Below are 144179 nucleotides of genomic sequence, written 5' to 3' on the forward strand. Positions count from 1 at the left end.
ACCTGTGCTTGGAAATATAAAACTGTTATTCTGAATAAATTTCAAAGTTCCAAAGTACTAAAATTACTGAAACAGGACAAAATGAGCTGTTGCTGGTAGGGAAAGGGATTGTTATCCCAGAAAGAACAGTGTGCTCTCCAGCCCTTGCACTGCCACTTCTGTATTATAAAATAAACAACTCTGGTCTCTTTATTTTACTTTGTGTCCTGTGATAATAAATATCTCCTGAGGCTAAAATCCCATTAAAAGTGCTCATTCTGTCACCATTAAAAAATAACAAGAGATCAGTCCTACTTTTGCAAAATAACTGAGTTTTCCACTGATTTGTTGAGGTTGTTCTGACTTCTGTGTATATCTTCTAGCAAAAACAGCAAAAAGGAATATTACTCATTGTTCTTCTTTCTAAAAAGACTCCATATGTTTCTGAAATAGGTGCACATTCAGGAAGGGAAGAAATATATAATTATTATTTTGCTAATCTATAAGTGTTTTAATTTTAATTGTGGCAATAAAATACTAAACACAAAGTGTACTATCATTACAAGTGCATTCTGCTTTCAGTCTGCTAGATGAAAATTCCAGCAAAGCTGCTACTTATTGGAAGTCAGAAACAGGCAGGAGTCAACTTTGTCTAGAGAGTATATTTAGAGATATAGTCTAAGTACATAAAGAAGTAAGCTGTAGAGTCCAGCAGCAGACAAAGGGGATGAGTATGGTCTTGCCTTCCAGCCCATTAGTCTGTTTGACATCTTCTGCTACTTGTGGAGATGGGAATCTGAAATGTGTTTATGCTCGGTCAGAAATTGTGATAAAAAAACAAAAAGATCTGGGAGTGGTTGTCAAAAGATTATCTTTTTCTTTCTTCCTTAAGATTTCCTAAGAAGATAAGACTAGTGGCAAGAGGATTTAACAATCTTCTCTTTCTAATAAGGTAATGGACTAACTAGAGCTTAGTATTATCGGTATTCTCCATACTTTTCCTTTGTTGGCCATCTCCCCCACCACATTTATATTCTCTTGCAACTCTTATCTACTGCTACCTATTTTACTAGTGTGTGTACAGTGTAGTACAGTCATTTCCATTTCCTTTATCATATATCTTTCGAGTAATTGATCAACCATCCTATTTCCATATTATACAGCAAAAGTACAGAAAGAAAAATACTTCCCTCACTTCTCTTTCCTGATTTCTACCTAACCTTTCTTGCCTACACACAGCAAAAAAAAAGGAAATACAGCAGGGGCTTCTCTAGAAAGAAGCCATTAGTATTAGTCACTCAGTCCTGTCTGACTTTTCGCAACCCCATGGACTGTAGCCTGCCAGGCTTCTCTGTCTATGGGATTTTCCAGGCAAGAATACTGGAGTGGGTTGCCATTTCCTTTTCCAGGGGATCTTCCTGACCCAGGGATCGAACCCAGATGTCCCGCATTGCAGGAAGATTCTTTACCATCTGAGTCACCAGGGAATCCCCTAGAAAGAAGAGCCAGCATAAAAACTAACGTAAAAAGTTAACAAAAGAACAAGAAAAAAAGCCTCTAAAAGTCTTCTGTGTCACTGTACACTGATCCACCCATCCTCATTCTTATCCCATAAAGAAATATAGCACAATTTCCAAGTCATTATGAAAGCCTAAGATTTGTTTTATCTTAATAATGAAATCCCTGGTGGCTCAGATGCTAAAGCATCTGCCTACAATGTGGGAGACCTGGATTCTAGCCCTGTGTCAGGAAGATCCCCTGGAGATGGAAATGGCAACCCACTCCAGTACTCTTGCCTGGAAAATCCCATGGACAAAAGAGCCTAATAAGCTACAGTCCACGGGGTTGCAAAGAATCAGACATGACTGAGCAACTAAACTTTAATAATGAAATGGTTCTGATCTGAAGTACTCTTATTACTATTATAAGCTTATATATCTGTTTAATGTGCTTGCATATAGAATGATGTATGCAAGCTGACTAAATAAATATGCTTTAACCAGTTACATTATGGACAATCTAGAGGAATCAAATATTAGGTAAGAAAACGAGTAACTGACATTCCCAAAACAACCTCTAACAGGCTGTGGGATGCATGTGCATACTTTTGGTTGCTTTATAATCAAGTACCCAAAACAGTGTCTGGCACACTACAGGCACTTGATAAATACTTGTCGTACAAGTGTATCTAACTTCAGTCTGAAAAAGTGCAAAGATGCACTTTACAGGCTAAGCATTCAGCAGACCAAGGGCTACAATCAACTCACTTGTCCAGGGCCTTAGGCAGCTAAGCTACTCCTGGCCTCCCCACCTCTCTGCATTAAACAGACAGCTCCCTGTCATTTAAGATTTGAGAATATATGTGTATTTAAAAATGATTGGTTTTAGCATTAAAAAAAAATTTACTTATATAAGTACCTTAAACAAGAAAAAAACCACATTCTTCAACTTATTAAAAACTCTGTTAAAGACATACTCTTTCATGCATTTAAAACACTGAAGTTGTTAAACATTCTCTACCCTGGCCAGTATTTTTTCTTACCAGTGAGCTTTTGTTCACTTAGCCCAGAATAACCTTTTCCCTGTCTGTCTCTAGGAGTACTTCGCTTTCAAGGGCCAATTCCAGTTCTATTTCCTGCATAAAGATCCTCCCTTGACCATCATGATACTCAAGGATTCCTCTTCCCACTTTCTCTATTTTCAGAAAAGATAGTATCTTACATGACATTTAAATCAAACATTGTCTTTAGGGTCTTTTTTTTTTTTCATGTCATTATATATCTGCTTCCTAATAGATGACTGGTATCTGAGTATGGGTATTATTTCTTGCAGATTGTTTTGTTTCTTTTTATGTCTACCACACCAGCTAGTAGTACATGGAAAGAAATCATCTGAGAGAGTGTGAGGACACTCCATGTATTCAAACACATCTAGGTACCATTTCTCAAGTAAGCATAGCATAGCTGAGCTCTCTGAACTTTCTCTTACATCTAACTTTAAAGGTGAAGTGAATTAAATGCAATGGTATAAAAGGTTTTTTATGGTAACTGGACTTCCCTTCTAGGACCTGCTAGACTGCAGTTTATATAAATCTAAAGGACATGCAGTAGAAGTAACCATCAAGTTAAATCAATGGCATAATTAATGCTAACAGGCATTACACGCATAAAAGATAAAAATATACCTGAGAGCTGACTGCAGTTTTTAATTAAAAACTAATGGACTGTGATTAATCTTAAACTGACTATAGATTTACCTTAAAAACTGAATGATAAATGAAAGTTAAGGTTTGAGGTTTTAATTCATAATTTGTTAATCAATTTCAAAGAGATATTTTTAATTATGCTGTTAGCAATGTATGTATTGCCACAGTAAATATGGGAGAAATGATTTTGTCTGAGGACAGATATAAATTAACAGGTAGGAAAATAGCATAGCAATGGTGAAAAGAATTGATTGTTAACCAGATTAAATGAGTTGATATCTATAAAAGGCCTTAAAACATGGTAAAAGATAAGAATTAAGGTGAAACTGAAATAGACCCTTTTAGAGAGATACTCTTAAAATTTCTGCATCATAAAAAGTTACAAACTAGGACTTCCAGCTGCCACAATGGATAAGAATCCACCTGCCAATGCAGAGGACATGGGTCTTCCTGATCCAGGAAGATTCCACATGTTGCGGAGCAACTAAGCCCGTGTGCCACAACTACTGAAATCTGTGTGCTCTAGGGCCTGCAACAAAGAGCAGCCCCCACTCCCTGCAACTAGAGAAAGCCCTTGAACACCAATGAAGACGCAGCACAGACATGAATAAATAAAAATTATTTTTTAAAAAGTTACAAACTAAAATTTTTTGTCCTTGGAAGAAAAGTTATGACCAATCTAGACAGCATATTAAAAAGCAGAGACATTACTTTGTCAACAAAGGTCTGTCTAGTCAAAGCTTTGGTTTTTCCAGTAGTCATGTATGGATGCGAGAGTTGGACTATAAAGAAAGCTGAGTGCTGAAGAATTGATGCTTTTGAACTGTGGTGTTGGACAAGACTCTTGAGAGTCCCTTGGACTGAAAGGAGATCCAACCAGTCCATCCTAAAGGAGATCAGTCCTGAATATTCATTGGAAGGACTGATGTTGAAGCTGAAGTTCCAATACTTTGGCCACCTGATGTGAAGAACTAACTCATTTGAAAAGACCCTGATGCTGGGAAAGATTGAAGGAGGGAGGAGAAGGGGATGACAGAGTATGAGATGGTTGGATGGTATCACCGACTCAATGGACAGGAGTGTGAGTAAGTTCCAGGAGTTGGCGATAGACAGGGAGGCCTGGCGTGCTGCAGTCCATGGGGTCACAAAGAGTCCGACGTGACTGAGCAACTGAACTGAACTGAAAATTTCTGTAGTGGTTTACTATTAATTATTTGTTTTGCAAATACATAATACGGATTACTTAACATTTGAAACGGACCCATTTATGTCTTTTATTTTCTGAAAAGCTGCTAGATAAATATCTAAGTATAGTATTTGGCCATTGTTGAAGCCCTTACAAGGGCTCCAAAAACACCTGGTCAAATACCATGCCAGAATTATATATCCAGCTTCTTTCACAGGCTGAACATTTTTGGCACTGAAGTGAATTCTACAGTTTTGACTATTATAATTATTCCCTTCCCCACTCCACCAATTCACTGCAGATCCCCTGACTAAAACAAATATAAAACCTCTGAATGCATTCTCCCATGTTTTAGAATTAATTGTTAAAATTCTAATGTTGTGCTATAATAACATAGTAACATACCTTTTGGATTTCTTCAGGTAATGCATGCATGGGAACATGACGATCCATAATTTCCCAAAATATACTGAAGGAGCTTTGAAGTAAAATAATCTAAAAACATTGATGGTGATAATTAGAATTAAAACAATATGAAGAAAATTTTAAAAAGATCAGTTCCTACAAGTATTTGGGAATCAATGGGTATAACTATTTTCACAGATGTTTGTTTCATCAACTCAATGTTAAAAGGTACAAATGAGGTTTTCTCATGTGGTTATTAGGCCAACAGAACAGGAAGGACCTAGAGAGACTACTGAATTAAAAATAACATTTTCTTTCTTTGGAACTTTATAATTGCAACTTCTGTAGTGGCTTACAACTAGTTATTTGTTTTGCAAATACAGATTAAGGATCACAAAATTTTAAACAGATCCATTTATTTCATTTAAAAGAAAAGTTTTTCCCCTGAAAAGCTGCTGGAAAAAATATCTATAGAATAGTTTAGCAGATAAAAGAAAGCAAGTGACATTAATGCTGGTTTAAATGAAGTACAGGAAAAAATATTTAGAGTTATCAAGTTAAATATGATAGGCAAGCACTGAACAGAAAAGTCACTAAAGCATAAGAAGCCAAGTGCCAATTTTACCAAAAGTGGACATTTATATAATTTTTATGCAGATGTTTTATTTTTAATAATTTTCATTTTATAATAAAACAATTCAATATAAAACTCTATCACTACTTTCATAAAACCACACAAGATTAATGAAGGTGCACTTTGAGTTCTTTTTTTTAATGTTTCCCAAATAAGGAGAAAGAATAAACTGTCCAGTTTCAGGAGTGAGAGATGTTCATTCATATGTATGGGTAAATACAGATACATATATATATACACACATATAAATGGGAAGTGAAGGGGGACAGCAGAGTAAGATAATATAGGCACAATTCCACAGCAGGAAAGACGTGAGGGTCAGGAGCTGTAGACAAGGAACAATCTAGACGTTCCAGGAAAAAAATGTCTTATCTTCCTCATGGGAATGGGGAATTAGCAAAGGCTTCCTGAGGAGGTGAGTGAGGAGGTTTACATTTGATCTGGACAAGATTTTGACAAACAGAGACTAAACAGGCATAGTACTCTATCAGAAAAAGTAACCCCAGCCACACAGCAAGATGTCAAGAAAACTGTAATTGACAAAAGTTCCTGTTTTTTTTAATTGTGTAAGTATTGGTGGAAGGATGGATTTCCAATCCCCCTTGTTAGCAAAGTTCCATGTTTAATGAGCTGCTGTTTAAAATAAATAACTAATGGGCTGTCTTCCAACCTAAAGATAAAGGTAATACAATGTGTATGGACAGAGAGAGTAAAGTTAACTGATGTAGTGAACATTGGCCCACATGGCCAAGTACATAATAATCTGATGTTTGGCAGACTGTCACAGTGATGTGGCAAGAGCTCATTATTCACAGAAAGCTCATTATTCTCATTCCTGTCATTTTACAGTGAGCTCACCATCAGTAAAATAATATGGCTTCATCTTAATGAAACTCTATTGTGAGCAGAATTTTTCCTAAAATTACCAACTAAATTTCCTTTTTAAAATTTCACACCTAAATGTATTTGAGAGCATGAATCTAGTGGCACAGTATTGTTACTGTAAATCTATTCCAATTTTGTGGCCTTACTATACTGAGTGGGAAAAATTGGTAGGTCTGATTACGGAGAAAAAAATTTTAAATCCTGCCATCCAGAAAATTTCCCCACGATGCAGAAAGCAGTTTTATTATCACATAAGCATTTAACTAAACTGTGAGGTACAGCTAATCTAATAAGATTACAAACACAGAAAGAAATCCCACTTTTTAATATAGCCAAGCAGATACACTCCATTACATACATGTTAAGATAAAAGATAAAAAAAAAAAAAAAGATAAAAGATAATTTGTCCTCAAGAGAGCTTGCTATACTCTATTTCATAGTTTGTTTTAAATTCACCTGGTAATTGAAGTGCTAGCTAACAGCGTTTGTTCAAATGAATACATATCTCTAGACAAAGCACTTGGTTACTAGAAGCACTAAACTCCCAAAGTAATATGGAGATATGGGCCCTGTTTCCCTTGATGTTTACATTTTAAAGAAATGGCTCCCAGGTCCTCCAGAAAAATATTCTGGGTCTTCAAAAGATTTGCATACATACATGTTGAAGGAACAGAGGAAGCACACAGCCATAAGAGGTTTCCCAAGAAAGGGATGGGAGAGGTCTCTTTCCCTTTAACAAAAGGGGAAAAAAAGGGTTTTTTTTTAACTTTTAATTTACTTTCATTATTTTGCTTTTTTCTTTTTAAATCAAAGAGGCCCTTTTATTCTCTCACATTACACACTTTCTCGACTCTTCTTCGACATGAGGTGCGGTGATAACCAGCGGTAGCCGCGTAGGTATTTGTGAACCTGCTCTGACAGGATTACAAGGAAGATGTCAAAAATACAGACCCGTCCCTAGTCGTTCACTTCCGATTCCCTGCATGACACCAGTGTCACGCTGGGCCATTAACTCACGTTCAGCTTTCAGGCCCTTCCCTAAAGAACTATTTCTTTAGTGTGAATCACCACAGATGAGGTCAAGGTCAGGTGAAGAGGGAGTTCACGTCTTGAGACATTCTGAAGGGGCAGGATTTTCCAAATAGAAACTAACTGCAAGTACAGCCAAAATCGGCTTGCAAGGGTTTTGAAATCTGTCCCTTTATAACCCCGTTCCCTCGGGACCCGCGGAGGCGGGAAGAAGAAAAGGTGCGGGAATGAGGCCTATCCTAGCCACGCTCTCAGAGAAGAGGGCGCCCAGACGGACGGGCTCGCGAAGACTCGACAGAGGCAGCAGCCGGGGTCAGGGGCAAGGCGCGGGGCCCATTCTCCGGGCGCGGCACCACGGCTCGGCTTTCCGGCTCTGCCCCCGGGGTGCCAGCACGCCTCTTCTTCGGAAGTGCGCGCCGGGACCAGGTCATTCCGGGGCTCAAGAAAGCCTTTCCTTGTCTCTCTCACCTATACTTCGATTCCGCCGGGGGCAAAAGCCTTTCCTGGTCTCCCAGGAGACCGCGCTGCACGTCAGCCTGACGTCAAGGCGCGGTGACGTCACGACACACGCCGCTCGCCAACGCGGAAACAGGACACCCCTGCGCCGCCCCGGGCCAAGTCCTGGGCGGAAGCTTGAAGTCTCCTGGCTGGGGTCAAAGAACGGGCTTAGCATTACGCTGGGTACTGTGAGTGGGAGGCAAGGGATGCTAAGGGCGAGGCAGAGGAGGGCGGGCTGGAGTCGTGGGGGCGGCTGCAGGGATGGAGGGAGACATTTCTAGCCCAGAGGCGGGTTGGAATGACGGTGGCAGAGGTGGAAGACAAAGTCGGTCTACCTCTCACCCCTCAGTGGGGTCGCAAAGAGTCGGACATGACTGAACGGCTGAACTGACTGTGACCCTTTATTGACCCCTGAGATAGAGAAGAAAAAACAAATTCTTACTAGTTTTTGGAGTCTATATAAAGTGATAACCTAGGGCTTTCCACGTGGTTCACACAACTTTGTGTTGTCATGTTAACATTTCAGTTCAGTCGCTAACTCGTGTCCAACTCTATTGGACTGCAGCACGCCAGGCCTCCCTGTCCATCACCAACTCCCAGAGTTTACTCAAGGTCATGTCGATTGAGTTGGTGATGCCATCCAACTGTGCTGCGGTTCATGGGGTGGCAAAGAGTCGGACATGACTGAGCGACTGAAGTGAACTAGGAGTTCAAATGTTTTGTCATCTGTTCAGCAATAAATTGTATACTAAATTCTTTTTAGCCATGAGAATATGATTGAACAAAATTTCCAATGAGACAAGTTAGGCCTTGAAGAAATAAACATCTACTTTCAAATATTCAAAGTCAAGCTCTACAATGAACCCTTTGATGATTGTAAACGTGTACTCTTGTGGCCTGTTCATTACTGATAAGAGCTTCACCCAAAAATGTACTGTGTGCCAACTATGTTAATATTTATCATATGAATATATTGATTTTTAATTGAGATATAACTGAAATACATTAGTTCCAGGTATCCAACAAAATGATTCAATATTTGTTTATATTGTAAAATAAAGGCAATAAGTCTAGTTAACATCCATCACCACACATAAATACATTTTTTTTTTCTTATGATGAGTGCTTTTAAGATATGCTCTCTTAGTTTCTTTCAAAATAAACAGTACAGTATTATTCACTATAGTCACAGTGCTGAAACACTACATCCACAGGACTTATTTTCATGAATATATTTTAAAACACAAAAAGAATAAAGCTTTAACAGTACTCATTTAATACTTTTAATGAATTTGATGCTCAAAATTATTGTACTGACAGTTCTTTAACCTTAGCCTATAAAAATATCAATGAAATCAGACTGAAAATTGATAATTGCCTTATACACTTTAAAAACTTTTTAAAGAACTTGTTTTAATGAAATTATTACTTATTTCTGAGATTTCCATAGATTCTAATGAAGCGTCTAACATTTGTTTTGATAAGTGATTGGCAGCAGTGATTTCATTCTATCTTTATAGAGATGAAGTTCATGTTTCTGTACCTATAATTTTAGGTAACTATGGAATTTATAAGACTCAAGTTAGAGTAATTTTCCTGTCATTTTTTTTTTTTTACATCTCTAGTAATAGGATATTTTAATGCCATTAAATAAGGAGTTGTGGATCATCTGAAAAGTATTTTCCTATGAACTACTGATAAAAAAAATCAAACATTACTATCAAACAGGTGAAAAAGATGAATCATAGTAGCCCTGGTTTGCAAGGGTATACAGAAACTAGCACTCTTTTTTAATTTGTATTTTTGGCTGTGTTGTCTTCGTTGTAGCATGCAGGCTTTCTCTAGTTACAGAATGCACTCTACAAATAACCAAGCATGTGTGATCTTAGTTCCCCAACCAGGGGTTAAACCCACACCTCCTGCATTGGAAGGCAGATTCTTAACCACTGGACCATCAGGGAAGTCCCACAATTAGCACTCTTAAACACTGCTTTAAGATTGAAAAATTAATACATTATGTTTTAAACACCTTGAAATGTTCAAAACTATTATAGTGGGCACCTGATTCTCCCTTCTTCCTTTTGTTCAGGAATCCAGACTTCATCATCCTCCCCTCTGCACCCTCTACCCATAGGCACACATGAATCAGCCCAACTTCAGGAATGATTAGGTCAATTCTGCTGACCACTTTCCCTTTACCAGTGATTTAAATTAGGAATGGGCCTATGACCCACTTCTGACCAGACTCCAAGGGAAGTCGGCTATAAGCTTCTGAAAAATTCTTCCTTACTAGCACAAATACTTAAGGTTCATCACAGTCTTGCTTCTAATGTTTAAAAATCTGAAGTATCAAAATAAAATAAATTATTTATCAAAGAAGAAGATTGTGTGGCTGTTAAAATGATGATGTAGTTTATTGGTGGTGAATGTCCCAATGGATTCTATTCCTTTTTTTATGAAAAAAGGCAAGTTACAAATAGTATTATAAATTTTTAAAATGTATTCCAAATAGCATTCTAAGTGTGTGTTGTGTGTGTGTGAGTGTGTGTGTGTGTATATATACCTTATTACTATCAATGTATATTCTATTAGGATATATATATATATACACCTTATTACTATCAATGTATATTCTATTAGGATATTAAAGGTACCTCACAGAATCAGCAGAAGAGCTAAATAACCAAGCTTCAAGAAAACAGGAAACAGGACTGCTTTGAGAACTTTAGGAACTCTAAAAAGCCATAGAAAGTCTCAACCCTTTGAATCTACCACTTAACTCAAAGTTGGTTCCTTTCTCTTTTACAGTCTCTGTCGGTGGCAGGGCAGTGGTGGCTGATAACCATTTTGAAACCAAGAGGAAATGAGACTTTTATTCCCAACCTCCAGTTAGAAAAATTCCAGGAAATGACTGTTTAGCACACCTTGAGTTATACCCCAATCCCTTGATCAAATCACTGAAACCAGGAGGAGTCAGGTACCAGTCTCCTAACCAATTGTGGTTCCCAAGGAGGCCAGGCTATACAGGATGGTACCTCCCTTTCTAATTACACGTCTAGAAGAGAAGAATCTGAGAAGGGGCAGTTCTGTCCTAGAAGAAAGGAGGAGTGCTAGGAGTGCAAGGCAAATCAAATAAATGTTCTTACCTACAGAAGGGAGAATCTGAGTTAACTGGGAGAATATTTTAAAATGAAAGTGAATCTTGCTATCTTTCCACATGTAGTAAGTTGAAAGGTGAACATATGTATTCTGAAAGAGCCTTCTGGGAGTTTATGTAGGTACCCTAACCCCGGAGAAGCCCCTCTTACATGAGGGTGTGCTACTTGTGTAACGAAAGCGAGTATGAAACTAGGCACCACTGGCCCAAAGGTAATAATAGGGAAATAAACAAAAGTGTAGATCCACCAAATGAAATTTTAAACAAATAAGCTAATATGTAATTTTTTCAGCCGACCCAAGTGGTTTTATGTGTTCAGCTATCTTGGTGTCAATATTTTTGACAAACATTTGAATTATATAAACATATCTGAATGAAAAAAAAATTCCCCCCACATGGTCTTTAGAAGGAAGTTGAATTATGGTGTCCTGTAAAGTCAGTTGTTTTTTTTTTCTTTTTCAAATATCCTTGGACTCTTGAGTCACCATGCAAGAGGTCTCTCCCGTTTGTACGCCATTAAAACCAGGCATCTCTCTCTTCTGGCAAAATAAAGCATTGGCAAGAACGCTTCTAGGAGGAATGATAGTTGCCCAGCATCACGACTCTGTTATTAATCTTTGTGCAGAGTGCACAAAACTTGCGTCCCAAAGCCGCCGTCCTCGCTCTGGTTCCTTCCTGTATAAGCATGTCACACGAACGCACCTGTGTGCCGAGCCTCAAAATGTAAAGCTTTCCTTGGAAAGCTTCCCCAGAACGACTGCTTATTGATAGAGCAGCTCTGGTTCCCAGTTCGTTTAATACATCCTGTCTGAGCGGGTTTTATTACTGAATGTTACCCAGGTTCCGATAACAAGGAGACGCCGTGTCCTCCCGGGTGAACTCACTCCCTGTCCCAGAAATATAGCGTGACTCTCCTCCCCGCTGCGGTTGTAAAAGTGGAAACCCGGCACCGCCCTCCTGCACCTGCGCTCCCGCCCCGCGGCAGCGGCGACGAGCCTGGCTGGGAGGGCTGCCCGGGGCACGAAGTGCGTGCGGCCGCCGGGCGGCGGGTCACGCAACCCCGCGGCCCCGCCCCCGCTGCCTGCGCTCGCCGCTTCCGCGCTAACCCGGGCTTCCTGGCGGGCCCTGCGTCCGCCTCGCGTGCCGGCCCGGCCGCCTAATCCCGTGAGGAATCCCTGATTCCGCCCGGCCCCCGCCGCCAACTTGACCCCGAGCGGCTAATGCCCTCATTTTAACGCCGAAAAGTACTCAGCTCCGCTGCTGTAAGGCAAAGAGCTCGGGCGGCGGGACGAGGGCGAAGGGGAACGCGGTCAAGGAGTCACGAGTCGGCTCCGCGGACCGTTCTCGGCTTCCTGAGCGGCCCCGACGCTTGCTCGCCGCCTGCCTTGCAACCACAGCAGCCTGGCGGCCTTGCACCCTCCCGGTGTTGTGCCCCGGGAAGAGGGTCCCGCGCCCTCCACCCCTAGTACCCCACCGCAGCCCTTTCTGCCGGGAACTCAGGGCGCACGGGAGTCAAGTGGCGCTGCCAGGCGACTGACCCGGTTGACCGGCGCCTTCCCCACACTAAGGGGGTTGGCAGCTGTGTGTTAGGGGGTGGTGAGGGAAGGGCCCTCCGAGGCTGAAAAGAGCGAAGGCTACCGCCTGGGAGGTCAAGTTATTTGTTGACGTCCGGGGGCCGTCTTCCTGCAGCCGGAGAACGCCGGCGGCGTGGTGACGGGCAGGCTGGGCCTCCGAGCGGCGGTGGGGCGCGTCCGCACGCAGGCTCCGGGGTGGGCGCAGCCCCGGCGCCTCTCACGCTACGCCGCGTGCAGGCGAAGCAGCGCGTGTCGTGACGAGCGGCGATGAGCTCAGGCAGTTACCACAGCGTCGGGCTGGGAAGTGCAGCCTGTCACGCAGCCCGGCCTCGGCTGCGCGCCCGCCCTGCCTCGGCGGCCTGGCCGCACCGCCCCTCACGCCAGCTCCGGCAGAGGGAGCTGAGGGTGAAGCAGCCCCTTCTAGGGGACGGGGAGCCAGAGAACATCGTGGAGAATGCAGCTTGCACACTTAGGGGGCTGGATTCCTCGATCAAACCGGTTTGCGAGGCACACACTGATAATGACCTCTGTGAATCACTTGTTCTATACTTTGCCCAGTAGGTAACTGTCTAAAAACCACTGTAACACGGGAACTCAAAGGTCAGTAAAATGTGCCTTTAAGTTGCTTACATTACTTTGTTCAACAGGCAGTGCACACGGCTTGCATATGCATGCATTGGAATACACATTTAATTTATACAGTCAAGTCTGGAGGCATGGTCTGGCAAGAGCGATAATTGTGGATTCAGTACGAGAGTCAGAGTACAAACAGTATGATTACCTAAAAGGACAAATGAACTGAAAAAAAATTGCGACCATGACACGAGGAAGCCATTACATTCATCATTTCATGGTTTTGAACATCTTGTACCAACTCAGCTACAACACACAGCGGAAACTTATAATTAGACACAGAAATCGCCAAGTATTTAGTTGCACCAGGCAAACATTAAAAAAAAAAAAAACAAAAAAAGGCCTTATGTTATAGACACATGATTAACATCCATACTTAAGAGAGAAGTGATCTTTAAATTTTTTTGTATTTCGGTCATTTCCTCAGTATACATGTGACTCGCTGGTAAGTATGTCTCTATGAAACAATTAGGATTAATCACCATGTGCAGAAAAATTTTAAATGTTTGTCATGACAATTTTTTTTTAACATATTGTAATGTTCATATGCTGCAAGTTCAGTGAGGAAGTAGGGACTCGAGCCTAAGTGCTTCCCAAAGGGCATCAAGTGAATGTTTTGAATGAAGAAAGGAATGAGTGAATGAATGAATGTGTACTCAATCCTCTGAGGGTTAGAGCCCTAAACTAAAGTATCTTGAGTGAGTAATACAGCCCTGCCATTGACTCATGTGTGATCCTGGTTTGATGAAAATAATGCTTATAGCATACCTGTTTCACCAGATGTGTGGGGAGGACTATACCTTACTCACCAAAGGTGCTTTGAAATCTTTGGTGGAAGGTGATACATTCAATTATAAATAATACACTGTGATTATGCAACCCCATATATAAAATTACAAAGTAAAAAGTAATGTTTATAAGCATCTTTGCCACCAACTTTTTGTTTGTACTTAGTCTGTCAAGCGGGCTTCCCTGTTCTGACAGTCAAGAAGAATCTGCTTGCATTGCTGGAGAACTGGGTTCTATCGCGGGGTCCAGAAGATCCCCTGGAGAAGGGAATGGCAACCCACTCCAGTATTCTTGCCAGGAGAATTCCATGAACAGAGGAACCTGGTGGGCTTCAGTCCATGGATTCACAAAGAGTCAGACATGACTGGGCGACTAACACTTTCACACTTTCCACAGTCTTATCAAGCACTGAACTATAGGCTGCATCCTTATATACAATGTTTGGCTTGTAGACATTTTATTGTTGGTGATGTTCAAGAGATGTTTTAAATAATTGGTATTTGAGTAGTATTTGTGGTGATGTTATTTTATAAGAGAGTTGAGACTTCTGGCCTATGACGTGCCTAAGAGAAAACTAATTTTGATGACTTTCTAATTTGATCTGTGGAATCTTGAAAGCAAGATAACTCTTGCTTCCTAATGCTCAGTGACTGAATGTCTAGGATTTGAGATATATTTAATCAACATATTAAGGGACCTACTGTGTTTCAGGTATGGCTCTAGGTGTTGGGGACAGAGCAGTAACCAATTTTTAAATGTTTTTGCCTCTGTTTAAATGCAGACCACCTTAGGAATAGGAATATAATATGTACATCTTTGTGTACATATAAAACCTGCTCCTCATCTCAACTTTTAGAAGAAATCTCCTGAGAGGAAAGGAGTCACCATAAAATGGTAAATAGTTTTAAGTTGAATCAGAAGGCAGATACCATACTTAAACAACCTCTCCTATTTAGAGATTCATAAGACAGAACCACCCAGGACTGCCTGTTTTCCATTATTCTTCATATCAAATTTGACTTCATCTTTCTCAGTGCTCTCATCTATGATTGGAAGGCTCTGATACCCTTTCTGCCAGGCCACCATATACATGTGCAGTTTGTTGACTGCATAATGGTGCCTGGCAGAGGAGGTGGGTAGGCTTTGAACTCCATCCTCTAACTTTACCTGCTAAGATACATGTCACCCACCTCAGGAAGTAGTGTTTTTTTTTAAAAAATTTGAACAAAGTACCATAAGGCTCAGGGGCTCTCTGTTATTCCGAGTTCTTAGGCACCTAGCTCTCATCTGCCCTTCGACATGTATTTTCTTACTATATTTAATAGCACTACTCTGTTATGAGTCTCCAGACAGGGAGCACTGGGGGATGGGAAGAAGCCACGGCTGAAGGAGAAATGAACCAACTCCTGTCAGCTTCCGTGCGTGCTGCATGCTAGCTCGCTTCAATCGTGACCGATTCTTTGCAACCTATGGACTGGAGCCCACCAGGCTCCCCTGTCCATAGGATTCTCCAGGAAAAAATACTGTAGTGGGTTGCCATGCCCTCCTCCAGGGAATCCTCTCAATCCAGGGATTGAACCCCTGTCTCCCGCATTGGCAGGCAGATTCTCTACCACTAGAGCCACCTAGGAAGCCCTGTCTGCTTCCAAGATGACCAATTAATATCTGGATCAATGACGATTAGCTGAGGCATGAACGCTGTAGGAAATGTTTTGCAGCAAAACAGAAACAGTGCTGGAGAAACAACCTGACTTTTCCATTTTAGCAAACTGAAAGAACAGTCAACGTGCAACAGTTTGCTTAGTACTGCATTGCAACCCAAGGGCACAATGCCATCAGGCAACATGGCTCAACCTTTTGGCTGAGCTCATTTGTTGGATTTGATATCAGATGATTTGACATAGGCCATATGTCCTGCTGAACCCTGGGCACAGCCTTGCTATTAGCCTTTTCATTATCCGTTGCTAACTTCCCTGTGGTCTGTTGACAGTAGTTCACTGTTGCAAACAATGAATGGTAGAGACCACAGTCAAGATGTAGTGACCTGATTAGTCCAGACTCCTGCAGGGGAAGACGTGCAAATAGATAAGCCCCAACAGGACCTGAAGAACCTTGTGGTTTTGAAATCTTGGGTGGATGGGTCCCGCCCTGTATACGCCTTAAATCTTCTGGTACTTTGAAGGTATAATTATTGCTCAGCAACTCCTGGGATGAGTTAATTAGATCTTTGTATGGTTTGATTATAAAAAACTTACTAAAATGTGCAAATGTGTGCACAATGTAGATATATTTTTAAAACATGGAATTTTATGTTTTTAAAACACGTAAGAGCATAAAAATAATCCAACTGCATTAAAATCTTTTAAAATATAGTCTTTTTCTAATAATAGTTAAGCAGATAGTTTTGTATTAATAGTTTTAACATATAGAAATGTTAAAGCAAATGCAACATATTAAGGAATGTGATTACTCAGAGGAATACAATTTATCATTTCACATATCAAGTAAAAATTCCTAGGATATTTCTTAAATTATTTAACAATTATTTACAAAACCCTTTAGAGAGTATTGCTTTCAGTTTGAAACTATATAAGTTTCAAAGTGGGCAAACAGATAAAAGATTCTATAAACCTTATTCCTACTGAAGATAAGAATAAAAGCAATTGTAGAACTTTACAGACAGAAGACACCTAGTAAATACAGTTTATTATTTTAAACTGATTAATATAATTCCTTACTTGAGACAATAAATGTAGCATGTAATATTGTTTCCTGTTTCAGGACAGAGACTGCTTCTTGTTGATATTTGCATCACTAGTATCACCCAATAAATGGTGATGATTGAATGAATCAATTAATGAATGAGTATGAGAGAAAACTCCTAAGAACCAACTTCAAGCACTTCAATCTAATCCCTAGGCCCTCCCAGTTTCTCTCTTGCTGAGTGTCTTCCCAGATTATTGATGCTTTACGTGAGCAATCAGGAAAGAGGAAGCAATCCAGATGGAAGGCTAGCTGTGGTCAGATGCCTCTGAAATGAACAAAGTATTTGCAGATGTTTCAACAAGTGAAGGGGTTGGGCTGAGTCTAGGCCACAGGAAACAACTTCCACACCTTGGGGCTACTACAATAAAGGTATCATCGCTCACTGACACAGGATTTTGTTGGAAACTTGAAAAGGCACTGGGGTTGGAATGCTGCATGAATCCAGACTTGCCTCAGGAATGCCACAAGTGATCAGAATTAAGTATAGAAATTAATGTGATTTGTAAAAATAGCAGTAAGTTTCATGGCTATCTGGAAATCAAATCCTTTAATCACTTTAGACAAAACTAATGAAACTAGAAGAAACCATCATTGATTTTGAGAGTCTCCTTCTAAATTAGTTGGCCTTTGGCTTTTGGAGAGCAAAGTTCAAATTCCAGTTCCTGTCTGACAGGAAAATAAGTCAGACACAAAGTAGATAGATAGTCTTTTAGACTCCAAACTGAAACAGCAGGGCAGAAAGGAGATCTGAGTCTTGAAGAAACTTTGTTTTTGAAGTTGCAGAATTCAGTCACCTTCTGTGATATTTTTCACTGCCTTTTGAGGCAGTTCACTTTATTTTTAATTAAAAAAAAATTTTTTAGTGCCATCATTTTATTTTGTATCAGGGTATAGCCAATTAACAATGTGATTATTTCAGGTTTAAGGCTGTTCACTTTAGATTTATGATATTTGTCCTTGTTGGCAAATCTATTCAGATGTAAATATGGAACTTTGTATTTTCTAATGGAAAAATTCTAAATTCTACTATGTTCAGTGCGTGTTCTCTTCCAGACCATGTTAAATTTCTAGCGGTGTAGTGGACAGTGGGGCACATGATTATAAGTACCAATTGCTTGATAAGATATTAATAAGATACAAAGCCACCTTAAAAAGCTCAGAACTAGATTCAGCCACTTACTGACTTTGTGCCCTGGTCACATTACTAGGGCTTCCCTGGTGGCTCAGAAGGTCAAGATTACTACCTGAGCCTATTTTCTCATCTCTCACATGATAACGATTGAGGAGGATGGTTTTGTTTTTGGCTTGGTGAGCAAGGAAGAGATTATTTTCTAAAACAATTATCTGAATGCTTGGCAACATTGGATTTGTCCCATAAAATCCTAAACTTTTAAAGTGAGAAGATTTTATAGTAGCATAGCTGTGGACATTTACTGATAGGGTTAAGATTTTTAGTACCCCAAATGAAAGTTTTTTGAAAAATTATAAAGAATAAAAGAAAATACTTGCACTATTACTAAAATTGGGATATTTGGAGGGTAGAGTAAAATTAATTAACCCCAACATTATTAAAGAATTGTACATATATTGCTATTCTAATTGAATTTGCTCTTTTAAAATATTGGGATTCAATATACACAGACTAGATGCTGGCAGCAAATCCTTTTATATATTTTTTTAAAACAAAATAGGTGTATTAGACTTGCTGCAACTCCCTCTTATAGAATTAGAGCAAAGAAGAAACTTAAGTATCATCAAGACATCAAATTCCTCATTTTATGGATGAGGAAATAAATTCCAAGAGGATAATTTATTTTTTTAATTATTGTTATTATTATTACAGGTGCTGTACAAGGCACCAATCTTGGTTTGGGGCATTCAACAGTGAACCAGACAGATGTGGCTTCTTGCCTTAAAACACACAGTTAATGGAGGAGCTAGAATCAGAAATAAGTCTGTGTATTTCTAATTAACACAACTTGCATTGGTCAAGTACTAGCTCTGGACCAGGCCCTAAGTATTTCACCTACATTAAGTCTTGAAATCTTCCCTAACTTTAGTAAGGAGGAACATGTCTTTCCACTCCTGATGTCTCCTTCTGTGTGGTGGGAGCTCAATAAATGAAATAATCCTGGCTCCTCTCTCGACATCTGAGTCAGGAAAGAGTAACAGCTCATGAGTAGCCCAGCACCTCCCCTTCTTTAGGACTGAGCGGTCCTGAAGGGAATGTTCTTTGCTCCTTTGGGCCCAAAGACGAATAGGGCAGAAGGAGGCCTTTTTCGGTCTTGTGAGCAGGAAGAGAAGTCTCATACCAGGGTTTTAAATGAGGTAGCTCTCTGTCAGATATCAGCCTTCTCATCAGTAAAATCTGTCAGTATGTACTCAAGAGAGAAGCATTTCATAAAAATGAGTAAGTAAGCAAGTGCATACTCTCATATTTATACCATCTCAAACCAACCAGGTTCTCTCCAGCATGCATATCTATGCCTTGTGCTCTGATCTCATCTGCCACAGCATCCAGGAAATAGTACCTTAAAATATTATCCATATAACCTTCCAGGATCATTTGGCCCAAACAGCAGAACACCTTGCACAGCAGCCTGGACCTGTTACAGACGGTACATTAACCATCATATCTTCTAAACAGATTTGGTCCAATTTCCTCAGTTTCTAAATTGTGAGGGTTTGTGGTTGGACTTTTTGGGAGACAGAACGGTAAGATGATAGAAACATGGGATTTATAGAATTAGAAGACTAAGATTTGACTCTCACCTGGGTAACTCTAACTTTGAATCTCTGTTTTTCCTCTAGATAACAACACAGATTGTCTTACTGAGCTCACCTGATTGTTTGAAGCCCTAAGAGGAAAAGGAATGTGTAAGTGCTTTATAAACTGTAAAGAACTCTAAAAACGTTAGTTGTTTTATAGGCTTAAAGGGCAATCTTTTAAATCATAGTTCTTATTTTTCCTATGGATTTTAAGCTTTACTTTATACAAAGGTGGTTGTAAGGTTTGGTGATTCATAGTGCACTAGATGGTTATTATTCAAAGGCTGAAAACCATGCTACTAAGCTCTCCCATCTTCCAACCAAGATTATTCACTTAATTAATGTAATCAACAAATAAAAACCTCTCTTGCATTGCTGTCTACATTTTAAACCATTAGTCTTCTGTATTACATAATGCTTCTCTCAGTGACTTCCTTTGAATTTTGAGCAGATTTGTAAAATCCTTGCACAGTAGGAAGGAGCAGTGGTACACATAAGAACTGGAGTGGAGTTGGGGAAGGATAAAAGAAAGGCTGCAAGGAGGTGAAAGACAGAGAAGGGTCTGGGCTGTACATTTCAACTAAAAGTACTGATAAGGAAACAGGAGGGGGCAGAAAGTCACCAGGAACAAGGGAACATGGGTTCCAAGTAGCACCTTTAACACAAATTGTTTAAAGGTTTGCTCCTTCTGATCAGTCCACCAAATCTCAACCTGAAAGTCAGAAGAAATGGATTCCAGTCCTGCCTCTCAGACCATCTGTGTGACATTGGGTATGTAATTTTGCCTCCTGGGATCTCATTTTTCATAATCTACAAAATGAAAGTTTTAGACAAATATTCTCTAAAACCATTTCCACAACAAATATTCTGTAATTTTAGCAGAGAGCCCATGAATTCCCTCCTCTTTCAACATTTAAGTCTTATCTTACTCAGGGGAAAAATTATCTTAGAAATGTGGTAAGTAGTTGGGATATATGTGTGTGTGTGTACAGGCTAATGGTAAAGTTACATCACAACATCATAAACCAGAGAGAAGCATTTCATAAAAAATGAAAACAAAGAGTAATTAAGCAACTGTACACTATCATATTTGAACCATTTCTTGTATAAGCAAAGGAACTTCCCAAGAAGTTGTTCCAGTTATAATTATATTCTGATATGTTCGCAGTCCATTTTAAAAACTGTTGAGCATTACAAACACTACTTGCAATATTAATGAGTACACACCAGCCTAAAAGCATAGTCTTCTTGACATTGCTTTAAGTCACTAAGAGAACAAATAAAATATGTACAATAGTTGTTAAATCCTCAAAACAATGCATTTTCTTCTTAACTGTGGAGGACAGACTCTCCATGTTTTTCTGTGTGGTGATAATTCTGTTCACTGCGTAAGTGGTAGTGGTGGTGTTTTAAGTGCTAAGTCGTATCTGACTCATTGTGACCCTATGGACTGTAGCCCGTCAAACTCCTTTGTCCATAAGATTTCCCAGGCAGGAATATTGGAGTGGGTTGCAATTTCCCTCTCCAGGGAATCTTCCTGACCCAGGGATCAAACCTGTGTTTCCTGCTTGACAAGCGGATTCTTTACCACTGAGCCACCTGGGAAACCCTCACTGCAAAAGCAGGTTTAAGCAAAAGGAATAGTATAAAAAGTCCAGCTATATGACCTCAGGCATTAAAAACAAAATGGTTTGGGGAGGGGATTCACTGAATCAGTATTAATCTTTATGAAAATCTGGTGGAATCAAAGGTATTCCTGTGTCTTTCATATATTTCAATAAACAGTTAATGTCTTTGACATTATATTTGTCTATTATAAAATGCCAGGGCTTCCCCAGTAGCTTAATGGTAAAAGAATTTGCCTACAATGCAGGAGACATGGGTTCAATCCCTGGGTTGGGAAGCTCCCCTAGAGAAGGAAATGGCAACCCACACCAGTATTCTTGCCGGGGAAATCCCATGGATAGAGGAGCCTGGCAGTCTACAGTCTATGGGGTCGCAAAGAATTGGACACAACTTAGCATGCACATACATACACACACACAGTGAATAACATCTACCTATATCACTTTGCTGGAGAAGGCAATGCCACCCCACGCCAGTACTCTTGCCTGGAAAATCCCATGGACGGAGAAGCCTGGAAGGCTGCAGTCCATGGGGTCGCTGAGGGTTGGACACGACTGAGCGACTTCACTTTCACTTTTCACTTTCATGCATTGGAGAAGGAAATGGCAACCCACTCCAGTGTTCTTGCATGGAGAATCCCAGGGATGGGGGAGCCTGGTGGGCTGCCATCTATGGGGTCGCACAGAGTCGAACACGACTGAAGTGACTTAGCAGCAGCAGCATATCACTTTGCAAATGTGCAAGGATATCCGATAAATTTCTAGACTTACTTGAAATTACTCGGTCAAGGATATACATTTGTGATTTTAGCAGATATTGCTGGAGACTTTTACATTGCCACTTCCCTGCTCCACTCCCTAAGAAGTTGAAAATTGTTGCAGTGTAATGACAGATGTTACTTACTGACAATGGCAATGCTTGTTCTCCATGTTAACGGTATAGAGGCAGAAAAAATAGAAGCATCACACCCCCTCAGCTTCTTTTGGTCAGTATTTCTGATTTATGAAGGAGAGAATCCATTTGACCAGGCTTATCATGTCCAGCCAAGCCTCAAGGTCTCCCAGAGTCACTAGCCTAGGGTTGTTTACCAGCCTTGGGTCACATGCTCAACTAGAATTCAGTCTTGTGGCTTAGGGTCAGCCTGATGAGCCTGGGGCTGCCTCTCCAGCAGGGGTTGTGGACAGAACAGGCTCTCTTCAGAAGGAACCTCAGCAGGCAGATACTGGAATTAGGACATCTACAGGGTGACTGTAATTCCAGTTTTCCCATGAGGGTCCCAAGTTAGGTCTATGGTTTGGCATCATTACCAACAGTTTTCTCTTCCATGGTTAAAAATGCCCCAGTTTGTACTATAACTTACTAATATTGAATAAAGTTGGGCAGTGCTGTTCATATTATGTTGAAAGGAGCCTGGGGTTTGTAAAGGTGCCTGGGGAGAGAGTGTAAGAGGGAAAGGGAGATACCAAGCAGATGGGACTAGGGCCCCATTGCCACTGTTTAATGTGACTGGGAATTTAAACTTGTAATAAATAAGCATATTTTTATCTAATAGGAGTTAGACGGTTCTCAAAACTTAAATCACTTGTCCTGTCTCTCCTGACACATGTGTGCCACTGGGCATTTTCTCCACCAGAATAGACCCTTGAAAACCTGTCAAGGCAGTAATCCCTTGACCTCTGCAGATATAATATCTGCACTTACCTAGTGATTTGACAGTGCAGATGGGGCCCGGCCTTAAACTAATGGGCCACTCGTGGCTTTTAACAGGAGCTTCCTTAGCAGTACTTTAACCCCACGCGGAGTCAGAACACGGAGTCTGGTCTAGGTGAGAGAACGGGCGCAAGTGACACTCTGAGTTCAGTTCAAAGATGCTACACTTTGATTTACTTCCAAAGCAGCATGTAAGCAGTGCAAAGGATAGACATGAGGTAAGGCAGATGCAGCTGTCCAGTGCCTCCTTTGTTTTTCACAGAGTCATCACAAATTTGTTCGTCTTGGCAGCCTGAAGAGACTGAGATGTCTGGGAGGTCAGGGGAGCCCAGAAGTGTGGGCTCAATATCTTTCATACCTCCAGACACGTTAGCAACCAGAAATAATTTATGCTACCATATAAGGCAAAAATGTAGTTACTCAGTAAGCCATTTCATGCAGGCTAATGTCCAGATTCCAGACCTTGAAATGCTTGCTGTGCCCAGCCTGGGGCAGTTGCTCCTTATCTACACCTGGGCGGCAGGGTGTAGGAGTTTTCCACTTATTTTGTAGGCAGGCCCGGCCTTGGTCTACCACAAACATATTTAGCCTTTAAGTTCTCAAACAAACTCTTGGCCTTCTCCTGAATTAACACAGGCTAAAGGACATCTGTGTTGATTCTGATCATCTATCTCTGTGGGCAAGGCTTTCCATTTTGTTAATCACCGTGCCTCATCTCTTGCTGATTACCCTTGATTGCAAAAGCCCAGTTCTTCAATTGCTGCCTGATTCTCTTTGTCCTTCAGAACTATTCCTTCTGGGAAACAACTCATCCCTTACACACATGCAACTCTCATCATTTTCTCCTCATTTAAAATGTTTATTCTCTCTACTTTGGTTTCCATCACAGCCATATGCATCTTCTTACCAGCTATTCCAACAGTCCCATGGTCTTTGTACTCTCTGGACAAAACAGAGTCAAGAGGTTTCATAAAGTACCCCCACATCTGTGCACAATCACAGCAAACATGGCAGTGACTAAAAAATGGCCACTGAAAACTGATAATATCATTAGTCTGTACCATGCTGGACAGATGAAATTTTGCTATGGAGCATAGTTTTGTTTAAATCTATGAAAGTACATTGGTTTAAGCTTCTTAAATAAAGTAGTTTCCTTTCCTCTTTCTCCTTGTTTCACTTCTTTCTTCCTTTTCTCAACCTCTCAACCAAAGATAGCTTACGATCTTTTGTGGAGTCCAAAGAAGCTGATTATGGCTTGAAGGATGGAAAGAAAATGAGTAAAATGGCCAGTGAAAACAGGGAGGCTGCAAAAATAAAAAGGGAAGAAGGGTGGAGTAGATCACTGCTAACTTGGATCTCCTACATGTCCATAAAGTTAGAATTTAATTTGTATCAGTTTGCAAAAACAAACACAGGTCCAGCTCCACCCTGCCAGCCCCTCCCAACAGGGAAAGATTATATTATAGAAGGAATTATACTAAGAGAAGATTATATTTTCCACACACCAGTATTAGGCTTGGCTTTCTGACTTGCTTTGACTAAGGAAATATGAGTAGAAGGGACACGTGACTTTTAAAAGAGATTGCATAGTTCTGCCATTGCTTTCGGAGAAGGCAGTGGCAACCCACTCCAGTACTCTTGCCTGGAAAATCCCATGGGCAGAGGAGCCTAGTATGCTACAGTCCATGGGGTCGCTAAGAGTCGGACACGACTAAGTGACTTCACTTTCATTTTTCACTTTCATGCATTGGAGAAGGCAATGGCAACCCACTCCAGTGTTCTTGCCTGGAGAATCCCAGGGATGGGGGAGCCTGGTGGGCTGCCATCTATGGGGGTCACACAGAGTTGGACACGACTGAAGCGACTTAGCAGCAGCAGCCATTGCTTTTTTCTCTGCTCTAAAATGACCAGTGTGTCACAGGTAGTGATTACTCCTTCAGTCCAAGTCCCAAAATAAAAGTGACATGGAATAGAACATGAATGAGAAATTAAATCAAAAAACAACTTTTGTTGTTGTAAACCACTAGACTATCGGGATTTCATGTTATTACAGCATAATACCTTGACCTAATTGAAGAGACATTCATTCCAGAAGGCAGAGAGAACAGAAGTCGGGATGTGTGGGAGGGGTAATATAAGTCAAGGAGATTGTGGCACAACGAGACAGGAGATTAAGGTGCCAGTCAGACTCCAATGAGAACAATATAGGCTCTGACAGGAAGATCCAGGATCAGTTCAGTTCAGTTCAGTCGCTCAGTTGTGTCCAACTCTTTGTTACCCCATGGACCGCAGCATGCCAAGCTTCCCTGTCCACCACCAACTCCCAGAGTTTACTCAAACTCATGTCCATTGAGTTGGTGATACCATCCAGCCATCTCATCCTCTGTCATCCCCTTCTCCTCCTACCTTCAATCTTTCCCAGCATTAGGGTCTTTTCAAATGAGTCAGTTCTTCACATCAGGTGGCCAAAGTATTGGGGTTTCAGCTTCAGCATCAGTCCTTCCAGTGAATATTCAGGACTGATTTCCTTTAGGATGGACTGGTTGGATCTCCTTGCAGTCCAAGGGACTCTCAAGAGTCTTCTCCAACACCACAGTTCAAACGCATCAATTCTTCGGCGCTCAGCTGTGTAGTCCAAATCTCACATCCATACATGATTACTGGAAAAACCATAGCCTTGACTAGATGGATCTTCGTTGGCAAAGTAATGTCTCTGCTTTTTAATATGTTGTCTAGGTTGGTCATAACTTTTCTTCCAAGGAGTAAGTGATCAATCCAGAATCAGAGGAACCAAATGGAGCAAACCTGTACAATGACTTTCCTTCAGGAGATAGGAGGAGAGAAAAAGGACATAAAATTTAGAATATACTGAATAACAAAAATAACGTATGCTTACTTGTCTACAGGGTAGAAATGAAATAGATTTGAGGGATAGGACTAAGTGAAACTCCAAGCCTTTTCTTTCCTCTGGGCCAAGTTTGACTGCCTGTGGTATGATTGAAAGCCCCAGATGAAATTCTTAATGTATCCCACAAAAATCTCTATGAAGAAGGGCCATTTCAGAGAGAAAATGGGAGCTGCAGTAGGTCAGGTTCAGCCTACTGCCTGGGCCCAGTTCCTGTGGTTAGATACAAACTATGGAGGTTGCAGGTCCCAGGCCCTGGATTGGTGTACAGCTCATGGGGAGGTGCATTTTAGGGCAGTTTTTTACTTTCCTATATTCTTCATTTCATATGGGTTTCAGATCCAATTGATCTTGAAAGCCAGGATTCTAATTTCTCTCAGGAGCTGAGAGAAGTTGTATTTAGAGATAGGTTTTTCCCACACATTGAGGATTATTGTATGCAATCATCATTGTGTTGCAGGAAAGAGCCAATTCTAACTCCATGATGGATGGTTTCTTTGACTTTAACCTTTGTTTTTCATTGCTTTTGTTATTGTAATCATACATAATGACCTGCCTCATGGAATCATGCCCCACTTCCTGCAGAGATTAACACATCCCCTCTCTGAAGTTGGCCATTCCAGGAAACATTTGCAAGATAACAGTCTTTAAACTCTGCCCCTTCTCTGTCCTATAAAAGAACCTGGCATCTAGATCTCACAAGATGGTTATTTTGAGACATTAATCTGCCATCTTCTTGGTCAGCCACCTCTCCAAATAAAATTGTATTCCTTGGTTCAACACTTCAGTCAGTTCAGTCACTCAGTCATGTCCAGCTCTTTGAGACCCCATGGACCACAGCACGCCAAGCTTCCCTGTCCATCACTAACTCCCAGAGCTTGCTCAGACTCTTGTTCATTGAGTCAGTGAGACCATCCAACCATCTCATCCTGTCATCCCCTTCTCCTCCTGCCTTCAGTCTTTCCCAGCATCAGGGTCTTTTCAAATGAGTTAGTTCTTCACATCAGGTGGCCAAAGTATTGGAGCTTCTGCTTCATAATCAGTCCTTCCAATGAATATTCAGGACTGATTTCCTTTAGTATGGACTGGTTGGATCTCCTTGCAGTTGAAGGAACTCTCAGAGTCTTCTCCAACACCACAGTTCAAAAGCATCAATTCTTCAGTGCTCAGCTTTCTTTATAATCCAACTTTCACATCTGTACATGACTACTGGAAAAACCATAGCTTTGACTAGATGAACCTTTGTTGGCAAAAGAATGTCTCTGCTTTTTAATATGTTGTCTAGGTTTGTCATAGTTTTTCTTCCAAGGACTAAGAGTCTTTTAATTTCATGGCTGCAGTCACCATCTGTAGTGATTTTGGAGCCCCAAAAAATAAAATCTGTCACTGTTTCCATTGTTTCCCCATCTATTTGCCATAAAGTGATGGGACCAGATGCCATGCTCTTAGTGTTTTGAATGTTGAGTTTTAACCCAGCTCTTTCACTCTTCTCTTTCACTTTCATCAAGAGGCTCTTTAGTTCCTCTTTGCTTTCTGACATAAGGGTGGTGTCATGTGCCTATCTGAAGTTTTGATATTTCTCCTCATAATCTTGATTCCAGCTTGTGCTTCCTCCAGCCCAGCATTTCTCATGATATACTCTGCTTAAATAAGCAAGGTGACAATATGCAGTCTTGACATACTCCTTTACCAATTTGGAACCAGTCCATTGTTCCATGTCCAATTCTAACTGTTGCTTCTTGACCTGCATACAGATTTCTCAGGAGGTAGGTAAGGTGGTCTGGTATTCTCATCTCTTGAAAATTTTTCCACAGTTTGTTGTGATCCACACAGTCAAAGGCTTTAGCATAGTCAATGAAGCAGAAGTAGATATCTTTCTGGAATTCTCTTGCTTTTTCTATGATCCAACAAATGTTGGCAGTTTGATCTCTGGTTCCTCTGCCTTTTCTAAATCCAGCTTGAACATCTGGAAGTTCTCAGTTCACGTACTATTGAAACCTAACTTGGAGAATTTTGAACATTACTTTGCTAGCATGTGAGATGAGTGCAATTGTACGGTAGTTTGGACATTCTTTGACATTGCCTTTCTTTGGGATTGGAATGAAAACTGACCTTTTCCAGTCCCGTGGCCACTGCTGAGTTTTCCAAATTTGCTAGCATATTGAGTGCAGCACTTTTATAGCATCATCTTTTAGGATGCCTCAACGCCTAGCCCTTAGGTTAATTGGTCTGTCTTGCAGCAACCAGACCAAACTTGGAATCAATAACAATTGTTTTATGAGTGTTGTCAACATTGTTGCTGAGATAGATAACTCCTGCCTGTACCATGTACAGAGTATGCGGTCACAGTCATACATACAGCCTAGCTCTCTGGGATGCAGGAGGGCAGTATGGTTCTCAGAGCATCAGCATCCCCTGGAAACTTGTTGAAATGCTAATTCTTGGGCCTCATCCAACAGCTACTGAATTTAAGATTCTGGAAGTGGGGCTCAGTGATCTGTACTTTAATAAGCCCTCCAGGGATTTGATGCACACTTAAATTTGAGAGGAGAAGGCAATGGCACCCCACTCCAGCACTCTTGCCTGGAAAATCCCATGGACAGAGGAGCCTGGTGGGCTGCAGTCCATGGGGTCGCTAAGAGTCGGACAAGACTCAGCGACTTCACTTTCACTTTTCACTTTCATGCATTGGAGAGGGAAATGGCAACTCACTCCAGTGTTCTTGCCTGGAGAATCTCAGGGACGGGGGAGCCTCGTGGGCTGCCGTCTATGGGGTCACACTGAGTCGGACATGACTGAAGCGACTTAGCAGTAGCAGTAGCAGTAAATTTGAGAACCACTGCCTTAGTGGAATCAGTCTGAATAACAAGCATGTAGTCTTTTTCTCAAGGCACATCTTAATAGTCCCAGGCTAACACTCGGATCAATGCCACACCCTCCTCTGATTTTATTAAATGATCATCCATTCCAGGTTGCCAGCAGGCCTCACTATCTTCATGCATCTCAAAGTGGAGGAGGTGATGGGTAGGGCTCAGGCCTTCTTATAGTGTTGTACTGAGCACCTTAGCTAGCATCTCTTGGGCCTGTCCAGCTTGGATCTAGGTCGGCTTTGGGAGACATAGACAAATATAACTTTCATTGATTTCTTGTCTCCTTTTGCATAATGTCCACATTAGACTAAAGAGGCCACTGATGAAATCTACACTCTGAGGTCAATATTATCTCCATTTCCACACAAGAAAACAGGTCTGTGGAAACTTTAATAACTTGCCACAACCATAAGGTTAGTAAATGATGGAGTTGGGTTTTAAATCTAGTCAAACATCAGAATCCACTGGTAAATTGTTTGGAACATTCCCAGGTGCATACTTTAAGAATCCTGCTCTGAAAAATACTATGTACACTGATTTAACAGCAAATGTCAAAAGTGCCCTACTCTTGCATTAACCTGTTGTCACCAGTCATTTGCTTTCCAAAATAAGGCAATTGACTCAAACATTAATAAATGAAGATATATTGATAATTCTAACTTCAGTATAGATGTATTGTTATTTCTCTTAAACTATTTGCTCGGTAAAATTTCTGCCAAACTTAAGGGCAAGAGATGTTGACTTCTACTGAACTTCAAGCTTTACACAGCTCCCCTGGGATATCTAATAGGCCACTCACACTGAACATGTACAAACAGAACTCTTCATTCCTCTTCCACAAATACTTCCTTCCCTGATCCTTCCTATCTCAGTAAATACACCATAGTAGTGGTCATTTTTCATTCCACTCAAGCTCAAGTGTCATTTTTCATTCCACCCTTTCCCATATATGTCTACCTCATCAGCATGTTCTGGGAAGTTCTACTTCAAAATGTATTCTAAATCTATATACTTTTCCGTTGCTACTGCTACCATCTTGTCCAAGCCATCACCATCTCTTGCCTGGATTACTGCATTCACCTCCCAGACAGACTTCCTGTTTTCACCATCCTACCTCCTAAAATCTGCTTTCCACACATATTCTGTGTAAGCTTTAAGTACACTGGCTTTTGTCACTCTCAAGTGTAAATCTTCCAGAGGTCCCCCATGGCATTCAAAATGGAATCCAAATTCCTTCCCATGGCTCTGAAAGGCCTCACAGGATCCAGCCCCTGATGATTCCCTGACCTCATCTCCTCCATGCTCACCCTTGCTCACCTTCCTCTGCCCCTCTGGCTACCTTTCTGTTCTTTAGCAGGGCTGTCTCTGTGGCTCATTGCTGCCACAGGGCAGTGATGCTGTTCCCTCTATCTGCAAACTTCTTTCTTGGGATCTTCACTTGACTATCCAAGATACCAGCTTTCAATTCTCAGAGCAAATGTCAATTCCTAAGAAAAACCTTCTGTAACCACCCTATCTGAAGCAATGCATCTCTACCCCATCACAGTACCCAGTTATTGCCTTCACAGAGATTCAGAACATGCACCTCCAAACACACTGCTTTGGCGTATTTATTATTTTGAGCTGAAGACAATTGAGAAACAGCAGAGGCAGCAAGGGTTCTCTGCTCTTCACCCTTTCTACCTAAAAGCATGGCATAAATTTCCAGTGAAAAAGATCTCACCCTGGTATCAAGAAAAATAAAACATTCTTATCTGGAGATGAATTGATACCAAGATGAATCTGCACAAATAAATCTTATTATAATAACCTTTCCCTTCCATTAGGTCCTCTCATATTTTTCCTAGTCACATTTTCACAATTTACTACCTCTAGAAACCTAAACCCTTTCCTTTTCTAGTTACTTTTCCACAATTTATCACTCTTTGTTAAAATGGTGTATAAGCCCCCATGTCTCACCGCTTCTTTACGGTTTTACCTCTTTCCTCTTTAAAGCCCCCATACCATATAAAAATATGAACATCAGATAAAATGTGTATGCTTTTCTGCTTAATCTGTCATTTGTCAGACAGGTCCAAGCTACAGATCGTAAGACAGTAGAGGAAGAGTTTTTCCTCCTCTATGATTGCAGTTACCTACCAAAATCTATATTGTTTATCCTGGAGTTGGTGATGGACAGGGAGGCCTGGGCGTGCTGCAGTCTATGGGGTTGCAAAGAGTCGGATACCACTGAGCGATTGAACTGAACTGAGCTGATGTTTTGTTCAATGTCATCCCCACTAAAATGAAAGCTCAGTGAAGGTAGGAAATTGTTTGTTCTGTTTACTATCATATCTATAGGCTTAGCACATAGTCATGCCCCATAAATGAATCTCTACAGAGGGGATATAGTTTAAGTCCCAAGGAGAGTGAGATATTTGAGAGAGAATATTGAAGGGAAAGTCCCACTAACTGGCCACCACTGATAGAACTGTTTGTTTCTGGTCCTGAGCACAAGCTACTACCCTAATAGAGCATTTACTAAATGCTCAGGCAACAGATCTAGTTTAAAGAGAGAAGAAGACAACTATGAAGATTTGAAGGAGGACAAAGTAAATGGCCAGGAAAGAGCATTGTAAGGCACACAGTAAGAAGTCTAAAAGTAGAAAAAATACCAAAGAACAAAAGCTTAATTTTAAAAAGCAGTTTTAGCAAAGAATCCTAGGGAGAGAAAAGGGATGGAGCAGCAGGGGGATACCATCAGGGAGAGAAAGCAGGAAAAAAGAGAAAGACAAACACAGAGAGGGGATGGAGAGAAATTAGATAGTAAGCCATATTCTGTTCAACAGTGAATTCAGACTAACTCAAGTTTGAAGCAGGGACATTTGCTGGGTTGACAGTGATAACAACCCTCCACCAATAATAGTGGGTTTGCCCAGGTTTATCACAGTTTCTGATGGCCCATGATGGCCTTTTCAGGTTTCATGTGCCTGCTGACCCTTCCCATGAAGAGCCTGCTGTGGTTGATCTGAGGTGCCGCTACTAGAATGGCAAATTAATAGAAATTTATGTAGTGTGTGCTACTACAGTGATGCATCTTCTCTGGCAATTGCTAGTTTATTAGCCATGAAGTACCTATAAAATGTTTGTGTAGGGAAGTATCAAAGCAGAAAACAAAGTGATTAAAAAAAAATTTTTTTTTTAAATTTATTTGGCTGTACCAGTCTTAGTTACAGCACACAGGGTCTTCAGTCTTCATTGCAGCATCTTTTTTTTTTAGTTGCAGGATGCAGAATTTAGCATGTGGGATCTAGTTCCCTAGGCAGGGATTCCAGGGATTGAACTCAGGCCACCTGCATTGGAACCTCAGAATCTTAGCCACTGGGCCACCAGGGAAGTCTGAAATGATTTTTTAAAACATGAACTTTTGTTCACGTTTGAAAATGTATAAGGTGATACAGACATAGACACACACACACATATATGGAGAGAGCTTCATAAACTGACATAGAGACTGTTCTAAATAATCATTTCTGCTTTAAGCTAATATTATAGGAAATTTTTGTGTTTCTTTTTAAAAATTGGTTTTTAGAAAAGGAATGTCACAAAGGAAATTATAAATAGAAAATTGTGCAAAAATAAATTTGATGATAAGTTCTCCCCTTGTCAAAATAGGCCTGGGATAAAAGGAAATGAATTTGAAGAGATTTTAAATTGCATCATCTCTTTCTCTCTAATCCATTTTCATATCATTTGATGTCACTAATGTCACTATATTATTAGTGTAGTGGAATTAGTATCAAACAGCCCTATATTTGCATTCCAACTCTAGTAGACCCTTGCTGGGTGAGTCACATAATCTCTCTGAGCCAAGTTTTTTCCATCTATAAAATGGTGACCATAGGATTGGTAAGGATGATGTAAGATAATATGTATAAAACATCTGGCACAAAGTAGTGTGCTATGCACAGCCCTAGTGATTATTACTAATTACATTCATATGACAAATGTTTATCATGTGCCTTTGGTAAGGTAGGCATTGTTCTAGGTGCTAGGGATAGATATCAGGGCTACCTGTGGGATTTTACACAGATAATATACAAAGCAAATCCAAAGACCATCATTCAAAAGAATACTGTACCTGTGAGCTAGGAGCATACAATCTTGGGAGCCATACTTTGTTATTCTAACAGTGGAAAATGGGTAAATCTTACACTCTCATGAAAGGAATAATGTTTATTATTATGGCTTTACATTTTATAAAATCCCTCTCATTCGTTCACCCTAAGAGTAGCTATTTAGTAAACCAATAAGTGCTGTTTCAGTTCAGTTCAGTTCAGTCACTTAGTCGTGTCTGACTCTTTGCAACCCCATGAATCGCAGCACGCCAGGCCTCCCTGTCCATCACCAACTCCTGGAGTTCACCCAGACTCACGTCCATCGAGTTGGTGATGCCATCCAGCCATCTCATCCTCTGTCGTCCCCTTCTCCTCTTGCCCCCAATCCCTCCCAGCATCAGAGTCTTTTCCAATGAGTCAACTCTTCGCATGAGGTGGCCAAAGTACTGGAGTTTCAGCCTCAGCATCATTCTTTCCAAAGAACACCCAAGGCTGATCTCCTTCAGAATGGACTGGTTGGATCTCCTTGCAGTCCAAGGGACTCTCAAGAGTCTTCTCCAACACCACAGTTCAAAAGCATCAATTCTCTGGAGCTCAGCTTTCTTCACAGTCCAACTCTCACATCCATACATGACCACAGGAAAACCATAGCCTTCACTAGCCAACCTTTGTTGGCAAAGTAATGTCTCTGCTTCTGAATATGCTATCTAGGTTGGTCATAACTTTCCTTCCAAAGAGTAAGCGTCTTTTAATTTCATGGCTGCAGTCACCATCTGCAGTGATTTTGGAGCCCAAAAAAATAAAATCTGACACTGTTTTCACTGGTTCCCCATCATTTCCCATGAAGTGATGGGATCAGATGCCATGATATTTGTTTTCTGAATGTTGAGCTTTAAGCCAACTTTTTCACTCTCCACTTTCACTTTCATCAAGAGGCTTTTTAGTTACTCTTCACTTTTTGCCATGAGGGTGGTGTCATCTGCATATCTGAGGTTATTGATATTTCTCCCAGAAATCTTGATTCCAGCTTGTGCTTCTTTCAGCCCAGCGTTTCTCATGATGTACTCTGCATAGAAGTTAAATAAGCAGGGTGACAATATACAGCCTTGATGTACTCCTTTTCCTATTTGGAACCAGTCTGTTGTTCCATGTCCAGTTCTAACTGTTGCTTCCTGACCTGCATACAGGTTTCTCAAGAGGCAGGTCAGGTGGTCTGGTATTCCCATGTCTTTCAGAATTTTCCACAATTTCTTGTGATCCACACAGTCAAAGGCTTTGGCATAGTCAATAAAGCAGAAATAGATGTTTTTCTGGAACTCTCTTGCTTTTTCCATGATCCAGCAGATGTTGGCAATTTGATCTCTGGTTCCTCTGCCTTTGCTAAAACCAGCTTGAACATCAGGAAGTTCATGGTTCACATATTGCTGAAGCCTGGCTTGGAGAATTTTGAGCATTACTTTACTAGTGCGAATTGAGATGAGTGCAATTGTGCGGTAGTTTGAGCACTCTTTGGCATTGCCTTTCTTTGGGATTGGAATGAGAACTGACCTTTTCCAGTCCTGTTGCCACTGCTGAGTTTTCCAAATTTGCTGGCATATTGAGTACAGCACTTTCACAGCATCATCTTTCAGGATTGGGAATAGCTCAACTGGAATTCCATCACCTCCACTAGCTTTGTTCATAGAGGTGTTTTCTAAGGCCCACTTGACTTCACATTCCAGGACGTCTGGCTCTAGGTGAGTGATCACACCATCGTAATTATCTGGATCGTGAAGATCTTTTTTTGTACAGTTCTTCTGTGTATTCTTGCCATCTCTTCTTAATATCTTCTGCTTCTGTTAGGTCCATACCATTTCTGTCCTTTATTGAGCCCATCTTTGCATGAAATGTCCCCTTGGTATCTCTAATTTTCTTGAAGAGATCTCTAGTCTTTCCCATTCTGTTGTTTTCCTCTATTTCTTTTGAACTGATCGCTGAGGAAGGCTTTCTTATCTCTTCTTGCTATTCTTTGGAACTCTGCATTCAGATGTTTGTATCTTTCCTTTTCTCCTTTGCTTTTCGCTTCTCTTCTTTTCACAGCTATTTGTAACGCCTCCCCAGACAGCCATTTTGTTTTTTTGCATTTCTTTTCCATGGGGATGGTCTTGATCCCTGTCTCCTGTACAATGTCACGAACCTCATTCCATAGTTCATCAGGCACTCTATCAGATCTAGGCCCTAAATCTATTTCTCACTTCCACTGTATAATCATAAGGGATTTAATTTAGGTCATACCTGAATGGTCTAGTGGTTTTCCTACTTTCTTCAATTTAAGTCTGAATTTGGCAATAAGGAGTTCATGATCTGAGTCACAATCAGCTCCCAGTCTTGTTTTTGCTGACTGTATAGAGCTTCTCCATCTTTGGCTGCAAAAATATAATCAGTCTGATTTCGGTGTTGACCATCTGGTGATTTCCACGTATAGAGTCTTCTCTTGTGTTGTTGAAAGAGGGTGTTTGTTATGACCAGCGCATTTTCTTGGCAAAACTCTATTAGTCTTTGCCCTGCTTCATTCTGTATACCAAGGCCAAATTTGCCTGTTACTCCAGGTGTTTCTTGACTTCCTACTTTTGCATTCCAGTCCCCTATAATGAAAAGGACATCTTTTTTGGGTGTTAGTTCTAAAAGGTCTTGTAGGTCTTCATAGAACCATTCAACTTCAGCTTCTTCAGCATTACTGGTTGTGGCATAGACTTGGGCATAAACATAGTGCTGTTTCAGCAGTTACCAAATATTCAGTGCTATGCTAGGTGGAATAGGCAATGTAGGAGTAAGAGGGCTTGCCTTATATCTGAAATTGCTGCTGCTGCTAAGTCGCTTCAGTCGTGTCCGACTCTGTGCGACCCCGTAGATGGTAGCCCACCAGGCTCCCCCGTCCCTGGGATTCTCCAGGCAAGAACACTGGAGTGAGTTGCCATTTCCTTCTCCAATGCATGAAAGTGAAAAGTGAAAGTGAAGTTGCTCAGTCGTGTCCAACTCTCAGCGACCCCATGGACTGCAGCCTACCTGGCTCCTCCGTCCATGGGATTTTCCAGGGAAGAGTACTGGAGTGGGGTGCCATTGCCTTCTCCATATCTGAAATTAAGCAGTTTCAAATTCATTTGAGAAGTCGAGATACAAAAAATGGGGACAGATTATATTTAAGTACTAATTTGCACAGGATAATTAAGTACAGACAGATCTCACCTTGCTTCGAGTGTAGAACGTAAAAATGACTATGCAAGCTGAAGCCGTGCCAAGTGATCTTCTTAATCAATGGGAAATATTATGATTATTCCAAGACATTTAAAATTTTCTCTGAAAACATTAAAAATCCTCAAGTCTCCTCTTAAATGTATAGGAAAAAGAAAAAAGTAGTAAATACAGTCTGTAAACTATAAAGCATTAGAAATATTGAGGATTAAAGTATTTTATTTCTTTGTGAAAGCCACATCAAGAGTAGTTTCAACTGTACTTATAGTCTTATCATATAACTTGCTATAAATCTTTTCCATGCATTGGCAAAATTATCATTTCTGTATAAGTTTGGATGAGCTTCAACATTTTATCCCTTGCATGTTCACTGTTGTGAAATGTATCCAAGAGCTTTTTAATATGACGCGTCTTTTCCTGGATTCACTTCCTCTGGGACTTCACACCCACCCTTTTCATCACAACCACTTTCCTCTTTAATGTCATTAGTTTGTTCACTAGGTGCCTCTGGCTGCACATGGAGAAGGGCTCACACTGCAGCAATGCCAACATCACCACAGTCTGTTATTTCTTCTATAATTCCATTCACACTGGATTCAGATTTTACTTCCAGCATTATCTCTTTCTGTACTTGGCTGCACTTTCCTCATTGTTGATCAATTCCCTCTTTTGATTAACCATTTCTGTAAAATGTCACAGAGGTTTATCTCTCGGAGACAAGGAAGCAGGGCAACTGCACACTTTACTATCTCTGTGATAAGAAAAAAATCTGGGTGAACTGAATAACAGATGCAAGGTGACCATACAGGCTTTGGAGGAAGTGATGTGATTAGTCATGGATCATGATGTACATCTGTTATTTACATAGTGATTGGTGCACTGAAGTGTTAGGAACAAAGTTTGTACTTTATGCACTTACAGTTAATATACCATAGAGCATGCCGAGTAAGATTTGAACTGTGTTATTGAGGGCCTAGTATTATTAATTAATGTGTAATAGCTGAAATCCACACATATCGAAACCATGTAGAAGACCTTCTATTCTACGTATCTTTGTTAGATTTCAGAGTATATCAGTAGAAAAATATGTTCTCATGATAGAAAGCTATCTCATATGTTACAACCAAATTGGATTAAACACGAAACGTTAAGGGTAATACATGAAAGTGTTAAACGTGTACCTTTAACGTAAGTAAAGCTAATAAATCTCTACTAAGTCACAGATTAGTACACCTAGTATAGAGTGCCATGGCACCAGAGGCCAGAGTTCAGTGGTTGGTGGTGTTTTCTCACACTTTATTCCACCTTTTTTTCTCTTCTACTTTTACCTTTTTGTTTTCCTTTTCTCCCAGTTGAAATTCAGATACAATTAAATGTAATATATTTTATTGAAAATAGCAACACAGAACCTAATTTATATAAAAGTGTTATAGCTCTCTATCTCCCTCCTCCTTTTTACCCTTCTAATTGATCTTTCTATCTGCACCCAGATAATGTTTTTCTACTCATAATCATGATGAAGTCATTATGAAGTAGTGGAAAGTGGAATGATTTTTTTCGTGTTCATATTTGTACTATGTTCAGTGTTTGAATTCTTCATGACAAGCATTGATGAACATGTTAATGGCTACAAAAGCAGTAGCGATTTTCCTCAAAATCAAAACAATGAAATTTGAATGCATTGTTAAAAATAATTGAAGGAAATCTTCTAGAATTTTCCTCACTGGCCAAGCAAAATTTATGAGAATTTTTCTGAGGCAGGCATAATTTGGCATTTTAATGGGAAAATAGGTACTTGATCTTTTCCTCTGTACTCATATTATGAACTTGATTCTTCTTAAAGGAACTGACAATAGCCATGGTTCTTCCTAGAAAACAATCAACTGCTTATTCTTTTAACTCTCTGCTGCTCTGCAAAAGTTATTCCTCTAACTGTAAAGATCTTACCAAACTTCTTTGTTGTTGATAAAATTGTAAACTCCATGAGAACAGGGACCATATCTTCTTCATTCTTGTACATAGGTACTGATAAATATTTGTGGGTATAAATGTTTTAAAATTTTTTTCTTAAAATATAGAATCAGTGCTTTGCTATATTAAGAGTAAAGAGCTGGTTTAAAAGTCTGCCTAAAATTTTGTTTTGTTTTGTTTTCAAACTCAGAGCTTTCCAGTTCAGGACTATCAACCTTCCCAGACTGTATAGAGAGGCTGAAGATTCTAGGAAAACTCTCAGGTTTACATTCAAATATTAAGAAATCATCAATGTGGTGGTGATTTAGTCGCTAAGTTGTGTCCAACTCTTGCAACCCCATGGACTGTAGCCTGACATGCTCCTCTGTCCATGGAATTCTCCAGGCAAGAATACTGGAGTGGGTTGCCATTTCCTTCTCCAGGGGATCTTCCTGACTTAGGACTTTAACCCAGGTTTCCTGTATTGCCGGCAGATTATTTACCGACTGAGCTATGAGGGAAGCCCAATCATCAATAGTAAGTGAAAATGAGAGAGAAGCCATATGAGTCTGTTTTACATTCCTTTAAATTTTGCTCCAAATAACACTTTTTTATAGTAAAACATATTAGTGTTTATTATTAATACATTGATTAGAATAGCTACGTGTTTCTAGCACACTATTTTTTCCCCATACCCTGGTTGACAGATGGGCTTTGTGCTTTTGTCCTTGGTTGAGCAGATCAATTAAAAAAGAAGAACAAACACCTAGTTACACTGTATTCTCAACCTTACTATGGATAAAATCAGGATTGAGGTTTTTTAAATCTGTTTCTCTTCTTTATACTACCTCCTGGGAGTTCTGCTTGTCTATTAGCCTCAATTTCTATTGAGACAAAGAGTAGTTCCAAACCTCTCTCCTGCCCTGCTCTGTCACCTCCAAAGCCTCTTTCATTTTATATTTTTTGTTGTTTATAATAGATGTCTCATGATCCCCTAAGAGTTAGTATCTTGATAGAATTCTCTCCCTTCTTAATCACCAAGGCCACTTCAACTCTGACACTTGAGAGTCCCTCACAACAGTTTTTCTCATCTGGTTGTTCTGATTTGTCTCAATTTGTTCTGTTTAGAGTTCGTGATAACTGCTTCCTCCCCTTCATTTCCACCACTCCTGAATGAATCCTAATCCTCCTTATGCCTGGATTGTCCAACAGTCTCTACCCAGAGCCCCTGACCCCAACCCAGTCTGCAGTCAGGAGGCAGAACAGACTCTTCAGCTACCATTTTCATCCTTGTTCTGCCCACTGGAATCTTCAGCAATTCCCTAAAATTAACTGCATTTTATCAGCTTCCATTTAAGAGTTCCATTATCTACCTCCTTTTCTTATCAAATTATGCTACTTTCTTGTTGAAAATTGAGCATTTATAATCAAATTATGCTGCTTCTCTATGGGAAACCTCATTTCACTCCAGACTGCTTACCAAGGCCTAATAAAGTGTCTGCCTATCTTTCTGACCTTGTTTCCTACTGTGCTTGCCACAGGTCGCTTGTTTCTTTCTGTTCCTTCTTGCCCAAAGCGCTTTACACTAGCTTTTCCCTCTGATGTGAAAGTTCTCAGATCACTGTATGACTGGCTTTTTCTCATCATTTGGGACTCAGTCAGCAACTGCTGATTCCTCGGAGAAGTCTTCCCTGATCATCCCATCGAATGTGCATTCTCTGCTGCTACTGTCACCTTGTTTAGTTTTATTTTATTCATAGTACTTTATATCATTTTTCACTTGTTTATCACCTGTCTGTGCCATTGGAAAAACCAGTCCACAAAAACCAGGACCTTGGCTCTCTTGTTTACTGCAGGGCTTAGAACAGTGCCTAGCACACAGTTGCAGCTCAGGAAATATTTCTTGAGTGAATGATAGTGACATGATTTTTACCCCCTAATTAAATCAAGCCATTCTCTGTGCTGTCTTGCCTGTCCATTTACAAATTCATAATCAAGAATTTTCTTTATTATGTTCCCTTCTACTGAATTCCCTATTGTTCCTTCTTATGAATTTGTATTAATCACTTCCTTCAAAATCTAGTGGGCTTCCCTGGTGGCTCAGAGGTTAAAGCATCTGCCTCAATGTGGGAGACCCGGTTTGATCCCTGGGTCGGGAAGATCCCTGGAGAAGGAAACGGTAACCCACTCTCTAGTATTCTTGCCTTGAGAATCCCATGGACGGAGAATCTAAACGGAGAAGCCTGGTAGGCTACAGTCCATGGGGTCACAAAAAGAGTTGGACACGACTGAGCAATTTAACTTTTCAATTTTCATTAACTTTCAAGATCTAGCACAAGTGCCGCCGCTTGCAAAAACCCTTCTTAAATTCTTCCTAATGTGAGCATTCTATTGCTTCTCTCCCATAAATTCACCCCATGGTTTTCGTATCATCTTGTGCTTTAAAAAAATAGATCAATGTGTTGCTTTGTAACTGCAATTTGTGTGTGTGTGTGTGTGTGTGCTTTTTGAAGTCATCTAAAATTGTTTTCCTGTTGAAAGAAGGTGTAGTTAAGTGATGGAAGCTTTAGACTGGAAGTCCTAGAGAACAATTTCAGGCCACTTTGAACAGGCTACTTCCCACATCTATAAAATGGAACAGTTAGTCTAGAACAGAAGTGTTAGTCTAGTCTAGAACAAAATGGCAGCCTACAGGTTGAATGAGACACACACATGTGTTTCATCTGAACTTTCTTCCAAGGAGTAAGAGTCTTTAATTTCATGGCTGCAGTCACCATCTGTAGTGATTTTGGAGCCCCAAAAAATAAAATCTGACACTGTTTCCATTGTTTCCATCTATTTGCCATGAAGTGATGGGACCAGATGCCATGATCTTAGTTTTTTGAATGTTGAGCTTTAACACTCCAACTTTTTCACTGCTTTCCACTTTCACTTCTCATCAAGAGGCTTTAGTTCCTCATTTTCACTTACTCTGCCATAAGGGTGGTCTTGACATCTGCATAATCTGAGGTTATTGATATTTCTCCTGCAAAGATCTTGATTCCAGCTTGTGGTTTCTTCCAGTCCAGCATTTCATGATGTACAAATAATTCTTCTGCAGCCTTTTCTATGATCCAACAAATGCTGGCAGTTTGATCTCTGGTTCCTCTGCCTTTTCTAAATCCAGCTTGAACATCTGGAAGTTCTCAGTTCACGCATTGGTTGAAACCTAACTTGGAGAATTTTGAACATTACTTGTGATAGCATGTGAGATGAGTGCAATTGTACGGTAGTTTGGACATTCTTTGACATTGCCTTTCTTTGGGATTGAATGAAAACTGACCTTTTCCAGTCCCGTGGTTACTGCTGAGTTTTCCAAATTTGCTAGCATATTGAGTGCAGCACTTTATAGCATCATCTTTAGGATGCCTCAACGCCTAGCTCCTTAGGTTAATTGGTCTGTCTTGCAGCAACCAGACCAAACTTGGAATCAATAACAATTGTTTTATGAGTGTTGTCAACATTGTTGCTGAGATAGATAACTCCTGCCTGTACCATGTACAGAGTATGCGGTCACAGTCATACATACAGCCTAGCTCTGGGATGCAGGAGGGCAGTATGGTTCTCAGAGCATCAGCATCCCCTGGAAACTTGTTGAAATGCTACACCTGGGCCTCATCCAACAGCTACTGAATTTAAGATTCTGGAAGTGGGGCTCAGTGATCTGTACTTTAATAAGCCCTCCAGGGATTTGATGCACACTTAAATTTGAGAGGAGAAGGCAATGGCACCCCACTCCAGCACTTTGCTGGAAAATCCCATGGACAGAGGAGCCTGGTGGGCTGCAGTCCATGGGGTCGCTAAGAGTCGGACAAGACTCAGCGACTTCACTTTCACTTTTCACTTTCATGCATTGGAGAGGGAAATGGCAACTCACTCCAGTGTTCTTGCCTGGAGAATCTCAGGGACGGGGGAGCCTCGTGGGCTGCCGTCTATGGGGTCACACTGAGTCGGACATGACTGAAGCGACTTAGCAGTAGCAGTAGCAGTAAATTTGAGAACCACTGCCTTAGTGGAATCAGTCTGAATAACAAGCATGTAGTCTTTTTCTCAAGGCACATCTTAATAGTCCCAGGCTAACACTCGGATCAATGCCACACCCTCCTCTGATTTTATTAAATGATCATCCATTCCAGGTTGCCAGCAGGCCTCACTATCTTCATGCATCTCAAAGTGGAGGAGGTGATGGGTAGGGCTCAGGCCTTCTTATAGTGTTGTACTGAGCACCTTAGCTAGCATCTCTTGGGCCTGTCCAGCTTGGATCTAGGTCGGCTTTGGGAGACATAGACAAATATAACTTTCATTGATTTCTTGTCTCCTTTGCATAATGTCCACATTAGACTAAAGAGGCCACTGATGAAATCTACACTTGGAGGTCAATATTATCTCCATTTCCACACAAGAAAACAGGTCTGTGGAAACTTTAATAACTTGCCACAACCATAAGGTTAGTAAATGATGGAGTTGGGTTTTAAATCTAGTCAAACATCAGAATCCACTGGTAAATTGTTTGGAACATTCCCAGGTGCATACTTTAAGAATCCTGCTCTGAAAAATACTATGTACACTGATTTAACAGCAAATGTCAAAAGTGCCCTACTCTTGCATTAACCTGTTGTCACCAGTCATTTGCTTTCCAAAATAAGGCAATTGACTCAAACATTAATAAATGAAGATATATTGATAATTCTAACTTCAGTATAGATGTATTGTTATTTCTCTTAAACTATTTGCTCGGTAAAATTTCTGCCAAACTTAAGGGCAAGAGATGTTGACTTCTACTGAACTTCAAGCTTTACACAGCTCCCCTGGGATATCTAATAGGCCACTCACACTGAACATGTACAAACAGAACTCTTCATTCCTCTTCCACAAATACTTCCTTCCCTGATCCTTCCTATCTCAGTAAATACACCATAGTAGTGGTCATTTTTCATTCCACTCAAGCTCAAGTGTCATTTTTCATTCCACCCTTTCCCATATATGTCTACCTCATCAGCATGTTCTGGGAAGTTCTACTTCAAAATGTATTCTAAATCTATATACTTTTCCGTTGCTACTGCTACCATCTTGTCCAAGCCATCACCATCTCTTGCCTGGATTACTGCATTCACCTCCCAGACAGACTTCCTGTTTTCACCATCCTACCTCCTAAAATCTGCTTTCCACACATATTCTGTGTAGCTTTAAGTACACTGGCTTTTGTCACTCTCAAGTGTAAATCTTCCAGAGGTCCCCATGGCATTCAAAATGGAATCCAAATTCCTTCCCATGGCTCTGAAAGGCCTCACAGGATCCAGCCCCTGATGATTCCCTGACCTCATCTCCTCCATGCTCACCCTTGCTCACCTTCCTCTGCCCCTCTGGCTACCTTTCTGTTCTTTAGCAGGGCTGTCTCTGTGGCTCATTGCTGCCACAGGGCAGTGATGCTGTTCCCTCTATCTGCAAACTTCTTTCTTGGGATCTTCACTTGACTATCCAAGATACCAGCTTTCAATTCTCAGAGCAAATGTCAATTCCTAAGAAAAACCTTCTGTAACCACCCTATCTCTGAAGCAATGCATCTCTACCCCATCACAGTACCCAGTTATTGCCTTCACAGAGATTCAGAACATGCACCTCCAAACACACTGCTTTTATGTTTATTTATTATTTTGAGCTGAAGACAATTGAGAAACAGCAGAGGCAGCAAGGGTTCTCTGCTCTTCACCCTTTCTACCTAAAAGCATGGCATAAATTTCCAGTGAAAAAGATCTCACCCTGGTATCAAGAAAAATAAAACATTCTTATCTGGAGATGAATTGATACCAAGATGAATCTGCACAAATAAATCTTATTATAATAACCTTTCCCTTCCATTAGGTCCTCTCATATTTTTCCTAGTCACATTTTCACAATTTACTACCTCTAGAAACCTAAACCCTTTCCTTTTCTAGTTACTTTTCCACAATTTATCACTCTTTGTTAAAATGGTGTATAAGCCCCCATGTCTCACCGCTTCTTTACGGTTTTACCTCTTTCCTCTTTAAAGCCCCCATACCATATAAAAATATGAACATCAGATAAAATGTGTATGCTTTTCTGCGCTTAATCTGTCATTTGTCAGACAGGTCCAAGCTACAGATCGTAAGACAGTAGAGGAAGAGTTTTTCCTCCTCTATGATTGCAGTTACCTACCAAAATCTATATTGTTTATCCTGGAGTTGGTGATGGACAGGGAGGCCTGGGCGTGCTGCAGTCTATGGGGTTGCAAAGAGTCGGATACCACTGAGCGATTGAACTGAACTGAGCTGATGTTTTGTTCAATGTCATCCCCACTAAAATGAAAGCTCAGTGAAGGTAGGAAATTGTTTGTTCTGTTTACTATCATATCTATAGGCTTAGCACATAGTCATGCCCCATAAATGAATCTCTACAGAGGGGATATAGTTTAAGTCCCAAGGAGAGTGAGATATTTGAGAGAGAATATTGAAGGGAAAGTCCCACTAACTGGCCACCACTGATAGAACTGTTTGTTTCTGGTCCTGAGCACAAGCTACTACCCTAATAGAGCATTTACTAAATGCTCAGGCAACAGATCTAGTTTAAAGAGAGAAGAAGACAACTATGAAGATTTGAAGGAGGACAAAGTAAATGGCCAGGAAAGAGCATTGTAAGGCACACAGTAAGAAGTCTAAAAGTAGAAAAAATACCAAAGAACAAAAGCTTAATTTTAAAAAGCAGTTTTAGCAAAGAATCTTAGGAGAGAAAAGGGATGGAGCAGCAGGGGATACCATCAGGAGAGAAAGCAGGAAAAAGAGAAAAGACAAACACAGAGAGGGGATGGAGAGAAATTAGATAGTAAGCCATATTCTGTTCAACAGTGAATTCAGACTAACTCAAGTTTGAAGCAGGGACATTTGCTGGGTTGACAGTGATAAATAACCTCCACCAATAATAGTGGGTTTGCCCAGGTTTATCACAGTTTCTGATGGCCCATGATGGCCTTTTCAGGTTTCATGTGCCTGCTGACCCTTCCCATGAAGAGCCTGCTGTGGTTGATCTGAGGTGCCGCTACTAGAATGGCAAATTAATAGAAATTTATGTAGTGTGTGCTACTACAGTGATGCATCTTCTCTGGCAATTGCTAGTTTATTAGCCATGAAGTACCTATAAAATGTTTGTGTAGGGAAGTATCAAAGCAGAAAACAAAGTGATTAAAAAAAAATTTTTTTTTTAAATTTATTTGGCTGTACCAGTCTTAGTTACAGCACACAGGGTCTTCAGTCTTCATTGCAGCATCTTTTTTTTTTAGTTGCAGGATGCAGAATTTAGCATGTGGGATCTAGTTCCCTAGGCAGGGATTCCAGGGATTGAACTCAGGCCACCTGCATTGGAACCTCAGAATCTTAGCCACTGGGCCACCAGGGAAGTCTGAAATGATTTTTTAAAACATGAACTTTTGTTCACGTTTGAAAATGTATAAGGTGATACAGACATAGACACACACACACATATATGGAGAGAGCTTCATAAACTGACATAGAGACTGTTCTAAATAATCATTTCTGCTTTAAGCTAATATTATAGGAAATTTTTGTGTTTCTTTTTAAAAATTGGTTTTTAGAAAAGGAATGTCACAAAGGAAATTATAAATAGAAAATTGTGCAAAAATAAATTTGATGATAAGTTCTCCCCTTGTCAAAATAGGCCTGGGATAAAAGGAAATGAATTTGAAGAGATTTTAAATTGCATCATCTCTTTCTCTCTAATCCATTTTCATATCATTTGATGTCACTAATGTCACTATATTATTAGTGTAGTGGAATTAGTATCAAACAGCCCTATATTTGCATTCCAACTCTAGTAGACCCTTGCTGGGTGAGTCACATAATCTCTCTGAGCCAAGTTTTTTTCCATCTATAAAATGGTGACCATAGGATTGGTAAGGATGATGTAAGATAATATGTATAAAACATCTGGCACAAAGTAGTGTATGCACAGCCCTAGTGATTATTACTAATTACATTCATATGACAAATGTTTATCATGTGCCTTTGGTAAGGTAGGCATTGTTCTAGGTGCTAGGGATAGATATCAGGGCTACCTGTGGATTTTACACAGATAATATACAAAGCAAATCCAAAGACCATCATTCAAAAGAATACTGTACCTGTGAGCTAGGAGCATACAATCTTGGGAGCCATACTTTGTTATTCTAACAGTGGAAAATGGGTAAATCTTACACTCTCATGAAAGGAATAATGTTTATTATTATGGCTTTACATTTTATAAAATCCTCTCATTCGTTCACCCTAAGAGTAGCTATTTAGTAAACCAATAAGTGCTGTTTCAGTTCAGTTCAGTTCAGTCACTTAGTCGTGTCTGACTCTTTGCAACCCCATGAATCGCAGCACGCCAGGCCTCCCTGTCCATCACCAACTCCTGGAGTTCACCCAGACTCACGTCCATCGAGTTGGTGATGCCATCCAGCCATCTCATCCTCTGTCGTCCCCTTCTCCTCTTGCCCCCAATCCCTCCCAGCATCAGAGTCTTTTCCAATGAGTCAACTCTTCGCATGAGGTGGCCAAAGTACTGGAGTTTCAGCCTCAGCATCATTCTTTCCAAAGAACACCCAAGGCTGATCTCCTTCAGAATGGACTGGTTGGATCTCCTTGCAGTCCAAGGGACTCTCAAGAGTCTTCTCCAACACCACAGTTCAAAAGCATCAATTCTCTGGAGCTCAGCTTTCTTCACAGTCCAACTCTCACATCCATACATGACCACAGGAAAAACCATAGCCTTCACTAGCCGAACCTTTGTTGGCAAAGTAATGTCTCTGCTTCTGAATATGCTATCTAGGTTGGTCATAACTTTCCTTCCAAAGAGTAAGCGTCTTTTAATTTCATGGCTGCAGTCACCATCTGCAGTGATTTTGGAGCCCAAAAAAATAAAATCTGACACTGTTTTCACTGGTTCCCCATCATTTCCCATGAAGTGATGGGATCAGATGCCATGATATTTGTTTTCTGAATGTTGAGCTTTAAGCCAACTTTTTCACTCTCCACTTTCACTTTCATCAAGAGGCTTTTTAGTTACTCTTCACTTTTTGCCATGAGGGTGGTGTCATCTGCATATCTGAGGTTATTGATATTTCTCCCAGAAATCTTGATTCCAGCTTGTGCTTCTTTCAGCCCAGCGTTTCTCATGATGTACTCTGCATAGAAGTTAAATAAGCAGGGTGACAATATACAGCCTTGATGTACTCCTTTTCCTATTTGGAACCAGTCTGTTGTTCCATGTCCAGTTCTAACTGTTGCTTCCTGACCTGCATACAGGTTTCTCAAGAGGCAGGTCAGGTGGTCTGGTATTCCCATGTCTTTCAGAATTTTCCACAATTTCTTGTGATCCACACAGTCAAAGGCTTTGGCATAGTCAATAAAGCAGAAATAGATGTTTTTCTGGAACTCTCTTGCTTTTTCCATGATCCAGCAGATGTTGGCAATTTGATCTCTGGTTCCTCTGCCTTTGCTAAAAACCAGCTTGAACATCAGGAAGTTCATGGTTCACATATTGCTGAAGCCTGGCTTGGAGAATTTTGAGCATTACTTTACTAGTGCGAATTGAGATGAGTGCAATTGTCGGTAGTTTGAGCACTCTTTGGCATTGCCTTTCTTTGGGATTGGAATGAGAACTGACCTTTTTCCAGTCCTGTTGCCACTGCTGAGTTTTCCAAATTTGCTGGCATATTGAGTACAGCACTTTCACAGCATCATCTTTCAGGATTGGGAATAGCTCAACTGGAATTCCATCACCTCCACTAGCTTTGTTCATAGAGGTGTTTTCTAAGGCCCACTTGACTTCACATTCCAGGACGTCTGGCTCTAGGTGAGTGATCACACCATCGTAATTATCTGGATCGTGAAGATCTTTTTTTGTACAGTTCTTCTGTGTATTCTTGCCATCTCTTCTTAATATCTTCTGCTTCTGTTAGGTCCATACCATTTCTGTCCTTTATTGAGCCCATCTTTGCATGAAATGTCCCCTTGGTATCTCTAATTTTCTTGAAGAGATCTCTAGTCTTTCCCATTCTGTTGTTTTCCTCTATTTCTTTGAACTGATCGCTGAGGAAGGCTTTCTTATCTCTTCTTGCTATTCTTTGGAACTCTGCATTCAGATGTTTGTATCTTTCCTTTTCTCCTTTGCTTTTCGCTTCTCTTCTTTTCACAGCTATTTGTAACGCCTCCCCAGACAGCCATTTTGTTTTTTTGCATTTCTTTTCCATGGGGATGGTCTTGATCCCTGTCTCCTGTACAATGTCACGAACCTCATTCCATAGTTCATCAGGCACTCTATCAGATCTAGGCCCTTAAATCTATTTCTCACTTCCACTGTATAATCATAAGGGATTTAATTTAGGTCATACCTGAATGGTCTAGTGGTTTTCCCTACTTTCTTCAATTTAAGTCTGAATTTGGCAATAAGGAGTTCATGATCTGAGTCACAATCAGCTCCCAGTCTTGTTTTTGCTGACTGTATAGAGCTTCTCCATCTTTGGCTGCAAAAATATAATCAGTCTGATTTCGGTGTTGACCATCTGGTGATTTCCACGTATAGAGTCTTCTCTTGTGTTGTTGAAAGAGGGTGTTTGTTATGACCAGCGCATTTTCTTGGCAAAACTCTATTAGTCTTTGCCCTGCTTCATTCTGTATACCAAGGCCAAATTTGCCTGTTACTCCAGGTGTTTCTTGACTTCCTACTTTTGCATTCCAGTCCCCTATAATGAAAAGGACATCTTTTTTGGGTGTTAGTTCTAAAAGGTCTTGTAGGTCTTCATAGAACCATTCAACTTCAGCTTCTTCAGCATTACTGGTTGTGGCATAGACTTGGGCATAAACATAGTGCTGTTTCAGCAGTTACCAAATATTCAGTGCTATGCTAGGTGGAATAGGCAATGTAGGAGTAAGAGGGCTTGCCTTATATCTGAAATTGCTGCTGCTGCTAAGTCGCTTCAGTCGTGTCCGACTCTGTGCGACCCCGTAGATGGTAGCCCACCAGGCTCCCCCGTCCCTGGGATTCTCCAGGCAAGAACACTGGAGTGAGTTGCCATTTCCTTCTCAATGCATGAAAGTGAAAAGTGAAAGTGAAGTTGCTCAGTCGTGTCCAACTCTCAGCGACCCCATGGACTGCAGCCTACCTGGCTCCTCCGTCCATGGGATTTTCCAGGGAAGAGTACTGGAGTGGGGTGCCATTGCCTTCTCCATATCTGAAATTAAGCAGTTTCAAATTAATTTGAGAAGTCGAGATACAAAAATGGGGACAGATTATATTTAAGTACTAATTTGCACAGGATAATTAAGTACAGACAGATCTCACCTTGCTTCGAGTGTAGAACGTAAAAATGACTATGCAAGCTGAAGCCGTGCCAAGTGATCTTCTTAATCAATGGGAAATATTATGATTATTCCAAGACATTTAAAATTTTCTCTGAAAACATTAAAAATCCTCAAGTCTCCTCTTAAATGTATAGGAAAAAGAAAAAAGTAGTAAATACAGTCTGTAAACTATAAAGCATTAGAAATATTGAGGATTAAAGTATTTTATTTCTTTGTGAAAGCCACATCAAGAGTAGTTTCAACTGTACTTATAGTCTTATCATATAACTTGCTATAAATCTTTTCCATGCATTGGCAAAATTATCATTTCTGTATAAGTTTGGATGAGCTTCCAACATTTTATCCCTTGCATGTTCACTGTTGTGAAATGTATCCAAGAGCTTTTTTAATATGACGTCTTTTCCTGGATTCACTTCCTCTGGGACTTCGTCACCCTTTTCATCACAACCACTTTCCTCTTTAATGTCATTAGTTTGTTCACTAGGTGCCTCTGGCTGCACATGGAGAAGGGCTCACACTGCAGCAATGCCAACATCACCACAGTCTGTTATTTCTTCTATAATTCCATTCACACTGGATTCAGATTTTACTTCCAGCATTATCTCTTTCTGTACTTGGCTGCACTTTCCTCATTGTTGATCAATTCCCTCTTTTGATTAACCATTTCTGTAAAATGTCACAGAGGTTTATCTCTCGGAGACAAGGAAGCAGGGCAACTGCACACTTTACTATCTCTGTGATAAGAAAAAAATCTGGGTGAACTGAATAACAGATGCAAGGTGACCATACAGGCTTTGGAGGAAGTGATGTGATTAGTCATGGATCATGATGTACATCTGTTATTTACATAGTGATTGGTGCACTGAAGTGTTAGGAACAAAGTTTGTACTTTATGCACTTACAGTTAATATACCATAGAGCATGCCGAGTAAGATTTGAACTGTGTTATTGAGGGCCTAGTATTATTAATTAATGTGTAATAGCTGAAATCCACACATATCGAAACCATGTAGAAGACCTTCTATTCTACGTATCTTTGTTAGATTTCAGAGTATATCAGTAGAAAAATATGTTCTCATGATAGAAAGCTATCTCATATGTTACAACCAAATTGGATTAAACACGAAACGTTAAGGGTAATACATGAAAGTGTTAAACGTGTACCTTAACGTAAGTAAAGCTAATAAATCTCTACTAAGTCACAGATTAGTACACCTAGTATAGAGTGCCATGGCACCAGAGGCCAGAGTTCAGTGGTTGGTGGTGTTTTCTCACACTTTATTCCACCTTTTTTTCTCTTCTACTTTTACCTTTTTGTTTTCCTTTTCTCCCAGTTGAAATTCAGATACAATTAAATGTAATATATTTTATTGAAAATAGCAACACAGAACCTAATTTATATAAAAGTGTTATAGCTCTCTATCTCCCTCCTCCTTTTTACCCTTCTAATTGATCTTTCTATCTGCACCCAGATAATGTTTTTCTACTCATAATCATGATGAAGTCATTATGAAGTAGTGGAAAGTGGAATGATTTTTTTCGTGTTCATATTTGTACTATGTTCAGTGTTTGAATTCTTCATGACAAGCATTGATGAACATGTTAATGGCTACAAAAGCAGTAGCGATTTTCCTCAAAATCAAAACAATGAAATTTGAATGCATTGTTAAAAATAATTGAAGGAAATCTTCTAGAATTTTCCTCACTGGCCAAGCAAAATTTATGAGAATTTTTCTGAGGCAGGCATAATTTGGCATTTTTAATGGGAAAATAGGTACTTGATCTTTTCCTCTGTACTCATATTATGAACTTGATTCTTCTTAAAGGGAACTGACAATAGCCATGGTTCTTCCTAGAAAACAATCAACTGCTTATTCTTTTAACTCTCTCTGCTCTGCTAAAAGTTATTCCTCTAACTGTAAAGATCTTACCAAACTTCTTTGTTGTTGATAAAATTGTAAACTCCATGAGAACAGGGACCATATCTTCTTCATTCTTGTACATAGGTACTGATAAATATTTGTGGGTATAAATGTTTTAAAATTTTTTTCTTAAAATATAGAATCAGTGCTTTGCTATATTAAGAGTAAAGAGCTGGTTTAAAAGTCTGCCTAAAATTTTGTTTTGTTTTGTTTTCAAACTCAGAGCTTTCCAGTTCAGGACTATCAACCTTCCCAGACTGTATAGAGAGGCTGAAGATTCTAGGAAAACTCTCAGGTTTACATTCAAATATTAAGAAATCATCAATGTGGTGGTGATTTAGTCGCTAAGTTGTGTCCAACTCTTGCAACCCCATGGACTGTAGCCTGACATGCTCCTCTGTCCATGGAATTCTCCAGGCAAGAATACTGGAGTGGGTTGCCATTTCCTTCTCAAGGGGATCTTCCTGACTTAGGACTTTAACCCAGGTTTCCTGTATTGCCGGCAGATTATTTACCGACTGAGCTATGAGGGAAGCCCAATCATCAATAGTAAGTGAAAATGAGAGAGAAGCCATATGAGTCTGTTTTACATTCCTTTAAATTTTGCTCCAAATAACACTTTTTTATAGTAAAACATATTAGTGTTTATTATTAATACATTGATTAGAATAGCTACGTGTTTCTAGCACACTATTTTTTCCCCATACCCTGGTTGACAGATGGGCTTTGTGCTTTTGTCCTTGGTTGAGCAGATCAATTAAAAAAGAAGAACAAACACCTAGTTACACTGTATTCTCAACCTTACTATGGATAAAATCAGGATTGAGGTTTTTTAAATCTGTTTCTCTTCTTTATACTACCTCCTGGGAGTTCTGCTTGTCTATTAGCCTCAATTTCTATTGAGACAAAGAGTAGTTCCAAACCTCTCTCCTGCCCTGCTCTGTCACCTCCAAAGCCTCTTTCATTTTATATTTTTTGTTGTTTATAATAGATGTCTCATGATCCCCTAAGAGTTAGTATCTTGATAGAATTCTCTCCCTTCTTAATCACCAAGGCCACTTCAACTCTGACACTTGAGAGTCCCTCACAACAGTTTTTCTCATCTGGTTGTTCTGATTTGTCTCAATTTGTTCTGTTTAGAGTTCGTGATAACTGCTTCCTCCCCTTCATTTCCACCACTCCTGAATGAATCCTAATCCTCCTTATGCCTGGATTGTCCAACAGTCTCTACCCAGAGCCCCTGACCCCAACCCAGTCTGCAGTCAGGAGGCAGAACAGACTCTTCAGCTACCATTTTCATCCTTGTTCTGCCCACTGGAATCTTCAGCAATTCCCTAAAATTAACTGCATTTTATCAGCTTCCATTTAAGAGTTCCATTATCTACCTCCTTTTCTTATCAAATTATGCTACTTTCTTGTTGAAAATTGAGCATTTATAATCAAATTATGCTGCTTCTCTATGGGAAACCTCATTTCACTCCAGACTGCTTACCAAGGCCTAATAAAGTGTCTGCCTATCTTTCTGACCTTGTTTCCTACTGTGCTTGCCACAGGTCGCTTGTTTCTTTCTGTTCCTTCTTGCCCAAAGCGCTTTACACTAGCTTTTCCCTCTGATGTGAAAGTTCTCAGATCACTGTATGACTGGCTTTTTCTCATCATTTGGGACTCAGTCAGCAACTGCTGATTCCTCGGAGAAGTCTTCCCTGATCATCCCATCGAATGTGCATTCTCTGCTGCTACTGTCACCTTGTTTAGTTTTATTTTATTCATAGTACTTTATATCATTTTTCACTTGTTTATCACCTGTCTGTGCCATTGGAAAAACCAGTCCACAAAAAACCAGGACCTTGGCTCTCTTGTTTACTGCAGGGCTTAGAACAGTGCCTAGCACACAGTTGCAGCTCAGGAAATATTTCTTGAGTGAATGATAGTGACATGATTTTTACCCCCTAATTAAATCAAGCCATTCTCTGTGCTGTCTTGCCTGTCCATTTACAAATTCATAATCAAGAATTTTCTTTATTATGTTCCCTTCTACTGAATTCCCCTATTGTTCCTTCTTATGAATTTGTATTAATCACTTCCTTCAAAATCTAGTGGGCTTCCCTGGTGGCTCAGAGGTTAAAGCATCTGCCTCCAATGTGGGAGACCCGGGTTTGATCCCTGGGTCGGGAAGATCCCCTGGAGAAGGAAACGGTAACCCACTCTCTAGTATTCTTGCCTTGAGAATCCCATGGACGGAGAATCTCGTAAACGGAGAAGCCTGGTAGGCTACAGTCCATGGGGTCACAAAGAGTTGGACACGACTGAGCAATTTAACTTTTCAATTTTCATTAACTTTCAAGATCTAGCACAAGTGCCGCCGCTTGCAAAAACCCTTCTTAAATTCTTCCTAATGTGAGCATTCTATTGCTTCTCTCCCATAAATTCACCCCATGGTTTTCGTATCATCTTGTGCTTTAAAAAAATAGATCAATGTGTTGCTTTGTAACTGCAATTTGTGTGTGTGTGTGTGTGTGTGCTTTTTGAAGTCATCTAAAATTGTTTTCCTGTTGAAAGAAGGTGTAGTTAAGTGATGGAAGCTTTAGACTGGAAGTCCTAGAGAACAATTTCAGGCCACTTTGAACAGGCTACTTCCCACATCTATAAAATGGAACAGTTAGTCTAGAACAGAAGTGTTAGTCTAGTCTAGAACAAAATGGCAGCCTACAGGTTGAATGAGACACACACATGTGTTTCATCTGGCCTGAGGAAAATTCAAATTAGTTGGCAATGTTAAAAAACTGGGAAATTTTTGCAGAACTTGGAATTCTACCCTCTCTGGACAAAAAAGAAGAAAAAGAAATCAACAGATGGGGCAATAAGAAGCCTACATTTCTACATGGGAACAAATCCACTGAGAAGGAAAAGTGACTGTCCCTTAACACAGGGTAGGAACTCTCTGATGTGACATGGTGCCCTAGTTGCCTGGTACTTCACTTCATTTGTTTATGCTAACTCTCTGTTAAGAGTTTGAATATATAACCCCAAGATTGTATCAACTCTGAGGTCCCTTCTAACTCTATATATCTATCAGTTCAGTTTAGTTCAGTCGATCAGTCGTGTCTGACTCTTTACGACCCCATGAACTGCAGCACGCCAGGTCTCCCTGTCCATCACCAACTCCTGGAGTTCACTCAAACTCATGTCCATTGAGTTGGTGATGCCATCCAGCCATCTCATCCTCTGTCATCCCCTTCTCCTCCTGCCCCCAATCCCTCCCAGCATCAGGGTCTTTTCCAATGAGTCAGCTCTTCACATGAGGTGGCCAAAGTATTGGAGTTTCAGCTTTAGCATCATTCCTTCCAAAGAAATCCCAGGGCTGATCTCCTTTAGGATGGACTGGTTGGATCTCCTTGCAGTCCAAGGGACTCTCAAGAGTCTTCTCCAACACCACAGTTCAAAAGCATCAATTCTTCGGTGCTCAGCCTTCTTCACAGTTCAACTCTCACATCCATACATGACCACTGGAAAATCCACAGCCTTGACTAGACAGACCTTTGTTGGCAAAGTAATGTCTCTGCTTTTGAATATGCTATCTAGGTTGGTCATAACTTTCCTTCCAAGGAGTAAGCGTCTTTTAATTTCATGGCTGCAGTCACCATCTGTAGTGATTTTGGAGCCCAAAATAATAAAGTCTGACACTGTTTTCACTGTTTCCCCATCTATTTCCCATGAAGTGATGGGACCAGATGCCATGATCTTCGTTTTCTGAATGTTGAGCTTTAAGCCAACCTTTTCACTCTCCTCTTTCACTTTCATCAAGAGGCTTTTGAGTTACTCTTCACTTTCTGCCATAAGGGTGGTGTCATCTACATATCTGAGGTTATTGATATTTCTCCCAGAAATCTTGATTCCATCTTGTACTTCTTCCAGCCCAGCGTTTTCATGATGTACTCTGCATAGAAGTTAAATAAGCAGGGTGACAATATACAGCCTTGATGTACTCCTTTTCCTATTTGGAACCAGTCTGTTGTTCCATGTCCAGTTCTAACTGTTGCTTCCTGACCTGCATACAGGTTTCTCAAGAGGCAGGTCAGGTGGTCTGGTATTCCCATGTCTTTCAGAATTTTCCACAGTTTATTGTGATCCACACAGTCAAAGGCTTTGGCATAGTCAATAAAGCAGAAATAGATGTTTTTCTGGAATGCTCTTGCCTTTTCAATGATCCAGCTGCTGCTGCTGCTGCTAAGTCACTTTAGTTGTGTCCAACTCTGTGTGACTGTTGGCAATTTGATCTCTGGTTCCTCTGCCTTTTCTAAAACCAGCTTGAACATCTGGAAGTTCATCGTTCATGTATTGCTGAAGCCTGGCTTGGAGAATTTTGAGCATTACTTTACTAGCATGTGAGGATTCTAGATAAATGTATCTTATCTCTCTACCAAGACTTGAAGTTATAGTGCCTTGAAGGATAGTGCCTGGTTCTTTTTCTTTGCTTATGCAGATTATAGTGCTCAGATAAAGCAGATGCTTAAAAGTTGTTTGTTGAATGTTAAATTTAGTTATATATACAAATATGCAGTAAAAACCAAATACTACCTAATAAAAACTTTATTACAAATGTTTGTTTGGCTTTTACAAAGAAAGACATCATATCAAATGTAATTAAAATACTAACACAGAGTTTATATGATATGGAAAATTTAACTCTGGACAGATATCAACCAGATGAAGTTTCACATAGGCAGGAGGAAAGAAATGTCTCTCAGTCTTCTTTGTCTGTATGTAGCTCCCACTAACAGTTCATTGTAGTTCTGCGGGTGTATCAAGAGCAGATTGTACTCAAGAGGTGAAAAAATATTGCTATTTGCCCTCCCAAGTAACGGTCATGTGTTCAACAGCTGGGACTTGCTGAGACCCTCATTTGTTGTAATACCAATTATTACCTTTGCTGTATTCCCACAAAACCACAAAATATTTGGCATAGTTCAAGACCACCATATTTAATAAATCCCTTTATTCTTTCTGCAACAATCCATTAACTTTTAAGGGGAAGACATCACACTAAAATATTTTCCATGGATTAACAGCAATAGATATTAGAGTCCACACCCAGATTGGGCCATATATGGTACACTGAAGTAAATAGAAGTGTTGACTCTATTACTGAGGGCAGATTTGTTGCCAGGGTTGTCAAAGACTATATTCTGAACACTTTCTTAATTTTTTCCATTTCCTACTATTAATATAAAGAGTACTCATAAATGACATAAATATTTCATTTGAGAAAAGACTGCATTACTCAAAATGTCTACAGTAACAAAAGACATAGTTGATACTGTGCCATTCATATTAATACCAGAATAAGTCTTTTTTATGAAGTTTGAATAATTGTAATATTTGAAAAATATTTTAGAAATTTACATTTATTTGGAACATTATATTCTAAAGAATTAAAAGACAAAAAAGTTAAGCTAATTGAAAATATCAGCAGTTAATTTGGACCATTTTAACCTCTATCATGTGTACAGGGACTGAGTTGGTGTGTACTTTTATACTATCTATGAAAACATGGCTTAATAAGTAAATGAATAATATAAATAATATTTGAAAGGAAGCATTTACTTACCAAAGAAAGTAATTTGTCTTCCAGCACTTGAGATTTCTTTTATTTATAAAGCATTCTATTCAAAGTATAGGCAAGACCAGACCTTCTTGGATATGCTAATTATTTTTATCTATTTACTAAATCTAGGTCTTAACTGCCAGTACTTGTTAGTCATTTTTCTGGTTACTGTATGTACTTGAAAGTAATAAAGCTACATTTCCTTCAAAATGGCCTAGTTGGTCCAAATTAGTGAGTTTTTCTGTATGTATTTGTATTTGGGTTTGGATAATTTTCATCTTTCACTGATGTCTAAACCATTGCAAATCACACAGTTTACATATTAAAGAAATCTAGTTGCACCCAACAGTGAAAAGTAGAGTAGAAGAAATCTTTTGCAATCTGTGTGATTTTAACCTTGCTGAGTCTTGTTTATAAAATGGGGGTGATAGTATCTATTTCCTAGGGATGTTTCGAGATAAAGATAGTAGAGATAAAGCAAGCGTTCTCTTAGTAAATAAGGTCCCTGTTATCACGATCATTCCTAATATGTGTTGAAGATCCTATGTAATAAATTATGCATTTTCTAATTTATCCTGCATTATTCCCATTTTGGGCTTCCCAGGTGGTGCTAGTGGTAAAGAACTCTCCTGCCAATGCAGGAGACACAGGAGATGCATATTCGATCCCTGAGTCAGGAAGATTCCCTGGAGGAGGAACACTCAAGTATTCTTGCCTGGAGAACCCCATGGACAGAGGAGCCTGGAGGGCTACAGTCCCTAAGGTCTCAAAGAATCGAACATGACTGAAGAGACTTAGCACACATGCATGCATTCCCATTTTGCAGGTAAAGCCACTAAGGCTCAGAGAATTAAGAAACAGATCATACGTGTTGAAGAGCTTCTTCCTTTTGGCTTCTGCTTGTAAACTAGGTTAGCAAGGCACTATTTTGCTACAAAAACAAACTTAGAAATTAACCAGCACAGCATCAATGGTCACTGGTGAGTAGTGACTGCAGTTCTGAGACTGGTTTTCATAAACCCTTTGTAGAAGCAGCCTCAGTATTTTGAGGCTGTACCCATTGCAGGGAATATGCATCATCCCCTATCCATCCCCTCCTCCACCCCTGGACACTCTCCATTATGAATTGAGTCCTGAGAACTTCCTGTCTCTTTACTCCCCCAGGGTTTTCAGCCACAGTCATCTCTGACATGTATTTCTACCCTCCTAGTTATTTGCTTTCTTAGACTCTTCTATTACTCTAGTCAATGTCTACTTCAGCACATATCTTTCCGTTGTTATAGAGGAAGAAGTTGGTGTTTGGATTGGTTTAGAAATGTTGTTCTTTCCAATTCATACCACTCCCTGACCCAGTAACTTGAGGGAGCACATGGCCCTGAGTACAGAGGTGACTCCCCATGAAGCATTCTTTCCCTAGGCTCTTTTACCCCAATCACTTGAAGCAGGTTAGTGGAAGGAGAGGTATGGTGGTGGTGGTGGTAACTGTAGTGGTGGTGCTGGTGGTAGTGATGGTATTGGTGACAAGTGGTGACAAGTGGTGGTGGAAAGAGTTTGTTCAACTACATCTGCATTTCACCCAGCAAATATTTGTATGGACATGGGATTTCATTCCATTCTGATAAGTTGAACTTACCAATGTTTCATAGTTTATCAGGAGCATATGATATTAAAATTGAAAGTTCCCAAGCAAACAGTATCTCTATTCCTCAAGTGGCACATGTCTTCATATGTTTGTTTGTATTTTTTTCCTTTAAAATTTAAAAGATCTTCCACCACTTGCGTGAAACAAATGCTTTTAACAGAAGGCCAGGGAGGGAATTCCCTGGTGGTCCAGTATTGGTGCTTTCACTGTCATAGGCCCAGGTTTGATCTTGGTTGGGGAACTAAAATCCTACCAGCCCAGCTGTCAAAAATCCCCAAAACAAACAAAACGCCACAAAAAACCATAACACCAGGGATAACATGGATTCAGGTAATGTCTCAGTTCTTGGGAATTCTAGGTATGGTACCTATGCTAACAAGACTGTAAGCTCCTAAATGGATTCTATGTATTTTATGGAAAAAGACAATATTATGCTTGTCATGTTGAGTAACTAAACAATTTAGAAGAAGAAATGTAGCTCTAAAAGATACTTTATATCAACAAAGAATTTCTGGATGTGTTTAGAGATCACAAGCTGCCCACCTAGGAGCAAAAGGTATTTCAATGAGCTCAATCTCAGCCTTAGGAGAGGCAGATAGAAGAGTAGACTAAGACCACACCCTGTGGAAAAGCCTTAGGACAACCTCAAAACAGCGCATAAAAGAACACGAATGAAGCTTGGGTAGGGTGCAGAACAAAATTTCCTGGGCTCTTTTATGGCTCTGTCTGTTCTTGCAGTCTGTGACCTCAGGGCTCCGCAGCCTCCTCCCTGGGTCTGTCAAATGGAGGAATGCTCCTCCTGGTTAGTGGACACAACCTAAGCTCTGTACTGTGAAACTCACAGACCCTTTGCTCTAGGTGTGGTCAAAAGAACAAAATTATTATTATAATTACTAGGCATAACTTGAGTCACTCTGCATCACATCTTCCCTAAATGTGTACCCTGGATCTACATGTTGTTACCAAGAAAAAAGGTGACTGCTGGACTAGGAAAAGACTTCTGTTGAAATGATGGATTTTGCACTGTTTTGTTTTCTAGAACCTGTCTTAGTAATCACCTGCAAAGCTACAATTTTGGCAACATGAGCTGGCAACCTAACATAACGTTGCTGTATCTTGGATTATGGAAGTGTCTTTCCACATGTCCAAACCTGCCACATTCTCTTCCTACCTTCCTCCGTGCTTCATCAACAATGCCTGCTTCTTTCAACTACCTGGATCTTCATGTGCACCACTTAAATACAGCAGCCAGGAGCCAGTGTGGCCACTGAGCATGAAAAATGAAGCCAGTCTGAAGTAAGTGTACACACTGGCTCTCCAAGACTTAGTATGAAAAAAAGGAAAATATCTTATTAATAATTTTTCACATTGCTTTCAGGTTGAAATAAAAGTAATTTGGATGTATTGACTTAAAGCATGATTAAAATTAACTTTACCTTTTTCTTTTTTTTTTTTTAATATTTTTGACTGTGGCTAAGAAAGTTAAAAATCACAAATGTGGCTTGCCTTTTTGGCTCAGATTGTATTTCTATTCTAGAGTGGTCTAAATAGTTTCCAGTCCTTTGCATTAGCCAGGTCTATTTAAGAAAAAACATCTCCTTAGACAATAGCTTCTAAAAATGTTTAATCTCTTTATAGAAATATCAAATAGTTTCAAATGGATTATCAACTAAATTTAGGTATCCAAACAGCCAGTAGTACTGGAAATTCAAATCTGTTAAACTGTAGATCAAATAATTGGTCAAGCAGTGGTACTAATGCTTTTTTGTGTCATGTACCCATATTGTTCATTGAACAAATATTTAAATTACGTGTGTACTGTATTCCAGACTATGACAGGCTCTGAAAATACAGCTGATAAATCTGAGGAAAGTTTTAGATGCTTTCCGCAGAGGAAAAAAATGTATATATATTTATTTATAAATTTAATTTTAGATTCTTGTGAATCTTCTGGAGCCCATCCATGAATCCTAAATTAATAATTTCTAAATTTGAGAATAGAGTATGGGCTTCTGGGCTTGACTACTGACTCCACTCAGGAGACCCTTGGCTATACTTTATTTTCTGTAAGTGCTAGTTTCCTCATGTCTAAGATGTGGAGATGTGAACAAACAGTAGGAAATAAGAAAAGTTAACACTGAGATATATAAAGGCATTCCTCTCATAGTCTTCCTAAGCACCCAACTATGTAGATGCTAAATAGATCATAACTATTATTTCTCACCTTGCCTTGTGTGAGAAAATGAGTCAAAAGGATAAGTTAGAAGATGGATTCTTCATGTCTGAATCTTCCTTTCTATGTCAAGTTCTTAAATTATGTAGCAGCCCTAGAGGTTAGTTGTTTAAACAAAAATAAGACTTTTACAACCAAGCCATGACCTTTTAAATAAGTTGTTCAGAAATGGTGTGTAAGCGGTCTGGGGTAATTTGTCACTACAGAACTGAGAACACATCTGCCCACACCTTGAGAGATACTATGTGGTATGTGCATATGTTTTTCTGTGGTTTGAAAACAGATTCGTGTCTGCAGACCTTACAGATGGGTTCCTGTTTGGGACAGGTTATTTTGTTTGTTTTTTAGAAAACTGTCATGATATATATATATATGTATATATATATATATATATATATATATAAATTTTTTTTTTTTTTATAGGCAGTCTGAAGGCAACCTCCAGCAGGAACAAGCAGATGCAAATTTCAGAATGTTAAGTGGCCCTGAATGAATAAGAACTTGGGCTAAGAAGCCAAAGCTATTCCTATACTTGCCACACTCTGGAATGATCCATCTTTCAAATTATTAAGTAAAAGGTAGAGTGACTCACCAGCTACCAGGCAGTGAGGGTAAATCAGCCTTGTCATAATTTTACAGACTTCTCCTTCCACTCATGAAAACAAGTTATGTATGGTATTTACGTACATCTGTGTTGCTGGGCGTTTTCCAAATGCCTCTTGGAGAACATTAAACAGGAAATTGATGCCACAGGGCAAATATTCATTCTTCCCATCCTCTCTCACAAAAACAAGTACAGATTTGCTGTGGCTAGACTGACTTCCCACAGTGTGCTGTTGCTTATTCAGTTTTACACTAGAAGGAAAAAAAAATTCTCTGTTTCAATTTTAAGAATGTTGGAAATGGCTAAAATGCATAAACAAAAAAGCTTCTCTCATGAGAGCACTGAAGTATAGAATTCAGTGCTTTATAAAAATCACAAAATTCAAAGGTTAATGATTGTTCTTCATGCCTACTGATGAAAGTCAATTTGTATCACATTAGACACATCAAATTTGGTTTAAACAGCATGTGTTCTAATTTTCAAATGGAAAAGCTTTAAGCATCTGGCCACTGCAGCTTTTCACATAGGGACGGTATCTCTTTCCAACCTGTTACAGTGGTCTTTGGTTAGTGTCCTCCTCAGGTCCATTTCTCCCTATTTACTTCCTTAGCAGCCCAGAAAATATCTGGAGATTCATTAGGCTCTGGAAAAACTTAATCTTCCAGTCCCAGGAATAGAGAATGTGAGTCAGGTTAAACTATTCAATGCATTCCCTCCCCCAGCCACAGAGATTTATTCAAAGAGGGCATGTGATCTAAGCTCATCCAATCAAAGTGAATCTTGAGGCATTTTCTGGGGAAAAAAGTCATTCTGTTTTTCCTGGTAGACAAGAACACTGAAGTAATTGGCAGTCATATTAGGGTCATAACGGGGATCAGCCTTGAAATAAAGCAAATACTGTGGAGGGCAGAATAGAGAAACTGAATTAAACTAGGCCCCAGATGTCACCATTTTACTGCTGGATCAAGCTTGGCTTAAAGTTCTGTCTCTACACCATTTAACAATATAAACCATTAACCTCCCATGTTGTTTGTATTAGCTTGATTCAAGTTTTCTGTGATTGTTTCATAAGTCCCATACCTATCTGTTAGAAAACATTTATAAAACAAAGGGAAGAGGATAAAGAGAAAATCTAATGGGTTACTTTGGAGGTTCATTTTATAACTAAATATAAAAGGCCAAGGTGAGTAAGGAAAAGAAGAGTGATTGCTATTGAGAACAGGATGAGGCAAAAACATGTTTCACAGTGATGAGTAACCACCATAGTAATGTGGGTGGGAGACAAGTCAATCTATGTATCTTCCTGGGCCCAGGCAGGGGTGGGGTTTAGTAGCAGGAAGGATCTACCCTGAGGGTAAGACCCTCCCCATCAGCCCTTGGATTGAACTACTTAGCAACATACGGCTGTTTACAATTTCAAAGTCATTTGACCTCCATCCTCTTAGTTGCTCCTGACCACCTCTATCTGAAGAATTATAGATTTTTGGTATGTCCCATTTTATGGATTGGGAAACTGAGGTCCAGAGACTCTAAGCTATATGTATACTAAGCAAGCAGTAGAGAATGGGCATAGAGCTCAGATCTTCTTAAGCATATATCAACCTTGAAGGCTGTCCTTTTTGCATTATATTTAGTATTTTGGGTCCTCTAGAGTGAGGCTTGGAGGTATTGACAACTGGCTTCATTCCTGCTGTTTCCTCCACTTTTCCCTTTACCAACATTAGCCAGAGTTTATTTTGTCTGGTATAATTTCCTTCAGTAGTGTATCATGCTCTGAAAGTGTCCCCTCTCTACCCCCCATGACCTGACACCATCAGAACTCCAATTTCTTCAGCCCCTTAAGAGAATAAACTGCAAGGAATGGGCTTGCTGAATGAATGCTCACTGAGATGTGAAAGGCTGGTAATAACTTTAACTGTTAATCCTATCTCTGAACTTTATAAAGTACTTTATAAGTAGGTTTTTGGAGAGATTTTGACTTCCATCAGAAGGGGTTAATCTCTCAGTGTGAAATTTCAGGCAGTGTGGCAAATTGGAGGCAGACTATTTGGGGTAGGGGCGCTTCCTGGCAATCTTGCTACATAAACCAGTCTTCCTTCATCTACTCACAAGGCTCCACTCTGGTCCAGCCCACGACTTATCAGATAACTTTGAACACACCTTGATCCTTATACAGAACTATTCTTTCACCAGCTAACTTGGACTTGATCACTCCCAAACTAGTTCCATACATCTCAAAGCTTGACTCAGCAGACTCTCTGGAGAACTGCCTGCGTGATGGCACAAAGCAGCCTGCAGGCCCTCCAAGAGCCTGGGACGTGGATTTGACAAAGATACTGTGATATTTAGGTTTTTTCAAGTGACAAGATGCAGAGGCCTATTTGGGATACTTCAGGAGATGGAAATTACTAGAACAATAGATGGGGCACTATAGAGCTATAAAAAAGCAACTTTTAGCTGGCCAGGTCTCACAGAGAATCAGAATGTAGTACAGTGCACAGCAAGAGCTTCTGACACCCTCATGATACAAGAACTCTGGTCATCTGATCATTGCCTCAGGCTTATTTATCCTTGCTCTAGTGAGTCCACTATTGTGACTCAGCTACTGTCTATCTTCATTTATTTCTCTTTCTTTCTGACTCAGTTTTCCCCACTTCATGGTTTCTACTACCTCAACGCTTGTTTTGAGACTTTGAATCACATCCCTCTGGATCTCTGTTGTTCTCTCCTGCCCGTAACCTACTTTTTGTCTCCATTCAAAGACTCCAAGAGAGGATATGTTTGGGTCCATTGGTTATTGTCTAGTTCTGAGCATCTGCTTCCCAGCATCTACTGGGCTCCCTCATGAGTTCCCTGTGGACCAGGCAACAACCCCTGGTTTAACTAGTCTTGTGCTCCTGAGCACCCTGGCAACCCTTGGCAGGTCCCTGGCATGCTAAAGACTCCACCTGGGAGATTTCCTTCTCATCTCCTTTTAGCAACAATTCTTTCCCAACCAAAACAAAAACAAAGACCAGACTAGGCACAACAGAAGGACAGGTCACTGTATACATGGTTGACTTCCCTGGTGGCTCAGACAGTAAAGCGTCTATCTACAATGCGGGAGATCTGGGTTCGATCCCTGGGTTGGGAAGATCCGCTGGAGAAGGAAATGGCAATCCACTCCAGTACTATTGCCTGGAAAATCCCATGGACAGAGGAGCCTGGTAGGCTATAGTCCATGGGGTCGCAAAGAGTCGGACATGACTGAGCGACTTCACTTAAGTGTAAGGTGCTAAGCGACATGTGAAAAATAAAAGGCTACTAAAAAACATGATCTCATTTAGTTAAGACCTAAAGAGAGTGTTATATATTCCAAATGCACCTTAAGAACAGGATAGTTGGGAATCACAACGGTAGTTCAAAGGAACACAAAGTATAAGAGCTAGAAAGTACATGGCAGACCGCTTTTCCAGCCCTCTCTTCATAGTTGGAAGAAGCCCATAGAAGTTAACTGACCACTTCATTAATTCACACAATTGATGGTGGAGCCCTGACACCTGGCCAGTAAACCACCAGTCCATATTTCTGAACTAGTAATGGATTTTCCTTTCTTAATAATGGAATGGATCACATTTAATGCTCAAAGAACTGTACCGATTGTACCAGTGAATGTGGACAAGGGCTAATAGCAAAGTTGGAACATAGTGGTTTGAAGTATTTATACAAAATAACGTCTGTGTTTTCTACAGGGTATAGGATATAGTGAGATATAACAGAAAAAGGCCAAAAAGTAAGAGTTTAGAATCTCAGATTCAAGTCTTATTTTCCTGCCACCAACCAGCTGTGTACACTTGGACTACTGTCAACTTTCCAGGCCTCAGATTCTTCATCTAGGGAAAAATTAGGCCAGACAACCATTCAGACCCCATGTACCCATGACTCCTCCAGCTCTGCCCATTCTGGCAATGACAATTCACACTTTTTGGCATTAAGTACAGTGGGCCAAGAGTACCCAACCAGATGATTGCCAGTTGACTAAACTAAGAATTTAATAAGATGTTATCAGAAGTATCTAAAGGCAAATGGACTATGAAATGGATTTGGCCTTTCAAGAAATCTTGGCTTAGATTTGTTACTATTTCCAAAATTACCAGGAAAGGCATTTAAAATCCTAACATTTCATAGAGAAAAAAAAGAAAAGGGTTTCTATAGTGTACCATATATGGAGACACTTAAGCATGTCTTTATTTCTGGTAAGTTGAAAATGGAAGAGACATGACAATTATCCAGTACACAGAGTGGCATTTTAATATACTGTATCAGTAATAAATTTTGATGAATGTAAAACTAAAACTGGATTATGTAGAGAGAAGGGTCTCCTGCTTGAAAGTTATACTCTGAGATTGCCAATAAGTCTTTAGACCACTGGCAGTTCCACCATGGATGGTTGTACCTTGAACAGCTCTAAGGGGTGCCACTCACATAGAACCTATGTGGGTAGTGCCCTCTGGAGCTGTACATTGCACAAGTCACAGTGTACTCCGTAGTGACCCTGACCATAGAAACAATAGTGATTTCTTTCAGAATGCCATTGTGGTCAATGAAACTTAAGCAGTCTGCCTGTCTTACTAGCTCTTCTTGAATTCAGAACAAGCAGATATTCAACACAAAATTATTTCAGCTGGACAAAGAAAACATATTTTTATTTACTTAACCAGCTCTCAATCACTATTACATTAAGTTGTAGTAAATACACAGTGCCAAGAATAGCCTGGATTTTAATCCCAGCTTTTGCATTTCCTACTAGTTTTGTGAGCCTTGGGAATGCTGCGTAACCTTTCTATATCAGTTTCCACATATAATATAAGGATGTTAATAGTGCCTGATTGTAGAGTTTTTATAAGAATTGAATTAAACATGTACATATTTCAAAATCCTTAAAACAGTGCCAGGCACATACTAAGCTTTATGTATGGATTTGTTAAATAAGTAAAAATTACAAGTACCTGTTTGTTATCATTTACTGACTATTCCAGCATAGTCTATTAAACAAAATACTATATTAGTCATAGTACACTTCCAGTTATACATCTGACTCAAATTTTACTGAGACAATAATTAAAGCTGAGAGAAAAATAATATATTGAGAGTTGTTTAAAACCTCTCCTTCTCTAAAATAGACTAGACATGAAAAATATGAGTTACATTCTTAGCAATAAGGTACTATTTAAGATTTTGAAACAAATATTAGGTTCAGTATTTTGGACATAAATTGGATTGTCAGTAAAGCTGAACACCTTCTTACAGGTTTCACTTCTTCTTCCAAAGTCATAAATATAAATTGTTTTCCTAAGTTGACTATTATCCATTTCATTATGAGAATATGTAAATTCAGAGAAGTTAATTTGCTCTACTAATTTGAATTTATTACCCAAATAGCATAACAACAATATTAGAAGGAAGGAAATACCATTAACACTTATTCCCTAACACAACAGTTGTGTTTATTTTGCTTTGTTTCTTTCTATACCAAGTGGTTGGGGAAAAAAACTAAGATGCTTAATAAGCCTCAGTCACCTGTCCTTTTTCCTTATCCGCTAGAAGTTTTTATCCATCCAGTAAATATTTGTTGAACATTTCATGGTTATGAACAAGACAGCCTAATGCCCCAGTCCTCAAAGAACTTAATTCTAGTTGGGAATAAATAAGTAAATCAATAAATAAACAAAATAATCCCAGACCTTTTGGGTTCAGGGAAGTCCCCTCTGAGGACATTTGAACTGGTAGAAGAATGTTAAAGGAGGTACTAATATAAGCCATCCAAACAAGCTGAAGGCATAGGGAGGAACACATGCAAAAGCCCTAGCATGGGAGCCAGCTTAACATATTCAAGGAAGCAAAAGGTGGCCAACGGGAATGGGATTTGTCAGCAGAGGCCCAGGAGATAGGCAGGAGTCAGCTTAGTAGGGCCTGTAGGCCATGGTGAGGAGCTTAAGATTTTATTCTAAGTGCAACAAGAAGCTTTTGGAAGATTTTAACCAGAGGTAGTACATATCCTGTCGTTACTCTTAGGCTACTCTGGTTTTTTAGTGGAGAGTGAACTATGGTGAGGCAAGAGCACGAGATAGACCCATTAGTAGTCTATCCAATCACAGTAGTCAAACCAAGAGAGGACGGTGACTTAGACTCAAGTGATGGCAGTGGAAATGGACTAGAGTAGATGGATTCAAGGTGTATTTTAGAAGTAGCACCTACAAACTTCCCAATGGATTAGATGCAGAGAATGAGGGAAAGGGAGAATCTAGAATGATTGAGATCTCAGTTTTTTGGGTTAAGTAATTGGGTATATGATGGGAGTATATACTTAGACTGAGAAGGAAACATATTTAGTTTGTAAGGCCTATTTGGAATTCAACTGGAAATGTCGGCAGTTGGATACACAAGTCTGAAGCTTAGGTCAATTACATAGCTGGGAGACATCAACAGATAGTAACATTTAAAGCCATGGAACCAGAAGAAAATGAAGAAGAAATAATTGAAAATTAGACCCTGCAACAGTCCAACTTTCAGATTTCAGGCAGAGGAGAAAGAGCCAGCTATAAAAACTGAGACTAGTTCAATGGTTTAGGAAGAAAACCAGGACAATGTGATGTTTCTGAAGTCCAGAACACAAATTGAGTCAAAAAGGAGACAGTTCTTATGAATGCAGTTAATAGGTCACATAAAGTGAGAGTGAAGACAAATCCATTTGATTTGGCAATGTGGAGACTTCTGGAGATTTTGACAAGATCAATTTTACTGGAGTCCTAGAGATTAAAGCTAGAATGGAGTGGTAGCGATTGAATAAATGTAATGCAATTGCAGTGAAAATCTAAATAGAATATTTCTTAAAAATTGACAAATTGATTCTAAAATGTACATAGAATAGAAAAGGGCCAAGAATAGCCAAATTACTCTTAAAGATCAGTGGGGGATTTTTTCATATAAGATACCAAGACTTGTTAAAAATCTAAAATAGTTATGGAACATTGATATACGGACATGCGTGGCATTGCATAGTTTCCCTGGTGGCTCAAACAGTATAAAGAATCTACCTGCAATGCAGGAGACCTGGGTTCAGTTCCTAGGTTGGGAAGATCCCCTGGAGAAGGGAATTGCTACCCACTCCAGTATTCCTGCCTGGAGTATTCCATGGACAGAGGAGCCTGGTGGTCTATAGTCCATAGGGTTGCAAAGAGTCAGATATTACTGGGTGACTAACACTTTCACTTTCATCAAGACTTGTTAAAAATCTAAAATAGTTATGGAACATTCATATATGGACATGCATGGTCAATTTTCATCCCAGTCCCAAAGAAAGGCAATGCCAAAGAATGTCCAAACTACCAAACAATTGCACTCATCTCACACTCTAGCCAAGTAATGCTCAAAATTCTCCAAGCCAGGCTTCAATAGTATGTGAACTGTGAACTTCCAGATGTTCAAGCTGGATTTAGAAAAGGCAGAGGAACCACAGATCAAATTGCCAACATCCGTTGCATCATCGAAAAAGCAAGAGAGTTGTAGAAAAACATCTACTTCTGTTTTATTGACTATGCCAAAGCCTTTAATTGTGTGTATCACAACAAACTGTGGAAAATTCTGAAAGAGATGGGAATACCAGACCACCTGATCTGCCTCTTGAGAAATCTGTATGCAGGTCAGGAAGCAACAGTTAGAACTGGACATGGAACAACAGACTGGTTCCAAATAGGGAAAGGAGTACGTCAAGGCTGTATATTGTCACCCTGCTTATTTAACTTACATGCAGAGTACATCATGAGAAACTCGGCTGGATGAAGCACAAGCTGGAATCAAGATTGCCAGGTGAAATATCAATAACCTCAGATATGCAGATGACACCACCCTTATGGCAGAAAGCAAGAAAGAACTAAAGAGTCTCTTGATGAAAGTGAAAGAGGAGAGTGAAAAAGTTGGCTTAAAACTGAACAATAACCCTGTATATGAGACAGCAAAAGAGACACTGATGTATAGAACAGTCTTTTGGACTCTGTGGGAGAGGGAGAGGGTGGGATGATTTGGGAGAATGGCTTTAAAATATGTATAATATCATATATGAAACGAGTCGCCAGTCCAGGTTCGATGCACGATACTGGATGCTTGGGGCTAGTGCACTGGGACAACCCAGAGGGATGGTATGGGGAGGGAGGAGGGTTCAGGATGGGAAACACATGTATACCTGTGGCAGATTCATTTTGATATATGGCAAAACCAATACAATATTGTAAAGTTAAATAAAATAAAAAATTAAAAAAACTGAACATTCAGAAAACTAAGATCATGGCATCTGGTTCCATCACTTCATGGCAAACAGATGGGGAGACAGTGGAAACGGTGGCTGACTTTATTTTTCTGGGCTCCAAAATCACTGCAGATGGTGATTGCAGCCATGAAATTAAAAGACGCTTGCTCCTTGGAAGAAAAGCTGTGACCAATCTAGACAGCATATTTAAAAGCAGAGACATTATTTTGCCAACAAAGGTCCATCTAGTCAAAGCTATGATTTTTCTAGTAGTCATGTATGGATGTGAGAGTTGGACTATACAGAAAGCTGAGCACCAAAAATGACGCTTTTGAACTGTGGTATTGGAGAAGACTCTTGAGAGTCCCTTGGACTGCAAGGAGATCCAACCAGTCCATCCTAAAGGAAATCAGTCCTGAATATTCATTGGAAGAACTGATGCTGAAGCTGAAACTCCAATATTTTGGCCACCTGATGTGAAGAACTGACTCATTTGAAAAGACCCTGATGCTGGGAATGATTGAAGGTGGGAGCAGAAGGGGACGACAGAGGATGAGATGGTTGGATGGCATCACTGATTCGATGGACATGAGTTTGAGTAAGCTCTGGGAGTTGGTGATGGACAGGGAGGCCTGGCATGCTGTAGCCCATGGCGTCGCAGAGTCAGACACTACTGAGCGACTGAACTGAACTGATGCATGGCATTGCATGACAGATTATTTGGTCAATGGAATGACTGGTTATCTATATGGAAAGAGTAAAATTGAATCCCTACCTCACATCATTTGGTGTATCAGTTACAGGTGGATCAGGGATGTAAAGTGAAAGCCAACATTATTTTGTCCTTTAGGAGAAAATTTTTTGAAATTTTATAACCTCATGGTAGAGAAGAATTTCTTAAGATAAAGTTCTAACCATTAAAGTAATGAATCATAAATTTGCATTAAAATTAAGAACAATTTGTTTCTCAAAAGAGACCATTTAGAAAGTGAAAACTCAAATCACAAAGTAGAATAGGGAATGTTTGCAACAACTACAACCACAATGGATTAGAATCCAGTATATCTCAAGATCTCCTACCAATCAATATCACGGGACAAGTGACTTGGCAGAAAAAGCAAAGAACATATAAAAAAAATTTCATAGTAGAGAAATCCTTAATGACAAATTGACATATGGAAAGACAAGTTTAAGTCCGTCAGATGTGTCCAACTCTTTGCCACCCTATGGACTGTAGCCCACCAGGTTCCTCTGCCCATGGAATTCTCCAGGCAGAAATACTGAAGTGGGTTGCCATTCCCTTCTCCCGGGGATATTCCCGACCCAGGGATCGAACCCAGGTCTCCTGTATTTTAGACAGGAAAGATGTCCAGCCTTTTTAATAAATTTAAAAATGTACATTAAGATGATAATGAGATAATACTTTACATCTGCTGAATTGACAAAATTAGGAAGTCAAGCAATACCAGGTATTGAAAAGGATGCAGTAACCAGAAACTCTTAAAAATTTTCTGAGATTTCAAATTGGTAAAACCAACTTGAAAAACTGTTAACTTTATTTTATAAAATAGAATAATCACATAGCCGAACAATTCCATCCCTGATAATATCCTAATGAAATTAATGGCTTGTTCATTGCCTCACTCTTCATAACAGTACAAATGAGAAACAACACAAACATCTACTGATCAGAAAATGGATTAATATATTATAGAACATTCTCATAATGCATTATGTTTAAGTGTAAATGTTTTACAATTAGAATGAACTGCAGCTTCATCAAACAATATGGAAGAATCAAGGTCCATACATAGAGAATGATACTATTTTTTATAACACTCAAAACCAAAAATAATAATAATGCATCATATTTTTTGGTGATTTGTTCTTGTTGTTCAGCCACTAAGACATCTGACTCTCTGCAACCCCACGGGCTGTAGCATGCCAGGCTCCTCCATCCTCCACTATCTCCCAGAGTTTGCTCAAATTCATGTCCTTTGAGTCAGTGTTTGGTGATAACAGTATCCAAAACCCAACTTAAGTTATCATTGCAGACCCATGTCAACACAGGGCTTCTCTGAGGAGCCGACAGTTTGAATAGGTGCAACTGAAGAACTGAGGAATAAACTTTTTGTTCTGTGATTTGTCACAGAAGGTCTTCAAGAAGTTCACACATATACACATGGCCTGCCCTGCCCTGCCCAGGACTGACCCAGAGGTGAGAGGCAAGGAAGGAACACAGAACACTGGAATCTGAATCTGAATTTGTGGGTGGTTCCTCCCTCAGCTGCAGAAGACTTTTTCGTCCTGTGGAATAGGAACTTGCTTTATATCCTATCCAATGTATTCCTGCTCTATGGTTTCTTAGAATAAACTATGGTTTATTGGCTCTTCATAGCCTTTTGTGTGCTTCCCCAGTGGCTCAAATGGTAAAGAATTTGCCTGCAATGCAGAAGACCTGGGTTCAATCTCTGGGTCAGGAGGATCCCTTGGAGAAGAAAATGGCAACCTACTTCAGCATACTTGCCTGGAGAATTCTGCCGACAGAGGAGCCTGGTGGGCTACAGTCCATGGAGTCACAAAGTGTTGATATTTTCTGTTTCAAAAAGCCAAATTTTTGCAAATCAAAAGATCTCACCCTCGGGCTATTTTATCTCCCTCAGTTAGTCAGTCAGTTCAGTCACTCAGTCATGTCCAACTCTTTGCAACCCCATGGACTACAGCACATCAGGCTTCCCTGTCCATCACCAACTCCCGGAGCTTGCTCAAACTCATGTCCATTGAATCAGTGATGCCATCCAACCATCTCATTTTCTGTCATCCCCTTCTCCCCCTGCCTTCAATCTAGCCCAGCATCACAGTCTTCCAATGAGTCAGTTCTTCACGTCAGGTGGCCAAAATATTGGAATTTCAGCTTCAGCATCAGTCCTTCCAATGAATATTCAGGACTTAACTTCCTTTAGGATTGGTTTCATCTCCTTGTAATCCAAGGGACTCTCAAGAATCTTCTCCAACACCAATTCAAAAGCATCAGTTCTGCACTCAGCTTTCTTTATGGTCCAACTTTCACATCTGTACATTACTACTGGAAAAACCACAACTTTGACTAGACGGACCTTTGTCTCCCTAGGTAATTAAAAAACTATTTTGAAATTCAGAAATCTAGGCAGTGACCTCTTTGTTCTCTGCTGTATCAAATACTCCTCCTTTCCTAGGACAATAAGCCTTAGATTCAAGGTATACTTTTAATGGCAATGAGGGTGAAAAAAACATAAACTACTGAAAAATTCAAGAGATATTAAAAATAATATTTTCCTTTGCTTCTTAGCATAGGATTCCCTGCCCTTCAGAACAAGATCCCTTTCTATCATTCCAGTTGCTCTGCCTGATACTTTATCAATGCATTTTGCACTCAAGCTACAACTGATTTCATACTTGTAATTCCCAAGAGCACAGAGCACTTTGATGGCATCATGCCTTTGCACATGTGGTTTCCTTTTGCCTGAAATACCTTCCTTTTAAGCCTGCCTCCTCATTTTATAAGATACACTCCTAAACTGGAGATTAAGCTATTTTCTGTCAGTGCCAAACCCACCTTTCTCAGGTTGGAGCTGTGCAAACCAGCTTCCTTTTTAGCCATCAGAATTCCTGTTGGTTTCTGTCAATAGGGGGCACTAAAGGAAGACCGGGAGATGGGAAGGCATGAGGAAGTTGAAGGGACTAGTTCCTTCCTATTTGCTTGCTGTTTCTGTAAAGTCACCCAGCAGTGACCCTTATTTTGACAATAGCAGTTGTTTCCATCCCTAGAAGAACCAGCTTCATCCTACCTTCCTCAGAAACACCAGCACCAGCCAGCCATATCTCCTCCTCCAAGGTCTGGGTCCTACCTGTGCATAGTGTTTCATTCAGCTTCTAAATTCTAATATCTCTGATCTCTTCCCTTGGTTTGCTTAGACCTAGGAGGTGGTGGTTGCTTCCTGAAGTTGTTGTCTCTATGAAACCTCAGTGTTCCCTTTTTGCATTTTCAGTTCTCCAAGACCTGACTAATTTCTAATATTAAATTTTCTCTGTTGGAATTCTTAATGTGCTTTTGTTTCCCTGACTGATACTTGTTCTCTGTTAAGTGAAAGGTAGCAGAATATGCCACCTCAAAATATGCCGTTTTGACATAAGTATTATTTAGAGCCGAAGGAAACTGAGAAGAAATAAATACAAGAAAAGCCCTATGCCCTCTCCCTATTTGCCTAAAATACATAAATTTGTAAAGGTGTTCCCCACTCCCTTCTCTACCAGGAAGAAGTTAATTACCCCAGAGATATCTACTTCACAGACCTTACTGACTAGCCCTTATGTTCCATTAATTCCTCCATACATTTACCTTCTGCAATTTACTGCCCTAGAAACTCAAAGTCTTTTCCCTTTGTTTAGTCATTTTTCTAAAAAAAATCTATTATTCTTTTGGCAAGATGCTATGAAGCACAAGTTCTAACCACTCCTTTGAGTTATTCATCACTGACTGCTCCCATGTATGTATGCAATGCATGCACTGATAGATTTTTGCTTGTTTTTCTCTTGTGAATCTGTTCTTTTGTCAGTCTAGTTTGCAGAGTCTCAGCCAATAAATCTTGGATGGGTAGAAGGAAAAGATTTTCCTTCCCTACATAGGACTACCTGGACCATTCATGCACTCCCTCCTCATCAAAGTGTTTGTTTCTGTGCTTCCCCACTACCTTTCATATGACTCCTTTGAAGTGCTTATCACAATATGTTATAATGACTTTCTTATATGAGTGTCCCATTCCTGGGTTAGACTGTCAGAAGTAGAGATTTTTGTCTTATTCATCTTTATGGTACCTGAGCCTGTCACAGTAAATATGCACTCAATAACTGGTCCCTGAATTAACAAATGAACAATCAAATGATTGCATGAATACTATAATAGTCATGTATTTTATCCTGCTAAAACTACAATGACATCTCTTCATCTATACAATAAATCCCAAAGCATCCCTCAATCTGGCGCTTTCCTCTTCAGTTTTATCTCCCTCCCACCCCTTTTATTTCAGCCACATTGTATGGCTCTCAGCTCTCAGAACACCCCTCCAGGCCTCCGTCCTCACTGTCCTTTTGTTGTCGGAAAAATGGGGTGTGAGAGGATAGTCATGTTCCAGGTCTCCAGTGAATCCCTATCACTGGCCGCCAAGTGAGGATCCTTGGCTTTGCACAGGAAAGAATTCAAAAGCAAGCCATAGTAAAGTGAAAGCTGGTTTATTTAGAGAGAGACACACTCTAGGAACAGAATGTGGCCCATCTCAGGAGATGAGAGTGGCCCTGGAGGTACATATTCCATAGACAGATTGCAGCCCATCTCAAAAGATGAGAGGACCCTGAGGTGAGGGGTTGGTTAGTTTTTACAGACTGGATAACTTCATAGGATAAAGTAAAGAGTGGGAGGAGTATTCTAACTACTTTGGAGAAGGGGTGGGGATTCCCAGGGTTGGGGCACCACCCCCTTTTTGGCCTTTCAAGGTCAACCTTGGAACTGTCATGGCATCTGTGGGCATGACATTTAACATATGCTAATGTATTACAGTGAGTGTATAATGAGGCTCAAGGTCTGCTGGGAGGTGAACCTTTCACCATCCTGGGCCTTGTATGTTCTAACTGGTTTTTATTGTATCCTGTTCTTCTTAACGGTTGTGTCATTCTTTTAATGGTCGTGCCCTGCTCCCTTCCTTTCTGTCTCACTTTCTTCCTAAAATCCTTTGTTTATGTCTGACTTCCTTACTACCCTGCAAGCTATTTGTGGTGTTTCTTTATTTCCACTGTCTAGGAGAGTCCTGGGATACAGTAGCCACTCAATGTATAATTATTAAATAAGCATTTCCATACTACTGTAGTTTCCATTATAATTTTTGGTCTTTGCACAATACTTTATGTAGGTTATATGCCACAATTTACTTAGTCACTGCCTTATTGGATATGAAGATTTCTCCCAGTTCACTATTATAATCAATGCAGTAGAGTATTTTTTGTGCAAAAAGGTTGTTTTCTCATAAACAGAGTTATTGTTTTTTTTCTTTTTCTTACAAGAAGGGTAGAATATGAGTTAGTGGGGAAAAAAGAGGAGTTTCATTTTTCCCAGTTGGTGTCAATGATGGTAGGCCATTGATGGTAGTTTAGAGGATGATTGGGCTTCCCTGGTGGCTCATACGGTAAAGAATCTGCCTGCAATGCAGGAGACCTAGTTTGTTCCCTGGGTCAGGAAGATCCCTGGGAGAAGGGAATGGTTACCTACTCTAGTATTCTTGCCTGGAGAATTCCATGGACAGAGGAGCCTGGTGGGCTAGAGTCCATGGGGTTGCAAAGAATCAAACACAACTGAGCAACTAACGCACTTAGAGGATGTTTGAGAGGGGTCCTCATGTGTTTAGAAGGCCAATGAAATAATTTGATTCACAAGTTAAAGTAGTTTCCTAATAACTTCCAAATCAAGATACTCACGTCCAAGTATTCTAGACCAAGTATATCTACATGCCTGAATCCTCATTGTCTCCAGCTTCTCTTTGAGCACACAGAAGCGGAAAGAAATTAGGTGGCATTTAACCTTAGAAATGGGGTGGTTGGAGTTTGAGGAACAGGATAATATATAATTAGTTAGTCAATAGAAATGAAAATCATCTGAAACCACCCTCTTTGAATCATACCAAAGTTTGATTTCACTCTATTTGGAAACCTCCAAAATATAAAGGAATCTTAATATATAAAACAGAAACACTCATGAAAATTTGTCTAAATAGGAGTTCCCTCTGTTGAACTCTCTTTTCCTAAATAGTTTTCATTTTGTAATTGGAGATGTGTTTCCAACATGACATGAAGTCTAGCCCGCATTCTTTCCTAAGCTGTTTTCTGACCACTATAGTTTCAAACAGGCTTAGAATTGCCAAGTTAAAGAAGAGAGAGATAGACAGAGAAAAGTGATGCAAGCCTAAAACTGACTTGACTTCTAGCTTTGGGACAGAAAGCTTCATGGACCTGTGGCCTCATCCATAAATTGAGTAGAAGGTCCCCAAAGATCTTTCTAACTCTGGCTTTCCAAGACCTGAGATGTTTTAGTCCTGATATGTGCAGAGACCTCAGAGAAGCTCAAATTAGCTTTTGTCTTCCCTGAGTTTCAAGAACAAAGAGCGCAACCCAATTCCCTTGCAGGTATAAGGCATCTTGCATCCCCCTGTCCAGATTAAAAAAAAACAAACAAGCAAGCAAAAAAAGCCCAAAGAATTAACTGTTGTGACACCTCAGGAAATGTGTGTCTACTTTATTCATTATGATTTGTATGTTCTCCTTCCTCCAGATCTTTATGGAATCTGACTTGAACTCATTTTGCATTCTTTGTTGACAGAGAGTCCTGAAATAAATCTCTTACAATCTGCAAAAGACATTGTTGCCCAATTTAGCTGAACCTAATCCGGAGAAATCTAATGGAATTGAATGGCTTTTCCTTGCAATTTATCAAGACTGTTTTTAATTTTATATTGCTATTGTTGTTGTTTTTAGCCCAGAGTTAAAGTATTCACTTTGATTTGGAGAAATCACCCTGGGCCGTACCACATGCCCTGGGCTGTACCACATGCCCTGGGCTTAGTTTGCAGATAATGAAAGGACTGCTGTCTTCTCTGCCCCTTCAGGTTTACCCACAATTTGTCAGAAGAAAAGGCATTCATAGAGCTCCATGTTTCATTTTTTTTTTTTCAGTTCCTCCAATTTCCTCTCCAAAAGCACATGCAGCTGTTTATAAAATGCCTCTATTTAGAAGTCCTCTTTAGGAGGCAAAAGGAAATCTTAGGCTTCTTTCAGATAATGTTTTGTGAATGAGGCTGAGAATAAATAATATATTACTGTTTTTTTAGGAGAAAATTCATTGCTGCCACCCCTACCAAGAGGGATCAGTATCCTCACCATGGATCTCTGCTTAGGCAAGGTGGCATTCAAAGGCAACCAGACATCTCTACTGCCAGCTCATCAGGTTGGGGCCAGGACTGCCATGCTCCAGTTTAACTAGCTGGGAGGGACTGTTTTCAAGGGGAATGGAGGTCATTAAACAGGGCAGCCCTTATTTGGCTATCTCAGCATTCTGAAGTGATGCTAGACATGGAAAGTGATGAAAATCAAACAGGAATGTTCAATAAGGGCAACTGGTCACTGTTAGGAAAGCAGATTTCCCCTGTACTATTCCTCTTTGTTTGAATTCAAGCAGTGAACATTGCAAAGTCCAACTAATATGATAAATGATCCAGTAAGTCATGACACAGTGCAATATATATTTTAAATACAAGCCAGAATTTGTCATTTAGTTTGAATGTTGCTTAAAATTAGAACTGTTCTTTTACCACAATTATAGCCTCAGTTTAGTAAAAGGCAGTATTTCAGTTCTTTGTCTTCATAAGCAAGCAATAAAATTGCATATTTAGCAGTCAACAAACTCTCATTGAACACCTACTGTGTGCTAGTCTGATTCTGATTCAGAACCTTGATTCTTGTCCCATTCACATTATTTTTAATGCAAAAATTAAAACTAATATGTTATACTTTAAGCTCTTTTCCTATTTTTCTGTAGGCTGGCAGAGAGAAAATTGCCCAGGGAACGTCTTCTACTACTGAGATCTGGAAATACAGTCCTAAAAAGAAAAAAAGTTCCCTCCCCATGTGGAGGTATCTTTCTTTCTCCAGAGAGAAGCAGATGGGTAAGTAAATAATTGAAAAATAATTATAAATAATTGTAAATTTTCGGTAATTAAAAAAAAAACTAAAAACAGGAGCTTTTGATAGAGTCTGGCAAAGTAAGGGATAACTCCTCTAGAGTGATTGTGGAAGACTCATTCAGGAGGTCTCGTATGATCTTGGGCTTCCATGGTGGCTCAGTGGTAAAAGAATCTGCTTACAGTGCAGGGGATGTGTGCAGGAGATGCAGGTTCAATCCCTGGGTCAGGAAGATCCCCTGGAGAAGGAAATGGCAACCCACTCCAGTATTCTTGCCTGGGAAGTCCCATGGACAGAGGAACCTGGCAGGCTACGGTCCATGGGGTCACAAAAGAGTCAGACACAACTTAGCAACTAAACAGCAACAACATGTGATCTTAGACCTGAATTATGAGGAAGGCCCCAGCCATGGAAAATTTGAAGGAAGAACCTGGGGAGCATTCAGGGAAATCCCCAAGGGGGTAACCTTGGTGTAGTCAAGGAATAAGAAGGACAAGTTGCCTGCAGAGCTATGAGTTAAAAGAGATCTACGAGGTGAGGTCATACAGGTGGGAAGGGGCTGGATAGACTATAGTAAAGTACAACTGGATAACATTGAAAGACTGCGGGGTATCAATATTATTTGTGCTTTAGATTTATCATTCTGGCCAATTTATGGAAAACAGGTGGAAGCAAGAAGGCTAGCTTAAAGTAATTGTGATAAGCGATTATATTGGCAGGGACAGGAAGTAGAGTGGATGGATTTGAGATGTTTTAGAAGCAGAACCTCTAAACTTGCTGAATAATTAGATATGGAGGTGAGGGAAAGGTAGGAAACCAGGAAAAATGTTAAGGTTTGAACAACAGAGAATGACAGTGTCATAAGATGGAGAAGTGAATTCACAGAGGAAAAGATTTGATGTGAAGGTAGGAATGGAGAATTCTTTGCAGCTTGTTACATGGGAGTTTTCTTTTCTTTTGGACATCTGACTGGAGATATGAAGACTGGAGAAATAAAGTAGGTACAATTGGTTTGTAAAAGATGATGTAAAACTATGGGAGGAGAGAAAAGTAGGAAGCCCAGGACTGGGCCATGAGGCAGTCCAACATTAGAAGTTCAGGACAGAGTGACAAGGAAATAAGCGTAGTACTTAATATACTATAAATGGAGGCCAAATGCTGGATATAAAATGCATTAGAGGAAGAATCAAAGGTGTCATAAACATGCTGAAAACTGCAGCACTTGGGCATGTTAACTTCCTGCTGTGGTGAAAATAAAGATGAAATTCATTTCATCTGAGTTAGCAAATATCATGGAAAAATACATGATCTTTATTCCATGAGGGTATTTATAACACGTGACTGTCTCTGCATCACTGCCACCCTTGTAAACAGTTCTTCAGGTGCCGTGATTTGTCTCAGATAGGGCTGCTCTGTGTCCTGGGATGAGTTTGGGGAAAACTATAGCACACCTGTGTTTATTCATGATTTGGAGAGTCCTGTTTGGTAATACTGAGTCATTTCCCCAATGCTTTGAGAAATTAGATAGGGTGGGAATTGTACTTATGTGTGTAAAATCTCTGGATTAGTTCTACAGGAGTGATGGTCCAGTCAGTTCTTAGAAACCAAACCCTTCAAGTCTTCTACAGGGACAGGTCTCATGTTAATATGAAACGTGAGGCATGCCAACACTAATCAACACAGAGTCCAGTGGCCCAGGCAGTGACCAGGGGCTTTGGAACCAGGCCATCTGTCTTCAAATCCCAGCTCTGCCATTTTCTGGCTATGTGTCCTAAGACAAGTTACCCAAGTTCTCCAAGTCTCAGTTTCCTCCTCTATTAATGATGACGATACTTCACAAGCTTGCTGTGAGCTTTAATGAGATACCATGTGCTGAGTGACTAACCCCGTGCCTCGATGAGTTGCTAGGAGATCCTCAAAAAATCTTGGTCTCATCTCTCTTCATTCCAGTAACAGACTCTAACCCACTAAAACCCCAGGTAATTCTGGTTCTGGCCCCATTCACTACATTACTTTTTGAATGTTAAAATTAAAATGTTATACTCATAGGTCACTTCCTGAATCAGTGATCCTTTTTGTGAGCTGGCAGAGAGAAAATTGTCTAGGCAACTTCTGCTGTTACAGTATGAGAAAAATTCTCACTCAGGGAGCAGCACTGTTTCTCAGCCTGGTTAATTTCCTCAGCACTGGGACAGTGCTGAAACTTCCTATTTAAATTATAGAATTTGAATTTAGTATCTGAACCCAGTAATAACAGAAAAACTTCCGAGCAACTGATTGCCAAATTTCTCTATAGTACACGGTTCAATAAATCTGCCACAGAACCATTGCCTTTTTTTCTCATTTGTTAATTCAACTAGTATATACAAAGGCCCAACTAGGTGCCCAACACAAGGTAGACATGGGAGTGACCATGATGAGTAAGGTGGACACAGTCCCTGCACTCACTCTTGCACAGGCCAAGGTTAAACAGCCCGTTCCACTGTGATGTCCCTCCCCTGCTCCATTCACAAGAGGTCATTCACTTACTTGCAAAGGCAACTTGTTTAAGATTCCTGGAATTGTTTGGAAATAGGAACTAAAGGTTATTGCCATCTTTTCCCAGAGAACTTTCTCTTTCATCGAGGAATAGGATCTACTTCTTTGTGTGTATATTTTTAATTACAAAAATAACACATGGCTTGCTTTAAAATGTGTTAATTTCCCCTAAAGTGGAAAGCTTCTTCTCCTTGCCAGAAGAGAAGCAATTAGAATTTGGTATCTACACTTCTCAGTCTTTTTTCTAAGAAGAAACAAATGCATATCTGTTCATACCCACTCCCGTGTCCCATAGATACCCAGTGTTTTGTCTGCTTTGTTTTTTTAACAAATATCATACTGTTCTGTAACTGGACTTTTTTTACTTAGCAGTATGTCATGGACATATTTCAGCATATTAATCTAACTGCATTTTTAGTGTGCTACACAATAGTTATAGAATTAATCGTACTTGTTTTTTAACCTTCTTCTATCACTAGAACTTGTATTGATATTACAGACAATTACTTAGTAAATGTTCTTGTACATATATATTTTCTCATTTGTATGGCTTATCTGGACTAGAATCCTTTAAGTGAAATTGCTAGGTCAAAGGAGTTGTGCCTTTTAAACTTTGAAAATGTAAAATTGCCTTCAAGAAAGATGACACCCAATTTAGTTTCCTGTCAACACCATATGAAAATACTCACTTCCTCCCTCTCTGAATATTATCATTCTGAAGTTTGCCAGTCTGATGGGCAAAATGGAATTTCATTCTAGTTTGCAAACTTCTGGTTTCTACTCTGACATGTAAAAAGCTTGGAAAACACCATTTTCTTACAAGGAAAATCTGGACAAGCTGAAAATCAATGACTTTTCATCACAGAATTTAAGTTTCAAGGTAAACCACACCCTTGAAATCTGGAGAGACAGGTGCATCCAGAGAGAGACAGCAGAAGTCAGTGGACCAATAAGGGTGTGACCACTTAATTTAACTAGTAATTGTGACGAATTGCTGGAGGCAGAGTATGGACTAGTGTGACTGAGAAACACCTGGGGCCCCAATGGTCAGAGGGCCCCCCAGTTTTGAAGTGTTTCTTCCTCCAGGAACCCCACCACATTCTTACGGTGAGGATCTGAGAAAAACCTCCTCCTCCCCCATGGGATAGGGAGGCAGAGGGAGGAGATGGGAAGAATAGCAAAGATATAGCCCTCCTGGATCCTTCTCCATAGTAAAGTCTCACTCTCCAGGGACAATACTGAAACTGTATCCCACTTGGAGGCGGGCATTTCCACCATAGCCAGCCCCTAGCCTTCCTGTCTCAACTAAAACAACCTCCCAAAATATAGTTAATAGGACACTGGGAATGGAGTATGGGAGAAAGTCCTATACTTAGTGAAGAGGGAGAGAAACACTTTTAAGACACAGGCCCACCAAAGATGAACTTAATCAGTTTATAAAAACTTCCCTTCCCCTATACCTTACTGCCATTCCAATAAGCCTACAATGGATTACAGCTGAAAGATCTGCAAAGCCCCATGGCTTTCTGAGTGGGAGTAGGGAAGCCTGAAGCCAAGAGAGCATAGAAAAATAAGAGCACCAGAGGAATTTGAAGCCTGTGGAACTTTTACTACAAACATGAAACATAGTCCAGCTGCAAGCCAGACTAACATAAATCCTTACTCTAAAGGCCTAATTACCTCACTACCTACTACAACATATCAGGTTTTCAACCAAAAAAATTACAAGGCATACTAAAAGACAAGAAAAAAAGTCTGAGGACACAAAGAAAGCCCCAGAACCAGATTCAGATATAATACAGATGTTGGAATTATCAGACAAGGAATTAAAATAACTATGATTAATATGTTAAAAACACTAATAAAACAAAATATAAAGCCAATTCAGTAACATCAGCAGAAAGATGGAAACTGTAAGAATCAGAAGGAAGTACTAGAAATTAAAAACTGTAATGGAAATGAAGACTTTCTTCAGTAAGCTCATCTGCTGGATGCAGTGAGGAAAAAGAGTGAATTTGAAGTAGCCCAATAGAAACTTCAAAAATAGAAACTCAAAGAGAAAAAAGAATTTAAAAAAATAATAACATTCAAAAATACAGAGTGAAGTAAGTCAGAAAGAGAAAGACAGATGTTGTATATTAATGCATGCGTATGGAATCTAGAAAGATGGTACTGATAAAACTATTTGCAGGGTAGCAATGAGCTTCCTTCATAGCTCAGTTGGTAAAGAATCCATCTGCAATGCAGGAGACCCTAGTTCAATTCCTGGGTCGAGAAGATCCACTGGAGAAGGGATAAGCTACCCACTCCAGTATTCTCGGGCTTCCTTTGTAACTCAGCTGGTAAAGAATCCACCTGCAATGCAGGAGATCTGGGTTCTATCCCTGGGTTGGGAAGATTCCCCTGGAGAAGGGAAAGGCTACCCACTCCAGTATTCTGGCCTGGAGAATTCCAGGGTCACAAAGAGTTGGCCACGACTGAGCAACTTTCACTTTCACTTGAGACTCAGATGTAGAGAACAGATTTGTGGACACTAGGGGAAGAAGGTGGGACAAATTGAGAGAATAGCACGGAAACATATACATTCAGTCAGTTCAGTCGCTCAGTTGTGTCCGACTCTTTGCAACCCCATGGACTGCAGCATGCCAGGCCTCCCTGTCCATCACCAATTCCAAGAGCTTACTCAAACTCATGCCCATTGAGTCAGTGATGCCATCCAACCATCTCATCCTCTGCTGTTGCCTTCTCCTCCTGCCTTCAATCTTTCCCAGCATCAGGGTCTTTTCCAGTGAGTCAGTTCTTCACATCAGGTGGCCAAAGTATTGGAGTTTCAGCTTTAGCATCAGTCCTTCCAATGAACATTCAGGACTGATTTCCTTTAGGATGGACTGGTTGGATCTCCTTGCAGTCCAAGGGACTATCAAGAGCCTTCTCCAACACCACAGTTCAGAAGCATCAATTCTTTGGCACTCAGCTTTCTTTATAGTCCAACTCTCACATCCATACATGACTACATATACATTACCATATGTAAAATAGATGGCATGTGGGAATTTGTTGTGTAACATGGGCTTCCCAGGTGGTGCTAGTGGTAAAGAACCCCACCTGCCAGAGCAGGAGACAAGAAATGTGGGTTTGATTCCTGGGTCAGGAAGTTCCCCTAGAGGAGGGCATGGTAACTGATTCCAGTATTCTTGCCTAGGGAATCCCATGGACAGAGGAACCTGGTGGGCTACAGTCATGGAGTTGCAAAGAGTTGGACATGATTGAAGTGACTTACACACACAGACACACACACACAGGGGACTCAAACCAGTGCTCTGTGACAACCTAGAGGGGTGGGATGGGGTGGGAGATGGAAGCGGGAGGGAGGGGATATATGTGTAACTGTGGTTCATTCATGTTGATACATGGCAGAGGCGAACACAATATTGTAAAGCAATTATCCCCCAATGAAAAAAGAAAGAAAAAAAATGGTGGGACAATATCAAAAGGGCCAACATGTGTGTTATTGGAATACTGGAAGGAGAAGGGAACAGAGCATAAAACAGATTTGAGATAATAATGTCTGAGAATTTTCCAAAATCAGTTACAGACAGCAACCCTCCACAGATACCAAACAAGATAAAAGAAAAATTCAAAACCTAGGCATTTTGTTTCCCATCTCTTTTATTACAAGTGAAGCTTGGAATCCTGACAACTTGTCTTTTTTCTGTTAATTAACTGCTCATATTGTTTGACTATTATAGATTTACAGGAATATTTTATATATTATGTGTAGTAATCCTTTGTTATGTACATGGCAGGTATTTCTCCCATAACTTTGTCTGTGAAGTCTTTAACCATACTCTAGTATTGAAAATGTTTGATCAATTTTGTCAACCTTTTTTTCTTAATTTCTAGTTTTTATATGCTTAGAGATGCTCTTTAACATCCCCAAATTATAAAAAAACACTTCTTTTTTCTTTGAATACTTTTTTATATTTAGTGCATAGCTCTCTAATGTATATGGAATTCATTATTGTGTATGTTATGAGGTAAAGATATACTTTACTATTTTCTAATTGAATAGCAATTTTCTAATATCAATTACCAAATAGTCTATTTTTCCCTCCATTAAAATGCCACCTTTATTATTAAAAGATATATATTGAAAGTTCTATCCTTCATCTACCTATTTATGACAAACTATTTGGACCTTCAATTCCATTTTAGTGAACTACTGATTTATTTCATGCTAAAAATCACTTTTTATAATTACTATACCTTTATAATGTACTTAAATGCTGTAGTTGGTTGAGGCATGTCAGTTATTTTTCCTTGTTCTGCTTTTTCAGCTCTCTTTGCTATTTTTACCCATTTGCCATTTAGAATGAGCATGTCATTTAATTTTTTTTAAATAAAAAAGTTATTTATTTGGCTGTGTTGGGTCTTAGTTGCAGCACGTGAGATCTTCAGTCTTTGTTGGGGCAGGCAGGATCTTTAGTTGTGGCATATGAACTCTTAGTTGCAGCATGTGAGACCTAGTTCTTTGACTAGGAATCAAGTCAAGGAGTCCCTGCATTCAGAGCATAGAGTCTTAGCCACCGGACCATCAGGGAAGCTCCATTTCATTTTAAATAATGCTAGTGGAATTTTGATTGGAGTTGATTAAATTTAGATATTAATTTAGGAAAAAATCAATAGCTTTATAATCTTGAGTCTCTCCATCCAATAACATGGGCATTTCTGCCATTATTCAGCTCTTCCTTTATATACTCTTGGGTTAAGTTTTATAGTTTTCTTTGTATGGGTCTTGTATACTTCTTGTACTGTTTTGTTGCTGTTGTAATTGGAATTCTTCTAATTATAGTAAAGCTTTTTGTTTTTTGTATATTAATGTAATATCTGGTCACATTAGTAAATTTTAACTCTTGTTAGTTCTAATTTTTTTCCAATTAATTATCTTGGATTTCCTAAGTAGCTTTTTATAATAACTACAAATGACAACTTTTCTTTTTATTTCTACCACTTCTATTAATAATATCTTTTTTCTTTAGTTCATTTCAGTTCAGTCACTCAGTCGTGTCCGACTCTTTGCAACCCCATGAATCGCAGCACGCCAGGCCTCCCTGTCCATCACCAACTCCCAAAGTTCACTCAAACTCATGTCCATCAAGTCAGTGATGCCATCCAGCCATCTCATCCTCTGTCGTCCCCTTCTCCTCCTGCCCCCAATCCCTCTCATTACCTTATTACAATTACCCAACACATTATTAACTAGTAATAATTATACACACCCTTTCAAAAAATTAATGGGATTGCTTCTAATATTTCACTATTATGGATAATATTTATTGTTTCTGATATCAAATAAAAAGTTTTCCTTCTAGTTTTGTCTTGCTAATAATTTTCAAAAGGTACATTCATTTTTGATATATGTTGAAGCATCTATTAAGATGATTATGTGGATTTTTTCTTTTAACCTATATATGTAATGGGTTACTTTAACAGATTTCCTAACATTTATTAAATTTATTTTTGCATTCTTATGTTAACACTAGTTGGTTACAGTATTTTATTTCTGCAATGCATTTTGATTTGCTATTAAGATGTTTTATATTTGATACATGAGTTGTATTGATGTAGTCATTTCTTTTTCTTCTTTCTTTAATTATTTTTTTAAATTGAAGTGTAGTTGACTTATAATGTTGTGTTAGTTTCAAGTGTACAGCAAAGTGATTCAGTTACATATATATATATTCCCTATATATTATATATTCTATATATTTAATATATTCTATTTCAGATTCTTTTCTCTTATAGGTTATTACAAAATATTGAGTATAGTTCTCTGTGCTATACAGTAGGTCTTCACTGGTTATCTATTTTATATTATAGTAGTGAGTTTACATTAATCCCAAATTCCTAATTTATCCCTCCTCCACCTTCTTTAGTAATCATAAATCTGTTTTCTATGTCTGTGGATCTATTTCTGTTTCATATATAAGTTCATATGTATAATTTTTTTTTAGATTCCACATATAAGCAATATTGTGATATTTATCTTTGTCTGGCTTACTTCACTTAGTATAATCTAGGTCCATCTATGTTGCTGAAAATGACATTATTTCATTCTTTTTTTCCTATTTCATTCTTTCATTATTATGGGAATAATATTCCTTTGTATATATTACCACGTCTTCTTTGTCTATTCCTCTGTCAATGTACATTTGGCTATTTACAATAACTTGCATGTCTTGGCTATTGTAAATAGTGCTACAGTGAATATTGGGGTGCGTGTATGTTTTTTGAATTATGGTTTTCTCCGGATAAGTGCCTAGTAGTGAAATTGTAGGATCATACTTTGAGTTTTACTTGTAGGTCTACTTTTAGCTTTTTAAGGAACTGCCATACTGTTCTGCATAGTGACTGTGCCAATTTACAGTCCCACCAAGAGTTCAGGAGGGCTCCTTTTTCTCCACACCCTCTTCAGCATTTGTTATTTGTAGACTTTTTGATGATTGGAATTCTGGCTGATGTGAGGTGATACCTCATTGTATCTTTTTTTTTTTTTTTTAACTGGTATGTGTTTTGTGCTAAGCTTAAATATCAGCATTGCTGCTGCTGCTGCTAAGGCACTTCAGTCGTGTCCGACCTTGTGCGACCCCATAGACGGCAGCCCACCAGGCTCCCCCGTCCCTGGGATTCTCCAGGCAAGAACACTGGAGTGGGTTGCCATTTCCTTCTCCAATGCATGAAAGTGAAAAGTGAAAGTGAAATCACTCAGTCGTGTCCGACTCTTCACAACCCCAAGGACTGCAGCCTTCCAGGCTCCTCTGTCTGTGGGATTTTCCAGGCAAGAGTACTGGACTAGGGTGTCACTGCCTTTTCCGAAATATCAATATCGTTATGTTGTCCTTATTCATTAGATGGGATGTTTTCTTCCTTTGTCTTTGCTCTATAACAATTCAAATAACTAAGGAATTGTCTATTCCTTGAGGAAATAGACTCTGGGAAACTGGTATACTTATATATATACTTATACCAATTTTATCTTGTATAATTTTCAAGACTTTCTCACTGTTCTCCCTGTTCTGAGTCTGCTAATGGTACCCTTTCTGGTTTCTTAGTTCTGCTGTTGGTTATTCTGACTTTTCATATTTCTTGTGTCATTTCAATGAGATTTTAGGTAGGGTATTTAGTCAAATGTCTTGAAAGACTTTCCATCTTTTTGCATACTCTCAAATAGATCAAATAGTATAGAAATTACCATATCCTGAAGGCTTTCTAGAACTTGCCAGTGAACCACCTAAACCTGGGCCACCTCTTCATCTACGATATATTTCAGTGTACTTCTTCCAGAACTCATAAAAGTCAGTCTGACTGCAGGACTTGCAATTCACCTTTGGACATTGTCATTCAGGAGGACCCACTGGGTCTCACATATTCTACCCTTGGGGAAGAGTTTTGTTTTGTTCCCATTACAGCAAACCCAGCCATAGCTTCTTATGTATCTAGAATGGCAAAATCAGTCAGCTATTTTTCTATCTTAAGTGTTCCCTCTTGGTTCCACACGGCATTTTTAACCAATATAAACAAAATACGAAGTGAGTGTAATTTTTAAAAATATATCAAATATTTGAAATGAGTATTGTCCTGATAAGTTAGATTACCAGACGTACAAGCTGCACATTTAGTCACTGGTAGCTCTTGAAAGGAGGTTGGTGAGTCCATCTGTAAATTTGATGTGTCCTCATCACATGTGTTTGAATATCTGACCATTAAGTCTCACATTCCCTTGGAAGGAACAACCTGGAAGATTTTCTGCAGTGAAAGAGTTAATGGATTATTTCAACTCAAAGATGAGTAATCTGTTAAGCGCATGAGGGGTTGAGAGTAAGACATCCAAAAATCAGCAATAATATAAGAAGAAAACCACCTCCAGAAATCAGGCATACAGTACAAATTTTTTTTACTATAAGACTTATTTTATGCTGCAAATTCCTACATGTCCTCATTAAATGGATATATGTTTGTCACAGGGAAAACAATATGACTTTAGAGAGAATGATGAAAGCTTAGTCTTGAGAAGAATGAGTCATGAAAAAAAAAATGATTTAAAAAGCATCCAGAAGGGTTTCATTCACCAAGAACTGAATCTTTCACAAGATTTAACTTTCACACTTGAGCAATTTGTATAATTGCTACAATTGCCACCAGGTCCTCATGCAAATCTTCTGATTTTCCTAAATGAGAATTGCTAGCAGTTGCTTGTCAGTCATGTGCTGCTGCATGACTTACCCAGTCTCAGCCCCATACTCAAAAAGGACCATAAGCCTGTTAGCATTTTTCCCCAGGTTCAGAGAGTTTCAGGAATCTTTGAAGTTGATGGTGCAATGGAGCAAAGCTTTCTGTTCAAAGGGCAGCATCTTCCAAAGCAAGCTGATTAAGCCTCATACCAAGCACACACTTTCCTTGTTGCTGAATTGAGCTCCATTCCTTCTCCCCACCATATTTGGGGAGATTCCATTTGGGGAGTGGGGGGAATCTTCCCAAATAACTCCCCACAGAGTTCCATCTCCTATAGCAATTTTAATGACTGAGCATTAAGAGCCAAAGTCTAAACTGTGCCCAGGAGTTCATGAAAGCTGCTGAATGTGCCTGCTTAGGGAACACGGCAGGGGATTTTCTGTCTTAAGTAGCCAGGCACGCCATGCAGCTGGAATCAGAAGCAGGCCCTGAAATGTTCACAGCGTGTTGCAACTGAATGTTTTCTCTCTTCTTCAGAAGATAAACTCTCTCCCTCAGAAATTTTGATTTGTTTTCTCTGAATTTCAAAAAACTATACAAGGAGGAGAGACAAGCAAGCAATTCCATAATGTTTCTTATACAGGATCCACTTTCTAACAGTCTGTTGTGTTTGCAAAGCTTTACTCTGCTGTATCACAAGGCATGGAGATGAGTCTGTGAAAATCTCTGAGGTGGAGTGATAGGGATGGGACAGAGAGGAAATAATCTTATATCAAATCTTAGGCCCAGAAACTGTGCCTGCACCAGTCCAGAACAACAGAGAATACCATCTTTTTTTATTTTAATCTTTAAATTTCTGTTCCTTTTTCTTTTTAACCAAACCATAAAGAACCACAACCTTTCCCAAATGAATCACAGAAAATCCACAGTTCTCAGCATTTATTTTTAAATAACACATGTAATCATATTATGGAGTCATAAATAGCTTATATAAATCTAAAAATTGAGGTATTAAAAAATGTGTAGCCATCTATCCTTAATTCCCAGGAAATGTTAAGAGCTATTTATTTTTGGAGATCAGCAGTAGTTTGGTGGCAACCTTTGAGGGTTTTCCTTTACTGGTGAAAGACAGTGATTCATCTTGCTCTCACTAAGGCAAACCCAAGACAAGCTTGCTGATTCTTTAAGAGGTAGAGACAGGGCCACTTGTTAGCAAACACTTTTCCTTGTCAGAGGCTAATTATTTTTTATGTGTGGGTTTTATCAAATACCTTCCAAAGAAACTGAAATGTCTTTCCTGACTTTTTTTCTTTGCAAGAGTCTCTTTCTAAGAGCACATCCAGTCCTAGGTAATTGTTTCTCATTTGTGTAAGAGTCGCTGTCTTTTTGTATTTGCTTGTCTGTTGATTTCCATAGAAATTACGCTTGCCCTTCTGTGAGGAGTACAGGAGTCAAGGCTCTGATGTGACCTCTGGTCGGGAGAGCAGGTCCGCACAGATGTGGTGCAGAGTTTCCCAGCTCTGAAACATGTGTGAGCACACAGAACTCTCTTTACTTTTCAGTCTCAGAATCAGTGGGTTTATTGGGCTGGTGCTGACATAAAAAATGAAATGAAACATCTGAGTGTAACAGCTGCACAAAATTTGGAGTCATGTAAACTGGTCTGACATCACACATTCTGCATGTGAGTTCTATGAGTATTCTCCATATGGTGCTAATACAATAATATGCCTACAAAGTCCCTGTGGTTTATGGCATGACGAGTTCCAGAGCTGAGGAAATAAAGCCAGGAAGCCCACACCATTTGCTGAATGGAGCTGGTGTTGGGTAATGTCTCAGACTCACTGAACCACTCAGGGTCACTAGGAACAAGAAGCCATGTTGGACACCGTACCAGCAGCAAGTTTTATGTTGGCGACTCTAGTTCCCTCTCCTCGGAAGGAGTAGGAGAGAAGTCTCACAATGCTTTTTGCCTTACTCCATAGGAAAATAGATGTGGGAGTGTAAAGGAATTGCCAAAGACAGCCTACTTCTTCCTGGAAGTCAGGAAAAGGCAGGTAGAAAGAGAGAAAGAGAACATATTAATAACAGCTCAAGAGAAGTCTTGGCAAGATGCAGCAATCCTTTGCTGAAAGGCTGGAGTCCTGCCCAGGGCACACAGTGGCATTGATCAGATCAGTGACACCCCACACTGACCCACAGCTATAAACAAAAGCTGCACGTGTTCCCTTTATTCTGCTCAAGGTGGGTGGGGTAGGAGTAGGGGAGTACAGGCATTTGCCTAGTTCATGTTCCTCTGACAGGCTATACATGTGGCCTAGAAAAAAATCTGTTCTTATTTAATTTTTAAAAATGACTCAAAGACACTTGTTTATCTGTTGGCTAATTAACCTGACAGAGGATGACTTACAGAAAATATTTAGTGGCAGCTTGGCTTTCCCTGTTCACTCAGCATAATGCTGGATTGCTTCCCTCACCATCAGTTTCCAGGCTCAGAAAATCCACACTGCAAGTGCAGCATTATAAACAGATTTCTCTGATAGACTTTCAAGGTCAGTGAACTTATTGAATGCAGCACCTATTTGCATGGGAGAATTCATAAGTGAATATATCAGGTCGGGGTCCGTCATATTTTAGGGCAGCACCTATTAGCTGTATGTGACAGTGCATTCTAGCTCTGTTGGACACTAAATACACAGAGGCAGAAAGAGATCTCCCAGACTTGATTTCAAGAGTTGCAAGTGTGGAGACAGAGAATCTTTGAACCCAAGTGAGGATTTTCATGGTCTGAGAAATGAAAAGGGAAAAATAAAAGGTGTTTAAGTAGGAGATTTTAAATAGGAGAATAATTTTTCCTTTAAATAGGAGAAATCTCAGATCAGGAGAGTAATGAACATTCTCAGAATGTTATAAAGCATTTCAAAATACATAAAATCAACACTACCTAGCAAATTTTTTTCCTCCAGTGAAACATATCTTTAGTCTTCTTAAATCATTAGCAGAACAGAATTACATTAATAGAAAATCACTTCATAGACAATTTTACTAAAATTTATTCACTCCTGTAAAATTGGAAGCACCTGTGACTTTGACACAAAATGTAAGATAAAGTTCAGTTCAGTAAGAACTGTAAGATAAAAGGTGAGCGTAATACCAGAATCCAGAGAAGGCAATGGCACCCCACTCCAGTACTCTTGCCTGGAAAATCCCACGGACAGAGGAGCCTGATAGGCTGCAGGCCATGGGGTCACTAAAAGTCGGACATGACTGAGTGATTTCACTTTCACTTTTCACTTTCATGCATTGGAGAAGGAAATGGCAACCCACTCCAGTGTTCTTGCCTGGAGAATCCCAGGGACGGGGGAGCCTGGTGGGCTGCCATCTATGGGGTTGCACAGAGTTGGACACGACTGAAGTGACTTAGCAGAGGGCTCAAGGTTGTGGCTTAGAATCACTGTAACTGAGATCAGAGAGTCTATTTGGGGGTTCTATCCAAGTTCTAGACCCTTCTCTAGTTGCCCCAACTGAAATCAAACAAATTATACAGTGCTAATGAACTGTGTGGTCGTACCTGCCTCTGCCAGGCATACTATGGTCCTGATACATACTGTATGATCACCACACATTAATTATCTTTCAGGTTTTCTGCACATTCTTTTCCAAGCAAGGCAGCCCTAACAACTTGTCAACAGGGTGTTATTCTCTTAAAATGAAGTTATTTTCTTTTTGCCTGAGAATGACTTTCTCAGAGATCTGGAAACAGAAGCAAGACTGTACCTTTCACGGCCCCTTTAATTTAAAGGAGAAAAAAAATCTCTGTAAGCTAATATGTAGCTTCATTGGTGATTATAGTATTGCAAATTTCTCTGATTTAAACCAGAAAACAGGAAATGTCACCCTACTCAGCTGGTAGAGAAGAAAAAAAACATGCAGGTGGATGGTGTGAAATTTAAGCAGACTTGGGAAAGAACTAATCCATGTTTGGAATTCTCCACTGGAGATGTGTTTTGACAGTTTTCTGGTAGTTTCCTGTTTTGGTTTGCCTACTTCATGTTAATGCATGAGGCAGCATGATATAGCTGAAAAATCGTGGGTTTTGAGGACAAGTGTCCCAGTCCTGTCATTTTCAGCTAGCTAGCCACCTGTTTCTCTGAGCTCCAGGTTATAAATCTGATAATTGGGGTAATGACACTTAATGAGTTGCTGTGAGAAGTAAAACAATAATGAATATAGAAGTACTTTATATTGCTGCCTCCTACTTGCTAGCTGTGTGACTTTGTGCAAATTACTTAAATCTCTATGCCTAGGTTTCTTCATTTGTAAAATGAGGTTAGTGGTACTACCCTTGCTTGAGTTGTGGTGAGAATTGCATAAGTTAATACATGTAAAGTGCTCAGAATAGTGCCTAACATACAGTATGCTACTGCCTACTTAACTCTAAATGTTTTCTGTTATTTCTGTACATAGGTTATTTATTTTTTCAGGTGTACTTCACTTTATAATTTAAATACAGCAGAATTTACATTTATACTTCAACTATTTCTGAGTATTTTGTTCAAAACACTAAGATAAGTGCTGTTGGTATTGTTTAGTTGCTAAGTTGTGTCTGACTCTTTGGCGACCCCGTGGGCTGTATGTAGCCTGCTAGGCTCCTTTGCCCGTGGGATTTCCCAGGCAAGAATACTGGAATGGTTTGCCATCTCCTTCTCCAGAGAATCTTCCCAGCCCAGAGATCAAACCCACGTCTCCTGCATTGACAGGTGGGTTATTTACCACTGAGCCACCTGGGAAGCCCCAAGTACTGTATACAAGTATAAATTAGGGGATAGTTATCTACATTGCAAAAGGAAGCTATATTGCAAAAGGAAGTAACAAGGCAGTGCTTCAATTTAAGAATTCACTTTGACAGTACCCACTATTGTTTTCAACACAGCTTGAAGTACAAAAGACATGTAATACATCCTTCAAGGAGTATTTTAAATATATTTTTATAATTCTAATATTCACGCATGGTCATTGCAGAAAATTTTAGAAAACACTGATAAGCAATGATAATTATTATAACTATATATATATATCTGTGTAATAAAAACACACATCATGTGTTTTTTAATTATAATAATAGAATATAATTGAAACCACCTACATTGTCACCACCAAGAGACAGCTATGTCTCACACTTCAGTTTAAATTATTTTGGTCTTTGTGTGTGTGGTGTATGTGTGTATATGCTGCTGCTGCTGCTAAGTCACTCTGTGTCCAACTCTGTGCGACCCCATAGACGGCAGCCCACCAGGCTCCGCCATCCCTGGGATTGTCCAGGCAAGAACACTGGAGTGGGTTGCCATTTCCTTCTCCAATGCATGAAAGTGAAAAGTGAAAGTCAAGTCGCTCAGTAAGTGTCCGACTACATGACCCCATGGACTGCAGCCCACCAGGCTCCTCCATCCATGGGATTTTCCAGGCAAGAGTACTGGAGTGGGGTGCCATGGCCTTCTCCATGTGTGTAATATACGTGTATGCAAAATTAGAATCATACTGCCTTTAAAAACTTAAAACATCATAAACTTCTTTCTATGTTACTAAATATTCTTCTCTCTTTGTTATTATTAAATTTTTGAGAAATTTCAAAATAGTTTTGGACTTAAAGAAGAATGGTAAAAATCATGTAGAGCTACTTGAAGACTATGCAAATATCCTGTTTCTACTTAAATAATTACCCACTCCTTTTATCATACTTTGGTGGATATTGCCTGCAGCAATGATTATTGTGGTATTTTAATGGTGATTTTCTATTTCCTTCATGTACCCTTCTGTATTTATTTATTGGTATTATTCTCTGAGGAAGAGCTGTTCCTTCTCTCCCATGTATTTATTTAATTTATATCCCTGTGGACTCATGAACATTTATTTTGTTCTTTTTGTTATAATCTAATATTGTACTATTGTTTTTAATTTTGTTGTTTAAATTGTTTCAGCTTTATTATTGGGAGCTCTTTCATATTGGCCCCTGTGCATTTTTGTGCCACTTACTTTGAAACATGGCAGGTGTTCCAGGATCATCAACAACTCCAGTCCCTGGAATCAAAAGAGATCCCTGATCTCTTATATTGGAGGGTGATATTTAGAAACCAGCACCACCAAAACCAGCACCACCAGGAGCTAGGTGTTTGCCTTGCTCCCGAGGTGTCACTGTTTCTAACCCGTCAGGAGACAGAACCAGGAATACGTCTGTGTGTTTAAGTACACACTAACGCATGCATAAGCACATATCTATATTTTGGTACCAATTTATAATATATATTTATACTTTCTCAAATTTAAAACATGACTGCATATTGATACCTTTAAATCCAGTTGAGCATCACAGGAGTCACTATAGCCTTCCCTGTTTTCTTATATGTTAACTTCCTTCTTTCTCCAATAGTGAAAAAACTGACTCTGATTATCTACAATATATTTAGTTGTTTGTTTAATACAACTATCCTAAATAAGTAGTGTCAGAATTCTTAGTCCATCCCCCTGTGAGAAACAATTGAAGCACAGTGTTTGTGTACATTCAGATCAGATCAGATCAGATCAGTCGCTCAGTCATGTCCAACTCTTTGTGACCCCATGAATCGCAGCATGCCAGGCCTCCCTGTCCATCACCAACTCCCGGAGTTCACTCAGACTCACGTCCATCAAGTCAGTGATGCCATCCAGCCATCTCATCCTCTGTTGTCCCCTTCTCCTCCTGCCCCCAATCCCTCCCAGCATCAGAGTCTTTTCCAATGAGGCAACTCTTCGCATGACGTGGCCAAAGTACTGGAGTTTCAGCTTTAACATCATTCCTTCCAAAGAAATCCCAGGGCTGATCTCCTTCAGAATGGACTGGTTGGATCTCCTTGCAGTCCAAGGGACTCCCAAGAGTCTTCTCCAACACCACAGTTCAAAAGCATCAATTCTTCAGCGCTCAGCCTTCTTCACAGTCCAACTCTCACATCCATACATGACCACAGGAAAAACCATAGCCTTGACTAGACGAACCTTTGTTGGCAAAGTAATGTCTCTGCTTTTGAATATGCTATCTAGGTTGGTCATAACTTTCCTTCCAAGGAGTAAGCGTCTTTTAATTTCATGGCTGCAGTTACCATCTGTAGTGATTTTGGAGCCCAGAAAAATAAAGTCTGACACTGTTTCCACTGTTTCCCCATCTATTTCCCATGAAGTGATGGGACCAGATGTCATGATCTTCGTTTTCTGAATGTTGAGCTTTAAGCCAACTTTTTCACTCTCTACTTTCACCTTCATCAAGAGGTTTTTGAGTTCCTCTTCACTTTCTGCCATGAGGGTGGTGTCATCTGCATATCTGAGGTTATGGATATTTCTCCTGGAAATCTTGATTCCAGCTTGTGTTTCTTCCAGTCCAGCATTTCTCATGATGTACTCTTCATAGAGGTTAAATAAACAGGGTGACAATATACAGCCTTGACGAACTCCTTTTCCTATTTGGAACCAGTCTTGTTCCATGTCCAGTTCTAACTGTTGCTTCCTGACCTGCATACAAATTTCTCAAGAGGCAGATCAAGTGTTCTGGTATTCCCATCTCTTTCAGAATTTTCCACAGTTTCTTGTGATCCACACAGTCAAAGGCTTTGGCATAGTCAATAAAACAGAAGTAGATGTTTTTCTGGAACTCTCTTGCTTTTTCCATGGTCCAGCGGATGTTGGCAATTTGATCTCTGGTTCCTCTGCCTTTTCTAAAACCAGCTTGAAAATCAGGAAGTTCACGGTTCAGGTATTGCTGAAGCCTGGCTTGGAGAATTTTGAGCATTACTTTACTAGCATGTGAGATGAGTGCAATTGTGCAGTAGTTTGAGCATTCTTTGGCATTGCCTTTCTTTGGGATTGGAATGAAAACTGACCTTTTCCAGTCCTGTGGCCACTGCTGAGTTTTCCAAATTTGCTGGCATATTGAGTGCAGCACTTTCACAGCATCATCTTTCAGGATTTGGAATAGCTCAACTGGAATTCCATCACCTCCACTAGCTTTGTTCGTAGTGATGCTTTCTAAGGCCCACTTGACTTCACATTCCAGGATGTCTGGCTCTAGGTCAATGATCACACCATCGTGATTATCTGGGTTGTGAAGATCTTTTTTGTACAGTTCTTCTGTGTATTCTTGCCATCTCTTCTTAATAGCCTTACATAAAATCAAAACAGTTTATCTAAAGTTACTTAGGTTGACTCCTTCAGTGTGCTTGTATGATTCATTTATAATAAGTTAAATGCGTTTGTCACAATCTGTACCCTATTTTGCCTCCCACATTCTGATAGGTTTTTGTTATTTTTTTTTAATATAGGCTTCCTTGGTGGCTCAGCTGGTAAAGAAGCCTGCAATGTGGGAGACCTGGGTTCAATCCCTGGGTTGACAAGATCCCCTGGAGAAGGGAAAGGCTACCTACTTCAGTATTCTGGCCTGGAGAATTCCATGGACTATTCCCTTCAATGTGCTTGTGTGATTCATTTATAATAAGTTAAATGCATTTTTCACAATCTGTATCCTATCTTGTCTCCCCCATCCTGATAGGTTTTTAAAAAAATATATTTATGTAATAAAATTCACTTTTGTGGTGTACAGTTCCATCAGTTTGGGCAAATGCACAGAGTAGTATTATGAACCATCATTTTATACACAATTCCATCATCCAAAAGTTTCTCCTGCTATTCCTGTAGAGAGAACCTTCCCCCAACCCATGATCCATCAATTACTCATTGGTTTTCCTCCTTATGATTTTGCCCTTTCCAGAGTACTGTGTGAATAGAATCAAACAACTCTGGGTCTGGCTTCTTTCACTTTGTAAAATGCAGCTAAGATTCATACATGCTATTTTATAAATCCGTAGTCTGTTCTATTTTATTGCTGAAAGAATTCTATTATATGGATGTATTATATTTTATGGAACATCAAGGTTGTTTCCAGTTTTAAAGCAGCTATGAATATTTACTTACAGGTTTTTGTACGAATGTATTTTCTTTACTTTTGGATGTACACCTCAGAGTGGGATTGCTGGGTCACATGGTAGGTATATGTTTATCTTTTTAAGAAATAGCTGAACTGTTTCTCAAGTGGATGTACCATTTTGCATTTTCATCATTTTTCATCCTTATCAGCACTTGATATTGCCAGGTTTTTTACATTTAAAATATTCAAATAGATATATTGTAGTATCTTATTGTGGCTTTAATTTATATTTCCATAATGATTAATGATATTGATCATTTGTCTTATGCTCATTTTTCATCTGAATATGTTCATTGGTAAAGTATATGTTCAGATCTTTCTTTCATCTGTTTAAAAAAAATGGGTTGTTTTCTGATTTCACAATTTATGAATTCTTTATATATTCTAGACATAAGTCCTTTGTTAGATGTGCTGTTAAAATATTTCCTCCCAGTTTGTGACTTACCTTTTCATTGTCTTAATGAAAAAGCAAAAGTTTTTCTAGATACATTTTTTTTTATTTTAATACAGTGCAGTTTATTAATTTTTTTCTTTCCTAGATCATGACTTTGTTACTATATCTAAAAACTCTTTGCCTAACTCAGGTTTGCTCGGTGGTGGCACTATTAACATTTTAGACTGGATAATTCTTTGTTGTGGTGGGCTGTCCTGTGCATTGTAGAATGTTTAACAGTACCCCTGGCATATATCCATTAGATACCTATAGAACCCCCCTCTCTCACCCCTGCCACCTACTCATGATGATCATAAATGTTTTAGACATTGCAAACTGTCCCCTGGGTATAAAGATGACTTTGTTCAGAATCATTGGCCTAATCCAAGGCCGTGTACCTCATGTGTTTTTTTCTTCTGTGTTTTCTTTGAGAAGACTTTTGGTTTTGTGTTTTATATTTTAGGTCTATGATCCATTTTAAGTTAATTTTTTGTGAGGTATGAGATACAGGCTGAGGGTTTTTTTCTCTTTTCATATGGGGACATTTAGTTGTTCTAGTACCATATGAAGAGACCACCTTCTCTAATGAATTGTAGTTGCATCACTCTCAAAACATAGTTGACTATATTTATGTGATTTTTATTTCTGGTCTCTCTCTTCTGTCCCATTGATTTATATATCTGTTCTTTCTCCATTACCACACCGTGTTGATTACTGTAGCATCACAGTAACACTAAATTACATAGTGTGAAACCACCAACTTTGTTGGCAATTCTAGTTCCTTTGCCTTTCCATATAAACTTTAAAACCACCATGTTAATACCTATATACAAGCCTGCTGGATTTTTTATTGGAATTACATTGAATCTATATGAGGAATTTGGGAGATTTAACATCTTAATAATACCAAATCTTCTAGTCCAAGAACATGATCTATTTCTCCATTTGTTTGGATCTTCTTATATACTTTTCTCAAGTGTTTTGTTCTTTGCATCATACAGATCCCACATAATTTTTTTGTTTTTTTATATTTTACCTAAGTTGGAGCTTCTTGGTGCAATTGTAAATGATATTTTTATTTTAATTTTGAATTTCAATCATTTAGTGCTAGTATATAGAAATACCATGGTTTTGTGTGCACTGACTTTGTATCATGAGACTGTATGCTATGCTTAGTCACTTAGTCATGTCTGACTCTGCGATCCCATGGACTGTAGCCCCTAGACTCCTCTGTCCATGGGGATTCTCCAGACAAGAACATTGGTGTGGGTTGCAATGCCCTTCTCCAGGGGATTGTCCCAATCCATGGATCAAACCCAGGTCTCTCACATTGCAGGCAGATTCTTTACTGTCTGAGCCACCAGGGAACTCATTTATTCTAATCGCCTTTGTGTAGATTCTTTAGAAATTTCTACATGGATATTTTGAATTGGATAATTCTTTGTTGTGGGAGGCTATGAAAAGAGATGATATGCCTTTTAATTCCATGTCTTGTCTTATTGTAATGGCTAGGATTTCCAGTATGATGTTCAATAGATGTAGTGAAAGTGGGTATCTTTGCCTTTTTCTCTATCTTAGAGGTAAAATATTGAGTCTTATACCATTTAGTATGATGTTAGCAAAAGGCTTTTTGTAGATGTCTTTTATTAGGTTTTAGAAGTTCTCTTACTAGTTTGCTGAGAGCTTTAATCATGAATGGAGGTAGAATTTTGTCAAATGCTGTTTTTGCATCTATTTTCTTCTTTAGTCTGTTAATACAGTGCCTTACATTGATTTTCAAATGTTAAGCCAGTTTACATTCTTGTGAGCAATGTTATCTGGTCATGATGTTTTATCTTTTTTATATTCTCTGCATTAAATTTGCTAACATTTTGGTAAGAATTTTTTTCCATCCATGTTCATGAGGGATATCATTCTGTAGTTTTCTTCTTTTGTGATGTTTTTGTTTGTCTTGATATTAGGGCAATGCTGGTGTCATTTCTATTTTCTGAAAAAGGTCTTGTTGAATTTATATTATTTCTTTCTTAAATGTTTGGTAGAATTCAACAATGAAACCATTTGGGCCTGGAGATTTCTTTTTTAAAGGTTTTTAAAGTACAAATTAATTTTTTAATAGATCTAGGACTGCTGGTTTATCTAGTTTCTTCTTGAGTGAGCTTTAGTAACTTGTGTCTTTCCTGGATTCCATTTCATTTAAGTTGTCAAATTTCTGGGCATAGAGTTGTTCATAATATACCCTTATAATCTTGTTAATGTTTGTAGGGTCTGTAATGATATCCCTTATTTTGTACCTGATATTGGTAATTTATATATTTTTCTCTTTTTTCTTGGTCAGTCTGGCCAGAGGTTTATCAGAAGAATCGGCTTTGGGGTTCGTCAATATTTCTTTATTGTTTTCTGTTTTTAACTTCATTGATTTGTTTTAATTTTTATTATTTTCTTTCCCTAGTTTATGTGTAACTTAAGTGTATTTTGCTCTTGTTTTTCTAGGTTATAAAGGCAGGAGCTTAGATTGTTGATGTGAGACCCTTTTTCTCTTCTAAAAGCACTTAATGCCTAAATTTCTAACACTACTTCAGCTGCATTGCACATATTTTGATATGTTGTATTTTTATTTTCTTTCAGTCAAAATTTTTTTTAACTTCTCTTGAGGTTTTCTCTTTCTTCCATAGATTATTAGAAGAGGACTGAGTTCCAGTATTTGAGTACTTTATGATATTGATTTGTAGTTTAATTCCATTATAGTCTGAGAACATACTTTGAATGGTGTCTATATTTTAAAGGTTGTTTTATTTCACAGAATATGGTACATATTGGTGTTCCATGTGTAGTTGAAAAGAAAGTATATTCTGCTGTTGTTGGGCAGAGTGTTCTATACATGCCAATTTGGTCTGGTTGTTTATAGTCTTCTTTGTGGCTTCTATTTCCATGTTAAGTAACTATTTGCCTCTACTGATTGTGCTGTGCTGTGCTAAGTTGCTTGAGTCGTATTCGACTCTTTGTGATTGTATGGACTGTAGCCTACAAGGCTTCTCCGTCCGTGGGATTTTCCAGACAAGAATACTGGAGTGGGTTGCCATTTCCAGGGGATCTTCCTGAACCCAGGGATCGAACTTGTGTCTCTTATGTCTCCTGCATTGGCAGGTCAATTCCTTACCAGTAGCACAACCTGGGAAGCAGCCTAGCAATCTTCTATTGATTGAGAGCATCCCTGGTAGCTCAGCTGGTAAAGAATCCACCAGCAATGCAGGAGACCCCAGTTCGAGCCAAGTAATATTCTATTGATTACTAAGAGGTAATTGTACATTTCTCCTTTCAGGTCCATCTCTTTTTGCTTCATGTCTACTGAAATTGTGCTATTAGGTACACTCACAAGTTGATTGGTTACATTTTCTTGGAAAACTAAATCTTTTATCATTATGTAGTATATACCTCTTTTTCCCTGATAATATCTTGTTTTGGTTTTCTTTGATAACAGCTGCTCCAGCTTTTTTTTTTTTTTTGAATTTGTGCTTGCATGACATATTTTCCTTCATTTAACCTTTTACTTTTAACCAATCTTTCTTTAAATTTAATGTGAGTTCACTTGTTCCCTCTGTACTTTTTTCTTTTCCTGCTTTCTCTTGTGTTAATTGAGAATGTTTAATTATTCTGTTTCATCTCCCCTGTTTATTACTCTTTCTTCTTTAAAAAAATTGTTTTCAGTGGTCTCTCAAGTGGTTTCACTATACATCTTTAATTAATCTGGTCTGCCTCCAAATATTATACTCTTTTATGGACCTAGCAGCAATACAGTCTCAATTCCTCCCTTCTATCCTTTGTGTTATTGTCTTCATACCTTTCACTTTTACATGCACTGTGAACACAGAACACATTGCTACTATCATTGCTTCCAACACTGAATAGTTATCTTTTAGAGCAATCAAAGATAAGAAAAGAAATAAATTTTATTTTACTTTATTTATTTATCCCATTTCCACGATTCTTCATTTCTCTGTGTGGATCCAAGCTTCAGTCTAATACTCTTTTTGCATGAAAAGCTTCCTTTAATATTTCTTATAAAATGAGTTTCCTAGTAATAAATTTCTTCAGTTTTGTAAGCCAGAAAAAGTATTTTTCTTTTTTAAAGGTATTTTTGCTGGATAGAGGATTCTGGGTTGACAGGGTTTTTTTTTTTTCTTTTTTTTTTTTCTTTTAGTACTTTAAAGATGTCACTTCACTGTCTTCTGGCTTGCATTATTTCTGAGAAGAATACTATTGCAACTCTTCTTTGTTCCTCTGTATGTTTCTTTTTCTGTGGCTTCCTTTAATGTTTTTTTCTTTGTCAATGATTTTCAGCAGTTTGACTCTTATGATATACCTAGGTATGTATGTGCATTGTATCATCCTACTTTTATGCCCTCTGAGCTTCTTAGATCTGTGGTTTAGTGTTTAACATTAAATTTAAATAAATCTTGGTCATTATTTCTTCAAATGTATCTTGTGTCCCCCTCTCTTCTATTCCTAGGATTCTAATTATGCTTATATTAGAATATTTAATATTGTCCTGTAACTCTTGGGTATTATGCTTATCTTTCATCCCACTCTTTTTTCTATTTGTGTTTCATTCTTGGTAATTTATATTGACCTATCTTCAAGTTTACTGATTCATGCCCCATCTGTCTGTGTCTATTAGTGAAACTGTCTAAGGCATTCTTTATCTCTATTATTGTGTTTTTCATTTCCAGCATTTTGATGTAATTTGATTCTTTCTCATACTTTCTTTCTCACTGCTCATATTAACCATCTGATCTTGCATGTTGTCCACCTTTTTCATTAGGGCCTTTAACATATTTAAAATTCCCTGTCAGATAGTTCTAACATCTGTGTCATAACTGTATCTTGTTCCAGTGCTTGCTTTATTTCTTTGGAGTCTATTTTTTCTTGCTTTTTCATGTGCCTTTTAATTTTCTGTTGCAGCTGATCATCTTGTATAGCTTAGTAGAGACTGGAAAAAGTAGTTTATAAGCCTTAATATGAAAGTGCCTTTCCTTCTGTTAGACCTTTGATGTGGTGACTTGGAGCATTCTAGGTTTGGATTGCTGTGCTTTTCTTCAGTGTATCACAGCCTTCAAATTTTTCATAGACCTACCTTGTGCTTAGGTTGGAAGTGAATTTACCAGAACAATGTCTATTTAATTCTAAATTTTAGCTGTTCTCTTTGCATTGTTTCTCAGCAAGAGTTTCTTGGTCTACTTTTATTTTTCTTCCATTTCTCTCTCAGTAGTATTCTACTGTTGTTATTCAAGTAACTTGTTGCTAGCTTGTGGTGGGGGAGGTATGGTGCAGGAATCTATCCTCTGTGTCCTAAATAAGCCTCAGTCTTAGGCATGCATCATATGAGATATGACATTTCATTTCTCTTACCCTATCCTGGCTGTGTTTGTAGGCTCCATGTGTAATCCTGTATTGTGCTGTGCTTCGTCACTCAGTCATGTCCAACTCTTTGAAACCCCATGGACTGTAGTCCACCAGGCTCCTCTATCCATGGGATCCTCCAAACAAGAATACTGGAGTGGGTTGCCATGCCCATCCTCCAGGGGATCTTCCTAACCTAGGGATCAAATCCAGGCTTCCTGCATTGCAGGCAGATTCTTTACTGTCTGAGCCACCAGGGAAGCCCAATACTGGAGTTGGTAGCCTATCCCTTCTCCAAGGGTATCTTCCCGACCCAGGAATCAAACTGGTGTCTCCTGCATTGCATGCAGATTCTTTACCAGTTCAGCTACCAGGGAAGCTCTATTACGTGTGTTAGTCACTCAGTCATTTCCAACTCTTTGCAACCCCATGGACTGTAGCCCGCCAGGCTCCTCTGTCCATGAAATTCTCCAGGCAAGAATACTGGAATGGGTTGCCATGCCCTCCTCCAGGGGATCTTCCAACCCAGAGATTGAACCTTGGTCTCCCACATTGCAGGCAGATTCTTTATCGTCTGAGCCATCAGATCAGATCAGATCAGTTGCTCAGTCGTGTCTGACTCTTTGTGACACCATGAATCACAGCACGCCAGGCCTCCCTGTCCATCACCAACTCCCGGAGTTCACCCAGACTCACGTCCATCGAGTCAGTGATGCCATCCAGCCATCTCATCCTCTGTCCCCTTCTCCTCCTGCCCCAATCCCTCCCAGCATCAGAGTCTTTTAAAGGAGTCAACTCTTAGCATGAGGTGGCCAAAGTACTGGAGTTTCAGCTTTAACATCATTCCTTCCAAAGAAATCCCAGGGCTGATCTCCTTCAGAATGGACTGGTTGGATCTCCTTGCAGTCCAAGGGACTCTCAAGAGTCTTCTCCAACGCCACAGTTCAAAAGCATCAATTCTTCGGTGCTCAGCCTTCTTCACAGTCCAACTCTCGCATCCATACATGACCACTGGAAAAACCATAGCCTTGACTAGACGAACCTTTGTTGGCAAAGTAATGTCTCTGCTTTTGAATATGCTATCTAGGTTGGTCATAACTTTCCTTCCAAGGAGTAAGCGTCTTTTAATTTCATGGCTGCAGTCACCATCTGCAGTGATTTTGGAGCCCAAGAAAATAAAGTCTGACACTGTTTCCACTGTTTCCCCATCTATTTCCCATGAAGTGATGGAACCAGATGCTATGATCTTCATTTTCTGAATGTTGAGCTTTAAGCCAACTTTTTCACTCTCTACTTTCACTTTCATCAAGAGGCTTTTGAGTTCCTCTTCACTTTCTGCCATAAGGGTGGTGTCATCTGCATATCTGAGGTTATTGATATTTCTCCCGGCAATCTTGATTCCAGCTTGTGTTTCTTCCAGTCCAGCGTTTCTCATGATGTACTCTGCATAGAAGTTAAATAAGCAGGGTGACAATATACAGCCTTGATGTACTCTTTTTTCTATTTGGAACCAGTCTGTTGTTCCATGTCCAGTTCTAACTGTTGCTTCCTGACCTGCATACAAATTTCTCAAGAGGCAGATCAGGTGGTCTGGTATTCCCATCTCTTTCAGAATTTTCCACAGTTTATTGTGATCCACACAGTCAAAGGCCTTGGCATAGTCAATAAAACAGAAATAGATGTTTTTCTGGAACTCTCTTGCTTTTTCCATGATCCAGCGGATGTTGGCAATTTGATCTCTGGTTCCTCTGCCTCTGCCTTTTCTAAAACCAGCTTGAACATCAGGAAGTTCACATTCACATATTGCTGAAGCCTGGCTTGGAGAATTTTGAGCATTACTTTACTAGCGTATGAGATGAGTGCAATTGTGCGGTAGTCTGAGCATTCTTTGGCATTGCCTTTCTTTTCCCTCCCTTATTTTTTGCTTCTGCTCCTTTCACCCATTTGCAGTGAGTTTTCCAATGCCTTAAGGGTTGCAGTGCTTGATGCACTTTCCTTCTAAAGATTAAGGTTGTTTTTTTTTTTTTCCCTATAGGAGGTAAGAGAGATATATCCAACCAGTATTTCTTGCCCCTCCCACAAAATGACTCTACCACTCTCCTAGCTCTACAACATGATAGACCCAACTTAGGGCTCTTTCCAGTCTTTTCTGTGAGCAATTGTAGGGGTTGTAGAGAAAAAGCCTGAAGGAAGTTTAGAATTCCCCAAATTCTGTGGCCCTCGGGTTTCACACTTGCCTGTCAGCCTGCCAACAAAGGTCCATCTAGTCAAGGCTATGGTTTTTCCAATTGTCATGTATGGATGTGAGTTGGACTATAAAGAAAGCTGAGCACAGAAGTATTGATGCTTTTGAACTATGGTGTTGGAGAAGACTCTTGAGAGTCCCTTGGACTGCAAGGAGATCCAACCAGTCCATCCTAAAGGATATCAGTCCTGGGTGTTCATTGGAAGGACTGATGTTGAAGCTGAAACTCCAATACTTTGGCCACCTGATGCGAAGAGCTGACTCATTTGAAAAGACCCTGATGCTGGGAAAGATTGAAGGCAGGAGGAGAAGGGGACAAGAGAGGATGAGATGGTTGGATGGCATCACCGACTCAATGACAAGGTTTTGGGTAGACTCCGGGAGTTGGTGATGGACAGGGAGGCCTGGCGTGCTGCAGTTCATGGAGTCACAAAGAGTCAGACACGACTGAGCAACTGAACTGAACTGAACTGTCAGCCTGTATTCTGTCTTCACCCAACTTATCAGCTATTTCATTTAAACTCATTTATTGGTATGGAGGGCTTCCCAGATAGCTTAGTTGGGAAAGAATCCACCTGCATTGCGGGAGACCTGGGTTTGATCCCTCGGTTGGGAAGATCCCCTGGAGGATGGGCATGGCAACACATAGAGTTGGACATGAATGAGTGGCTTTCACTTTCACTGGTATCTGAGTGAGTCACTAGGAAAGCCCTAGTGATAGGGAGACCCTGCTCTTCTTACTGTATATGGTGACTGACTCACAATGATAGGCTCTAAGAAGAGTTGAGTTCTGCAGATAGCCTCGTGTTTGCAGAATTCTTTAGGAATTTCAAGTGCTGTCACCAAGTTGGTTTTAAATTACACCTTGTAATCATGCATTTCAGTCATAAATTTATTGAGAAATACTCATCAATGACTTCCCTTGTGGTACAGATGGTAAAGAATCTATCTGCGACGCAGGAGGCCCACGTTCGATCTCTGGATCAGGAAGATCCCCTGGAGAAGGGAATGGCAACCCACTCCAGTATTCTTGCCTGGAGAATTCCATGGACAGAGGAGCCTGCCAGGTTACAGTCCATGGGATCGCAGAGAGTCAGACATGTCTGAGTGACTTAACACATACATTGGTATCTGATGACATCTACCCCAAGTGAATACTTTGTATTCCCTTTCTCTCTGCAGACCTTGTCCCTTCCTTAGGTTTTAGACCCATTGATTGCTTTGCAACTTCAACTCTTTTATAAGTTAAGGTAGAAAAGTTATGATTTTTGAAGTTAATACTTTCATTTTAAGAGTGGTGCTCCTTTTAGCTCTTTTCATTCTTTCCTTCCATTTTAATAGCCAAACTATATTCCATTAAATGAATATATAATCCACTTTTTAAAACCAATCCCAGTCCTTTATATTGTACTTTTAGGAATTTTCCATTTTTTTGCTATTATAAATAAGGTTGTGTCACCCTTGTAGATAAATCTATCTTTGATTATTTACTTTCTATTCATTTACAACCTAAAGAGAGAACAAGCAGGCATATCAGGAACAATTAAGTAATGATGTAAGGTACCATAAAATGAATGTCCAAAATAGCATTCTAGAATTCAATAATAATAAGGAGTCATAGTGAAATGATAATGGTGCCTCACATCTGTGAAGAACTTAATATCCTTCACACTTATTAACCATTTGATCTTAACAATAATGCCCCATTTTCCTTATTAGGAAAATAAGGCTGTTAAGTAATGGAGCTGGGACTTGACTCAGTATCTCAGGGAATATCTTCATAAAAGAGGAGATGGGCCTGAGCTGAATCTTGAAAGATAGGTAGCTTAACAATAGGCAAAGACAGGAGAAGACGTATCCTGATGACAAGGCAATGATGATGTGGAGACACAACTATGTATAACTTATACACATCTGTACAATCTACAGAAGCACAGATTGAGACTGAAGAAGGCTTGGGCTATTGAATTCTGTCATTGATGTGTTTCTTGTTCTCATTTTAGAATAAATGATACCCATATCAGATTATCTAGGTGGTTAGTACAAGGGGCTTGACCTGAGAGTAGGAAGCCTCCAGCTCAGCTGTTCTCTGCGTTTGACTGATTTAATCCATGTGTTCCACCCAACCTAGGAAGAGAGCCAGCCTCTCCTTCACCCAACCAAGTAGGGTTCAGTGTCTGGGTGGAAAGGAAGATGCATTCCAGCTGTCCCCAAAATGAAGAAAAGCAGAAGATGGTTTCCGCCCCCCCTTCTTCAGTGAAATAAACCTGACCTTCTGATAGGAGAGTCTGTCTTGAATCAGAAATGGTTTAACTAAATCACAACAGGAAGCAGCTCCAGTTACAGCCCAACTTGCTCTAGGTCCTGATGGATGAAGATAGCATGCCACTTGACTTCATGAAACTCTGGGTGTAGCAGGTAGTTGCCCTAAGGGGCCTATACAAAGACTTTGCCTCTGGAATTTCTGCTGTCAGAACTGCCCAAAGGAGGAATATTTGCCAAAGGAAGAAGCAATAACCCAATAGTTGAGAACCCTGTCTCTAAATGTAGTTAATTTCTATTTAATTACCCAGTAACTACATTTAAAATAAACAACAGTTGGGAATCAAAACCAGGAGGATACAGGATGAGCAGTTGTGTGACAGGATAGAATTACTAGGCCAAAACAAAGTTGGAAGAAAGTGAGAGACATGCCGTTTCAGAGAAAACAAGGTTGGGAGAGGAGGGATTGTCAAAAAGCAGCCGTGGGCCTCATAAAGACTTATATCAGCTTTTCCTTGTGTTTGTTAGCCATCAGTAAAACTGATTTTAATCACCAAGTGGTCTTTAATTATAAAGCATCTGTTCCTTTATTAAATAAAAATTAAAAGCACATGTAAAGGACAAGTTAAAAAACTGTCAAATGGGATGAGAGTTTGGCACATCCTGGTACATCCTTGGTGACAGAGGTACAGCTTGGGACTGGTTTCCAGGAAACCCCTCATCTCCCAGGGCTCTTGCTGACGCCCTGGCTGCTGGGGGTATGGGTTTGTAGGCAAAGGGGCTGCTCCCTTTGGGGAAGATATGTGGAGTTCCCCAGAGCTGGGGCGAGGTCCCTCTCTCTACCAATTCATCCCCTGCATTTGTAATCCCTGCCTTTTCTGTACCACTGAAGATGTCCTCGTGTGTCTTATGAAGACATCCTTTCCTCCATGCCATTCTTTACTGGGTGAGAGAGAATGAAGAAGGGATGGGGAAGGGACGGGGAGAAGAGATGAGAGCAGCTCTGGGACCCCAGAGTGTGAGCAAGTTTCAGTTGAGCAGTTCTTTTAGGCAAACATTTTCTAATTAAACTTTAAACCCAAACCCTTGTTCCACCTCTCTCAAAAATGCAGGATGTGTCTCCCTTCTGGTTAGCATGAAATGATTTCTTCTCTTTCCTTCATTAGAAACTGGAATTGATCTTCTTTAAAGATAAAAATTACATTTCTGCTTAATTCCTGTTTGATTCATTTGGAACCAGTGCATTTTCATCAGAGCAACTAAAAAGCCCTGTGAGAATCAGCTCAGAAGAAGGAATGTACAGAGGGTCACGATAAGTAGCACTTCTCATCAGACCTGATGCCCGGGGATGTTAAAGTGCTTTTTAAAATGAGGACTAATAAGGCTACTCAGCTTTTACTGTTTTCTAAGAGCCTCAACTAAATTAATCATGGCACAGAATAACCCTTCCTGTAAGGTAAAATAATGATTCCCGGTATTTTGAAAGCAATCGCTGATCCACAAAGAGGGAGGTAACGTCTCCCTGAACCAAGATTAAAACTCCACTCCCTTCCTGTCATCAAAGGCCAGCTTGTTTGTATCCGAGCGGGGCCTTGGGAGAGCCAGGCGCTGGGTCGGAGCAGCCAGCAGCCGTAGCCGCAGGAATGGGAGGCCAAGCAAGACTGAGGCTGTGGAAATGCAGGCTCGGGGTGGGGGCTGTTGAGGCTTTGTTTACTAATTACATATTCTCCCTGAAAGTGGTCAGGCATCAGCGGGGCTTCCAGCTCAGGGACTCAACCCAGCCCAATCCTATCTAGGAGGGGCTGGCTGCGCCCGCTGGCCCGGGCCACCCACACACTGGCACTCCGTGCACATGGAGTCCAGTTCCCTTCCCGCATTAGCTACAGCGTGGATTCCTGGTCACATCTGCACAGCCAGAGTGAAAGCCTGTAATTTCCATAGAATCCAGTTCTTTTGAGTCAGAGCTGCAGATGAATGTTTGTTTTATTTTTCTTTTCAAGGTGATTACACATCCTTTGGTTGTGGGGAAGCCTGGGCTATCACAGAGAGAAGAAGCTGAGTGAATTATTTAAAAAGTATGCAGCAAAGGCCTGTGAATCGCCGGGGAGGTGGGATGGCGTCTCTCCCTCATTCGGGGGCCTCTCCGAGGAAAAGCAGAAGGGACCCCAGAAGGCTTGTTGGACACCAGTTTAATTCGGAAAATAGAGCAGCACTTCACCTCGCGTGTGCTGGGTGGGGAATTGTAAAAGAGGACACAGTCAAAATAGTCATTAAGGCCAAACCAGAGTCAGCCCAAAGCCAGGCCTGCATTCCCAGGAACCTGCTGGGCCGTGGTATTTGCATACATCAGTCTCCAGCCTCCATTGTCTCCCACAGGAAGAACTTGTTCCATTCCATTAAGAACGCCTGAATATTTTATTGGCTAAAAACTAGGGGCCTAGGCTGGATGGTAAACAAGTTTGGAGTGCTGTTTTTGAGTTGTGTTTATGTTTTATACATGGAACAGTTATAAGTATTTTTTTGTTAAATTCAAAACACTCCAGAAATTCTGCAACTTAAGGCGACAACCACTGCAAAAGTTCCAGGGCAACATTTGGACACTTTCAAGATTACTTCAGGGACTTGAATGCTGAGAAACAAGAAGGGACAACTTTTATTAAGAAAAACATTTTAGTAGCTGAATACAGAAATCAAAACCAAGAGTAGGCGTTCCAAATTCATATTGTGAAGCGCCTACAAAAAGATTCTTCTGTCAGCTTTCACAGTGTGGAGAGTTCATCTTTTCATCTCATCAAGTGAAAATATGCCCCAATTCCCGAGTAGGTATTCAGTTCATACAAGGGAACAGGGGAGGTGTTCTCATTCGGCAAACACTCTGCGGACTCCAAAGATCCCTGTGGTCTAGGCTAGTGAGAGAAAGGGGTGCCCTCTGCCTGGCTGTGGCTACGCAGGGATCAGCTTTCACAGATGCAGGCAGGAGAACAAAGAGCAGGCTTCATCTGCCCGTACCCCACAGGCCCATGTGCAGGGGGAGCACCATTCCAATGCCCATCACATGGCCTCTGTGGCATAAAAGCCTTTTAATAATTCTGATTTTGAATATCAAATTGAAATGAAAAGTGCATTTAGGAAGGATGGGCTGTAACCACACTGAAATGCATGTTCTATGCAAACAGGTTGAGCAGGCACTGTGTGCTGAGCTGTGGTTCTCAATTTGGCTGCACATTGCCTCACCTGCTCTAAAATGTACTGATGCTGCCTCCCTATCACCGTCCTACCCCCTCCCCAAAAGTATGATTTATTGTAACTGACCTCAAATGTGGCCAGGGGCGTCATGATTTTTTAAAGCTCTCCAAGTGACTCTAGGAAGCAAACTTGAGAATAGCTATAGAGTGATTTAAGACAGCATTTAAGGTCGCTCCATCATCTAGCCCCAGCCAAGCTTTTTGACCTTATCTTTCTCCACCCCCATCTCAGCCTGTACATGAGACACAAAGATCTTATCACTATGCCTGAATGTACTTTGTTCATTCATATTTTCATGCTTTTATGCATCCACATTGTCTCACTCTGGTCATCAAAGAAAGACCAGTTAAAAGTCCTTCTCTGTGCAGCCTTCCCTACCTGTCACCTCATCTTCACCAGTGAGTCACTTCTTGCCCCTCAATCACAGTTCATAGCTTTTCTCACATTGTATTAACAACATCTGCTTATCGATCTGCCTGTTTTCTCTCCCCAGCCGGAATGTGGACTCTGCTTTCAGCAATGAGCATCAGACATGACAAGGTAGAGGTTTCTATGAATGTTTATTGAATGAATGAATGAGTGAATGAATGCCAATCTTGATATTGTTGATGTTCCATCACTTTGATCCCAATTCTCTGACCATGGTCACTTGGGAGACCAAGTTAGTAATTTGGAGGTGGCAGCCTATATCTTTGGTAATCAAAGTAGGGTTCATACACTAGAGCTTGGCTATATTATCTGAGCACTTGTTATAAATGTAAAATTTGCATTTTAATGAGATCTCAGGGTAATTCATATGTACAGCACAGTTTGAGCTATATTTTTTAACAAGTTCCCAGGTGGCTTCTATGTAGCCAGTCTGCCAACCAGTACTGGGACCCACCATCTTAGAATTTTATTTACTGGATGTAGTGAACCCTGTGTAATTGCCTACTGCTGTTGTTGTTGTTTAGTCGCTAAGTCATGTCTGACTCTTTCTTGAGCCCATGATCTATAGCCTGCCAGGCTCCTCTGTGCATGGGATTTCCCAGGTAAGAATACTGGAGTGGGTTGCCATTTCCTTCTCCAGGGAATCTTCCTGACCCAACAATTCAACCCTGTCCCTTCTGCACTGGCAGGTGGATTCTTTAACCCTGAGTCACCTGGGAAGCCCTGATTGCCTACTAGTTGTGTCTGTTCTCCCTTTCCCTTCCTTGCAAAGCCCTGATTTTGTTCAGTTATCAGCCCTTCACCTGTCAAGCCAGTGCCTCAGGAAGCTTGATCCCACCTCCAGCCCAGTAAGTGGATCTGATTGGTCAAAGGCATGGCCTATCCATCTGGCCAGGGATCGGTTCAGGAATAGACTTGAGACCAGATTCAGGAATGAATATGAGGGTGAGTAAGCTAAGGGCAATACAGAAAGTTTTCTCTTTCTTAAGAGAAAGGCACATATGGGGGGAAAAAATCTCTCTTCTTTAGGACATTCTTCTTCTTCCTGCATGTGATCCCTTGAACTGCTGCTACCACCTTGCCACCTGCCTAAGGAGGAAGGTCAATGCTGAGGAATCGGAGCAAAGAGATAGGAAGAACATGAGTCTATGGCATTGTTGTGCTTTGCTGTCTCTGGACTTCTTTTACGGAAGGTAAATTTTTTTGTCGGTGTTTTTTGTTTGTTTGCTTGTATTTTTAACCATTTAAACCATTTCTGATCCTTGCAACCCAAAGCAGTCATTGATATACTGAATATCTTACTAAATTCATTCAATCAATAAATATTTGATTTATTGTGAAGCATTATGTTAAGTACCTTATAAGTGTTATCCCCAACCCTCAAGCAATCTGTAAGTTGGGTATTATTACTCCCATCTTATAGATGAGGAAACTGAAACTTAAAGCAGTAAAATGATTCATTAGATCAAATAGCTATCAAATGGTAAAGACAGAATCTGAACCCAGGTCTGTCTAAGTCCAGAGCACATGTTTTGTCCACTCTCCTATGCTTCCTAGTTTGAGTAGCTTTATTGCATGAGGTTTCAGAAGATAAATCGTTCTCAAGACCCTTTTACGTTCTTAAAAATGATTGAGAATCATGAAGATTTTTCACTTATTTAGTTTTTAACTACTGATACTTAACACACTGAAAATTAAAATGGAAAATTTTAAGGTATTTATTTAATTCATTCAAGAATAGTATTGATTAACTCATCCAATACTCACTTCAGTAATACATTTTTCTTGGAAAATAATATATTTTCCAAAACAAAATCAAGTAGTGAGAAGAGTGACATTGTTTTACACTTTTGCAAATCTCTTTAAACCTGGCTTAAGAGCAGACAGCTGGATTCTATCTACTTCCACATTTAGTCTGTATTGTTTTAGTTAAAGTACAGAGAAAATCTGACTTTGCACAGATATGTCATTGGAAAAGAGAGGAGTATTTTATGAGCTCTTTCAGACAATTGTATACTCTTTGATACTACACCAGAACTGTACAAGTGGTAGTTTCTTAAAGGTTAGTTGCAACATGGAACTTAAAAGCGAAAGAGTGATTTTTCCATCTCCGTTGCATTAAAATCCAGTGATCCACTTTGTAGTTTGTAGTGATCTTTTACCCATGCCTAATTTTGTAACACCAGGCATTGGTCACTTGGAAAATGTGTATTCACTGAGTTATGCAGATCTTCAAAATGTAAGATATTCACTGGCTGATACAGGTTTTCAAAAATTCTAATTTTTTTTTTGAAGGCTCAGTTTTAGCACTGGCAACAAAATACTGTCAGTTATTTTCTTGAAAGTGACAGGCTTACTTGTTTATTTTTGAAAAAAAATATGCTAAATGCCCAAATTTGAATAACTGTAATTTGTTTCTGTTTTTCAAGTAAAATTAATGATTCTTGACAAAGGCAGCTAGTTTAGCTTGTAACTCAATTACACAAGTGCTTTTCCTTGAGACAAACATTGTACTTCAGTTTGTAGCAGATGTTCTTTATGCTTATTTTCCATTTCTTCACATAAAATATTTAAAAATATATACCTAAAGGTCTAGATTTAATACAACAAATAATGTTAATGGCTTTGTCAAAGACATTCTTTTTTTAAATTTTATTTATTTATTCTGTTTTTGTCTGTGCTGGGTCTTCATTGCTATGCATGAGCTTTCTCTTGTTATGTTGAGTGGGGCCTCCTCTCTAGTTCAGTGCTCAGGCTTCTCTCTGCAGTGGCTTCTTTTGTGGAGCACAGGCTCTACAGCGTGTGGGCTCAGTAGTTGCAGCACGCAGGCTTAGTTGCTCTGTGGCATTTGGAACTTCCTGGACCAAAGGTCAAAAAACCATGTCCCTGGCATTGGCAGGTGGATTCTTAACCACTGGACGACTCAGGAAGTCCTGTCAAAGACATTCTTCAATGAAAGAGATGGAGCTTTTTTGGTACTTTGAGTGTGTGACAGTGAATGCAATAACTAATAGTATTATTTGGTACCATTGCCTGGACTTGAGCTAAGGCACTAGAGGTTTTCTCCACCTTGACTTGTGTATCATTCATGCAAATGTCAACACAGTGAAAAAGGTAAATGGCATCTTAGTATTATCCTGAAACTAGTTTTGACCTCATGGGCCACGTGAGATGGTTTTGGACTCCCCAAGTGGCCACAGACCACACTTGGAGAACACCTGCTGCTGCTGCTGCTAAGTCACTTCAGTCGTGTCTGCCTCTATGTGACCCCATAGACTGCAGCCTACCAGGCTCCTCCGTCCATGGGATTTTCCAGGCGAGAGTACTGGAGTGGGTTGCCATTGCCTTCTCCAGGAGAACACCTACAGTGGGTAATAATTTCGTGAGCAAAAACTCTTAGGAAAATTTCTGGATACAAAGTGATTACTGCAAGGGTCTAGAAGAGACTGAGTTCTATGTCACATCACAGTCTGGCCCTGCATCTGGGTCAACTTCACTATTGACCCAGTAGCTTCCATCACACAGGGTCATTAACAGAGGAGTCTTAGGAGTGTCCAGGTGGTGAGGTGTTTGTGCCAGAGGGCACATGAAATTGGCTTACCCAGTCCCTGTGCTGCTAGTTACAGATACACTCACAACACTGCAAATCCACAACTAACTTCTTTGTGTCCCCATTCAGCCCGTAAGGCAATTTAACTTGTATTATGCTTAGACACGAACTATTTAACTTGATCTGATTTCTGTTTATAATTCTTAAAATACTCCTATTTGTCAGATTGTCTAAGCCTTCCTTACTCTTGGGATAAAATTTCTTTTGTACTGAATAACTATTAAATAATGGAGGTTTTGTGTCATTCTGAGGGGCATCAAGACTCTCTCTCTCAAACAGCCTCTTTCCCCTGTAGCTTGCCAGAAGCAGGCATCTTGGCAACACAAAACATCAAGTCTGAGGGCATCTCACTGAGCCAGACCCTATTTCCAGGAAAGAAAACCCATGTTATTGAGCCAGAACTAATTCTCTAATGGCTGGGATTTTCCTTTCTCTTGCTAGAGAGGGAAGAATGACAATGGTTTACTTGAATCCCTACAGTGGGAAAAGCCACCCAGAAATTCCAGCCTGCCAGACATTTCCACACCAGGGATACTGTCCCTTGACTTGTGAATACACTGAGGAATTTGCCCTGGCACCATCTGAAGGGTTAAAGAAAGATCCTATTCCTTACAAGCAGCTATGCCTAGGGCTGACGCAAACTGGGGAAAAGGCCAGTCATGCTACTGGCCTGCTATATTTACTGAACAGATTTCTTAAAGTGTAGCAACAAGACAGACAACCAAAAAAATTGACCTGAATTTGTTCGGCAGAATGATAGTTTCTGCCTTGCTGTTGCACTGCTGTAAAAGAATAATAATAATAATAATAATAAATGTGATCTGAATATGGCAGGGAAGGAAGCTTAGAGGAATGGCTCTGAAATTTAGCAAGCTTTTTTAAAAAATATTTGAGCTAAAATATTCTTTCCTTCAGGGTCACCTGGCCTTTTGTTCCCCTTGGAAAAGACAGCTGCATTATATGTTCCTACTGTCACTTCTGTGCTGGAAACGCAAGAGCTGTAGTGATTTCCTGGACTCTATATCTCTAAATCTTCCCAGGGAATCCACCTAACCTCCATGCATCAGGTCCAACCATACCTTGGAAGGGAGGGAGGAGAAAGCAGGAGTTATAAAACGTACTTGGGACAATAATTTCCCAGATCTGGATCAAGTTAGTTTTATCTGTATGACATGCCTGGCCTCTGAATGCTTTTGAGTTTGAGAACAAACATTATTCTGGGAGATCTGCCTTTTACCTCTTTATACCCTACTGCCCTTTTCACAGTGAGCTTTTTAAAAAAATATATCTATTTATTTTTCTTCTTTCTTTAAAAGTTGAAGTGTAGTGGTATACAATGTTGTATTAGTTTCAGGTATACAGCAAAGTGATTCAGTTTAGTATATATTCTTTTTCAGATTCTTTTCCCTTACAGGTTATTACAAGGTACTGAATGGTTCCCTGTGTGAAACAGTAGGCCCTTGATGGTTCCTGTCTACTTTATCTATTTTATGTTTCAGTTCAGTTCAGTCACTCAGTCATGTATGACTCTTTGCAACCCCATGGACTGCAGCATGCCAGGCTTCCCTGTCTATCACCAACTCCTGGAGCTTGCTCAAACTCATGTCCATTGAGTCAGTGATGCCATCCAACCATCTCATCCTCTGCTGTCCCCTTCTCCTCCCGCCTTCAATCTTTCCCAGCATCTGGGTCTTTTCAAATGAGTCAGTTCTTCACATCAGGTGGCCAGAGTATTGGAGTTTCAGCTTCAGCATCAGTCCTTCCAATGAATATTCAGGACTGATTTTCTTTAGGATGGACTGGTTGGATCTCCTTTCAGTCGAAGGTACTCTCAAGAGTCTTCTCCAACACCACAGTTCAAAAGCATCAGTTCTTCAGTACTCAGCTTTCTTTAAAAGCATGAACATTTTATGTTTAGGGGCTTTTTAGGTGGCTCAATGGTAAAGAATCTGCCTGCCAATACAGGAGATGTGGGTTCAATCCCTGGGTTGGAAGACCCCCTGGAGAAGGAAATGACAACCCACTCCAGTATTGTTGCCTAGGAAATCCCAGGTACAGAGAAGCCTGGCAGACTACAGTCCTTGGGGTCACAAGGAGTCAGACATGACTTAGCGAGAGAATGCATTTTATATTTAGTGTGTATACAGCGAGCTTTTGCTTAGTATTTTAACTCATTATTTTGTTGGCAGTTCTTCCTTTCCTCACGCCCAACCCTCCAAGCACAGTCTTGATATATCATTTCTGTGTTGTACTAAAAAGGACAAATGAAACAATAAGCTGGGGCACTCTGTATTCTAGTTCTGTCCTAAATGATCATAGATTTTGCAAAACTCACATCCCTGTCTTGGGCATCATCTATAAACTGGGGATTTGGAGAAGACAGAATTTCTAGTGGTTCGTAAATCTGGGGACCAGAAACACATTTTTTTGCAAAGCCTCCTTTTCCAGCACCTCGTTCTATTGGTCATTTTGTTAGGGGAAGCACACTGATTGAAACGACCCACCCTAGCCAGGCACCATAGTAACCATTTGCATGAGTTGTTTTATGACAGGAGATCCTGATAAGGAATACAGAACTAATAAGCCACCACCAACCGGAAGAGTTTGGGAAAGGTCTAAAGGAGACACCGCGTGTCCGTTCACTTCCCAGAATCCCTCTTGCTAGTATCTATCTTGGCTGAGCAATGCATGCACCAACAGGAAAGACTCTGAATTAGAATGATTGGCCAAAGACCACCCGGAAACTAATCCCATCACCATAAAACCCAAGACTGCGAGCCACGCGGCAGAGCAGTTCTCCTGGGTTCCCTTACCTACTGCTCTCCACCCCGGTGCCCTTTCCCAATAAAATCTCTTGCTTTGTCAGCACATGTGTCTCCTCGGATAATTCATTTCCGAGTGTTAGACAAGAGCCCAGTTTCGGGTCCTGGAAGGGGTCCCCCTTCCTACAACAATTTTAAGACAGCAGAATCTCCCCTGTGCTAAGACAAGCTTTGGGGACCACTGGACTTGATGGGCTCTAGATTCTTTTCAACCCTAACATTTTTTTTTCTGTCTCTTTCCAAGTGCTGAATATTCCCCCTCACCCTGCACTAACTTGTGCTTAAATTGCCAAAGTGCCTTTGCCTTCCAAGTGGTCCATATGGCTTCATGTGCTTGTGCTCAGTTGCCCCAGACTCTTTGCGACCCTATGGACTGTAGCCTGCCAGGTTCCCCTGTCTGTGGGGTTTTCCAGGAAGAATATTGGAGTGGGCTGCCATTCCTCCTCCAGGGGATCTTCCCTACCCAGGAATCGAACCTGCATCTCCTGTGTCTTCTGCATTCCAAGCAGATTCTTTACCACTGAGCCATCAGGGAAGCCCTCCCATCGTTTTAGTTCCCTATTTCTCCAGGCTGTAGTCTTGATCTTCCATAGCCTAAATTAAGAGATGAGCAATTTGGTGATTTTTGTAGTATCTTTTTAATTTAAAAGAGTGAAAGGGAGACTCCTGGAAGTCAAGATTGGGTCAAAGCATATTCCCAGGTTGGGTCAAAGGACAGTAACTAGGCAAATAAGTGAGGCAAAACCCCACATTCCACAGATCCCAGGACCTAGCAGCCACACAAAAAGGTTTCTGGAAAGAAAAGATTCCTACCGGTTTCCAGGGGAGCAGACAGCCTAGGAGAGCTGCCTGGAGCTGCTTACCCAGCTCTACCCCCTCCCCCCATCCCCTGCAAAGCACCTAGGACTTAGCTTCCCACTGCTGTGACCTAGAATGACCAGCTCGCACCCACATTGTGGCCTGAATATCTGAGAACCTGGGGTGCACAAACACTTAATCCCTGGAGGTGTTGTATTGGTGCCTGTGTGGCCAGGGTCAAAATGCAGTCTCCTAAATCCCCTGATCCTGTTATAGGGCACACACTACAGATTAAAGAAAAGAAGTAAAATAAATAAATAAACAAAAACAAACAAGAAGGGAGAGAGAAAGGGAGAAAGCCAGTTGGCTATGCATCTGTAGAAAAAGAGGGAAAATCTGGGTGGCTTTAGGGGAAACAAAGACAACCAAACAGGAAAAGAACGCAGGCATACAGAGATGCACTGTTAATGATACACATGAAAAAAACAACATAAAAGATGATCTATTCATATAGAAGGTAAGCATTGAGAAGGGGAGTAACTTGACATGATTCTTCCCTTTCATGTTTACTCCAGGAGACTAGTAAGGCCTCTCATTTAAAACAGAAGCACTGGAAGTATGATTTGCCAGCAAGATCAATGCTAAAACAATATATTAAAAATTGGAACAAAAATCTGACCATATTTACTTACACATTTCCTTAGGCAGTTATAAAAAAACAATCAGGACACTTTCAGTTAATATACTTATCAATCTGAACCTACTACAAGAGAATGTAAAATAAATTGATAACATTGGTCAAGGTGCTGCAGGAAGGGGGACCCCTTCCAGGGCCTGAAATTGGGCTCTTGTCTAACACTTGGAAATGAATTATCCGAGGAGACACATGTGCTGACAAAGCAAGAGATTTTACTGGGAAAGGGCGCCCAGGCAGAGAGCAGGAGGGTAAGGGAACCCAGGAGAATGGCTCTGCCACGTAGCTCGCAGTCTCGGGTTTTACGGTGATGGGATTAGTTTCCCCGTTGTCCTTAGCTAATCATTTTGACTCAGAGTCCTTCCTGGTGGTGCATGCCTTGTTCAGCCAAGATGGATACCAGAGAGAAGGATTCTGGGAGGTGGTCGAACAGGTGGTGTCTCCTTTTGACCTTTTCTGAACTCTTCTGGTTGGTGGAGGCTTATTAGTTCCCTGTTCCTTACCAGGACCTCAAGTCATAAAACAACTCATGCAAATGGTTACTATGGTGCCTGGCCAGGGTGGGCGGTTTCAATCAGTGTGCTTCCCCTAACAAAGGGCTTGATATTAAGAACTAAAAGAAAATATCTTGGCCAGTCAGAAAGTCAACAGTGGCATAACTGCTTAAATATTTGGGACTGCATAATTATTTAAAATCTTAGGTCAGTCAATAGTTATATAACCTTAGAGAAATTTTCCTAAATTTCCTTGCCTCGGTACTCTCAAAAATAAAATAAAATAATACTATGTTGTCTCTGTTGTGAGAAAATGAATGATGTAAAATGCCACCATAATTCTAATGAAAATGTAACCTTGTGCAGTGAGTTAAACACTCTCATCTTTTAAGAACCAATGGAATATTGTTTTTAGAAATAAAGTCTTCCGAAAGTTAGCCAAACCACAAAGAAAAAAGATTTGAAAGAGAAAAAAATGGCTGACCCAGCTTTCGGCTGTATATCCTCTTTTTAATAAAGAGACAAGCAATCATGCTTTATATCTTTTACTGAGAATTCATTTGGAATGACTTCCCTATATATTCTAATTAAGTTTCAGAACCCAGTGAGTTTAAAGAAACTACATTTCCTTTACAGGGTATGTTGCTTATAGAAACCATTCCTATTACCTGTCACAGGAATATTTGGCCTATTTAAATGCCGCAGGTGTGTGAGAACAGATGGTATTGGGAACTGGGACATATTCAGGCAGAGAAAAGACTGCCAAAATCCGGCTGGAGAGGAATGCTTTAAGAGCAATGGTGTTTTTTCCTTTCTTTTACACAAGTGTGCATGGGGAGCAGGTACTCTGTTGGAGCCAAGTCCTGGAGACTTAATTTGATTTCCCTTTCTTCCTTTTCTGTTCCCGAGTGTGAGAAGAGCCAGATACTTAGAAATAGGCTAGTTTAGAAAACCACCTTGAAATCTATGAAGCAAACCTCCCCAAGAATGGTGGATGAGTTGTCCCTTTATGCACAGAATGGAGTGAGTTGTCCCTTTATGCACAGAAAGAAAAGCAGAGGCGGGTTTCCTCCTGGATAGGGTGGGGACAGGATTCATGTGTTTGGGACATGACAGTGGTTTGGTCAAGGGGAGGCAGGTTGATGCTGGCGCCCATCCTGAGCCATCATTCCCAGCGTCCTGACCTTCAGGTGTCTGTGTACATGAGCTCAATGTGCACGTCACTGAGAATGTCCATAGCTGGTAGTCTGCCTGATAAGAAGTTCGAGAAGCCCTGCCACAGACCAAGTGATGCTAGAGCCATGTTCACCCCAAGAAGTCCTGTAAACTGACCAGCTCCATCTTGCCCAGACTCCAACTCTGCCCCCAGACCTCTCCTTTAGGGTTTGCTTAGCCAGGGAGATCAGCAGCCACTAGTTTCCGGGTCACCCTGTGCCCTGCAAATGGCACATTGATCCCAAAGGTTTCTCTTACCTAGGCTAGAACTTCTCTCACTATACACATGTGAGTCAGTAGAGACTAGCAAAGAGCTTAACCTTCTGACCTTGGCCAGTGCAATGAGAGTCCTTCTGCCTGGCCTTGCAGGCGGCAGGGCAGCCTCTGCCCACCATGAGGACACCAGGACAGCTAGTTGCTGCCTGGTGCTGGGGTCTCTGTCCACCTTCTGAATGTCCAGACCAGCCTCTGTCTGGAACCCTTCTGCCAGCAGCTCACCTGAGACCGTCCAGCAACTCACCAAGATCCATACACATCCACACTTTCTGCTCAAGACCACCTAAACCAAACCAAATCAGGAATGGGGAGGGCCAGGTAAGGGTGTTCCTGTTGCTCCGGAACTGGCATTTGGAGTGCCAGCTGAGAAAAGAGGTGCTAAATGCCTCACATTCAAAAGGGAATTAGTAGAAACCAGAAGCCATACTCTCCCCACCCCCACCCCACCAACCCCTACCCCTTACCTCCCTAGGCTTTCTAAGGGGCAACAGATTAGGCTTTCATAATCAACTAATCAACACCCATCAGATCACCTTCCTGCTTCTTTTACATGGTAAAGAGTGGTGGGGGGCGGGGTGTGGCAGGGGTGAGAGGAGGAGGGTTGGGGGTTGGAGGTGAGTTCAAAGTAGGAAGTGATTCCCTTCTGTGCTCCACTGTCCACCCCTGCTTAGGCAAGAGAAATGAGGAGGGGGTATGCTGAAAGAAGGGAGAAAGCATCTCCTTTCCCAGGTGGACATCTGCTTGGGCTATAGATCTCTCCCTTTGCCTGCCTGAACTGGAGATGGTGGCAGGGAGTCTGTACCCAGAGAAATCACTGGTCTCAAGCTGCCTTACCAGGATCCACTCCAGAGGGCTGCCCTCTAGTAAAGGAACCCAGCAGCACACAACCCAGTTGTGTGGTCAGCCACCAGGCAGAGCTGAGAGGTGGCAGAGGCAGCCTCACCGAGCTGGATCTCTCAGATCAGGGAACCGTGTGGTCCCTTCTTCCCTACCCCTTCTCGTCCCAACAGGCTGGAGGACCTTAAAACTAACAGAAGTTCAGTTCAGTTCAGTCACTCTGTCGCTTCTGACTCTTTGCGACCCCATGGATTACAGCATGCCAGGCTTCCCTGTCCATCACCAACTCCTGCTGCTGCTGCTGCTGCTGCTAAATCACTTCAGTCATGTCCGACTCTGTGCGACCCCATAGACGGCAGCCCACCGGGCTCCCCCGTCTCTGGGATTCTCTAGGCAAGAATACTGGAGTGGGTTGTCATTTCCTTCTCCAATGCATGAAAGTGAAAAGTCAAAGTGAAGTCGCTCAGTCGTGTCTGACTCTTAGCGAGCCCTGGTAGGACTGCAGCCCACCAGGTTCCTCCATCCATGGGATTTTCCAGTCAAGAGTACTGGAGTGGGGTGCCATTGCCTCCTCCCACCAACTCCTGGAGCTTGCTCAAACTCATGTCCATTGCGTTGGTGATGCCATCCAACCATCTCATCCTCTGTTGTCCGCTTCTCCTCCAGCAGTAGGCTGGCATAGAACTAGATTATGAGAAGGTGGTTGTCTTTGTCTTTTAATGGACTGAAAGTGACCAGAGAGTAATGGAATCTACCCAAGATGTGCTAAGGGAAAAGCTTTTTGTTTTTTATTTGTAAGTTTGTTTTGTTTGTTTCAGAGTAAATCAAATTTAGAGGTAGTGATTGGAAACATTAAAACCACTTCATGTTTAGACCCCACTGGGTTGGGACTGCTCAGGGAGTGATTATGCCGTCATAAGCACTGAGGGGCCCATGAAAGTGTGGCCTAGATAAACTTCTAGATGCGTTCCCACTCTGAGATGCCAAAAGTAGGTATCCATTTGAAAGTGGGCCACACCCATCATTGGGATTCAGTTGTGTGGGGGCACATCTGGAGGACAGTGGGATTAGTCAGTCTTGGGCTCCTGTTGAGTCCTGAGGGGAAGGTGGGAGGAAATTCTGAAAGTAAAACTCAAAGGAATGACTTCCATTAAAATTGGGATGACACTGGTTTTAAAACATTTCCCTAAAGTCATATTGATCTTAGTGCAAACTTTCTGCTCAAGATGAAAAGTGTTTTGATTGACAACCACTGCATCTAAAGCTGCACTGTCTAATACAGAAGCCACTCATCATATAATGTTTAAATATAATTTAACATTAGATTTAGCTAGTATAACTCATCAGACTGTTTAAATATAATTAAAAATTCTACTCATATCACACTAGTCATATTTCAAGTGATCAGTGATCTCGTGTGCCCAGTGTATTCTGTATTGGATGGTGAAGATATAGAACATTTTTATCTTGACAAAAAAATTCTACTAGGCTGCTCTGCTTTAAATAAAGTTATTTATTCAATGATGGAAGAGAAAATGGCCAAGCCAGACCTCTGAGATATCATATGATATATACAAAATTACACATTCCAAACTTCATGGACAAGTCAAAGGTTAAAGTGACACAGAGAGAGGACAAGAAGTAGCCTGATTATTGCAAGGGACATGGTGAGCCCTGAGCTCACACAAGTCCAGGAGGCCTAAGTTCTCCTGTGGAAACTCAAGGGTTACCATGGATGAGGCCTCAGGGCCAATCACTAAAGAGGCGCTGACACCTGGGGAGGTGATGCCCAGCAGAGGTGGTACTTGAGGAAGGAGAGGACACATGGTGGGAGAGACTCCACTATGATAATCATTTCCCTTCTGGCAACTCTCAGAAACTAAGTGAGACTTTGAGGGATAAGAGCCTGGGACACCTGCCTTAAAGTATCCTGTTTTTCTCATCAGGGCAGGACATGAGAAGTAGAAGATGAGATCTGATAGTTGCCTAATGCTGTGTTACTCCACATTACTCTAAAATTTAGCAACTACACACAACAATAATTATTTCTTGTCTCTCGCAGTTTCCCACAGTGGATCAGGAATTTGGGATCAAGCTGGTAGGGTAGTTCTAGCTCAGGATCCCTTACAAGATTGCAATCAAGATGTCAGCTGGGCTGGGGTTATCTGAAGGCTTAAGTGGGGCTGGAAAGTCCACTTCCAAGGTGGCACATGCACATGTCTGGCTAATTGGTGCCAGTTCTTTGCAGGACGAATGAGTGCTCTTCATGTGGACCTCTTCACATGAGCTTTCTGAGTGGTCCCCCAATACTGTGACTGGCTTCCCCCAGAATGAGAGCCTCAAATAGCCAAGGCAGGAGCTGCAAGGCAGTTTTTGGACCTAGGCTTGAAAATCATGCACCATTGCTTCTGCTGCTTTCTCTAGTCACACAGACCAGCCCTAATTCAGTGTAGGGACAGACTACACAGGATATGATTTTTAGGAAATAAAGTTCACTGAGGGTCATCTTGGAGGCTGGCTACCATGAGGTCATACAGAACCAAGAACTGCACATTATCAGGATGTATAATCAAAAATCCCTCAGTTGCAAGTGACAAAAATCTAACTCAAATTGTTCCAAGGAGGGGAAAAAATGCTAAGAGAGAATGTGTCTACTAGCACACGTAACTGTAAAGTCTTGCTATGGCTGGATAAAGGTACTAAAATGATGTCTACAAGTTCTGTCTCATTCTCAGATCAGCTTTCCTCTTGTGGTAGTAAGATGACCACCTTGCTCCAGGCTTCCATCTCCAGTTTAAAAGAGAGAAACTTCCTCTTTTCTGTTAGCACCAACAAAAATCCTAGCAGGCCTTCTGTTGGCTAAAATATTTATCTTGGAACCAATCACGGCATCGCTTTCAGATATGGTGCTCTGGTTGGCCAGACCCAAGTTACATACCCATCCCTGGCCTGGAGTGCTGTTATTAAAGGAAAGTTATGGTGCTGAGCTGGCAAAATCCATCACAGTTCACTACATCTGTATGTGTCTGGCTTTATAACAGATGATTACATCACATTACACTCATCCCCTTATGATGAAGACTGGCAATGCCAAGCTGCCAACGCAGAAACACATCATTGTTTTTCATTACCCCCTCTTATAGAGCCAGAGGTAGACATTCTTCTGTGAGATTTGTTTTGCACAGTCAAGGGTAGAGACTTCTCCTGGGTTAACAAGCATTAGTCAGTCAATCAGTCAGGTCAGTTGCTCAGTCATGTCCGACTCTTTGTAACCCTGTGGACTGCAGCACCCTAGGCTTCCCTGTCCATCACCAACTCCTGGAGCTTGCTCAAACCCATGTCCATCGAGTCGGTGATGCTATCCAACAATCTCATCCTCTGTAGTCCCCTTCTTCTCCTGCCTTCAATCTTGCCCAGCATCAGGGTCTTTTCCAATGAGTCAGTTCTTCATATCAGGTGGCCAAAGTACTAGAGTTTCAGCTTCAGCATCAGTCTTTCCAATTAATGTTCAGGACTGATTTTCTTAAGGATTGATTCATTTGATCTCCTTGCAAGAGTCCAAGGGACTCTCAAGAGTCTTCTCCAACACTATAGTTCAAAAGCATCAATTCTTCAGTGCTCAGCTGTTTTTATAGTCCAACTCTCACATCCATACATGACTACTGGAAAAACCATAGCTTTGACTATATCTCTAAATCTAGGTAGTCCTTGGATGAGCCATGGCTTTGGTTTCTGTTGATCACAATACATCACTTTTGTGTGCTCTGGTGTGTCTCTTTGCTAGGAGATGGAAAGAGAGAAACTTCCCAGAAAGACCTTAAAAATGTATGATTAAGACTACTTTATTCAAAAGAAATATATGCTTGTATATGTAGGGAGTAATAAATACAGGAACAGCTCATTCATCTAGACCCTGGAGAACTGATTTATAATATTTTCAACCCTTCAAATCACAGACTATATTCCTGTGTGGAATAAAGCTTTTATAGACCATATAAAGCACTCACACAACTGTACATTTAACCACTCATTTGGATATTTATTGACTCTAATTGAGCATGTAAACATATAATTCTGGACATGCTTGATTTTTCTAGTTTTGCAGCCCACAACACTTAACAGGTGTGACAGAGTGCTGTAGAACATCTCAGTGTGACAGTCCAGGAGATATCTGTTTGTGGTTGCTAGGACTGTGGTGGTATCCTCATTCTTGCTGCTATTTATTTAACACTGGCAATGAGTAAGGTGCTGTACAAGGCACTTTTATAGCTCATGTCTCATTCAGTCATGACAATATCCCTGTTAAGTCAGGGCTATTGTTTTCTCCACTTTATAGGTGGGAAAATTGAAGTTTAAGGGTGATGTCAAGTTATTATGAAAGGGTAGAAGATTCACTTACAAGATCTATGGTATTTTCTGACCAGGCTTGATAAAATGACCTTGGGATGCCCTCTGAGTCTGAGAATCTCTCTTCTTGGAATGTGGGCTTCTAAGTTCATAGAACTTTACAAGTGGGTCTGAGGAGGTTGTTTAATGGAATTGCCAGTGTCCCTACTGGATGCCTTTAAGTCCCTCATCCGGGCCCCTGAGGGGAAGCTGGGACAGTGGTTGACCATGCAGTCTCTCCTCAGAGAGATTATTTGAAATGGACCCATATCTCTGTGGTTTGTCTGATTCCTACGGGTACATTTTTCTAGTCAACCCGGCATCCTGGCTGGATGAACACTGCTACTTTGGCTGTGTGTAGCTTCAGCCACCTGCATCCCCCATGTCTCAAGATAACATGGACACATTCAAAGAATTCTTTCTTTAAAGAAGGTCATCTTTGGAGTTGAGGTTGGATGCAGGATGAGGCTCCCACTCTCATTTGCTCGCCTGCCCTTGGTTCAGCTTGTTGAGCAAAGAAGCCATCAGCTTGAATGTTTTCTTAGCCTTGGCCAGTAAGCACATGGGGGGAAATCCAATGTTGGTTTTCTTCTCTCACAGTAGCAAATTATGAGGCCCTCTGGATCCCTCACAGTGGGGATGGATGTGGTAGTGGGAGGGAGAAATGTTTGTCAAGACTGTCAGGAGTCACTGAGATGATGTGGTTTTCATAGATAGAGTATGTGGATATGTGTGTGTATGTGTGTATCTGTGTGTGTGTCTTCACAACCCAGTGCCATCCCCTGAGACCTGAAATGAAGCTGGAATCATCCATGCCTCTGAATACCAGTATCTCCAAAGAGCTCAGGAATGTCATGGTTTCCTGCTACTCAGACTTGTGAAGTGAAATGCTTCAGCTTCTGACCCTTGGCAGTTCTAATGCACCCATTGTTCTTTTTGGCCCGGAACTGACCCTTACATGCATTCAGCAAACACTCGTTGCGCTGGGCAGGGAAGAGGCATCAAGGAAGAAAATCCAGATATCAAAGTTTGGCCTTTAAAAAATAGAATTAATTACTGGATTCAAATTCTCCACAAAAACTGAGGGCACAATGTTCCCTTTCAAAGATGGTTCTTTTATTTTTAGACTTTACAATGTATAAAGATCAAATATACACCCATAAGGGTGTGGTGCTGACTGCTGCTTAGGGGAAAACACAAAGGAGAGGACACGGGATTTCCCCATTTTCCTTTTTTGTAACCTTTTATCACCTCTTAGTGACTCCCCTCCCCAGATGTCCCTGCTTTTAGGACATTCTCTCCCAATGCGGGAAAAAAATGAAGCTGCATAATAAATTAACTCAAAGGGAAACAAATTAGGAATGTGTTATAACGTTTTATGGCACCCAAAAGCAATACATCTTTAAAAGACAACCTCTAAAGAGGAGATAGGGCTTCCCAGGTGGCTCAGTGGTAAAGAATCTGCCTGCAAAGCAGGAGACCTGGGTTCGGTCCTTGGGTCAGAAAGATCTCCTGGAGAAGGGAATGGCAACCCACTCCAGTATTCTTGCCTGGAGAATTCCACGAACAGAGGAGCCTGGCAGGCTACAGTCCATGAGGTCGCAAGAGTCAGACACAACTTAGAGACTAAACAACAGCAACAGCGAAGAGGAGATACTTTGGAGAAACAAGTTTCACATTTTTATGTCTGTTTTGTTTTTGGCAAGGGGGAGTCCAAGAGCCTCAAATCAAGGAGAATGGGAGAATTTCCTAAATTCTCCTTCCAGGAGAATCACTTCATTGACTACGTTAAAGCCTTCAACTGGGTGAATCACAACAAGCTGTGGAAAATTCTTAAAGAGATGGGAATACCAGACTATATTACCTGCCTTCTGAGAAAACTGTATGCAGGTCAAAGAGCAACAGTTAGAACTGAACATGGAACAACGACCTGATTCAAAATTGGGAAGGGAGAAGTCAAGGCTGTTTATTATCACTCTGCTTATTTAACTTACATGCAAAGTACATCATGTGAAATGCCAGCCTGGATGAGTTACAAGCTGGAATCAAGGTTGCTGGGAGAAATATCAACAGCCTCAGATATGCAGATGATACCACTTGAATGGCAGAAAGTGAAAAGGAACTAAAGAGCCTCTCCAAAAGGGTAAAAGAGGAGAGTGAAAAAGCTGGCTTAAAATTCAGCATTCAAAAAACTAAGGTCATGGCATTTAGTCACATCACTTCATGGCAAATAGATGGGGAAAAAATGGAAGCAGTGACAGATTTAATTTTCTTGGGCTCCCAAATCACTGCAGATGGTGACCGCGTCCATGGAAGTAAAACATGCTTGTTCCTTGGAAGAAAAGCTGTGACAAATCGAGACAGCATATTAAAAAGCAGAGACATCACTTTGCCGGCAAAAGTCCATCTAGTCAAAGCTATGGTTTTCCCAGTAGTCATGTCCCAATGGGAGAGTTGAACCATAAAGAAGGCTGAATGCCGAAGAATTGATGCTTTCAAATTGTGGTGCTGGAGAAGACTCTTGAGGGTCCCTTGGACTGCAAGGAGATCAAACTAGTAAATCCTAAAGGAAATCAGTCCTGAATATTCATTGGAAGGACTGATGCTGAAACTCTACTACTGTGGCCACCTGATATGAAGAACTGACTCATTGGAAAAGACTCTGATCCTGGGAAAGATTGAAGGCAGGAGGAGAAGGGGACGACAGAGGACAAGATGTTTGGATGGCATCACTGACTCGATGGACATGAGTCTGAGCAAGCTCCAAGAGGAGATAGTGAAGGACAGGGAAGCTTGGCATGCTTCAGTCCATGGGGTCACAAAGAGTTGGACATGATTTAGTGACTGAACAGCAATTAGGAGAATTGCCTGAGGCTGTATATTGTCACCCTGTTTATTTAATTTATATGCAGAGTACATCATGAGAAATGCTGGGCTGGAAGAAGCACAAGCTGGAATCAAGATTGCCAGGAGAAATGTCAACAACCTCAAATATGCAGATGACACCACCCTTATGGCAGAAAGCGAAGAGGAACTCAAAAGCCTCTTGATGAAAGTGAAAGAGGAGAGTGAAAAAGTTGGCTTAAAACTCAACATTCAGAAAACAAAGATCATGGCGTGTAGTCCCATCACTTTATGGGAAATAGATGGGGAAACAGTGGCAACAGTGTCAGACTTTATTTTTTGGGCTCCAAAATCACTGCAGATGGTGACTGCAGCCATGAAATTAAAAGACGCTTACTCCTTGGAAGAAAAGTTATGACCAACCTAGATAGCATATTCAAAAGCAGAGACATTACTTTGCCAACAAAGGTCTGTCTAGTCAAGGCTATGGTTTTTCCTGTGGTCATGTATGGATGTGAGAGTTGGACTGTGAAGAAAGCTGAGCGCTGAAGAATTGACGTTTTTGAACTGTGGTGTTGGAGAAGACTCTTGAGAGTCCCTTGGACTGCAAGGAGATCCAACCAGTCCATTCTGAAGGAGATCAGCCCTGGAATTTCTTTGGAAGGAATGATGCTAAAGCTGAAACTCCAGTACTTTGGCCACCTCATGTGAAGAGTTAACTCATTGGAAAAGACTCTGATGCTGGGAGGGATTGGAGGCAGGAGGAGAAGGGGATGCCAGAGGATGAGATGGCTGGATGGCATCACTGACTCAATGGACGTGAGTCTGAGTGAACTCCTGGAGTTGGTGATGGACAGGGAGGCTTGGCGTGCTGCGATTCATGGGGTTGCAAAGAATCAGACCTGACTGAGTGACGGAACTGAACTGAAACCTACATAGCTTCCCCTGCATTACTCCTGACCGTGGGAATCACCAGTGTAGGGAATCATGCCCTCTGCACCCAGACAAAGCTGAAGGTGTGTGGAGTTGTGGAAAATTCTGCTTCTTTAGGAAAGATAGGTCTGTGTTTCATTGTTGACTCTGTTACTTGACAAGTGACTTGAGGTAATCATTTAGCCTCTGTGAGTCTCACCTATAAATTGGATTAGTTATCCTGTTTTTTCAAGGTTGTTGTGAGGCTTGGAAATCACATATGCAAAGCCTTGGCACATAGAAGATCCTTAGATCCAAGGCTGAGTGTTCGTTAATGACCATGCTTAACAGTTCTTTAATAAGATTTTGTACGTCAGTGTCTTTGTTATCATTTCAAATGGGTGTTCAGAGTCTATTTAAAAAATTTATTTAACTTCTTTCAAACACGTGTAAAAGGATAGAAAATAGTATAATAACTCTCCCTGTGAGTATTACCTGGCTTCTATAAGGATCAACATATTGCCTTGTCTTTCTGTAATTCTGTTCCGTTTTTTCAATGATAAGAACTTTTACACTTCCTGTGGTAACCTATGCTTGGTATTTTTAAAACATTCTGACAGCTGATGCTACCTTCTAGGGAAGACAAAAAAAGCAACATAGAAAAACCTAGTGTTAAGTCAGCCCCCTAATGACAGATAAGCACAGTGACTCTCTTTTTGACTCTATAGAATTCATCATCTCAACTGCCCCAAGTCTACGAGATATGTCCACAGACGAGCTGACTGCCTACACCATAGTCCACACCGTCGGTAGCGTTAGCTCCACTGAGACAGATGTGTTTCCAAAACGCACAGAGGGATTTGCTGGCCTGAGCATAGCAAGAGTGTGATAACTGAAAAAAAAAAAAAAAAAAGTGGGATCATGCCCACCCATCCCTCCGGTTAGACTGCGTGTTTTGTGCAGAAAACTATGTCTGGGTAGCTCCTCCTCGGGGTAAAGAAAGAAAGAGCTATGCGCCTGAAGAAACCCCGGACCTGGTATGCTGGGAGGAAGGTCTGCTCTTCCAGGGTGAAGCCATTCATGACAGACCCAGGGATGTGCGTGCTTTGTTTAGCAAGGTGCTCAAGGTTTGGCACCTGTCAGTAGTTTCTATGGCTCAGCATTCTTGAATCGACAGTCTGATGTACTAATTCCAGCCCATGAGAACTCATAGCTCCTAATGTTTATTTATTCAAAAGTTAACCATTGAATGGAAAACAGACCAGCCTATAAAGACTCTACCCCAAACAAACAAAATACAAATAGAAAAACAAACAGCGCTGTTCAGAGCTCAGCTCTGTTGACTGTTCAGTGTAGAAATCAGAATTAGGCATCATCCAGTTCTTTCAGTAAGTCCAGGGCAGAAGACAACTCCGGGGGTGTCAGCCGTGGTCTGAAGTCACCAGAATCTGGAACTCATGAAGAAAGGGTGCAAAGATTCAAGGTAAAGGCAGCCGTGCGTTTGGTTTGGTTGTTTTGTTCTGGCCCTGCTCACCTCAGGAACACGTGGGGTCAGACACCTGGCCCTAAGAAGGCTGCAAAGCATCTGATCCTACTGCACGTCCGCCTGGTCTTCTAGAAGGAAGGGCTTTCCCATGGCGGAAGCTGGCTTGCTGTGAAGCTTACCAGAGCTCACGTTCCCGAGGGGTCACTAGCCTGCCTGCCGACTCCCTCCCATAAACAATGCCCTTTGACTACAAAGTGGTGAGACTTATCTCAGGAGCCAGACTTGGAAGTATATCTCGTTACTGTTTGGTTGCACTGGGTAGGAGACCCACTTGGAACACCTCAGAGGGCAGAGAGGTCAAAAGGTGTCACTTTTTACCTAAAGCACTAAAACCTGTTAATCATGGTTAAGAACAAAGAGGGGAAAGAAGGGAGGACAGGAAGGAGAGGAGGAGGGAGGACAGGAAGTTCCTTTTAAATTGTGGGAGAGTCCTGGGGAGATGGTCCCTTAGTGATGCCACATCTTGCTCTGACAATCTTCAAGCTCGTTATGTCCTTTTTTTTTTTAATTGAGATATAGTTAGTGTATAATATTATATGTTACAGGTGTATAACATATCGATTCACAATTTTTAAAGGGTATACTTCATTTATTGTTATAAAGTATTGGCTATATTTCCTGTGCTGTAGAATAAATCCTTGTAATTTATTTTTTTATGCTGCTTCAAATTATGTTTTATTCAGTTAGGACACCAGTTCAAAACAATGCAGAAATAAAATGGACCATTTTCTTTTTTTGAGAGGGGATAATATTTTATAGTTATAAAATATTGACTGTATTCCCTGTGTTGTAATATATCCCCATAGCTTATTTATTTTATACACAATAGTTTGTATATGTTAATCCCCTATCCCTATCTTGTCCCTCCCCTCTTCCTTCTCCCCAAACTGATAACTACCAGTTTGTTCTCTATATCTGAGTCTGTTTCTTTTTTGTTATATTCACTAGTTTTTTATTTTTATGTTCCACATATAAGTTAATTTCATACAGTATTTGTCCTTCTCTAACTGATTTCACTTAGTATAATATCCTCCAAGTCCATCCATGTTGTTTTAAGTGGCAAATTTTCATTCTTTTTATGGTTGAATAGTATTCTGTTGTATATGTAGGTCACATCTTTATCCATTTACCTGTTGATAGACACTTAGGTTGCTCCCATATCTTGGCAGATGTAAGTAATGCTGCTATGAACATTGAGGTTCATGTATCTTTTCAAATTGGTGTTTTTGTTTGGATACATACCCATGAGTAGAATACTTGGGTCATATGGTAGTTCTGTTTTTAGCTTTTTTTTTTTTTTTGAGAAACCTCTATACTCTTTCCCAAAGTGACTGTACCAGTCTACTTTCCCATCAGTAGTGTACAAGGGTTCCCTTTTCTCTGCATCCTCACCAACATTTGTTATTTGTGTTCTTTTGTTGATGGCCATTCTAATAGGAGTAAGGTGATAGCACATTGTGGTTTTTATGTCTTAATTTCACGTGAAGTTTACCTTTGCATTTTTCATTACTATTACAGCAACGTGGCTTTCTCTCACACTGTTTTAAAGTTGCCTTATTCATCTTATCACAATATTTGTTATTTCCCCAAGTGAAGAAAAACATTGGACAAAGTGGGAGATAGCAATTTAACCATTAATGGCCACCCATCCCCCATCTCCGTCAGCAATCACAGGCCAAACACAATGTGTCTCCCACGCCCCACTTAACATAGCAGACATCATCAGACATCACCATATCACAGAATTTGTTGGGGGTAATTCAGGTAATTGCAACTTCCACCTGAAGTATCTGGACAAATGCCCATAGCCAGTGGCTACTCATGGCTTCTTGGAAAATAAATGCCTGCCAGGGGTAACATTTTGTTTTTCCTGTGTGTAAGAAACTCAGCAGTTCTGGGAACTATTTGTCCACATTTAGTAGGTCATTCCTCCCTTGAAGGGATTTGAATAAGGAGCCAGGGGAAAGGGCTCTTTCTTTCACAAAGCCCGCCCGAATGTCTCTCTCCTGGGCCACCTGGCCCTCCTCAGCCCTGTGCTTTTGTTCATCTGGTGTTGACATAGGTTAATTACACGGTCCTGTGTTTACACGTGAATCTTCTAAAAGGCAGGCAGCAAGTGAGCTGCATGAAGGCAAGTTGTAAATCTCATTTACTTGTCCTTCCATCTTTCCAGTCTCCGACTGGTGGGAAAATTCACACACATCCCTAGGATGCAGGTAAACAGCATCATCCCCTCTGTGTCAGTGAAGAAATGGGGACATGGTGGAACTTTCTGATTCAGGGTCCTTGTATGGTCAGGACGTTCAAGATGGCTATCCTCTTGTCCTCTGTATCCCCAGCTCGACCAGGTCCTGCTTCTCTCACATGACTACCCAGTTCTCTTAATTAGAGGGCATAAGTAGTTCCTGGTAACTGAGCCCTCCTGATATTAATTCCCCCAGAAGGTCTCGCCAGAGTAATGACGATGGCAGCCACATCCTGCCCACTGTCGTCTGCCACACTAGGCGGGGTGCCTCTCTGGGACTCTGAGTAAGGCTCCCGCTGTCTGATAAGCCACTGGCATCTCTGTCTCTGTTCTGGGCTCGTTCTTCAGTCTCTGGGCTGGATGACTACAAGGCTTGCAGCCGTGCAGTGTGCAGCCCAACAGCTGCACAGCAAGCACTGTCAGCCACAGACCGAGCAGCACTCATGGGGTGAGGCTCCTGGGCCTCTGCTCCCACCTTGGGCAGCTCCACCTCTGAACAGCATGTACTCCCAGGGTGGCTCAAAATGTGACAAAGGGAAGAAACATGAGGCAATGCACATTTTAAAAATGCAGCACTGATTGAGTGCTCAGAACCTCAGCTTGTCAAAGCCTCCAGCTCTGTGTTGGAATTATTGAGGGCCAGGCTTTTGGTGGAATATATAAACTGGAAGCTTTACAAAGGCAGGGAATGTTGATGTTTTCTTGGCTGTTGTATGGCCAGTGCCTAGACCTGCTCCTGACTCATGGTAGGGGCTCAGTAAATATTAGATGAAGGATGAGGAATCTGGGCTGTGTTCTGTTAGCCTCAATGCTGACAGTTGGGCCTTGGCTGGCTTGTGCCTTTATGAGTCCTGTACCTCCTAGAGTGGTGGTATTAGGAGTATGGCCTTTCGGGTGGGGCCCTCATGTTTTTGTTTCTTTCTTCTATTTCTGGCACAGTAAGAACATGACCATTCACAAATCAGGAAGAGTCTTCACCAGAGTCAGGCCAAACTGGCACTCTGATCTTGACTTCCAGCCCCCAGAACGGTGAGAAAATAAGTTTGTTTTTTAAGTCAGGGATCCCCAACCTCCAAAATCTAATGCCTGATGATCTGAGGTAGAGCTGGTGTAATAATTATAGAAACAAAGTGCACAATGAATGTAATACTCTTGAATCATCCCCCATCGCCAGTCCACAGAAAAATTGTCTTCTGTGAAACAGGTCCCTGGTGCCCAAAATGTGGCAGACCATTGGTTTAGGCCACTGAGTATCCTGTATTGGTGACCCCAGCTGACCAAGGTAATAAACCCATATGGGCTTTTCTCATACAAACTTGATGCAGGGTTAGACTATAGTCATAGCTGCCCTGGAAACCCATCCACAGGTCCTTGACAGAACAGTTCTGTAGAGGATTTAAAACTACAGAGAAAGCCTCATCCTTAATCTTGTGCCGTCACCTCTGCACAGCTGAGTGGAGACACCGGTTCTTATTTGGTATTCATTCAAAGGGGAGGACCTAGGCTGGGCTTGGCGAGATGAGCCTTTCTAAAGGGGCAGCTTTCTTAATTAGAGGGCATTTGGTTTCAGAAAGATTCAGTGGATCATATGAGTGGGAATCATAACCTCACTCCTCATTCCACATGCCAGGAAGTATGTCTCTCTCTCCACCTTTTCCCCTTAGGCAATTTAAGTCACTTGTGGGAAAATTCTTACTTCCTGGACAGAAAATCTAAGGCAGGCAGACAGATGTTTGACAACCGGTATGGAAATATATTGGAGAATCTTAACTGGGACAGGATTTTAGCGTTACCTTTTTCCAAAAGCATGTATATTTCTTACATAAATATACCCTTCATTTTTCTTTGAAGGGTATTTTACAAAAGGTCTGAAAAATATATGGAACTGAGTTATCTAGAATCCTTCAGATCAACTTCGGTCCCTACATCTTTTTAAAAAATTTAATTTTGACTTTTGGGTCTCTGTTGGCTTTCTCTAGTTGCAGTGGGCAGGGGCTACCCTTAGTTGCGGTGCACAGGCGGCTTCTCTTATTGCAGAGCACGGGCTCTAGAGCGTGCGGAATTTAATAGTTGTGGTGCAGGGGCTTAGTTGCTCCACGGCATGTAGGATCTTTGCAGATCTGGGATTAAACCCATGTCCCCCGCATTGGCCGGTGAATTCTTTACCACTGAGTCACCAGGGAAACCCCTGTGAAAGGCTGCCAGGAATGAATTCCCTGGAGGTGGTATGTCTGGTGGGGAGGAAGTAGAGAGCTGACAACTGAGGCTGTATTTGGACAGATGGCCCTGTAATGGCTGCTTTCTCCAGGGTCTTCAGATATGGAGAACTAGGCCTGGGGGGTGACTTCAGGACTACTCTTTGGAGGTGCATGGGGGACTTGCAGCTGGAGGTGGGGGTCAGCTGGGAGACTTATTCTAGAAGCTGTGCTTTCGTAACACTTTAAGCTTGAGAAAACACACTGTCTGTTTAAAGAACTGGCAAAGGTGACTAATGAGGATTAAAGGGTCTAAACCCCAGAAGCCTCCCCCTTGACTTGGCACTGGCTCCTGAAAGCCTACATGCAATTGCTATATAAGGAACTGAGTTAGCAGGCTTCTCTAAGAATTCTGAAAAATGTACTTTCTTTAGCAATGAAGATGAACCTACTTCCTGCATTAAGACTGAGAAATCTTTTCCAATGGGAAAATTCACATGGCATTGCCCTGTATATCCCAGAATATATAACGTCCAGAAAGCTCAAATGACATTTTCATGCGTTCCTGGTGCCAAGCCAGTTAATGGGCGGCAAGAAATGTTCATACCAACAGTCATTACTAAAGTTTCCCACACGGCTGAGTCTAATTAATTAGGCCTAGCTGAGGCTGCCAGCCACACCCGGGACCCAGCACATAACCCTTAGAGGATTTAGAAACACCCCTTCGACAAACACTCATTTATTACCACCTGTATTCAGTGAATCACCTGCACAACAGATACCGCCAGACAGAACTTCCTCAAAACAGGGTACTTTATGAACTGAAAGTCCAAAACTGCTGCTTTATTTTTCATGAAGAAGATCTCTCTAGGCTCTTAATAGAGCAATGGTGCTTGATGTTCTTCAATCCACTTTACAAATGTTTGAAAAGTGATTGACACTTTGACACATAGTTTGCTTAAAATGAAGGATAATGCGATTTATTTTTGTTCAATTTCAAATTTTATTTTTGCTCAAATTTTAATTTGTTCCAAATCAAAGAATTGGATGGTCTCTACCAGCCCAATTTGTTTTCCTCAAAATTGTAGGGGCTTTGTTTTCTCTCTGAGGCCTGTAAAATATTCTCAAAATGGGTTAAAAACTCCTCTAAGCAGCACCAACCACCCCTCTCTTGTTTGAGAGCTCTGGAAAGTTATCCCAGCGCATATGTGCATCCTTTGTACCAGAGGTATCTTTGAAGCCAGGGCTTCATTCAACACATGCACACTGAGTGCCAGTTTTATGCCAGAGTCTGTTCAAAGTACTGGGTCATTGTGCTTCCTACCCTCCCAAGGCTTACCTTCTAGTAGACGGTGGCAGGGTAGAGGGAGATAAAAAAGAAGCAAGGTAATTCTCTGATAGTTACAAATGATGGTGATACACAAAGGATAATGCAGGGATTCCCAGCCTCGGGGATCAAATGCCTGATGATCTGAGGTGGAGCTGATACAACAATAGTAGAAATAAAAGTGCACAGTAAATGAAATGCACTTGAATCATCCTGAAACTATTCCCCCCAACCCCGGTCTTTGGAAAAATTATCTTCCATGAAACCAGTCCCTGGTGTCAAAAAGGTTGGGGACCAAGGGAATGGGCTAGAGTGTGCCTGAGGATGTGTGTGTTGGGCGGTCAGGGAAGTTTTGGAGGAAATAACATTTGAGTGAAGACGTGAATGACAATATTATGTCAGTTGTATCGTGTTCTGATATTCTCTGTATTTAAAGCAATTCCACAAATACAAACTCAAATAGAGCAGAGATTAGGAAAGCATTGCTCTTTCATACTTTTTTCTTTTTTGAGTTGAGGGAGGTAGGCAAGGAATACTGGTAAATTGGTTCAGTCTCTAAGGTCAAAATTGCAATATCTACTAAAATTAAAAATGCATTATTAGAAATTCCCTGATGGCCCAGTGGTTAGTACTTGGCACTTTCACTGCCAGGGCCTGGGTTCAATCCCTTCAGGGGGAGCTAAGATCCTGCAAGCTGTAATATGAGGCTTAAAAAAAAAAAAAAGAATTATCCTTTAGACCCAACAACCCTACTTGTAGAAATTTATTCTGTAGAAACAGTGGCATATATGCAGGAAGGTGCGTGTGTGTGTGTGTATACATATGGATGTTTATCACAGTATAGTTTGTAATAGCAAAAGACTGTGAACAGCCCGAAAGTTCATCACTAGGGGATTGGCTAAATAAATTATGAAACATTCATATGAGAGAACACTTTGTTGTCATTAAGAATAAGGTTGAGCTTCAAGATAAATTTAAGGCAGGGAAAAACATTCAAGAATTATGTTTACTATGCTATAATCTTTAAAAAAAATAGAGACATTATATTTGGAAGGGTATATAAGAAACTCATAAAATTTTGCCTCAGCAGGGGTTAGGGGAGAATTAGAGAAATACTATATATTCTTTTGTAACTTCAGCATTTTTCACCTTGTGTATGTCTTAGCTATTTGATAAATGTGTTGAAAATAGAGCATTGCAGTATAATTATATATAATCTTCACACAAAGATCTTTTCATGTGTACTCACACATCACAGTTCTGGCTGGAAAGAATTTTAAATGTTGAAAGTGGAAAAGCTCTTAACATCAGTGTGTAATCGTCTCCTTGGCTAGCTCGATGTGTGGGCATTTCTCAATCAGGCTTGGACATGGCTTCAGTGAGAGTGAGTTTAGGACATGTAGGAAAGGCATTTTCTCTTAGAATGGGCCTCCTTTTTTGGAAGACAGTGCACTCATTTCTAATCCATTTGAAGATTTGAACAACTGAGCTGACCAGTGTTCAGAAGAAGAACTGGAAAAGATTTTTCTTGAAAAATACCTTCTAATGCATATACAATACTATAATCTTCTAAGTTATAAGAGGCCTGGCTTTCTAAGAATGAACTTGTTCCAGCAGGAATATTTTTCTGAGCTCTCACAGCTATTTCATGTTCTGGTCCATTTATAATTATGGCCTGATAAGAGTCTTAAGCTACTAGAAAATTTTTAAGAAATATGATGGAAATCAAATGTCTTCAGATGCTGTGTTCAGAACATAGTCTGTATGGTTTCCTACATCACTGTGCCAGGGAGGACAGCAAATAATACTTATAACCTCTATTCTTCATGGTAATAAAATCTGCCCCATGTTAAATAAATAATATATGCATATAAAAGTTTTATTGAAAAAATTTGCCATCGATAATCTGCAATAGCCATGGAAATGACATTCAGTATCTATTTTAAAAATGCATTAAATATGTATCTAGTAGAAGCATGAGGAATTAATTTGCTTGTAGGTGGAATTTCCATCAGCTGCAAGGTGGCTGTGAGAAGCCAAGCCAAGGCAGAGCCTGGGGAATTAGCAGAATGGCCTGAGGTTTGAGTCCCAGTGGGGCTGCAGAAAGGAGAAATGGCTCATTAGGGAAAAAAATAAAAACTATGGTAACACTCCAGGGAACAGCTGCATGTGAAGCTGAGTCAGAGCACAGCCTGACCAAGGAGGGGCACAAGGGACAGAAAGGGTTCACCTTCAACACGTGGCAGCAGCTTTGAATGCTCCATTCAAGAAGAGAATGCCGTCCATTCTTGACAGAGGTTCCCCGCTCCTGGAAGCTAGCACAGCACTGATGAAAGGTGTGTTGGAACCTTGGGCTCCCAGGCTTGCACTGCCGCCTGAGCCCCAGAGGAGGAGGCCAGAGTAAATATCCCTGAAGGCCTTTCCAGGTGGCAGTCTGTTATCTATTAAAAAGTGGGTCACTGGCGAGGACTGGGCCCACTCCAGATCAGGGTACCCTGTCCTCATGATCAGGTTTCAGGGCAGGCTTTAGTGGCCCTTGCAAACACACATTTTCTTGTATTCTTGGAGGAGGAAAGGAAAGAGTTATGGTGCGGGCACTGGCTAGTGGATGTGGAGAGAGAGAAACCTAAGAAAGAGAATAATTCAGACAAAACTCTAGAAATCAAGACTAAGATTGGTTGACCCCAAGAAGGGCTGCTCATACAGGCAGTAAATGTTTGCAAGTCCTGTGGAGATCAGGGAGAGTGAATAATCTGGGTTTCGACTTGTATTTTCCACCTTCTATTTTTGAGATTCCTCTTTAGATTCACAACCCTGAGTCACATGACTTCATGAAGCATATTATGTCACTAAGGTCAAGGTCTTCAGTATTAATGACAGACTTATGTCTTCATTTGTCTTAGAATCATAGAAGGTTGAGTAGAGACCTGACTCAGTCATCTGATAGGTAAGGAAACCAAAGACTATAATGGCTGGGTAACTTGGATGAAGCTATCAGAAAAGCTGGGACTAGAGTTTAGCTTTTCTCCTCCAAGCTGAATGCTTTGCTACTTGTAAAGTAACATTAATTTCCTACTTTCACATTCTACCCACACTTCTGTTCACTCCATTTCAAACTGGTCCATTTCCCTATCCCAAAGAGAATGAATATGTTGATTCAGCAGGAGTTTTTAGAGAGCTGAGCTGAGAGAGCACACAAACCTATAGATAAGGCTCACTAAGATTAGCATGACTGGAAGAGTCTTAATGGACAAATAATGTCCAGGCTTAACAACGCTTGAGATATATAAAATGACACCAGCTCAAACACATGAAATACAGAAGACAGCATTAGCCTTTATTTTCAGGGGAAGCCACACCTTGGTTGAGGACCACACGTCATCAGCTGGCTGGCGTTTTGACACGGTCTGGGACTCTGCCCTTAATCATTGTAGGTAATATTCACATGGTGCCAAGTGAAAAGGGATTTGGCATTTTCCAGTTCAGTAAATCTAAACAAACCACATAATTTGGCATGAAGTAGGTTGTGTTTTACCAGAATTTTCCAGTTCTGCAATCCGTGTTGATCAAATCAACTAAATCATTGCCACTTTAACTATCTGTGAAAAAACCTGGCTTACGCTTACCTTGCATCTCCTCTTGTAGCACATCTCCTGATGATGGTGAAATATCCCTTTCTCCTGAGTCACTGTGATTTCTTCCCTCCCTCCCTCAGTGAAGTGGTGCTGAGATGCACAGGGACACTTTGGAGACATAAACTGCCTTATATTTTTATGTGTCTTATTTTGAAAAGGAAAGTGTTAGTCGCTCAGTTGTGTTCAACTCTTTGTGACCCGACGGACTATAGCCCGCCAGGCTCCTCTGTTCGTGGAATTCTCCAGGCAAGAATACTGGAGTGGGTAGCTATTTCCTTCTCCAAGGGATCTTCCCAACCCGGGGATCAAACCCAGGTCTCCTACATTGGCAGGCGGGTTCTTTATCATCTGAACCACCAGAGAAGTCTTGTTGTAGCTAATCTTACATTAACCTTATTCCCTAAGAAAGAGTTGCAAATTTTGTGGCTCTTCTTCTGTTACCTCTGTATTCACTCACTCAACAAATATTATTTATTGACGGTTCATGACACTTGGTTTCTTAAAAAAAAAAAACAGTTACTGAAGACACAAAGATACCATCCCGGAGCTCCCAGTCTAGTGGTAGAGACATACCTTTAATTAAATCACAACAAGAGAGTCTGGATAGTGATGAGAAAGTCTGTCCAAAGCTCAGGCCCTATTTTGCTGCTTCTTCCACTGGTTCATCTGTGGTCCTCGACCTTCGTCCTTGAAGGGAGCCACTACATTGCTTCCCCCGTGCCACCCCCCATCTGAAAGATGGCCGGTGTTAGAGGCAGTAAACACCCGCTCCTTCACTTCACCTCCCCTTTTATTTCAGTGACCTGCTTTCACAGGCAGATGTGCTATAGTTCTGAATGAAGATCTCAAAAGTGGGGTGTAAAAAATGATCAATAGAGATGAAAGACAAAAATTTGGAACATCTATTTACATTCATTTTAAGCTAAACCTGTTTAAGAAAAATCTTGTTTCCCCAGCCTTGAATTTTGACATAGGCTAATGGACAGGGAGGCCTGGCGTGCTGTGGTTCATGGGGTTGCGAAGAGTCGGACACGACTGAGCGACTGAACTGAACCCAGGCCTGTCTGTTGGATGGGCACACATCATGTACTGTAGGCGTGGTACCCTCAGGAAAAAGTGAGAGGTTCCCAGAGCAGATGGAGACGCTAGCACTCTTTTCCCTATTGGAGTAACATATGGCAGGTTATCTGTGCTTGGTTGAGTGGATTTAAGGATTACATCACCCTAAGTCTTGTGTTGGCAAACTATAGCCACAACCAAATCCCAGCTGACACCTGTTTTTGTAAAGTTTTATTTCCACAGCCATGCTCCTTGGTTTACTATCATCTTCTTAGTATTATCAACAGCTGAACTAAGTAGTTGCAAGAGACTATATGATCTGGAAAACCTAATATATTTGCTACCAAAGCTCTTATAGAAAACATTTGCCAAACCCTGTCTAAATAATTTTATTTTTGTAAAATTTTACAAGTTGGGTGTGGAGGATTGTGACCATGAAAATCTTAGTCTCATATGTAGGTTCACTGGTTATCTTCTGACAAAAATGCTTAAAAGAACGGTAGCATTAAAAATGAGTTATACATTTTTATTTTATGAAAACACTAATGTTTCAAAGTTGCTGACTTTTCTTCGGATGACAAATAGCTGACACTAGTGACCTAAAAGATATTTTTGAAAAAACACAAAGCAAGAAATTTTGTCTTTTCAAGTGAAATTGTCTTTTCACTTTTAAACATTGCACAAAAATACTTATATATTTCACAAAACATCTACTTTGGAGAGAACATTTTGAAAAAGAATATTTTGATGTGTTTCCATTTCATGTAATTCTGTTTCTAAAAAAAAAAGTATATCACATAAAAATGTCCTCATGTACATTCTTAGAAACATTTTAAAGTGAAGATTTCCGTTTAAAAGTCATCTAAATGAAGAGTTTTGATGGAATTTAAAGCTATACACTAAAAATATAAAATACAACACCTTTTTATTAGTTTGCAAGAATGACTGACATCTAGAAGTATGAATATTTATTAGCTGAATTTCAACAGAAAATTTTGTCTAAGGAGTTTAAAAATGAAAAAAATAGGTATTAAGATTTAGTACCCTGCATCCGACGTCAGGGGCGGCTGCCGGGAGGACCAACCCCGCGTCCTAGGACCGTGGCTGCGCGGGCGCAGGAGGGCCTAGAGGAG

General features: G+C 40.4%; 1 long non-coding RNA gene across 1 annotated transcript; it reads left to right on the plus strand.

Moving 5' to 3' along the window:
• Nucleotides 1–12663: 12663 nt before the first annotated feature.
• Nucleotides 12664–62437, plus strand: LOC138990714 (uncharacterized). The gene is made up of 6 exons (XR_011466803.1): nt 12664–13152; nt 14756–14868; nt 19552–19617; nt 57444–57665; nt 59521–59777; nt 61138–62437. It is a non-coding gene; the product is annotated as an uncharacterized lncRNA (long non-coding RNA).
• Nucleotides 62438–144179: the final 81742 nt, after the last annotated feature.

Source organism: Bos mutus, chromosome 1 (genome assembly GCF_027580195.1).
Source record: "Bos mutus isolate GX-2022 chromosome 1, NWIPB_WYAK_1.1, whole genome shotgun sequence".
Taxonomy (NCBI): Eukaryota; Metazoa; Chordata; class Mammalia; order Artiodactyla; family Bovidae; genus Bos; species Bos mutus.